Genomic DNA, 140,543 nt, shown 5'->3' with positions numbered 1-140,543 from the left:
GTGGTAAGCTGCTGGCGTTCTCCTCTTTTTGTGCTCAGTTTTACAGAGATGCATGACAGCATCCGTCTTTTCACAACACTCCTTTCTTGTTAGTCATCGACCTCAGATGATGCTCCCCATGTCTCTGGTAAAGAATATAGATTTATTTTATTATCCCGACTTGGGTAATGGCGTTTACAGTAAACTTTTAAAAACTTTGTCAGGTCAATGAAGTCTGGATGTAGCAGTTAAAGAAATGTAAAAAGAAAAAAGACATGTTCAAATAACATGGAAGTCGTTTAAAATATATCCTACCCACATTGGCCTCTGTTACCTCATATAGCTTGTGGCATAAAAGAGCAACATCGAGTGCTACTACCTCTAAGCAGCCTGTAATTTGTGATTTTAATGCTCGTAGTTGTTCAAAACATACCGTCTTAAGAAGCGTCATGACTAAGAGCAAAGGATGAATTAAATTATCTGGATTTACACTACATTGGTTGCATACAACCAAAAATCTCTGCTCAAAATAATCAAAGCTAACATTACCACAGCTGCATACCACTGCTACACAGAAACATCAGGGCTAGAGGACGGACCCTTGTGGAAAACCAGGAGAAGATTAAGAGAGAGTTTCAGTTGAAATGCTCAGAAGCCAAAAACAGTATTAACGCTCACCAGAGTCTGTGTGGAAAATCTTTTGAAGTTTTTTTTGTAGGAGGTTAAGCTTTATCTTAGGTCATTTTTGGCCTTTTTCCAAACAAATGAAAGCCTTTCAAAACCCTTAAGATTCGGAGAAATAACTTTGGGTACTAAAACTAAAATAAAATGTGTATTTATGGACCTCTTTTTACAAAAAATAAATATGAAGAGGATGTCTACAGTGAATGAATCCATTTTCAGGCTGATGCAATCCAACACAATACAGGGTTTTACCCAGGGAACTAATCACGAGACTTCTGGTCTTCTGAACTATTTAGTTAATGGATAACTATCGCCACACTCTTTCCATTGAGTTTTATTTGATAAAAGGGTTAATTATATTACATTAGTCCAACTCCACACTAAAACACTGCAGAAAACCCTACAACAGCCTTGCTAGGAAATGGATTTTGTTGAAGTTACTAATACCCAGGTTTTGTTAATACTGTCTTAGTTGTTTTTTTAGTTTTATTGGATTGCATTTTATTGTTAAGTATTCCAGTCATTTTTTTCCCCTCCAGCATTGAATATAAGCTTCACAAAGGTAGTATTTATTGGAGATTTGTTTTATTAAATTGCATGATATTGTACAGTTTTGATATTATCATGTCTGCCCCTTGTTTAAGAAATGATGCCACAGAGTTGCCATCATGGCTAGACACTACCCCTCCTTGGTGTGCAGCAGAGATTTTAGCTCCCTGCAGCTTCTAAACTGGCCCTGGAACTTAAATGAAAAGTATTCAATTTATCCTTTTTCCTCCACTTTTCCCTCTATTGGCTGAATACATTCCTAATCATTTCCTTTTCTTCACATCTTAGACATGTATTTCATCAGTGGCATCATAGATTTGTTCCCACAGAGACGCATTCAACCAGTAACTAATTAATTTAAATAATAGTTCCTTAACTACAAATTAATTAGTAGGCCTTATATATATATATATATATATATATATATATATATATATATATATATACATATATATATCAATCATCATTCTCTGAGTTGGGAGCGAGAGAGAGGGAGAAATATTTACATCCATAAATATAGTACAGCATTTTCTATTCAGATTATTCTACAGCAAATTCAATTTAATTTTCACCCATTAATGATCATGATTTGCACAACAGAAGAACGTTTCAAGATCCTGTAAAGATGTGTAGAAAGCTCTATTATATGGCCACATATGAATTAGATATATGGAACAATAGAAGAAATCCAAAGCAGATTATCTTAGTTTGCTAATTACAGTGATGTATTATGATGTTGTAAATGCAATACATGCAAAATCACTGTTAGAATCCTTTAAGATAATCCTGTCAGGACCATGAATATATTAGTTTGCTACCACTCTATAGTTATAACATCTTTTGTATGTGTTTTGTAAGTGGGAACAAGGAAAACACTGTGCTTTAAAAGTGGATTTCATTGGGAGAATCATGGGATAAGTTAAGGATCCTGTCATGCCTTTTTACAAAAGCAACCTACTAATTGTGGATGCCGTGTTCTTGGTATATTTTGTTTCAACTGCAAGTGCTATCTGGTGCTGTTATAAGAGAAGGCAGTCATCATCAATAAGGGGAGCTCTTTAATTCTCCTTTGTTAGTTACACTATATAATAAGTATGTACTCTGATTTTATCTGCTGGATTGTTTCTGCAGTGTTTTCATATTTTATCTGAATTTGAAGCTGTCAATTATTGGTGAGAGCTTTTCTTCAAACCAGCTTCCTTTTTATATACACAGTATTTAGAGGTAAAAACCTTCTTCACAACACCCCCAAATAGCGTGCCAATTCACCTGATCTTTTCTAATTTAAAGTACCATGGGCCGGGAGCAACTTACTGTTCATACATGTAATGCAACACACTACCTAGCCTTTTATCTTTTTTAGCATGCATGACACTTGCTATGTATGTTACGTTATAATTATGTTTATTATCCTATTTACAGAGAGTTTGAAGGCAATCAGACTTGTTTTGTTTTTTTACCCTTGTATGCATGTGCTTTATATATTTCTTCTTACTCTCACTGTAATCATTTTAAAGGAGTTTCTGTTTAATAAAAATTTGAAATACATGTGACAAGTAGTAGTTTCTAATGTGGATTGTCTGCTATGTGGTAATGAAACTACACTTTGATGAGTGAAACTACACTTTGATGACTACATAATTTGTTATTTTAGCTTCATTGATGCGAGTTGGGTACGTGAGGAAAGAGCAGCTAGTGCACATTAGTGTTGTCTTAATTAACCAGTGTTTTTTCTTAAGTGCAAGAACTAACTAAATGGACAGGATAATGCAATGCCTTTCTAGTATTGGTATATCAGCCAAGACTTGCAAGAGCCCTGGATTTGATGTATGCATGTGCATGCATGTATCAAAATCAAAATAATCATCACACAATCAAAATTCCTGACATACAGATTTGATTATACATTTCAAAGCAGTGTTCTCTGTTCTTAAACTGTGAAGGCTGTATGGATGTCCAAGAGAAGTTTATCTAATTGCTTAAACTTAATTCTAAAAGCTGAATCTTTCACCTCCGTGGGGCACAGGGAGGGCCCTTTTGAAGAGATTACAGGTTGTAAGTATAGACAATTCATACAAACCATTTTTGAAAGTACAGTAGTATTAAATACACTGTGAGGCATCGTTCACACAGAGTTGGAGGAGTGGTTACAACAGGAAGTTAGGGGAACTACCACTGACGATATTACAAACTAACCTCACTCTCTGGAGCAATGCTACATGACTCCCTGACGAGTCTTCAACAAGGCATTTATGTAAGTATCCAGTCTATTCCTTGTACCATTATTTTAGCTTTAATATTCTTTGATAACATAAGTGAAAGACATAATTGTGTTGTTATTTCTGTTGTTAAGACATACATTTGTATGAATATTATCATTGTTGGCTCTGTGAATAACATAGAAATATTGCTTTATATTGTTTTGTTGTAGTTTTATTTTTTTTAAAAACCATGTACAGTGGTGGAACGCATCTAAGCACATGTATTCAAGTACAGTACTTAAGTAGATTTTTTAGGTAGTTAGCTTTACTTTATGCTTCCACTCTACTACATGTCTGAGGAAAATATTATTTTGACTCAACAATTATCTGAAAGTTGGAGAGAGAGTTTACAAACAAAACATGAATATCAAATGAGATTTTTGAAGCTCTATACAGGTTGCTGGAATTGTTTATTGTGGTTTTCCACAACATATGGAGGTTTCCATTGATTTCTTATCAATACAAAACAAAATGAACTAGGGAATAACATTGATTTTTTTTTCAGTTAAAGATAAAGCATTTGTATATTATGAAGATCATGTCACAGATGCTCAATAAATTCACACTCGACGAAATATATGGGTTGGGCATGTCTAAAATAACAATAGTTACAATAGTTTCCTTAGTGTTTGGAATACTAATGTTGTCGCAATATAATCATTTCTGTGGCACCTATCATGCTGTTTCTGATTCATGTATGTTATGTAATCCATCTGAACATAGGGACTCTGTGTTTTACTCCATGACACGCTGTCAAAACCCAGTCGGGCTCTGAGACTTCAAAATTAACGAAATCGTATTATTTCTGTTCTATTTTCGTTTCCTCGTAAACCGGAAGTAGAAAGGGGCGGTGACGTGACGTCGTCCTCGAGCACCTCCACTCGAGACTGGGACTTTCCGGACCGACTGAATAGCGAAAGAGTGAGTATGACATACGACTGGGAAGTTCTTGATATTGTGCGGGCTCGTGCGATATATCTTGTGTTGGTGTCACTGATACCAGACAGTTTCATGTCTCCGAGCTGCTGCACAGATGAATGAGTAATGAGCTAAAGTTCAACGGTTATTGCGTTAGAAACGCTAGCTTTAGCAAGCTAATGTCCGTTGTTGTTATCATTCTGGCTTCTGTTGGCCATTTAATATCATTCGGCGAGTGATAGCTCATTGTATGCTTTGAAATAATGCTTTACTGACGAAAATATTGTTTTTAAATCCATTAACTTTCCTGTTAAATATTCAGCAGCATAGTTAAGTTAATGTTAGCTTCGCTAACCAAAGGCATCGAACCACAACATAACCAGTGTTACGGTTTAACAAGGGACCGACGCATTAGGCTGAAAGTTGCCAGTTAACAGGGTCGCTTGTTAAACTGTAACACTGGTAGCTAAACCAGGAAGTGTCTGGGGAATAATAACCAGAGCTAGCTAAACCAGGAAGTATCTTGAAATACTAACCAGACCTAACCAAACCAGGAAGTGTCTGTGGAATAACCTAAATTAATCTCGTTAGTAGGAAAGTACCTAACATACTGTGGGAGGAAGGGGGGAGGGAACCAACTGCGTTGGATTATAATACATATTAGTTTTAATAGTTTCAATTTATATAGCGCTTTTCATAGTACACAAAGACGCTTATATCGAGGAATGACGTTACTAAAGTTACTGAGCCAGTAGAAATGGGTGTCGGCTACAGTTAATGTGACGACTTTGGAAAAGTCTGAGGAAACACTGGCTGTCATCGGGGTAATTTTGATTTAGGCTTGGAGACTACACATTCATAATAGGAGGTTTGCATTAAAGGGAATGCAAACTGAATCATATTTTTTTGTTTGCAAACAGTTTGTTAACTTTATATAATTAATACTTGAGTCTCAATTTGTTTAACAGTTTGTCTATAGGGATTTCTACATGGATTTAATCCAACGTTTTTCTGTCTTTTACATTTTTTTTTACAGGTCCTGTTATTATTAAACTAAAGAGGAACATCCATTATCCTTACCAAAGAAGGATTACATTTTTCTTATTGTTTTTTAAGTCTACGATTATGGCTGCTTAGACGCCTACAAAGGGGATGTCCGAGACGGGGGGAGGGGTTTGAGAGCACATATCCCTTGGTCTGTGTGTGTGCGCGTGCGTTTGTGTGCTTAATTTTTTTTTTTGTTTATAATGTTTGTACACATAATCACAAACCACTTTTTTATCTGTGAAGGGTTACATAATTTAATACATCTTTCGGATCTAAATGCAGCGTATACTGATCCTGGGTGATATGGTCACATTGTAATGTTCTAATAATTGATTTGAGGATGCATTTTAATTAAGCTTTTTAAAATAGCCCATCCTTTTTTTACTGCACTGGATGTGTTTTGTTGGACGTACATCCACTGGGACTGTAACTGGAGAAGATGTATGGAAGTTACAGCAGTTAAATGCTTAGAGGTAGTACTCTCTACTAAGTACAGGTCAAATAGATCCAGGTGTAAAGTATATAGCTGCAGGCTATATGTAGGGAATGGGATGTTAAACAACAACATATATCCATGGGCATGTCATGCAGTGTGTAACCAATACTGTGTGATGATGACTGTTGCTAGATGGCTAGTTTTGTTTCTTCTATAACAGGTTTTACACTTAGTCAAGCTTTTAATTAGTTTTTCCCTATCTCTTCTCTTTTTTCTGTATTTTGATTTCAGGACCTCCTCCTACTTTCCCCCTGGTCTGTTTAACTACTTTCTGTTGCAGTATGAGTGAGTTTGTTGGTGTGAGAAAGTGTGACCTTGGGTTTTCTCAAACCCCTCTCCCTTTAAAGGACATCTCTTTTGCCCTTACATTTCTTAAACTTAAAAAAAATGGAAACTCTTGTTCAACTCAAAAACAACCCTTTTTTGATGGGTTTGTGCCGCAATGGGCCGCCTCCTGACCTTCAATATGATAACTCCTCAGGTATTGTTTTCTTTTATTCTTTCCCTTTATCATATATATATTTATCATATATATTTATTTTTAAGAACGGCCATTTTGGTATTCAACCTTCTGGTATGTGGTTGAAGGAAATATGTCAATAAAATGTGTTTTTCATCCCCAGAGCTCTTCCGCATTTCAACCTTTGCACGATTCCCTGCTTCGGCAGTCACAGAGCGTAGTCTGGCGAGGGCGGGTTGGTTCTACACCGGTGTGGGCGACCGTGTGCAGTGTTTCAGGTGTAACGTGACGGCAGAGGGCTGGCAGACCGGAGACTGTCCAACAGAGAAACACAGACAGCTCTCCTCTTCTTGCTCCTTCATCCAGAGCCTCCCGTCTACAGCCAATCTGCTCTCCTCCTCTCACTCCGCCTTCTCTCCACTCCGCATCGCCCCAGCCATACCAGTAAGATCTTTCAAAGTTTCTTCAAATAACAGATATGATTTATTGAAGAAAGTTATGTTTTGGATTAGGTTTGTTTTTGAGAAATCTAATTTTGATATATCACAGAGCAATGAGTTTACTCAGTATATTGGTAAAACATATTTTCACTACAGTAGTTGCCTTTCTCCAGTATCATTAAGCTACGGGAGTAAAATTGTAATTTTTTTACTTCTTTTTCTTCAAGCTTTCTGGTCCTGGCCCAGCAGCTCCTAACCCAACCGGAAGTCATGGTGAAGAGCCAGTTGGGTACCTAAATATGGGCTTCTCTGCTCCACTACCCTCAAGCCCACTCAGCTCTCGTGGTGTAGAGGATATGTCCCACCAGAGACCAACATGCCACAACCCCAGCATGCGCAGAGAGCAGGACCGCCTGGACACTTTCCAATCCTGGACGCTCTCCATCATAACTCCAGCTGAGCTCGCCAAGGCAGGCTTCTACTACTTGGGCCAGGGCGACCGAGTGGCCTGCTTCAGCTGTGGTGGACAGGTATGATTGTATTTGTATTCCTGCTCATGTATGTTGTGTTACTTAACCTATTACTTATGTATTTATTTTTTGGATAGAATTTCTTATTTAGACTCTTCCTCAAGCATTTTGTTAACAGGTCTTGATAAGATTACACATAGAGGGCGTATCATAAAAATGTTGACACAAGCTTTTCTCTGTGTTTGCAGTTGAGTAACTGGGAGCCAGGTGACAAAGCCGTGTCTGAACACCAGAGGCATTATCCAAACTGCAGATTTGTGCGTGGGGAGAGAGCTGAAAACGTGTCGCTGGCTGGAGCTGCGTCTGGAGGAGTTACTTCTCAATTGTCTTCAGGAGCTTCAGTCCTCAGTAATGTGTCTAACCCTGGCATGCAGCAGAGCGAAGAGAGGCTGCTCACGTTTGTCAACTGGCCTTCTCGTATCCCTGTCAGACCTGACCAGCTGGCTAAGGCTGGCTTCTACTATGTAGGTACGGACAATGTCAAAGGGGCAAGTTATCATGGTTTCTCCTTATCAGACCGTCACCTGATAAGGAGAAACATGGCACATCTACAAGGAGGGTGAATATGGGACTTGCATTTATAAGTTTGAAAAAAATCTAAATGAAAGCTACGGTTTTGTTGTCAGCTTAAACATAAGCTATGTTATGACAAAAATGATCCGAAAATTAAAAAAATGTTAGAGCTGCCATTTTAAAATGTCCAACACAGAAGTAACTGAAGACTTGCAGATGAAAGGTTAGAATGAAATCATTTCTTTCCCCTTCCTTCCAACAGAGTTTCCCCTGTTGGGGGATGTCCATTGCAGACAGATATTTCAGAATTAGTATTTGTACTTTTTTTTTTCTTCCCTTGAGCTGGAAAGTCCTGAATGAAATCATTTTAGGGACAACTTGTCATAAACATGTTTCTAAATACTGAATTTAGCATTCCCTTGTAATTAGTTTACCACTAAATGTTTTAAGCAAAAGCGGAAAAAAACAACAACCTGTATTTAGATCGCTTTCAAACAGTCCTCTTCATGAGAGTAACCACGTTTTACTCTTTCTACGAATCCCCTTAAAATCAATGAGTCACACTGAAAGCTCTTTGTTTGCCCACAAGGCCGTAACGATGATGTAAAGTGTTTCTGCTGTGATGGAGGCCTCCGATGCTGGGAGTCGGGAGATGATCCATGGGTGGAACATGCTAAATGGTTCCCTCGGTAAATACTGCTGTTCAATCTTTTTGTGTTTAACTGTGTTGTCCTGACCAATTTGTACAGTCGTAAAAAATACAAATATTCTGATTGTCTTTTTACTTGTTTTGTATGTAATGTTTGTATTCTGGTTAATTGCAGGTGTGAATATTTGCTCCAGGAGAAGGGACAAGAGTTTGTTCACCAGATTCAGGCTCGCTTCCCTCGGCTGTTTGAGCAGGTCGGAGCAGCATAATAATAATCATAATAATTATCATAATAATCTGTTATTGGTTCATGCATTTGGCAAGGAACAAGTATGAAAAATTTAAAAAGCTTATTTTTGTGTTTTCTCCCCAAAAAGCTTTTAACAAATGGAGACAGCAGCTCCAGAGAGTTTGTGGATCCACCTGGTGAGTTTTAAACATCAAAAGAATTTAAAGTGGATCTCTAGACTCTGTACAGTCAGATTTTTTTCGTAATGGGTTGAAAGATTGGGAAGTCATATCTGGCAGCCTGACGTGTTTAAACTCTCCTTTTAGTGGTTCACCTCGGTCCAGGAGAGGAGCGATCCGAGGACGCTGTCATGATGAACACCCCTGTGATTAAGTCCGCTTTAGAGATGGGCTTTGACCGTAGTCTCGTCAAGCAAACAGTCCAAAGCAAGATCCTGACCAGTGGAGAGAACTACAAAACAGTCCAGGAACTGGTTTTAGACCTGCTTAGTGCCGAAGACCAGAAAAGGGAGGAGGAGCGAGAGATGCTGGCAGAGGCGATGGCATCAGGTACAGCTGATGGGGAAAGTATGGATGTCTCTGCAATGTATTGTACATAAAATGAACCACCATGAATTCCAGTGTTGGTTGTGCTAACAGTTGCTCTCAAACCAGGTAACTTTTGAATTCATTACTTATTTTTCTCTTTGTTTCAGATGGTTTCACCTTTGTGAAGAGACACCAGGCAGCGTTGATCCAGCGGCTGAAGAGTGTGGAGCCAGTGATGGAGCATTTAAGAGAGCAAAATGTTCTATGTGAGTTTCTCTCTCTTCCTGTATTTTAATCTGATATTCAAATATGTGGTACCACATCTTTTAAATGCTTAGTAACACCACTAGTAGAAAGGACAGTTAATTAGTTACTTTGGAGTACATTATTAAATGTTTCCACAGCTATAGAATAATTGCAGCTGTAGCATCTTGAGTTTAGAAATGCCTGCATTGTGAGTCACTGTTCCCTGTTGACCTGCAGCCATCGAGGAGTACAGCGGTCTGAAGGCTCAGACGTCGGCCCAGCAGCAAACCGCCAGGCTCATAGAGCTCGTTCTCACCAAGGGAAACGCTGCAGCCGAGGTCTTTCGCAACTGGATCCAGAAAAACGACGTCCACCTGCTCAGAGATCTCATGGGTACGTCTTTCCCCCCCACACTTTTATGTCTGTACTCGTCACAGAACTTAAAGTAAGTATGTCCTCAAACTAAATAGACTGAAGTAAAAACATTTGATAATTTTGGCCACTAACAAGTGGAATGTGGCTCTGTGTAACTATCGACAATTCAAATAAAATGTGGATAAAATTATGAGTTTTTACTGGTTTGGTGGATTCATACTATCAGTACTACATTGTAAATTCTAGTTATGTCATACTATAATATGATCTTTTTTATGGCATACAATACCATGGCTTTTGAAAAATATTTTATAACAAACAACTCTGGCTTTATTTTTTGCATTTTGTATGGCATAATCTACTATGACCCTTATTTTTAAAATATATTTTTATGGAATACTGTACTATATTGATTACGTTATATTATTATCATGACATACTATAGTATTACTTATAATATTTGTATGGCCTACAATACAAGGACCTTCTAGAGCTCAGGGGGCATGCTCCTCCAGAATAAGGTTTTGTACATTTTAAATGCATCAATTTGGTGAACTTTGAGAGCAAAACGAAGGCTTGAACAATGAAGAACTTCATGCTCTTGTATCTGATTTTGTGCTCTAATTCTAGCTGTGATGGAATGTAACTAAGTACATTTACCAGTAGCTATCCTAGTACCCTACATGAATATAAGTTTTAGTAACTTGTACTTTACTCTAGTATTTCCATTTCCTCTAACTTTATACTTCTAGTCACTACATCTCAAAAGGAAATATTGTACTTGTCATGTCACTACATTTATTTGACAATATTGATTACAAGTTACTTTGTAGATTTAGTTTTTTTTTAAACAAAATATAAATCAACTAATAAACTGTAATGTAGTATTATGTAGTATACAGCCTAATTAAGTATATCAAGTATACTTAAAATAAGCTTCATCTCCAGCTTTAACAATAAAGCAATGAACACAATAATCCCTTAATAATTATAATCCAATGTCTATAAATATATTACTTGAAATGGTCCGTCTGCAAAATGATTTAACTTTTAGTAATTTTGATCATCGCTTTTACTTGGGGAACATTTGAATGCAGGACTTTTACTTGTAAATGAGTATTTAAACACTGTGCTCTAGTAAATAATTTCATCATAAACACATGGTTGTGTAACTTTGAATGTTCATGACACAGCAAAAAAGTCTCACAAAGCAGGGTAAACGAGACGGAGTCAGTGTATTCAATATAGTTTGTGTGGGTTGTCGCACAGAGACCAAACATCCTTTGGCGGGCTCCTACAGTCAAGCTAATAAATTGGGAAACACTGATTGTGCATTAACCAAAGCTTGAGCTAACGACTTGTTGTCTTTCACATTTTCAGCCCAATCAAACGAAGCTGCATCACCAAGCCAAGATCTTTCAGGTAGCAAGACACAGCTGAGCATCTGGCGGCAGAATTTACAATCTTGCCAATTACATCTGTTACCTAATTGTTTAAACTGTGAAGCATTTTCTAACTTCTATTATAGTCACTGATTTAATATTGACCCCATGATGCAACATTTCTAAATGATATTTGTTTGTCATATGCAGGTATAGCCAGTAATACTGTGTAGAGCAATTTAACTTTCAACATAGAGATTGGCAGTGATACAACCTGTATTGATTGCTGAGTCACTTTACGACATCTAAAGAATGAACAAGGCAAGGAGGAATGTACTAACAGTTTAAGGACAAATGAATCTCTTTCTTTGCAGACCTCCCCATGGAGGAGCAGCTGCGGCGACTGCAGGAGGAGCGTACCTGCAAGGTGTGTATGGATAAAGAAGTCAACATTGTCTTCATCCCATGTGGACACCTGGTGGTGTGCAAAGAGTGCGCGCCATCACTGCGAAAGTGCCCGATCTGCAGAGGCCTAGTGAAAGGCACGGTCCGAACCTTCCTTTCGTAACCAGGATCCTGCAGGCCGCATCCCCTCAGTCTCCCAACCATGTGATTGAATGTAAGCAATATGATAGAGGTTTATATACAGCCGACAGACATAACATAGTCGTGACATAAAAATAACAGATTAATGACATAATTTACGTTCTGATTACTGTTAGTAGTAGTAGTCATATGTCTGTTATTACTGCTATTGTTATTGTCATTCCATTCTATTCACCGGTACCGGATTATCACATTTTTATCAAATAACTCAAAGGAGGCTTGTCACTTAAAAGTCCTTTAAACACTTTGGCCTTTGTCTTCTCTCTCTTCACATCCATCTCTCTCTCACGTTCTTCCCAACCGGGCAAGAGAGACAACTTCTATTTTTGGTTTGACGCTCTGTTAATACAATATCATTGGATTATTTTAGATGTAAGAATGCAGTTGATTGGAATGTTCAGTACACGTTTCTTAGTTTAATAGACCATTATTTCACGACACGCATACATTATACTAATTTTCTCAACACATGTAACAAAAATTTCAATCATTTATTCTTTTGAATGATACAAGATTGTATTATAAAAACATGATTACTTTGAAAGTATTTTACAGCAGCTCAGCTTTAAATATCAGTTGAAGGTTTAAATCCTGTTTGTTGTATATAAGATGAGTGTCAAATACGGGCAAGAACTTCTGTAAATTATGATTTCGGATAAATTGTGACTTGAGGTGTTGATTCATGTTCTGTAATACTGCAGTTATCAATCTGGTAAGGGAAAAATCCTGTAACTGTACTAATAATATTCACTGCCTGGTTGAGCCATCTGTGACTGAATCAGGATTATCTAAACGAAATTTTATGAATTTTGCCAATTTATATTATATATAATTGTATGGCATAATCCCATTTTCTGTAAATCACCCAATGATGAAATTAAAGTGGCTTTTGTTAATTACTGATTGGATAGTTTCCCTTTTCCTTTAGTAAGTCAACATGTTTGTCCATTTTCTCTCCGTAACATCTGGTGATACTAGTTTTCAAGTAAGTATAATGAAGTTGTTGACACTTTTACTTAGTACAGTTCTGCCTTAATGCTTAGTCTATCTGCTTGTCTGCTGAGTTCATATTGCCCACCTTTAAGTCAGTTTTTAAATATTTTCTTAACGGAACAGAACTAACCTGCTATTGGGATTAGTAAAATGGCCGGCATCTCCAAAAGATAAACTTGGCAGGGGATACATGTCAGAAGAGCAAATAAAAACAAAAAGCCTCCGCTGCTCTTTAAGTCTAGGAATACTGCAGTTCTGATATAACTGACGCGCCAACATCTACACTAACTCCTTTAGGATGTCCCACAAACACTTTGAAAGACCAGTCACACCATTACTTTAATGACACTTGTGGCATACTCTAAATATTGTCTTAATTACTTTTGAACATGTAAAACTAATATTTATAACAAGCTTACTTTGACATTCATGGAATGACTTTAAAGGAATGGGTGATACTAGTCAACCATACTATGGCATTTTTTTTTTTGACATGGGACACTTAAGGCATGATACAGCAACATTGCAGTCAAGTGGTCTACTGGATGTAGGAAGAACGAATAAAGTTGGTACCACCATGCTCTATAGCTGCTGCCATTTTAAGCATGCTTAAAGTGTCAACCGTACCCGCTACTTATTTCGCAGTACTAAATTTGATTAGTCTTTTAAATTATAAAAAGGACTGATGTTTCATTGTCAGCAAAATACATCATAGAACATTGCACCTGTAAGTTTGTACTGTAAAAGTTGAATTCATTGAAATTATAAGTGCTTAGTAAAGAACGTAAGCTTTGTTTGGTAATGATGGTTTACAGACACCATTAAATGGAATTCACACAGCTGATACATCACGATCTCGCTCATTTGCAATGGTGTTAAAAGTATGTAAGCACTTGACAGTATTTATCCATGTGTGACGACAACTCACAAACACACAGCGACACAGAATCAGTTGTAGTTTATACAAATATTTATTCGTTCACTAGTCTCGTCAGCCAATGTCTAGATGATGCCAATCTGTGGATAAAAGTAGACATGGATTACTCTTAGGTTCATCAACTGAGTGAATACATCCGTCTCTGCAGTCTCTGGCATCAGTGGTTCCTTTGAATGCATCATGAACATTCAGACGTAAAAAATTTGCATCACTTGCACAGGATTTAGAAAGAAAATTCAGCCATTAATTAACTAGCTTTCCAAACTCGGAACACCCCTTTTTACCCTGTTTATTTATAAAACGACTTACCTTGTTTGCAACATCCAATGCATCGTAATCTGGTGCGAGGCGAACGTACGCCTTCTTCTCACCATCAGGCCTTAACAATGAAAGGAAAGCGGGAAGTAAAAATCTATGCCAATGGGTAACATTTTTAGATCTTCAATTATATTAAAAACACCACGTCTGAAAAGTTGTATAAATAACTTCTATTACTCACTGAGAACTCACTCTTGAGTCAACAAAACAAACTGTCCATTGAGTCAATCAATGTACCACCGATTATGAACAGAATATTAAACAGTAAATGGTGTACATAACTGATACTATTGTGCACTACTTTAATATACAACCGGACATCATGAAACTGGCTGGGTGAAGACCTCTACCTGATGAGTGTGTTGACTTTGGCGACGTCGATGTCGTACAGCTTCTTGACTGCGTGTTTAATCTGGTGTTTGTTTGCCTTGACATCCACAATGAATACAAGTGTGTTGTTGTCCTCAATCTTCTTCATTGCAGACTCTGTCGTCAAGGGGAACTTAATGATGGCATAATGATCCAACCTTGAAGGAGAAAAACATATGAATTAGGCCAACAAGCCCCAAAGCCATTACACTTTTCTGGTCCACCGAATGCACCAGGTTTAATCCCTGCATTTTTCAGCAGCATGCAGTCACTGTAACTTACTTGTTCCTGCGAGGAGCACTCTTGCGGGGATACTTGGGCTGCCTGCGCAGACGAAGGGTTTTAGGGCGACGGAAGGTGGGAGAAGTCCTGATCTTCTTCTTTCTCTGGCTGTGTACGCCCTTGAGCACAGCTTTCTTGGCCTTCAAAGCCTTCGACTTGGCCTCAGTCTTGGCCGGGACAGCTTAAAATGGGAAATACAATTTATTAGACTTAGTCAGGCGTTGGTGCTCCGCCAGTCAGTTAACTGCTAAACCTACTTTATTTAGGGAGGTTTATTATCTGTATGAAGTTACAGATGAGATCCATTTCAAAATGGCCATGTTGGACTATTCAGTTTAATCCATTAGTCATTTAAATACATTTAAAGCTGAGCAAAGTTTACTACTCCCGTTCAGAGGATGTCATCAGGTAACGCTGCATATACAAGCTGAGACATACAAACACTGTATGAAGCTACAAAAGAGATACACGGATGAGTGGTGAAATCTAATCAATGAAGCCGATTTAACAGGATAAATAAGTTAGAATCACCCACTAAATTACAATTTACTCTGGCACATGATTTTATGTTACAGAACCTCTATACTATAACACCAACGAAATGGCAAACGTTAGTTACATTGTCTCTGGCTCTTATACTTCAACAGCAACTTTAGCTACCAACGTTAACAATCACGTGTAGCTTACGTTCTTAGCCCCGCTGAGGCGCAGCATACGCTAACGTCACACAAATAGCTAAGACCCAAACGTATTACATAACTACGGCCAGTAGTAAAATGAGGTCCATATAACTAGATAGCAGTGCGCGTAAAAGACTGAGGAAAATAATTCAGGACAGAGTAGCGGCTGTAAATAACCAGCATTTGTGAGCGCAGTGAAAGCTAACATTAGCTTAGCATCACGTTCTAGGATACATGCCGGAGAGACGGTCCGTTTCATCTACCTATTTAGACCGTTGTGAGCAATATCTCGGGAGTATATACATCACCACATGTAATGCCTTGTATTTCGGGGACATCGAACGTGTTTTAGATTGGATATTAGTTTGAATTGAACGAATAATTTCATAAAAATCATAAGATTGACGAACCTTCCTTCTTCACCTTCGGTGCCATGTTTCAGAAAGGAAGGCAGAACGGGGTTTCTTGCAGTATAACGCATGGGCGAGATCTCGCATCAGATGTATCGCGATAGTTTAAAAAAACTGAACTGAATTCATCCACCACCGACAGATGGTGCCATTTCGGTCTATCAGTAAGTATTGAAAATAAATTAACATATTATCTGCCTGTAAATCAATCACATCTGATCTGTTTTGGTGGAGGGTAATAACATGAAAAATATTTATTTTTTGAACAAATAATAGTTTGTATTTGTTCACACACCACATGTGGTTATATTACATTAAAGCTTTGTTAGTCTATATTTGTTATTTGTTAGATATGGCACTGCAGTACAGCATACGCAGTGAATCATTTTTACCTGACTAAAACAGTAAACCATCAATAACTTTTAACAGGATTGTATGGTGATAAAAAAAAAGCATTACATTTAAGATACCAGAGAAAAAAAAGTTGTGCTTATATCATTAGAGGCATTTTCTTATTCCATATGACTGATTTACTATGGGTATGAAAAAAAATTCAATACAGTAAATATTAGGAAATTGTAATCCCACTGCGGGACTAATAAAGGATTTAAAAAAAAATTCTAATCAGTAAAGTGGGATATGGAGTATACAATGATGTAACTGTTGGTGTGCCCCCCCTCCTCCGCCTCCTTACAATTGCTTTTAATTATAGCTTGATTTACATATTGTTCAGTGTTCATGAGTCCAACTTGTAAGTTACATGTAATCACTCAAATACTCATTAATAGTCCTTAATATCTATTAAAGAATGTGTTACAATCTTTAGTCTGTCACAAGTTGCAGGTGAGTTAATGAAACGTAATGAAACAAAGAATATATCAACTTTTTATTTTATACTCCGATAATACAAAGCACACATGTGAAAATAAACTGTAAATCAAAAGAATCCACGTCCTCCTTTGTATCAGTCTTCTGCCACTCTTTTCTGGTCCTCTTGTGGCTTATTTTTCCTCCCCTTTCTCCTGGTAGACAGAGTGGAAAATACATCATGTTATGTTATGTCAACAAAGCACAATGTCAGAAAAAAAGTTAACTGCTGTGGTATAAATCCAATCAAGTTAGAGAATGTATAATAATGTATGTATATTAGTAACATTTCTTTGGTTCTGGTTTACAGACTTTTTATTGTCACAATAATATTTGAATACATGATCTTTTGGAAATTACACACACACACCACTTCCTTACTTACTTTTTTAGCTTGGCTCCAGAGGAATTGGATGTCGTCTTCTTGTGCTTCTCACTTCCCCCTTGCTTCTGTGTTTTATTTCTACTCTTTGACGCCTGTCCTTTTGTTTTCTTTTCTCCTTTCTGCTGCAGCACTGGTGTTTGAGGTATCTTTTCCTCTTTCTGCTCTCCACCCACTAGCTGCTTTTCTCCCTTCTGTCCTTTATTTGTCACTTTTCCTTTTTTCTTCATTAAGATGCGAGGAGTTGAGCAAATGGTGCTTCTTGTGGGAGGTTTATTCTCAAGTCTCCGCTTCACCTTACTAAACACAGACAAATACAGATGGAGTCAACCATATTAACAAGACTGATAAATTTACCAAGAAATAAAAGTCAAAACGTCTTTAAATGTATCGGTTATTGTTGAACATCAGCATCATCATCCATCTCCTTTACCTGTGTATTTTCTTAAAGCCAATCATGTAGTCGGGTACAGGACAGCCGGCTTGTTTTATGACATTAGCGATGCTGTTAAAAAGAGATGCAAAGAGATATATTGTAGAGAAATTTGTAAATTGCAAAACACATCACATTTTGGGAGCTTGTAATATTACGGATTTCTTTACATGCTGTTTATGTCCTGCAATTGTACCGTGCTAGGGGTTAGATTTGCACACTGTTCTGCTTTGTTGCTTTGGCAAACATCATGAGAAAGCTAGAACCGCCAACCAATATTTTACCTGAAAGTTGTGGTGGCTGGTCCAAATCACTACCAAACCCCATGCCTCACCTGAAGTATTTTGTGTTATGACCATATTTTGACTTTGATAGAAACTAATTTATAGAGTCAAACATACAAAACAAGCTCTATGCGTTTATCTGCAAAGATTGTTTTTTGTACCTGCGCAGCAGTGGCTTGTCATTTTCTGTGAAGAAGGTGATGGCCTTCCCCTGATGTCCGGCTCTACCAGTCCGACCTGACGAGCAGCAAATTGAGACAACACAGAGCTGTAACTAACGATTTACGTATGTTGTTATTATTTGATAATTTAGCTTGTAAAATGTCAAACATGATGGTATATGTATATACTAATTTATTTATTTGTCCATTAACTAATCTGTTAATGGTTTCAGCGCAATATAGGTTGATCGCAATATGAAATGATTGATTTTACATAAACACTAACCAATTCGGTGGATGTACTCCACAGCGCTGGTGGGGAAGTCGTAGTTCAGCACGAGATTGACTCCTTTGAAGTCAATTCCTCTGGCCATCAGAGCCGTGCAGATCAACACCCAAATTTTACCAGACCTGAAACTGTTCACTACGTTGTCCCTCTGAAACACAGAAGCAGAGGAGAGTAAATACAGCTGCACTTCAGTGACACGTAGAGGACCCACAATACAGCATTTTAAGCATCTGTGCGTACCTGCTGCTGTGTGCGGTCTGCATGGATCACCTCTACATTGATGCCCTCGTACACCAACTCATGGAAAAGCTCCCGTGCTCGGTCTATAGACTGCACAAACACCAGCATGGGAGGCAGGAAACCCTGAAAATAGCAAGGAGGACAGCCTCAGTTTGTATAGAAATAAAGCTTGAATTCATAAAATTACTTTAACAAACCTTCTTTGTTGTTGTTACATGCTTGAAAAGTAACCTTTCTGGAGTGTTCTTACCTTTTTGATGATGTCCCTCATAGCCACCATTTTGCCGTTCTCCGTCCCGACAAACAGCAGCTTCTGTTCCACTGAATCGACGGCCGTATTTCTGAGAGGAAGATAAAGTAAATTGTATAATGTAGGAAAGAGATTATGTAAATCCATCAAATGAAGAAGTTCTGTATGTAGATTATCACCTGTGTCCAATGTTGACAGACACCAGGTTGTCAAGGTTCAGACGGCACCACTGCTCCACATCTGGCGTGCAGGTGGCGCTGAAGAAAGCCCTGCGCACCTTTGATCCAGAGCAGGCCAGAAAAACTGCAGCGAGCTGCTCCCTGAAGCCGGTCTTACCGCCCTCAAACAGCTTATCGGACTCATCGACCACCAGCCACTCCACACTGATTGCCAAGAAAAGACAAACATCAATCTTCTATTTCACACTACCCCAAGATTTGTTTATGTGGCATGTTTAAATGACTTTATTTGACAGTATAAAGTGGCGACGGAGATCATTGACAAGAGAAGGATATGATACGAGACAAACGTCCCCTGCTTGAATATGTCCCTAACAAACTATGGGATGGTCAACTACAATATCTTCTATGTATTTACACATAAAATATAAGAGCTTGATTTAAATTGCACAGATTAATTCATTGTTGACAGTGTTGATGCTTTTACGTGAGATAGAAGTATATATCTGTGAGAAAACGGCAAGCTGGTAAACCAGGATGTAAACAATTTATAATGTATCTTGTTTTATAAATGTTTTAATAGAAAGCAAATGCATTTTGATGGTTTACGCGAAACATTCACGGGGCACCTTAAAGAAAGAAAACAACTGCAAAGAGCAGACAAATCTATGTTACCTGCTCAACTCGAGAGCTGGAGGATCCTGCTTGAGAAGGAATACCAGTCTGTTTGGAGTACTGACGAGTATATCTGCACAAAAATGTAAAAGGGAAATAGTGAGGGAAAGGAAATTCATTTAAGTTTGGGATTTTAATTCTGCCGTGAAAACATTTTTAATTTCTTACCGTATTTTTTGTTTGACTGTGGTCCATACTTCTTGGCTGCCAGAGAAGCTTTGTCTAAGATGTGAACTCTAAATCCTACTCCCTCTGACAGGCGGAGCAACTCTCTGTAGGTCTAAAACACAACACAACAAAAGCTGACTGAAAATCCATGCAGATGTGTGTGATCATTAAACAAATAGTAGGTGAAACTCCCACTGTATTCAATCAGGATTTAAAACTTGGAAGCGTGTGTTTTCACATCTACATTCTTGATTTTTAAAAACATGCTGTATATTATGACTTTAAAAACAGGGCAGCTTGATAGTGTAAATTAAAACAAAGAGTTGCTGTACCTGGTTGGCCAGCTCTCTGGTCGGGGAGATGACTACAGCTCTGAAGCCAAGGTTGGCCGGCTGCTGCAGTTGGGCGAGCAGCGGGAGACAGAAAGCCAAAGTCTTTCCCGATCCTGTGGGAGCGCAAGCCAGGAGCTCCCGACCCTGAGAAACCAGACCAAAATCCTCACATAACCACCGACTGTACGTTTCTTAGCAACCACTGACTGCGTGCATGTCTGCACTCACATGCATCATGAGCGGTATCGCCTGCATCTGTACTGCCGTCGGGGAGCTCAGCCCCGCGTCTTTGAGGTTCTGGAGGACACGAGGGTTGAGCCGATACTCGGACTGAAGGTCCTCAAACGTGCTCACAGGGTCAGGTACGTCGCAGCCGTGCACGTTTATACGGTGTTGAGAGCGAATGCGATTGACCTTAAATTCAAATATTTAAAAAGGACATGAGACAGGATAGAAGACTAAGTCAGAATATGATTCTTACATTTGTCAAAATCACATAACATCTCTTTATACTTTTTTTGTGCTGTAAGGACCTTTTCCTGATGAAGATGCTTCATCCTCTTCAGCGAGGATTTCTCCTTCCCGTCGCCCGGCAGGTTTTCGGTCTTTCGGTCTAATGAGGAGGTCCATGTGATGCCGCTTTCCGCCATGTCTTTTAGTGGTCCACCAGCAGCTTCAGTCAAGCAGAACACAGAAAACTGCAGTGAGTCTCTGACATAAATGGCTACATCATGTTTTAATACACATACCACTGTCCACACTGGATTAAAACAACAAAGATGTTACATGTATCTCCATATAAAACAGCCAAAATAAATCTCACATTACATATCAACATTCATCACAAAACCAACACAAATCCACAGTAATTATCTCAAATGTCTTGCGGTGCTTTAATATAGTACATCAAGGTAAGGCTACAACTAATTACCAGTGCCATTATTGATTTGCCAACCAATTATTTTATAGTGTTAGTTACATCCTTTACCTTCCACCTGGTCGCTTTTCGTTCTTTTCTTTTTTTTCCTCAAGACTTTCTCTTCATCCCTTTGCTTCCTTTTGCCTCCTGCACCAGATTCTTCACTTTCCACTTCATTTTCCTCATCATCATCATCATCATCTCCACCACCATCCAGTCCTACAGGGCTGCTCTGGGCTCTACTGGTTAGTCCTGTGCCAAAATAATCGATCGCAGATAAAGCATCCTCGGACGCTTCTCCGACGTGAGATCTGGCGACCTGTAAAATAAAAACAAGAACAGTCACGATCAGTGTATGATTTATTAGCGTGAGATATTGTCCCACCAGTCATTTACTAAAATGGCTCATTTAAACACATAGCCTCTGAACTAAAGGAACGTCCGAGAAACAAGCGTATCACGTGGCGTTACGGATTGCTATTTTTCATCCATATCAAAAGCTTTACGTGCTCAGTTTACCTGAAACCGAGCGGCGTCTTGACCAAACCTCTTCAGGTCAAATTTAGCTCCAGCTCCGAGTTTCCGAAACAACTCAAAGGCGTCCATTCCTGCAGCAGCGTGTCTGTCGGCGTCCAGGCGTCACTCGTCAACATCCGGGTCATCGAGCAGCACCTCTTCCCCTCAGCTCTGAACACGAGGGCCCCCTGCTGGCTGCGGGAAACGCCGTCAGCATGAAACACGTCACGCCGGTCATTAGAGCAGTGGATCTCAACCTTTTTTCGCCGATGTACCCATTTCTTTTAGCCGAGTACCCCTGACCAGTGAAAATAATTTTGGGTTGAAAAAAAGTGGCTGATTTAATATAGCCTATCTAAAATTGTCATTATGAACTTACACTTATATATTTCAAAGATATCTCACGTAGTCCCCCTGGGGTGCCCCATTTGAGAATCACTAATTTCAAGAAGGTGACCTTGCAAAAAACTCTTGTTATAAATCAAACAGCTCTTGACCACCAGCCAAATGATTCAAGTGTAAACGCAACTAAAAATATGAATTATTGCCATGTATTTTTAGATGACTTACAAACAGTGGTAAGTTTAAATAATTATATTGGGTAAATACCTTAGATGTGTGAATTCAACTAAACTATCAACGATTTAACCTTCTGAAAGTAGCTGTCTCATTGTTGCTTCCTTTTTTAAATGAATTTATATTATTTCCAACAAAGTAACCATTACTTATTCATAGGAGGACTCAGATAAAAAAAAAAAATATATTGTGAATTGTGTTAGCAAGGGGAACTGGCAGCTTTGCAGGTTGAATAGTCATCTGTATGGGTACAAATTCTTCCTGTCATTGCACTGAGGTTCTGTTTGTTAGTCCAGTCTGCGTCAACATTGCTGTGTTCACATTGACAACGTAGTGTACTTCTGTATAAATATGTATTATTAATTACAATTGTTTGTCTGGCTATTGTATTCTTACCGTTTATTTATATGACTAGATTTTTATTTACTGTCTCTCTTGTGTGCACTGCTGCTGTAATCCTGCAATTTTCCCACTGCAGGACCAATTAAAGGATTATCATATTTAAATATAACTGTATTGAGTTTTTTTCCATATATACTTTAATATGTATGCAAATGACAAAGAAATCAAATTGATCAAATATTGTGCAGTAAAATCAGACAAAATTCTCCTCCCATGTAAACAATTAATATTTTACTCATATTAATTTACTTGAACAAAATTCTGTTATACAATTACATATGTTCATCAGAATGTGATTATACTGAAAGTCAATAAACAGCGAATCAGCATTAAAACTTATTTTTATATGTCTATATATTTATTCTTATATCCTTTCAACTACATGTCTTTGTATATCAGATGTTAATCCATAATTAAACGCAGGTGCAATACAAAAACTTTAAATTATCTCGAAAATCTCATGACAAAGCATAACCTTTGCCTTCAGTCACCACTTAGTTTGTAGTTGTTTCTCCTCTGTTCAACCAGAAAGCGCAGTCTTTGTTATCTCAGATGGCTTTCTTAAACTAGCTGGAAAAGAGACTTTTCACAGCTCTGCGCAGGTCTGTAGCAAATCCTCCAGGAAATTAACCACCATCTCTTTACTTCTCTCCTCCTCTTCTCGTCCCTCCCCTTCGGCCTTCAACTCCTTCAGTCTGATCAGGGTCTGCTGCAGACCTCCTATTCTCTGTTGAGGGGTACAACTGTCCCCTCCTGCCTCTTTCTCTCCCTCTGGCCCCTCTCCTCCTCCTCCTTCCTCTGCTCTGAGATATTTGATCAAATGCTCTTTGATGCCCTTCCCCTCCTCCCTGGCCAGCGATGCCCCGAGGGAGGGCATATCCTGCGACTCGCTGACACTGAGCAGGTGTAGGAGAGCTTGTGAGAGCGTGTGCCGCAGACTGTCACTGTAGCGGTACTCGAAGAAGTCGTTTGTGTCTTCACTGTTCTCAAGTGCTTTTGCTAGGGAACACCACACACAGCTGAACCGCTTCGAGTCCCCGTAGCTGCGGCGGTTGGTAGGAATTGCCAGTGCAGCAGCAGACTTGATCCGCACCTTGAAGTTCTTACAGGAGCCAACAACATGGCAGAGGGAGGAGAACGCATCACTAGACCACGGGGCTGAGTCTAAAAGAAAGAATGAATCAGAAATTAATTATTATCTAGGACATGAGAGTATTATTCAAACCAAATTGTTCGGTACATTTTAGACCATTACAAAATCATCACATGCTCCTGTAAGACACCTAGCGGAGATTCCAGAGTGTCTAGTCAGGAATTAGTTACACAGCATCAGATCTTTATTTCATATTTTTAAAACACTTTTTCCCCCCTGTTTCAATTCTTTATGCTCGTTATCCAACCTCTGGCTGTAGCTTCAAATTCAACCAAAAGATATGAGCAAGTTATTTATCTTCTTTTCCAGCCTTTGGCAAGAAAGCATATAAGATGGTTCCTAAAATATGAAACTTGTCCCTTACATTCTGGTTAAAAGCATGGTCACAGAGCCAGGTTGACCTCTTTATACCAGGTTCAAACACATGTGAAGGCCCTGGGAACAATCAAATAACCAATCACTCACCGAGCGGCAGGGCTGGGTTTCTGAAGGCATTTCCCAAAGCGTAGCAGGCATTCCATCGGACCTTCATGGTGGCCTCTGATTGGACAGTTTTAACTAGTGCAAGGACTGCATCCTCTAGCGGGCGTTGGAACGCAGACCGGGTCAGCTGACTCTGACGCAGGAAATGAAGCAGGTTCCCAAGTGCTCGCACTGCGTTAGATTTTACCTGTAGGGCGATTAAGGAGGGACGCAAGGTGAGAGCCAATAAAAGAAAAAAAAAGAAAAATATATCTTCACATGTGATGACCATCCTCCTCCCTTACCCTATGTGCCACTGTTTGGATTCTATTACAGGTGCAGTTTTGGACCCTTGAACACTTGAGTCGGAGTGGCCTGACCGTAAAAGACTGTCCGCATTTGACAGCCGGGTCTCTGGCCGAGGTAAAGGACAACCAAGGTTTTTCTGACACCATTTATCTTCTGATTTGTATTTTTGTTCCTATGCATTCTCTTGAGTTAGTTCTACTTGTGCTATTCTTAAAAATAAATTGCTCTTTATTAGCAGCTGCTTGTTTATGTCCCTCTTTGTCGCAGCCTTGGAGCCGGGTTGTGACAACATATATCAAAATGTGGCAAGACGTAACAAGTGTCTGAGCCTTTCTGTTAAAGAGTGAGAGCTCTCACCCGGTCTTTGTCGGCTGATGCTCGAGTAGCTGCCTGCAACATCTTGAGAAGCAGCATGTCTGATAACTCTTCTTGGAAATCCACACCTACACTCTCCCTGATGAAGAGATAGGAGATAAACTCATCAGAAATAACCAAATCAGTTCTCGGAAATAAGTTTTCTTATTCTCAAAAGTACTTTGTTAATAACATACACAAAATTAAAAAAAAGATTTTTTTCAATATTGGATTTCTATATTGGAGAAAATATTGGATGTCAGAAAGATGGATTTAGAGTTTTTTCCAAAGCATTTGTGTGCATCTTTTCTTACATATTAACAATAAGTGCATCTGTGAGGTTGCCTAAGGACCAGGCAGCCTTGGCGCGGACATTTGGAGATCGATCATCGAGGGCAGCGAGGATAGTGTTTGCTGTATCCGCCACGAACATAACATCCTGAAAAGAGAAATAATAACGTGTTCTAACAAATCCTTGATGGTCCGAAACATGTTCCATGGTGCTCAGTATGTCCATACCTCTCTCAGACAGGGGAAAAGGATGTAAACTCCCAAAGCCCTGACGGCTGCGGTCTTCACCAGATAGTTCTCACTGTAGGTCAGCCCCAGTAGCACCGTGATGCACATCAGCTGGGTCTTGTCCTTAAAAACAGCATCAGACATCACGCATACGGATCTGTGAAGTTTAGTATTAGCTGCGTAGAAACAATCCAAGAGGAACTCACAGGCAGCTGTGCGAAGGCCTGTGGCAGAATGGAGGAGAGCGCGTCGCAGGCGCTCGTCTGCAGCGTGGGATGTTGTTCGCTCTGCAGCGCTCCGTTCAGCGGACCGCTCAAAACGTCAGACCAAAACAGCACCACCTATATCATGCACAGTTATTTGAAGTTAAAGGTTTGTAATCACACAGTTGCAATTTCATGTTAATCAACAACATTTAGAGGATTTAGTAAAACCAGACATAACATATACGTTCTTCTTACATGAGTTAATGTTTTCAAAAATCAAACAACGGCAATAAACAGCAATAGGATATGAGAAACACTCTTTCAAGACAGTATATATGCAGTATCAAGACAGTTTGTACTTACTTGGCTCATGGGGACCCTCAAGCTCTCAGAGGCTTTGTTCTCTGCTCTGTACTGCTGGATTATTACTGTCCCCAACTCCTCTAGCAACTACATAAAAAATCATGACTTAGATATCAGAGCACAGATCTCATTTCATATACAGTTTCAAAAGTCATGTATACGCAATCTGTATTGCAGAGTCTTGAACAGAGGTGCAGATAAGAGAAAAAAAAGAGACACAAGTGTGGAAGTCATTTACAGATGGAGTAAGAGAAACGAGAGCGCGTTACCTTTGCTCCATGCAGTTGTATGGAGGGGTCTGTCTCCCCAAGGCAGCGAGCGCTCACCTGCCCAATCTCACAGAGGCATGCTTGTGCTAGAGAGAAGTAGCCACGCACCAGGTAGGACATGACCTGAAACACACAGGACACACTTATTTCAAAAAATAAAATACACCCTCAAATATTAGAAACGTCTTTTGGGGATGTGATTTGTCACTTGGTCTCGTATAATCTCTTACCTGTAGCGCTTCTAGTCGGACTGGGGAAGGCTCTAAAGCAGCACCTCCTGTTGTTCCCACTCCTTCGCTGTCTGATTGGTCCTCTCTGGGCTGAGTCACCAGCAACACACACAGCTGCAGCAGCCACGGCGGGGCGCTGTCCACCTCCTCCGGTGTGCGAAGGCCGTGAGGGGAGTGCGTCTGTGAGCTCCGCAAGGAGGGTTTGACAGGTGTGGGGGGCGTAGACTCTCCGTCTCTTTGTCTCCAGCTGAGAACCGGTTCCTGTAGCGTGAATGAGCCAGTGCTGCTGTTGCTGGCCTCTGGCTGTCGGAGGAGGAGCTGGACCTCAGGGAGAGGAGCCTGAGTTGTTACTAGAGCCCCATAAAGTGTCAAGACGGACACACGAACATTTACATCTAAAAGACAGAGAGAAGTTCAATCAAAAGAAGCCTGTGTTACGAACTGGTTCGATTAAAGGAGGCTTTATATGGGACCTTTAAATCTGTGTGTGCAGTTATTTAAATGCACTGATGAAACACAGACCTCTGTGGCGCACATAGGGACGCATCTGCTTCCAGAGCGGGCTAACCAGACCAGGTCTGAGACGGTGGTAAGGAGCGTTCGCCACCAGGTAGGCCAGACACTAAAAGATTGGAAAGGGGGAGATAAATTGTTAGAACCAGATCCAAGAACGAGTTCCATTTTTGTCCAATCCCAATGCTTCCAGATATCCCCAACTACATGTGTGCAAGTAGTTAAAATATGTTACCAGTTTAACTTGACTTTGACACAAGCAGTATATTTATGCTCAACATGTTAACCCAAGTCAGAACGACAGGAACTTGTCAATGCTCAGGTCTTGAGGGCGCGTTTGAAGAACCTTGAACTTTCACGCTTCACATAACAGAGGACAGTTGTGGAAGTTATTGTACCTTTATGACCTGTGTGAGCGTCTGATGGGAGGTCTCGGCCAGTAGAGCCAAACTGAGAGCACGGTGCAGTTCTCTAATGGCAGTAGCCAGCAAGAAGGAGAAAGGGGTGTAAGATTTACGAGGAGATGCCGTATCTTCAGCTATAGCCAGGAACTGACGGGAGCCATCAAGCATAGCCGACAACACCTGAAGCGCACACGCACGCACCTGGAGGGAGAGAAGCGAGATGGATGCTACAGTCACACACATCGAGGAGAACTGTGACATGTATGAGGCGTGAGTTGTACCTTCGGCGAGGGGTCCTTTAGTATAATTGTGATAAGAGTGAGAGGCGGCTGCCCGCCAATAGGAGAGTCAGGGATGAAGGAGGACCAGTACCCATACAGAGTCCTCTTCTCTACACCTTTCACCACCGCCAGCAGACAGTGTAGCGCACCCTGGCGTATACGAGCGATGTAAAGCCTGAAAGGAAGAAAAACTGCAGTATGATTTCTCACTTTTTTCATGCAGTATCAGAAGGAAAATATTTTTTACTTATCCATCTATTTTACAACCCTTTTAGAAAGCATACAACTGATTTGGTTTCTCAAAATCAACTTGCAAGTGCTTTTTCAAAACATCTTTGGCTTGTAGCAATGCATGCAAAGAAAAAAAAGAGATAGGGGTGACATGTTTGGACCTGTGCAGCGTTTTTTTTTTTACCTTAGTTTGCACTGTGCACTGCCTTCTGGGTCAGAAAACTCTGAGTCAGAACTGGCTCTTTTCCAGGACGGGTAGAGAGACGGGCCAGATGGTTTAGACAAGGACTCTCCCTCACTTCTGCCTCCTTCTCTTCCCCCTCCTTTCTGAAGTGCAGGCACTGTCTCAGGGTTAACTTCATCTTCATCATCCACTCTTCTCTCTTCAGAGCTTGTCTTCTTCCCCTTTCCTTTGGATTTCCTCTTTTTATTCTGAGGAGAGATATTTAAAACGTTTCTACTAAATCACTCAATTAGAAGAGGCCCGTATTAGAACCTACAACTAAATAAATAAAGGCTTGTCTTACCACTGAGGTTTTTCTTGACACAGCGGCATCTTTCGGTGGTTCTGAGGATTGTGGTGGTTCGACGGGTTTTGGGGCAGAGAGACCCTCATACTGAGGAAGAGGGGCTGGGTAAAGAACAGGTGGCCACTCGACACTCACACCTGGAGTTCCCTGGAACATGAGCCTCTGCAAAAAAACATGGACAGGTCCCGAATAATTACTCCACACAAACTCTTATATATAGTGTTTGAACAGATAAAAAGACAAAAAATGATAAGGTGATAGAAAAATCTGCAATTTTGCACCTTAAGTGCAGCCAGTACAGATCCAAGCTCCTCTCCAACAAATTTCCACTTCCCACCAGAGAGACAACATTGGAGTCCCTTCAATGCCGCTTGGGTCACCTGCACCGAGAACGTAAGGCAGGCATGGGTCTACTATGAATAAATGTACCTCCCCGCCGCCCCCCTCCATTAAAAATGTCATAACTAACAAATAATCTGTACCATACAGTAGAAGAGCTCATCCGTGTTGGGAGGTTTGGGTGAGTGCAGTGTTTTCAGGAAGACTCGAAAACATACACTTCTGTATTGATCATCCAAAGGTGCCTGACCAGGGATCCTGGGGAGAAAAAATTCATTCAATACATTGTAATAGCAAAAACATTAATTATAATGCTAAGATGCAAGATCAATTAGCTAGAAAAAAATCCCACAATAAAGATCAGTTTCTGACAGAATAGTCTCTACAAACTGGGCGCACGTACTAATAATGCACTGGCTAAATGTATGAGCTTGGAAAGGCCTACCTTAGACAGATGTTGGCCATACAGGTGAGAGCAACGCGGCGCAACTCCACATTAGGTTGAGATGGAGAACTATACAGCAAGAGGACTCCATCTTCCCCCAGCAGGTCACGAAGGTGCTATGAATGAGAAAAATCTTAATGGAAATATTCAGTAGTTATTATACACTTTCACAAAATTGTGTACAATTTCCTACCTGGTGGCACTGAGGTCCATTCCCGTACACTATAGTGGAGAGAGCCAGGAGGACATCCGAGTGTGTCCACGTACTGCACACTTTCAATGCACCGGTTGTGTAGTTTAATAATACATCCAGTGTCCGCTCATCCATTATTACCTTAAGAAGCAGCAATAGGAGAAAGCAAGGGGGAAAAGTACAACATATTTCTGGTGATTACATAGCTGGTCAATACATAAATATACAGTCTGTGCACAGTATTACTATCATTAAAGGTTAGTTGTTACCTTTAGCTGATTGAGAAGATGATGTACCAGCTGGCACAGTTTGATGACTAAATGCTCTTGGCTCAGTGGCACAAGACAGCTGACATGTTTCAGCAGACTGAACATGTCCTGAAATGGAAAGGAGGCTCAGCACAAACCAAGAATGTCACTACATCAAAACAAAGAATCCTGAACATCACATGTTCCTATAATTGATCAAGGTGCAGACATTTTTTCTTAAGATTTAAACATAACATTCAGGAAACGTATTCCATGTTTTGCTGGGTTGTTGTCAAATGACTACTAGAGTGCTGAATACGTTGCTTATGATGAGGGAATGGTGACACTGGCTAGTTGCTGGGCAACTTCTACTATGGACTACCTGGATTTGGATCAACCTGGTTTAATTAGATTTCATTAGTTAGGTGTCTTCCAGTAAAACAAGTTATGTTGAATGCTAACGAGCAGGAGTTACCTCCGGACGGATGTTGATATTGGGTTCCAAGGTTTTGTTGTAGTTTTCGGACAGAAGCTGGTCCAACACCAGGTTGAGCTCCTCTTTCAGCTGGCTCGAGTCGCCTCGCAGGGCTCTGAGCTTCGCGGCGCAGCGGGAAAACTGTTTCTCGACGTCCGACGAAGAGCCGAGCCGCCAACTGTCCGGAGTGAACGGAGCGGCCTCCGCGGATAGAGGCACGGGAGGGAAAACAGAGACATCACTCTGGCTCATGGAGCTCGTAGCAGACGAGCCGGTAAGAGCAGCCATACTTTTGACCACGGAAGTGTTAGCACTTGTTTGGTGGTTCTTGCTTTTTGTTTTAAACCCAACATCCAAATGTCAGGCTCAGTGCTGCCACCTAGAGTTTAAACCAGGAACATCGTCTCCTTCAGAAACAGATGACGACATAACATTTAATCAAGCAATACATTATAAAATACTCCATCGCAAAAGAAAAAGGCCCGCATTCAATACATACATTTAAATTAAGTAACAACATACTCAATATTTTTTATTTAATATCGTATTTTTGTACCGTTTAACAGCACATGAGTTGACCATTGTAAACCAGTTGGAGCATTGGTCCATGCTGTATACCTCCATCTATAAATAAAATGTAAATATTCATGAGCTGGTTGCATTTTAAAGTAGCAGCTGATCACGGCAACAATTCCAACTCGTTTGTATTCAGCTCGGTAGTTTAACCTTCAACAGTACATCTGGGGCCTGTCTCACGAAGCTGGATTTCGGCTTAGCGAGGTAACTTCTGAAGTAACTCTGGGTTTTCCGTCTCACGAAGCTGGTTCACTTCACGAGCGGGGTACGTTGCCCCGGTAACTTACGCTGAACGCCTAACCTGCTCCGGAGCAGGTTAAGTTCCCGGATAAGATCTCAGCGGGGATATAAGACGCCGACTGACCAATCATTGTCCTGGAAACATGACCTGCCCATTTCTACAGAATCCCGTTGACGAAGGCGCACGGATAGTAAGAGCAGCGCTCTGCAGAGAGCGCGTGTTCCGTGACCGGCGAAATTGTCCATCATACATGAAGCCTGGAAGATATAATAAACTCACTGACCGCTTTGAACTATGTTCTTGTATTTCGTTTTGGGGTTGCAAATGAGATGAGGTTAAATTGTTAAAACGAAAAGGTAATCAAAAATAAGAACATACATTTGAGACAGTGATTTAATATTACAATCCCAGTCATTTCTGCATTAACAGAATCGCTGTTTTTTGCCGCGATTTCTTGCGGCTTCTGGCTGCTGCAGCAGTGTTGCTTTATGCTTGTATTCTTTCTCTATTTTTCATACATTCTTAAGATCGTAATTTGCTCCTTCCTTGTAAAATACGTTGCTCTCGGCTCCTTCATGGTGCACGATTGATGCACGATCAACGGAGTTAACTCCGCCCCTTTTATGTGCACGAGCACAGCTCTAGATGAGACACTCCTGGGTTGATTTAACGCCTTGATAACCGGCTTCGTGAGACCAAAAAGCGAGACCGCGGACATCTGCTGGATAACTGAGGGAAACCCCGGGTATGTTAACCCAGCTTCGCGAGACAGGCCCCAGTTCTTGGACTGTAGAGTATAATACTTCCTTTAAATGAAGTGCAGCATATTATAATGTAGCCGCAAAGATCTTAAGTTTGTATCAAGGGTCACAATAATGTGATCAGAAGGTCAAGACATTACATATTACCACATGCAAGTGAAGCAAAGTCAAGGCAGACGTACATATTTTGAACCAATTTACTGAGTCAGTTCTGAGCTCATCATGTTGAAAATTGTACAATACCAAACTCCACACTAAATTACATTCCAGAGATATACAGGACCAACATTGTAAAGATTCACAACTGAAGTGGAAACAGGAATGTTAAAGCATGTAGAAAACCTTAAATCTCTTGGCATGTAGTTTTCTTTATTAATTGTAAGCAACAGTCTTGGAATTTATATTCAAGCTCAGTCAACACTGAAAATTAAAGGCATTTCAACAAAAACTTTCTGTTGCTTGTTTTAATTCCATGAAAAATAAGTTATTATACATATCCATATGAAACAATGTACAAGGTCCGTGCAGCAATGCACAGCAAAAATAATATCCGGAAATCATGAGTTACAAGTCTGTCAGATGCAAAAACGTTGATTGAGTGCTGGAATGGAGAGGTGTTATAAATTGGCATTTTCTATGATCGGCACATCACCAGTCCAGGCATGACTAAAGTGCCATCCACCAATGGTGCTAGTGTAGAAGGTGGCACACAATAACAAACTGAAGCAAGCAGGAAACCATGAGGTAGGCATGTCTGCACAACGGTGTAGCAAATAAACAGAGTGGCACAGAAGTATTAATGGCTGAATAAAAGTAGTTTGAGGGGGGCGGGCATGTTTGGATTTCAGCCCGACTTGAACAGTAGTATGGCCACTTGGCCCAGGTAGAAGTAGATGAAATGCTTAGTCTCGTGCGTCACGTAGCTGCCAAAGTTCCTCCCAACAATACAATGCCATGTTGGGTTGTACTTCTTGTCAAACTCCTTTGGGGGAGACAATAATGATTAGCATATCATAGAAAAGTCATTCACAACAAGTTTCACATGTTACACCTTTGAACTACTCGTTTATTATATCTAATGTACCTTTTTGACATAGGCGGCAATATCCTTTTCAATGTTGTACTTCTCCATAGCCTGCATGGCACAGTCCACAGCATCCTGCTGCATTTCATCAGACATGTCTGCATTCTTTATCACTGCCTTCTTCTCAGTCATTTTGGCGGTATGACTGCAAAAGGGAGAAAACCAAATCATCAAGTGACATTATTCTCTTACTAGTTAAAGTGCAAATAGTGATTCATGTCATTGCAATTCCAGTCACTACAGCAGTATTAATAAATCTACATACATTTGGATTTTGTGATTCACAATTCAGTGTTAGATAATAAATGGTACTCATCTAGCCAATTCAATTAATTGGATATGAGGCCTTGTAGACAGAGTTATTCTGGATATATAAATAAACGTAATGAGAGATTGAGAGTCTGCACGTATTTAGAGTAAGCCATAAAACGTTGCTGACAAGATATAGCCTATATATCTGCACAAGTGACAGCAGTATAACTTTGATTTACTGCTGCTTGTAAAGTAGCCTATACCTATGCATGCACATATTCAGCCACAATTTAAGTTACTTCAACTAAATTTGTACGGTTTACAAACATCCATGGAAAGAAAGTGGAGAGGGCATTCATCCAGCTTTTCAGGAAAAACACAAGAGGCACAGGCAAGATTAGCATGCCAGCCAAGGAAGCATCAGTCTTCACTTTCCACTGCTAACAATAAACAGGCTGGTTGATAAACAAGCCTGGCGATGCACGCGTTCACAGTCGCAGTTAAAACTTACCGTCTCTTAGCGAAATTAAATTGTCACGCGTTGTACGTTATGGGCAGCTGCACAGTTTTTCGTTCATTTATCCAAAGAAAGCGTGCGTCTTTTACTCCGCCCTCCGCATCGCATCCGATCCCTGATTGGCTGGAGCGAAGCCTCCACCCTGGTGACGGCGTTTTTCACTTGCGGACACTGCCGGCATCTTATTTCAACCCAGAATGCACTGCTTTCAACCGCCTCATCCCCTCCCTTTCTCCTCCCAGTCGATGGCTGCGGTCGAAAAGTCAAAACAATTACCTCTTAACGACTATTCCTAAGCCCTTTTCCTTGACCTCGATGTAACACGTCACGGGGTCAAGGAAAGATGTGAAGGAGAATTCAGGAGCAGTTGGGAAAAGACAGCAGTTTCGCTTAGAGAGAATCGACTACTCTTGAAGTAACCTACGTAAAAACGATGCGACGGCGGACGTCACCGGCGTAGTCTGCCATGGCGAAACTACAACGAAGAAAGACTACAAAAACAATCATGACCTGTGGATGCATGCGGGACAAATAACCTGGTTCACTCGTGTTGTGAAGGAGAGACACCGGAGGTCCTTCCTGCTGCTGTCACACTTACAATCAGCACTGTTTCAGTGGAAACCGACAATTCACTCGTGCAATAGCAAGGAAACTGTGCAATGTCAATATTTCCTTTGTGCAATAATGTAGATTCAACGGTTGGGGGATAATTTGCTGTTGAACATTTAATATATATATATATATATATATATATATATATATATATATATATATATATATATATATATATATATATATATATACATACATACATACATACATGTATGTATGTATGTATGTATGTATGTATATATATATATATATATATATATATATATATATATATATGTATATATATATATATATATATATATATATATATATATATATATATATATATATATCTTATTGAGAATGATAAATAGTTCATTGACAGTTTGCTAAATGGACTGTTCATCATATTTCTTATGTTTTAAGTAAATCAATTCATATGAAATGAAACAAAATGGTTATCGCTAAACATCCGAATTAAACAATATTTAAATATGAATTGCAGATTTAATAAAAACAGATAATTTAAAAATGTTTTATAATATCTGGAGGGGATCTTTATGATTACTTAAAGATCATGGCTCGAGTATCCAATTACAATAAAAGTAAATGAATAGACTTGTATGTGGCATTGTGTGGTTCTATGTCCCAAGCATCCTATTTTTTAAGTAGTCGTCTGGATGCATTTGTACATGAATGGACACTAACAGGAAGGATGATTCCACTTTAGCAGGGGTGGGGTTTCTATCTTTTACGTCAAACAAAATTAATGGAGTTGGAAACTAAGGAATTTATGCTAATTCGCCCCAAAGCAGTGAGCAATTTCTATAGTATAGTCTTTAATTTTGTCTTCTTTACTTGGTTTCACTAGACTTTATTAGATCGACAGAACAGAACAGATACTAAAAAAAGGGAAACACAATAGCCCAATAGGAACGTTTTAATTTAGCTTTTTATTGAATATTGTCACAGTTCTTTCCTACACTAATAATTATCAATTCATCTTTTCTGCTTAAATCATATATGTACCTCCCAGCCACCCTCTTCATTTTTATCTTTAAGTATAATCCTTAACAAAAAACAATAATCAGTCACCTGTGAGGTCCCACACAGAAACATTTTATTTTGTCTGATGGCCAATTTAGTTAGAATATTCCACTATTTTCAGCACATTTCCAGTAAAATGTTCCCAGCTTTTAACTTGATCTCTTAGCGCTCTAGTTTTCGGAGGCCAATATTATACTATTAATTAACTACACATAAACTAGCACTCGGATGAATATTATAGAACACTGAAAACATAATCAGGAATAAAGTCATCCAAAAATAACTGGCATCACATACAGGTTGTGTTGAACTACCCCAAACACAAATACACAAGTATTTCTTTGCCCTACCTTTTGTGGTATTTGACATACAGGGAAGGAAAAACACAAACACTTAACCTATGTTATTGAAATTTTTATTAAAAGAGAATAAAGCTTTAGGATACTGAGATTATACTTAAGAAAATCAATCAAATCATCCTTTGCAGCAAAAGACTGACCTAAGAAAAAGATACAAACCACATAAGGTCACATTCCCTTGTCGCGTCCCAGTCCTCCCTCTTCCCTCCCTACTCCGCTGTTAATGGTCACTCACTATTTACCACTTTCCTTAAGCGTGTGGATCCATCCTGCACCTCCCAGCCCTCCTCCTGGGTTTGAGCTGAGCTCTTCTTTTTGTTAGAATTTTGAAAAACAAAAATCTGAAAATAACCGCTTGTCACAGTGCCATCAGTAATTGTGTCTCTGAGGTCCCACACAGAATGGAGAGAAAAAAAAAAAAATTTGGATTATTTAAAAAGCCAAATTAGTTTGAATATTTTCCTATTTCCGGTTTGATGGGGTTATGTGGACAGGGCCAGGGGTCAGGATCATCTCCCGGTAAAATGCTCCCATGCTCCTGATCCATGTATCCATCCTGAAGCCTAATCCTAATCCTGCTCTGATCCTGATCCGGCTCCGGAATGGGGGACAATGAGCCCAGTCCAAACCTTCAGAATACCAGCAGAACCAAAGAGAAGGAGGCAAGTTAGAATCACACCTTCAGAAAATACCAAAATAAAATGTCAATAAATGCATCTACGAGGGAGTTTACTTCGTGAAAAATAGGGAACACCCTATATAATCATTCCCAAAACAACTAATATTTACTTTGGAGACTAAAAGACGAAGACGAGCAAAAGTCAAAAATAAAACACATATTTTGAGTCTCCAAATACAAAGTGGTATACAGAACTTGTTACAACTGAAAACATTCAACAGCAGCACTCTATTGTCAAGTGCATGTTAAAAAACAAACAGCCTTATAATGCAGATTTCACAGTTGACAAGGCACAGCCATCATACCATTGGTGCCATATTTGACTCCTCCTCCTGTTTATCTTAATATGAACTGTTTCCTCTGTTCCCATCCTATCCTGTTCCTCTGAACTCTACAGAGAGACACACAAGAGGGTCAAAGGGCAGTAGTATATGCTTTAAAGAAGTTAAATCTTCAAAACAAAGCGTACAAAGACAAGCAGAAGAAAAGTTTAGGGAGGGGTGACAGATCAGAAAACTGATGGTGAGAAAGGGAAAAGGAAGAATGGGTCCGTGGACAAAAAAATATATCTAAATAAGAAAACTGCAACAAAAAGTGGGGGAAAAGAGGATACACAAGAAGACAGTGTAAACAGGTATCATGAGATGATCCGTTATGACTATACAGGATTTGTTGAGTGATGTGAAGATTTCCTCTGGCTCCAAGCCACACCATTGCTTTAGGTGCGGGAGCGGGAGCGGCGGGGAGAGTAACGGGGAGACCCTCTGCCGCGACGTGACCCACACTTGATTTGACTTTGGCTCTGGTTCAAACTTGGGCTTGGGCTCCGGCTCCTGCTACGACTACGGCTCCTGCTCCTGCTACGGCTCCTGCTACGAGAGCGAGAGCGACCATAGCTCGGGCTGCGAGGACCATCCACCTTCACATGAATGTAGGCAGTCTCTCCCTAAACACACACACGCACGCACACACACAACTTGGCATCAATTATCATGTGCAAGTTGCTATACCCCAATTAAAAGACCCCTTGTTTAAGTTACAAAACATCTCATTTGTGGTTCAATAGTTCATCTTATTCAGACCTCTGTGGCCCAATAGTGGGGTACTTCTAAATGGATGGATGAAACATTTAAGAATATATGACAATAAGTTATCCTCATTATACAGGTGACAGGCATACAATTATGATACAAAGCAACATTGAATAACCATTTAAACATAACACTGGCATTTACTTACTGCCCAGTCATTTCCACCTTTCCTCCTGCTTTCTTCATTTCAGAACACTTTTGAATTCCAAAACGTAGTCCCACAGCTATTCCTTATTAAGTTAGCTTGAGCCTGCAATCCCATACGTACCTCATGAGACCGAAACTTGGTGTTATCCAATTGACGGACAGCGTAGGACATGTCTTCTTTGCGTACAAACTCAACTACCCCGGTGCCATCACGGTACACATCAGCATAACATACATCACCTGCCTCACGCATGTGATCCTTCAGGTCCTGCCAGCTTCCACTTGATGGAAGACCTGACAGGAAAAGGTGGTGTGAGACTTAAACATTTATCTATACCCTTTGGTAAAGAGAAACATACAACTTACAGAAGGACAACACATCACCTACCTGACACAAGAACCCTGTACTCTGAGCGTCGAGAGGGGGGGCCATGCCTTCCCCTCTGGGGTCCCATCGGTCCACCACCACCTCCGCCGCCACCACCTCCACCGCCACCTCCACCGCCACCGCCGCCTCCTCGTCCACTTCTGGGAAACTCAACACGCAAGCGGTAGCCATCGTAGTCATAACCATCACGCCCGTAAACAGCATCCTCAGAATCCCTGTGAAAGCCAGTTAACGGTTAAAATGCAGCCAAACTAACAACACATTACTAGTTAAGGACACAATATACACATTATCTTATGACCTAGACTAAACTGATGACAAAACATGAACGTGACTAAGTAGAATCATAACAGCCTTTCTTATACATGTACATCTATACATTGGAAAGAACGGGAGCCATTTTATTGAATCCAGGCAGCTGCTCTTTATTAAAAGGAGTTTAATTTGTGCAAATGTTGAGCATATTAAATGTGTTCACTGCCCTGCAGTCAATTACTCCTTTCCTTTTCCTTGCATCAATACAATTCCATTTGTGGCCTTATATTTATCCCAAAAACTGTTAATTTATGTGAAGGTGTTTTAATGTGCTTCAAAATACAAATCCAATCTTGGTCGAAATAAGAAATGTTTTGGCAATTAGTTGCTTTCAAAGTTTTCTCGTGAGCAAATTATCAGATCAATCATAGTCTTCGGCATAAGTATCAAGAAATGTTACCACATTAATGTTAGGGGTGCATTGTAATAGTTATGGAATAAACTGTCAATTAATGTATCAATAAATTATTTAATAACAAATCATAGTAAATTGTTCTATAAAACATCAGATAGTGAAAAGCCCCTCAGAGTTCACGGTACTTATATGTCATTATGAGACTTGTTTTGTCCCACCACAAAGACATGCAATTTACAACAATGCAAAACAATGAAAGGCAGCCATTTTCACGTTTGAAAAGCTGAAAAGATAATGTTGAAATAATTAATTGAATAATAAATGCATGTTCTGTCGATCAACTAATGAATTAACTATTGTAGCCGGTGGCGAAGTGGTCGATGATGCGGCGGGTATCCTACTAGATGTGCAAGTTATCTAAAAGTAAATGGGTATACTCAGGGTGGGTATAACATAAAATCGCCAGAAAAGATTGGTATAGACAGTCTGCCCTCCATTACAACACTGGTTGCAGATTAAAATGCCAACATAACACCTTTGGTTTTAGGAACCAACTTGGTTGACCAGGTTGCAGAAAAGGCAAACGCCTGGTGAGAACACGTTTGATGGAACCAACCATCGTGTACTTATATGCAAATAAGCATTTGTATTGTTAACACCACGCTAAAACGAGTACATAAATTAGATATGACTAAATATCCGAAAGACCTCTTTCTATAATCATATAGTCAATAGCGCCACACTCCCTCCAAAATGACTACGCAAATTATTCAATAATGTTACCACTCTGCAACGGTTTTGAGAAATCTGTTGCAGGTTAGACCTAATATATCGGCCACTGGGAACACAGGCCTATCGACGCGTGTTTTGTGGAGATATTCTTTGAAACACGTGCAGCCTGGCTACACAGACGTCGAGACGTGGCGGGAGAATGCGTCCTACCTCGGGTCCTCGAACTGCACGAAGGCAAACGGTGGTCCTCCTCTTCGGTTTTTCAGATCAATATCGCGAATCGCTCCGTATTTGTAGAACAAATCTTCGACATCCTTTGAGCGGATATCGGGAGGAAGATTCCCCACGTATATACGACAGTCGTTACTCCCTGCAGGTCCTCGGACTACGGACATATTAGCACAAAACTAGCTAACAATAACAGCTAGCTAAGGAAGTTAGCAGGCTGGCTAAACGGATCTTCTCCGGTCGAGCAGACGTTAAGATGGCGCCGAGATGGATCACTGTATATAATATGTGGTCGATGAATTACTTGATAACCACACAGCTAATAGTACAGATTAAATATTTCGGTGTGGATGCCACAATCCAATTAACACGAGCTAAAACTTGCGAGCCGCGACCCTAGCCTTCCTCCAACAAAGCGCTCTTCTTCTGTGGTGTGACGGGTCACAACCACCTTTAAATCTGTTCACAGCGCCACCTGCCGCACTAAGGTGGAAATGTCTCCCGGTCCGTTAGGCTTAATACAAAAAGCTCTAACCTTTGAAACAAAGGTTGATACAAAATTAACTCGTCACCTCACGGTTCCTTCGGTAGCTTCTGATCATATCAAAAATATATTCATCAACGGTTCAAAAACAACTCTACAAATTCCATCAGCTTATGAAAACCATGTAATATGATCAAAACCTAGCTACTAAATGGACAGCAAGGAGAGGAAGACAAAAAACAAAATAGCAAACACCTCAGTTGATGTAGACAAAGAAATGCAAATGAACATTCTGGAAAAAAAACTAACAAGTGGACCTTGTGTTAAGGTTACATTCTAATCGATGACATTGCTGCAGATTGCTTAAGCAGTGCCTGCCAAATCAAAAAATATAAAATATAGTTTTCTTTTTTTTCTTACAAAACCAGACAAAAAAAAAGTTACAACTTAAGTTTTTATTTGTTAATAACTTAGAATAGAAGTGGAATTCAAATATAAAACTTGTGCACATTGACAACATTTCAAGCTTTCCAGTGTCACACAGCCAAGGCAGCCATTCATTAATATCTTTCAGTAAACACAATTCCTTGAAACAATCAAAATCATACATGGCTGTTTTGTAATTTCCGAACCCAATTGCTGCAAATGAGTCTTTCTGCATGCATACTTTTGTACCTAAATATCAAGGCCACTGACCAAACAGTTCGTAGCGTGTGTTTTGTTTAAACCACCTGTCTTCCCTTCATGCGCTTCAGTCCTTTTTGGCTTTATTCTCTCTGCGTTTCTGGCGAGCGTCAGACACTATTTTAAGAAGTGACAGAAGAATAGGCACACACATTGGCAGGAAGAGTGGTATGTAGATGGCAAACTTCTGGTCGTCAGGGAAGTAGAGGAGATGGAGGAGTGATGGGTCAAAGAATGCCCTTTCTGATGCTAGGATGGCCTCTTTACTGTACTGCAAAGCGAAGGGGAGGTTCCCGGCCTCCAATTCAGCCACAGCCAGCTGAAGAGATGTGACAGCACTGGAAACCTGAGCAATAGCAACAACAATTACAAGTTGGATACAACTAATGTAAAATATATTAAACAGAATAGTACAATAGGCAACTTCTTTTAAAGTCTAAATACCAAATCAAGCACTATCATTTGTTCATTCATTGGTTCTGCTTGACATTGTGTTTGAATGAGCAACTTTTTTGTAATATTTCTCATTAAAACAGTAGCATTTTGCAAATCCGTCCCCTTTTGACGTCTTGTCCAACTACCATGGAAGCTGCTGTATAGTAGTTTCTAGTAGCAGTTAAAATAATGTTTTTCACACTGATCAAATAAATATGTTGGGGTGTTGGATTGCATTGCATTACATGAATTGCAATGTGCCTCTCATAATCTCTATTAAAAATGCATAAAGTAAGGGTTGAGGGTTGTTTTTAAATTACAACAAGTACTGCTGCTTACATTTCATCCATGATGTCCCTGTTCTTACTTACCACCTACTAAGCTCTGACTGGTCAAATTATTAGTAATCAGATGCCCCAGAATGAGGCCGGACACGGCAAGATAAGTACACCGACACATATTTGTGCACAAATAGGCAACTTATAGTAACCTATTGATTAATGCAAGTGTGTGTGTGCATCTAACCTGTTCAGCAATGTTGTCATTGATAACAATGTTGCCTATTTGGTCCAACAGCTGTGCCAGTGATGTGATGGTTGTGGTTGCTGTTGCAACATTTTCCACACTCCGACTCCACATGAGACGGTCCAGCTCCCAATCAGCTAGTCCTGTACTGCCGCACGGTGCCAACAGGAAGCCAGAGGGAGCGGTAGACGACTGCACACCCAGCAACAGTCTGACAGGAAATGGTAAAGACAAGTTACCTTGTGTTTACATGAAAAGCAACGCCTGTCCTATTGTAGGTGTCCACTTACCGAAGCTGTGCAAGAAAGACTCCCATGACTTTGGCCATGTTGATGTTGAGATCAACAGGGAATGCAGCCTCTGGTCCATAGAAACCATTCACGTTATAGACCTATAAAAACATGGAAAATATATTATTTGGTTGATTAGTACCCAAAACAGCAAATGAAAAGTGCAAAATCCCTATATATTGAACACATTATTGGTAATATATTACACATTTATAGTAAACCACTGTCCCCCAGTGATGCCTTTGGATTATTTTACCATAATTCCACCCCAACGTGGAGAGTGAAACGCATTAGAGGGCACTTCCTGTTTCTTGCGGTCCCGAATGTAAAGGGGTGAATGGTGGGCATCCGGGACATACAGAAGAAAATTCAACACCGGGTTGGAAGATGCAGCGTTTGAGCCTTAAAATCAAATGCAAAAAAGACAGTTACACACAGACACACACCCATATATACATATACATAAACAAATTCATCAGAACAAACTACGCCACATTTGTAACACATTCAGTGTTTATTTTACCCAGTCTAGCCTCCACAGGGTTGATCACATGTGCAAGGCTGTCAGAGTTGAGTGTGTAGGCACTGAGGCTGCTGTCAAAACGCGGGTTGACACCGAGCATGGCATAGTATAAGGTCTGCAACGAGAATGTGGTCGTTAACATACACTGGCTGAGCATCCTGTTACTGTGCAGAGTCACAAATTTGCACAGAGACATTACCTGAGAGTCAATGCTAAAGTTGGCCACAGACGCCAGTTTGGTAAGCATAGGTTGGATGTAGGTCTGCACAGCACCCTCTATGTCCCAGTGTAGCCGGTGTGACTTTGGGTCAGGGTTCAGCAGACTGAATGTTATCTCATAACCTTAAGAGAGAGTGAACAGTATAAACAGAAAACAGTGTTCACATAGTTAAAGTATAATTTGAAGCTTTGGTCTCCGTCATGCCGGTGATGAAACAAAGACCAACCTGGGCTGGACTTGAAGGTTCTCATACTGTCAGCGATGCTCTCTTTGTTGCCAGGGCTGAGACGGACTCTGTTGCTGAGGGCCGCGTTGATGTCGGTATGGCTGAAAGACATCACCTGCAGCACCTGCTTGATCCGAGGCTCCAGATGAGCCAGTATTTGATTTAGTGTCTTGCCCACTCTCATCTGGGCACCAATACGCAGCAGGGCTGTTCGCCGCTGACCGACATACACGTCCACATCCTAAGAGGCATGAAGGTACAGATCAGTATATTATCTACTATTTATCCGGAGTCTCATAAAAGACTAATGCTCATAAAAAACTGTGCCAGTACTGCACAGTTTGATAGTACTGCATTTAGACAGTTAGAAGTGTGTCTCTAAAAGGTATTGACAGAATAGATTAAATAGATTATAGGGAAAAGGCTAATAAATTCCACATAATTTGATCATGAAATAAAACTAAACACAGACTTGTATTGAACTCTTTTAACATATGAACAAATACAAACTAATGAAAGACAGAATATGACAGGACCAACAATAGCCAAACAATGCTCTTTAGGACTAAATAAAGGGAAACAAAAAGAAGACAACATTTTAAGTGTTTACCTCAGGCAGCAGTGAAGATGACTCTGGGATTACATACACAACCAAAGAGCCACACGGACTTTCACTGAGCGTGTGCAGAGATAGATCTGCCTCTATAAAAAGGGTGAGGGACGGAAATTAGGAACTGTGAACTCGCACTGAGTTAATAAAAGAGCTGAAAGCTCGATTTGACTCGCAGACGACTCACCTGCAGCAGTGAGCTGGTTCAGGGCGTCCTCCTCCATGATTGTAGCTGTGCGGTACCTTGTCTCATACCTGTACCTCAAAGCTGTGTCCTCTGAAAACAAACACATTTGAGGCTTGCATTACCTTCATATTTTTGTAACCACAAGACAAACCAAAGACTTCAATAATGATTAATTAATTCATAAATCACCATTAACTGTGTGTTCCTCATCCTGTGTTTGTGTCAGCGGGACCTTTTTCTGCTGTTCTGGTGTCACCGTTCCACGTGCAAACACAACCTCCACATCAGCACTCAATTGCAGCTACAAAAATATATAAACAAAGAGAGGAACTTTTTTTTTTTTTAAAGGTACACATACATTACACACGGAAGATGACATAGATGATGATATAGTGATGTGTGATGCAGAAAGCATGAACAAACCTGCAGATTAGACAACTCATTTATCTGACTGACAGGCAGCCAGGCGCGGTACGTTTCAGTTGTTCGCCACCACAGAGGGACTCCCACGATTATGACCACTGCTGCTATAGACAGAGCAGCCAGATGGCCTCGTCTACGCTCTGAGAGACAGAGAGAGTAAGACAGACAAATGAGCCTCAAGTCATCACTGGACATACAAACGTTTTTGTCAATTGACAAGTTTGTCAAAGTAGAGTCAATGTGACCAAATTAGAAAATCAATGCACATGACTGTTGGATGGCAATAAGGGATTTAAAAACATGTTTTAGTATAGTATAGTATCGATTGATTGAATACTATGTTTACATATCTGATTACTGCACAAATGACTGACCTACATGTGAGATTGAAGACCTACTAAAGACTGTATTGAAGTATTAAGCCGCAAAGATGAAGGCCATAGTCAACCCCAATTGATCAATACACAGTAACGTTAAATGGCTGCATGACCTGGTTTTGTTTAGACATAACGTAGCAACAAATAGTAATAGCTTATGGAGGGCATCATTGCTGCAACTGCGGCTAGCTAGTTACCTGTTAACTAGCTTCAGAGGGTCTGAACGTGGAGAAAACAGCCTGGTGCTTAAATCACTTTGACTGTTGAACGTGTAAAAAAAAAGCCCTAACAAACCAATGTAAACTAGTTTAAATGCTGTCTTTGTGGAAGGAAATAACGTAAACATAATATCGTTATGAAGCAACTCACCTACTTCCGTGGTAGCCATTTCTGTCACTGAACTGAATGGGTGCGTTTGTTATCTGGATGCCTCCAGTCAATCGTCACGTGACCGAATATAAGAACTAAGCGGGCGGTTCAGGTGGTACCTTTGGCCCCTTTTTATATACAGTGTGGTGCAACAACAGTACGTCGTGATCCAAATACATGTCCTTCTTATAAACAGTCCAAGACACAGCAACAATGTAATTTAATTTAGTTATTATTGTAATAAACGCATTTTTGTTCGTCCCACACGACGAGAAGGCGAGAATGCAGCAAGTAACCGTCAGCCCACCCGGTGAACATTTTAAACGCACAAACACAATGTGAGACTTTGGCAAACAGCGCCCCGTGTGATGGCATAAATAAACACTCATATTAGTCCATGAATACAAATCTGAGCAGAAAAAAAGAAACATTATGTAACTTATATGTTTACTGTCATGACTACATACATTTTGAGTCTTACTAATGATGATGACAGTAATTTACTGGTCTGCAATATATTGAGTAACATTTTCATTATCCTGTCCGAAACATTTGTTTCACTTAGCATTTTTCATACAGAAAGGTTTTATGGAAAGCAAAGCTGCACTTTTTCATAGTGCACTGATGAAAGCAAATGCACATTTACACCTGGAAGCTGCCCACAACGACCAAAGCTGTCGTGATGACTCTGAGTATGCTTTACTGGAGCAATTTTGAGTCAAGGGCATTGCAGACACATCTCTTTCACTTTGCTCATTGACATTTATTAAGCTGATCTCAGGATTGTCTGTGCTGTTGACTTTCTGGTGTAACCTTCAAGCCACAAATTACATATTTAACTGTCTTGTGTTCAGGATTACGTGTACCTTGATGAGTTGAGGGTATTTTCATACTTATGAAACTAAAATATAATATTTAAAACCCTCTTTGAAACAATGCTGTTTTCCTGAGCTCATGAAAAGTGGCCTTCTGGAGAAGTGTGGTTTGCACAGAACAGCTAGGCTACACACATATGATTTTCATATAGAATATTATGTATTACTGTATATTAAATCAACAAGAGTATAGAGTAGTTGAAATTAGCACAACCATAGACTTCTACATCGGTAAAATGCACCAAACACCAATGTACAAGGAAAACATCAATAATAGTACCATATAATGTAATACTAGAAAGCTATTGCATCACTGTTGTCACAAGTGTCAAGGATAAAGCGTAACATTGCTATATATTGGGATAAACATTATCAGAATAGACTCAATAATGTAACACAAAGAGATTTTTGGGATTCTCAAGTTTATTTTTCTCCACTATTTGACACACAAAGTGATTCAAGAACAATATTAACATCACAAACATCACAGTATTCCAACACCGCAGTGACTGATTTCCCCTGCCGCTAACCCCACGAATTGGTCCACATTATGTCAATAGAAACCATCTCATCTCCGGTCGGGGCGTGCTGGAGGGAATCAGGGGTGGGGGTGACACACACAAGCATCACATAATATCGACACCTTCACACAACTGAATACATTAATTTACTGTATGTAATTTAAAGATAATGTTATACTGAGGATAGACACACGAGATGTTTTCTGATTAGTGGTGATTATAGGCGAGTGAACAGAAAGATTAGATAAAGATGAATTCTGGTGAGGGTCGGCAGACCTCTGCTGGAGCTACGGCTTTCTGAAAGTACAACAAGCACTCCGCACTACCGGACAGTTGCTCAAAAGATCAACTCCCTCTTGAAGTCAATGTCTTCACACTGTTTGTCTTGTTCTCTTGTCCCCTAATGGATATGCCGATGTCACTAATGATCAGTTGGTCCCACTGTAGGCAGGATGTTAGTAGAGCACTTTAGGGACGAGCCAATACTGCGTTTTGACAGAAGCGAAACACCGACACACACACGCGCACAGACACACCTCCCTGCTTGGGAGCGGCTCAAGATTTATCATGTGGGGGAGAAAGCAAGACAGGAGCAGTTAAGAAGAGGCATGAATTGAATACTGACTTTATCGTGCTCTACTTTTCAAATTTCGCCTCTGGCTTCCTATCTTTGACCTGACATGAAATACTTTTCTGCGTCATTCATAAATTGTCTCAAAGTAGTTTTGATTGGTTTGGTTGTATAGAAGAAGAAAAAAACAGCATGTTCCCTTTAGTACGGTAGTTTCACATTATGTTTTTAAATACATTATTCTAATTATTTAATTTGTATTAACTCTGACAACGCTAAAGTACAGTAGACAGCGCAGGTCTGTGACTGATGGAGTGAGGGGGAATAGCAGAGCAGATATAAGACTATAACTCGACCACAGTTGAATGTGGCAGATGTTTAGTAGGCGTGATTTGCCACGTAGAGGGATTGTCCCGCGGCGGTACCACTTCCAGAAGACTCATACTTGCCAAGCGCAGCCAGACCGTTTGCCTGAAGAAGAGACAGGAAAGGTCTATTAACATCATTTGTAAAAAGGAAGTTTAAGTAGAATTCTTACAGTTCACGGTTTAATCCAACCTCTGCACGTTTGATGAACTCCTCGGCTGCGGCCTTCTCGTTGCTCAGCTCTCCTCTCCATGCGTTCAGGGCGGAGGCCTGCAGGGCGCGGCCGTAGGAGAAAGTCAGGGACCAGGGCTTGGCGAGTGGACAGTTGTTAATGGCATTAAGGTTCACGCTGGCCTCTTCTTCAGACTGGCCACCTGACAAAAATGTCACTCCTGAGAAAAAACAAGCAAATACAGTCATTATTTATCTTCTCATACCTGATTTTATATAACATTAAAGCCCTTAAACTCTATGGATGGAAATTATCTGGCCTTCTTAATGTAGGAGGGTGGGACAAATATATCAATACATTCTCTTGCAATAAATTATGTGGTAATGCTTCCTTTTACAAGTCTGTATATGCCACATAATGTTCTAATCATTTCTTATGTAAATTTTACAGAAAGTACAGTATTGTAATTTGGCACTAATCAAACGTAAAACGGAGGCAGCATTCAACTGGTATGCATCCAATTAATTCAATCCAATTATATGCTAAGCTTACATACCCTGGAGTCATAGCACAGCAGGTCAGTTCTACACGCAAGCAGACTATTCAATGAATACAGAACAATTCCCATTATAATAATAATAATAATAATAATAATAATAATAAATGCATATTTACTTCAAACTGTATAAACAGAGCAGTTGCTTCAAGGAAACTGCTTTTGAACGTAATGCAGCTAACTAAACACTAAGTATAATAGAACTATAATATAACAGTCTCAAAAATGTCTCCATCAAATCACAGAATAATTTGCAGGAAAATATATCTGAAAATAATCTAAGACATACATATTCACTTCACTGACATAGCATACAGATCCCACCTCACTAACTTTTGTTTTTTATATCTGTCCTTCTCTGTCTGTCTGACCTGTGACTGCAGGAGGCACGGTGCGGCGCAGGGCGGTGACGGTAGCCATGGCGATTTCCTCGCTGCTGTACTTGGTGGGGCAGGCGTGTCCAGCCGTGACCATGTTGGGCTTCAGCAGTGTCCCTTCCAGGTACACATGGTGGTCTGACAGAGCTTTGTACACTGCAGCTAGGACCTAGTAGCAGGAGAAAGACGAAGGTATGTCAGATAGAAACTTTATAGGACGTTTACACTGGTTTGTGGCACACACACACACACACACACACACACACACACACACACACACACACACACACACACACACACACACACTATCTCTCTTCAGTATATTCACCTTCTCACTGACATACTGGCAACGCTTCAGGTCATGGTCTCCGTCAGGGAGGATCTCAGGCTCCACAATAGGAACAATACCATTCTAGGAGATATTATCAGGTTTATGTTGAAGGCAAACTTTCATATTATATAAAGATCATATGCCCTCACGTACCAAATAAAACCCTCCTCAGTAATCTCACACCAACCTGCTGGCAGATGCTGGCATATCGTGCCAGAACATTAGCATTCTCCATGATGGCGAGCTCAGAAGGCGTGGTGTCGCTGATCTTCAGCACACTGCGCCACTTGGCGAAGTCTGCACCGTCCTTCTTGTACTGCGCACAGCGCTCAGACAGCCCGTCCAAGCCTGCACTCCGACACATCCACAGAACCATCCATCAGAAACACAGCAGGGGTTTTATGTTAACGTTGTTTATTTATATCACGTACCCTGAGTGGTGGTCTCTCCATTTGTTCCAGCGAGAGGAACAACACCTTTGTCCACCTGTTCAGAGAGAAGCAGAAACAGTTGGAAATAATGTTGTGCATGTGATAAGGTATCACTTTAAAATTCTCAAGTGAACCATTTTTTTTTTAATATAATGTGACCACGTATGATACAAAATCCCAATGAATTTCTCAACTAAATCCCCCCCAGTTGGTCCTCACAACCTGATTCGCAAGTGTGTTTGTGTGTGTCTAAATACGCTGACGAGGAGTCTGTGTTTTCATATACACGTTGGAGTCTTTCTTTACTAGCAAAACAAATGATGATGTTTCTAACTCCTGAACTGAAATACTTGGCTGTAGTATAGTACCAACACCTTGACTGTTGGAAATCAAACAGCTGAGAAATGAGTTTGAGCTTCTAAGACTCAGGTCTACTGTTTTCGGAAAAACGAAACCTGCTATTTCCCAACTTAAGAGGTCTACTCTGGAGGTTAAACTATGACTCAAATTATCGACCGCAACATTGAGTATTGGATACCTTGATGCCAACGACCATGTCCCGATCCCGGATGAGCTTGGAAAAGTTAGTGCCATCGTCTGAGTTCTGGTAGAGGGTTTCATGGAAGAAGATGACCCCGCCGATACAGTTGTCGATGCGCTGGTCGGCTGTGAAGAGCAGCTGGCGGTAGCGACGCCTGTTCTCCTCTGTGTTCTCCACCCCGATGGGGTTTAAACGTTTCCCCATGCTGCCTGTTAGCAACAGACACACACACACGGGCATTCAGTCATGATTCAAATTAAAACGGAATTGAGCAGTGGAAGATCAGGACTGGGGATTTTTGTGACATATTGTTTCTCCTTCATGATGAACTTCACAAGAAAGGTCTGAGTGATGTTGTAATTTTGCAACCACACACACGCGCACACGTACCGGTGGATTCATCAGCTGCCAGAATGCCTTTTCCTGGAGCTACTATTTTCTCTGCGATGTCCTGCAGCTCCTTCTTCTGCTCAGGAGTCAGTGCGGGGTATTGGTGAGTCATGGTGGCTGAAACACAGGGAGAGAAGCCATGAGCGTGTCACATTTTTTCACGACGTGTTGAACTGGAAGACTGCCCAACGCCGGCCTCATTTTATTGTCCCTCTATTGTCTACTTCGCTGCACATGGGTATTTCGCCGCAGCACTAAGCTCTTTTCAATAAGGGCATGAGGATAACCAATGACTATGAGCAGAAAATGTGCTTCCTGATTCCTGAGAGTAAATAAATGTGGGATGTAAATAGAAATAAATTGAGACTCATACCATGAAGGATTGAATATGACTGTGACAACTCAAAGAAATAAATTCTCTTTGCAGCAGCGCTATCACGACGTGCTAACATGCACACAAGCACTTTAAACCAGATTATTTTGTTCCTATTCCCATCTACACTCTGTTGTAAATAAGCAGTTATGTAACCCTCCCCCCTCCCTCCCATCCCATTGGAAGCACAGAAGACAGAGAGGTAGTCATTATGCAACAGAGCTTCTATATATTCTGCTGACACTCCTCATTGAAGCAGCAGGACTGTATGCAGCACTGCTCGTTTCGCTCTCCTCAGCAACACTATTGTTTCCCATTAATGTCATTATATCTCTCTTTGTGCAAGTAGCTGCCTTTCATGCCTTTGCTTTGATTAATGCATGTCTTATAATCCTCTCCACCCCCATCTAGTTTCTCATGCTGTGCTCACCGAGGCAGGCTACTGGGCGCAGGCAAGACAAGCGTGCATTTGAGCTTGTACATTCCCATTTTCACACATTACTGAAACACATCACTCCAACTAACGCAGACTCTGCCAGGGAACATGTAGTGACTTCTCTTTCAAGTGAACTGCAGCAGTTGCCAAGCCACTCCCAGCGAACAACGTCACTGGTTATAGCTTCGTTCAACATCGCAAGTACCCCGGCATGTGCCATAATATTGGATCAGCTATAGATACATCTGTTTGGGTGGAAGCTTCTACCTTAGTGGCTAATATCATTTTATCATTGTATCTTGGAACACAAAAAATAAATTACTAGGGTTTAGTGTAGATCAACAATAAACTGACCACTGGATGTCAAAGTGAGCCTGGTTGGTCTTGGTTGGACACTGTCTGACATTCCCTACATCCTCTGTGGTAATCCTCAGATTAACGCTGTGGGATAACAACCTTTAGAGCACACACACACACCCACAGGCTTCTTCATGAAATCTGCATGCAGCTACCGCAACACAATTGTCAGGCACGGCTCACTGCTAACAGTCACATTCTCCATAAAATGAAAGAGGCCAGGCGTGTAGGGGACACTACGTCCCCCGAGTAGAAAAGTTAAACTGGGAGCATGAGGTGCATGTAGACCTCTCCAGTGAATAAGAGAGGCTATTTACACTTGATAAAGGCCAAACAAAGGGCAAGGGCACAAAGTGTGTGACTTTAGTGTGTTTATGTATGTACATCCCTGCTCCACTGCCAGCCAGACAAAAGTCATGCTCAGCAAATACCTGCTCTCTTTTGTGAAGTGCTCCAACAATACATTTTCAACGACTTTAGGTCAATTGAAGTTAGTTTCTGTCGAGGAAACATTGCAAAATAATTTGCAAGACAATGTGAAATCTACATTTTATGGAATGCTCAGTCAAACACAAAGGGTAGTTCCCAAATATGCTTTAAAACAAAAGCGTCCTCTTTTCAATTGGAAATATAGAGCTGAAAGGCTTCTCTTATTTTGCCGGAAGACATGGAAAGAGGCCCTTGAAGGACAATGCCCTGCATGTGTGACCTACCTCTGATATATGATCAGCCTGGAGCAGGTTTGGTGGCAAAACACTGGTTAACAATATTGACAGTGTATATATATATATATATATATATATATATATATATATATATATATATATATATATATATATATATATGTACTGTGTATAGTAAGACAATGCACATTTCTACTCATTCATTCTGTCATTTGGTGGGTAAATGAATGTTGTTGTGGCAGCCATTCTGAACACAAACTATTTCAGCTATTAAAACATTAACTGTGAAGATAATATTTTTTTGACAGTCTCAGTTTTCCGAGAACAACAATTTATATCTTGACAACAACACAAAGCTCCAGTTCGAACCTCAAGCTCAATAATGATCACCGGCTGTAGGTCCTCGCACTGCAGCTTTGAGGCCTGCAGTCATTGATTGAAAGGTTTATTTACGTGTCCTGCAGTACACCTAATCTACTCAAGCGGTCTACAAGGAGAGGATTGTGTCATAGAAACAGTGGAAATAAACTAGAGTGAGACCTTTTGAATCTTGTATGCTCTGAAAATACAGCTATACTTTATTACATTTAGCCACTTCATGCTGGTGACAGGCGTTAACGCCATTTTGTTAACAAAATGGCGGCACACTAACCGTAATGATATATTGATTTATTGCCAACATCTATTTATTGGCGGATGCAGCGCTGGATGAGTGATGAGTGTTTTTTAGTGGGACAGCTGCCACACCCTAAAACACCTCCACCAACGTCACATGAAATTATTACATGAAATATAATATTACGTTTAGGAAGACTGCTACACCGATTTAGCAACTGCCACATATCCAATAAGTGAGGCAAACGTTTATCGCTTCATGTAATAATGGCTTTGTCAACAAGTTGAGATGCTTCACCAACCAATTTCCCAGGTGTGGAGTAACTTTAAAGTCAAGTAGATTTTGAATTCTGATAATGTTCTTTTACAAATATTCATATAAGTAAATATATAATCTATTGATTAAAAATGTTTCATTTATTATTGATTGAGCTTCCGCTGAAGCTAGTATATCCTGGAAATCAATGAGATATACATTACAAATTTCAAATTTGATTTCTGATGGTCTGTTAATCTTTTTCAAGAAAAGGGATGAAATTAAATGTTTCCACTTACTCAAGGGCACTTCAGCGGCGCAAACACTGAGATGCTTGTTTGAAGAATCATCTTAATCATCAGCAAAAATATCGCTGTGACATGATTTGAAGTAGCACCTTTCTAATGCCATTACCACAATGCCACTGACGAGGGTTATCTTCCAGACAGTCTGCAGGGGTTACCTTCTGACGTCACTGCACAATTTGACAGCTTTAGCTTTTACAATGCAGTTCACCTTAAAAAGAAGTCATTTTGGATTTCTCATTTAAAAAAATGCAATCTTAATTGGCTGCAATTTGAGAAAAAGAGAGACAGCTGAGATTAATATTTAGTTTGTCTTTACTGTCTCTCCATCGTGTCCCTCTGCATGTTTCCAGCCTGTTGCACCGGTCGGCCTCCAACACCATTTCTGCACTGCGACATCAAGATGCAACAGCCAACTCCCCTCTGTGGCGTCATGCAGAACCACTCAAGACTGTTAACATGCATGCTAACATGTCAGCAATCTTATTGCAGATCAAATTTACAGTTATAGATTACAGGGGAAAACTGGTCACATTGACACCACTCAGATTCAACATTGTGATGCCATTATATAATTAAATGGAAACCCATTTTCAACGCAGCCATCACATATCTGGTTCTTTCATCTGTTCCATTTATTAAGCTTTCACCAGAAAAAAAAGAACAGGGTGGTTACATCACTCTACAACAGTCAATCAATCCTTTTTTACAAAACTGATGCTGCCCACTTACCAAGCCAGGATGCAGTTCGAGACCACACATGCGTAAAACAACAAACTCATTCCAGAATCTACATCTATAGCAATCATGTCGCAACAGGTGATTTGTGAAGCATTGCAGCAAGCATGAAACTGCAATATATTTGAAGCTTGCTGACTACATTTGCCTAGTATTTGGCTGTAGGCATTGACGAGCACCTATAGACTTTTCATATTATAAATCTAAGTAGGTGCAGGGGATATGGCTGTTTGAATGGGAAATATACCATATTCCTTGTTGCCTCGTTTGTATTATTATCCCCGTCTTGAGGTTTACCCGCCTCGGTTAGTCTACTTTGCAAGCTGCATGAGCCTAAAGGACGTGAAATGGCTCCTACAGGGCAGCTCTAGTCCAAATTTAAAAAGCCTGCTTGGAGGGCTGCATTTTGTTACCAGACGGGGTGCTGGCCTTGGCACTGATGCACGCTCCTGTTTTTCTATCCTCAGCTCCAGCAGAGCTAGCAGGAGCACTGTTTCCCATGCAGCTCAACAACCTGAGCCAGACGTCAAGGCTGCATGCATTGTTCAGAGAGAGGTGGACACTGGTGAAAATGTGCAGATTACACAAGGCGACAGAGGCCCCGCCCCTTAAACACTGGTAACATTTAATTATTTTTTAAATCATCAATTTGCATAACAAGTTGACCATATTAAGAAGGAAATATTAAATTAATTTAAAAAAGAGCAATTTGATAATATATAATCTGTATGTAAACTAAATATAAATTATATCGTATTATATGTTATCTATACTTTGTTTTTATGTTATACTTTATTTACAGATGTACATTCATGGATGAACCTCCTTTTAATTTATTTAATCTGGAATGTTTGGTTGATTAAACATTTTGTTGATTTACAGAAAAATAATGAGCGATTGTTATATTAAATGCCAACTAATGTATGCCCATTTTAAAACAAAAATGTAATTGTATGAGTTTCTTAGCCTTAATTCATTGTAAACTGAATCTTATATTTTTATGGGCATTTTTCAAGATTTTTTTTTTTAAAGATTAATCGATGATGGAATTATCAGATGCAGGTTTAAAATATTCTCATATAGCATGGCCACTAGCTATTATCTTCATTATTGATTAGTGTGCCAAATTTTTACAGCACAATCTATTCGTCGTTTGGTCTATAAAATGTCAGAAGATAATGAAAAATGTCCTTCATCTCAAGCCCAAGGCCACATAAGGAAACTACTTATTTAGTCTGACCGAAAGGCCCAAACCCAAATATATACAGTTTATCATACAAGACTAAAAAACACAGCACATATTCACGTTTGTGTGAACAGTGAAGATGTACGAGTGTTATTAATATAAGATGAAGCCTGATTGTACCAAAGCATCGATGTGTGAAGCCAGAAACTCCTCCCATCACACCATGGAGGTGTACGTGCTCAGGGACAGATACACACTTATAGGTACCTGCATTGCTGCCATCCGGATGAATAACCACTATCCACACTAAATAAGCACATGACATCCTGGGGCGTGTTGAATTAAACAGAGGGCAAACGCAACAGGCTCTCTTCTGACCAATCTCATCTTTGAAGGTCATCGTTTGTGTGCCCTTCCTGTTGCATATTTCGACGGCAGAGTGAAATACGCAACTTTAAATAAAACTACCTCTACGAGTGGATAATGAAATAGCTCGCAGGCGAATATATGAGGAGGTCTGAGCCACAGGTGACGATGGCAATACATGCATGGCTGACGAGAAGACTCGAAGATAAAGTTAGCTTTAGGTTGAAACGTTGGAGCAGCAGCACATCCCCATCGTCGATATATTCGATATATGAATCAATAACACATGAAGAGTGTCTGAGAGTTTGATTCTTACCTGCTGATGGGTGTCTGAGCGAAGAGAGAGCAGGTGAGCAGGGTGCTGAGGATGCGGTGTGGTCTCCTGTTTCACTGCTGCAGCGCAACGTGACCCTTTACGAAAGCCTCGAGCCGGGGGCGGAGCTGTCAATGCCGCGTCACGTGACGGCCCAACGCTGAGTGGCGAACGCGCATGCGCCGGGTAGCATCACATTTCAAAGAGGCAGCATGATTCTGCATCTTTGAAGAAAACAGGAAGAGATGTGAAACGTTTTCAATCTACAGCTTTTACCTCAGTTTGAAGATAAATTCAACAAAAGCGTATTGATGATCCTACAGTGCCAGGCCTCAAATTAAACAGAATCAATACTATAGGTATACAACTAACAGGTTTGACCTTTTTATGAATGAGATCCCAAACAAACCCAGATATTTATATATGATTATATTGGGAAAAGGAGAGACAGTACAGGAAATACAAGTTACAAGTCACTCAGTGTAACTGAGTATAATAATTTGATTAGTTATTTATCTATAACCCCTGGGTAGACATTTAAATTAACTCTTGCTGGAGAGGATTGAGTTCAGTGGTTTGTGAGCAGCTGTGTGTCTACCTTCGCTGAATACTCTGAGCCAAGATATTTATTTGTTGTCAAAATATTTCTACCTCCTGATGGTCCTAATGGCTGCAAGTTAACTTAGTCTAAATTCTCACTTCAGAGAATACCACCCCAAATATTGACCTGTCTACCATCCATGCTCCATGAAAAAAAAAAAAAACATACAGCCATTTATTATAGAAAACTGTAATGTTGAAGCTGGTCAAGGTAAAAATCCCAATTAATAATTACTTTACATACTGTTGGATAGTTTAATGTGCTGTATAAAAATAAGTCATCTTTTACATGTTGATTCTAAAATACTAATCTATTAAATAACTATAGTAACAGAAGCTTTAAATAAATGTAGGGAAGTATAAAGTACAATAGTATCTTCTGAAATGTGAAGTCGAAGCATATACTACACATTACTAAAGTACAGCACATTTCAGTATATGTCCACTGCTGGATACTGTACAAAATGTATTTTCAAAACCAAACATACAGGCATGTAATATTTCTGCAGAAACAACGTGGTGTAATTGAGAAGCAATGACTCTCATCTGGACAAAATATCCAAATCAGCAGGTCGCTGTTTTTGTAAGAGTTTAATATTCCATCTGTGCTACATGGTAATTACAAAAATACAATGTACCATAACATATAACATCAAATAGCATCCATAAAATGTATAAATAGGATTTTTATAAATATTTTTTTTGGTGACAGTAAAAAGCTTGCTCAGAAACATACATGTGAGGCATTCTGGGTACACATCAGGGCATACTTTGTAAAATCGTAATATAATCTGATGATCGGGTAAGTGCATGGAGGTGTGATTATTGGTTGGTTACGGCAGCCTTAAACAAAAAAAAGTCCTATACTAACTAAATGTTAACTGGAGGTATAATACTGTTGTTCATTCAACCCTTCCAGTTTCAGCTCATATATCAGTACAGCTGGATGCCGTCTTGGAGTCAAAATCCAGGCTTATCTGGGAGAACTGGTGGGTTCTCCCCTGAGTCGCAGGTTATAAATGATTCAAACTAAAGTAGATGTTGAAGGCGTTCACATCTTTATCTGATGTTGTGAAGCTTGCATGACTTTGGATAGTACAGGGGGAGAGACAATCCTGCCACAGTATGAAGGCAGTAAAGGTCAAGTTAGGGAGAGGTTAAGTCCAGAATAAGTTTTTAAGTCAAGGTTACAGCATAATCACTGAGAAGACGAGGCAAGGAGTTTCTTTCATCCACTTCTGTCAAAAGTTGTATCATTATGCAATGATAAAATGAAGGCAGAAGTTCAGAAATACACTAATTTTGCTGAAAAGTTTTAAATGGATTTCTACTTAACCACATCAAACTCGAAGTAAAAAGAACAATATCTGTGCATTGTCTTCAACCAGCATGACTTTTCCATTTGAGGTGAATTTGATAGCAATGTATATAACAGGGCCGCCATGACAATGTCACTTGAAACTTAAAAGAGGTGGACAACAATAGTGCAATCTTTCTTGCCCAACTGTTGAACAAATCCAGTAGGCTTGAAAAGGTGCTCATTGGAGAAAGGCAAACCAGTAAAAAAAATTATGTTCAGCACATCACAAAAAATATAAAACTTCCATTCTAAACTATACTTAAGTAAATTAAATCATAATCTGCAATTTTGGCTTTTACTAAAAAAGACATTGTACAAGGTGCCCCACACCTGTGTGTAAGGGTGAATAAGTGTGCAGAAATACATACATGTAAGCCATTGCTTTTCGTGTGTTGGAAACCATACTTTAAACTGTAAAGTCCATCACACAAACACTTCTCTACGGAGGCCTTTTTCCTGAGGAGGTTTCAGCGGGAGTCCGGGGCCGGGGAATGGTGCAGCTGTGTGGGTTTGTACGGTGGCATCCAGCTGTGTATCTGGTGTGGACGGAGGGCTCAGGAATGAGTCGTAGTCAAATCCTTTGAGAGGCTGCAGAGACAAAGTGAGGCCTCGTCGAGCTTTAGCAGCTCGGTCTGGTCTCTCTCTCAGCTCCAGAATCACCTGAACAGTGACAACAACCACAACAAAACATTGCTTTCCCCAAAATCACAATCTGACTGATGTTTGAACAACCAAACTAGTTCAGAGATTCATCTGTTACCTCCACAGGCTGGCGCTGCAGTAGGGTGAGGTCAAAAGTTGTTCCATAGAAGAACGTTTGGCGTTTGAATCGATCGAGGGTCCTCAGGCGGCGGGTCGGAGTTTTGCACAAAAGCTGGTCAGAGAAACGTAGGTCATGATATGATTTCCAACAAGCCAAACTAAGTGGATAGTGAATACTGGTGCATGTAATCAAATAGTGAGAAGTGCCGATTTTCAGGTTTCGTCGTAATATGATGGCACTTTGTGTAATTACCTCCGTTATTAACAAGGCCAGTGGGGAGCTGAGGCTGAGGGGCATTTCATAGGGAAAACACCTCACTTTCCTCAGCATACTGCAGTGGTCTGGCTCTGGGGGCATGGGGAACTGAGGAGAGTTTTAGGCACATTAAGAAAAATAATTTAGGGTGTTTTCATTTGAAAAAGGCCAGATTTTAGACTTTTACATCTCAAAACACAATGCTTTTAATGACCAAATTTAAGAAAACATGAATCCCTTTGAGTCCTTTAAACTAAATGTAAATGTACCTCATGAAGAACGCATGAATATTCTACACAACCTTCTTCAACAGCTAAAATCTCAGCTACGTCACAGAATAGAAGGACTGTGAGCAATATCTGCTCATCATGCCGAGCCTACCGGCAACAAGAGCTCACCTTCCCAGTAACCAATGAAAAAAGCAGGATACCCAGCGACCACCAATCAGCTGCATGGTTGTAGGGTCCGCCACTGAGCACCTCTGGGGCTGTAACGCAGACAGAGCATGCTCACAGCACTGCATGTACTATATTTATGTAAATTGATATATATATATATATATATATATATATATATATATATATATATATATATATATATATATATATATATATATATATATATATATATATATATGTTCATCAGTATGACAGATTTTTTTAAATGCACAAAACATAATATGTCCTCAGCATCTGCCGAATATTTCTCACCCATATACTGGATGGTTCCACAAATGGTAAAAGCTCTTCCTCCTCTCTCCAGTCGACGGGACAAACCAAAGTCAGCTAAGCGGAGGTGTCCTAGAACATATCAATTCATCCTCATCATTATTCATGCGTGACATGAGATTCTTCTTAGTGAGGCAGTTACAACTGGTATAAAATATATAAATAGGAATGGTATGCACTGTTTGCATGAATGTGCAGTGAGTGACAGATGTGCACACTCAGAACGTTCTCTGGAAAGTTCTACTCTCACCGGAGGTATGCTGCTCTCTGCTGGTTATTACTCACCATTGTCTGCCAGCAGGATATTCTCCATCTACAAAAACATTGCCAAAATGACTAAATTAGCCACCCATTCATATTACATAACAAATGTACCAAATTAACTATGATAAGGAAAATATTCTTGTAGCAGATTTTACTGAGCATGAGATTTATTTTTCTCATTATTAAGTTGATAATTCATTCTTATTTCACACACAAAGTTGGGCATTTTAATCATACAAAAAATAAAAGCCATAACATGTCATCTGTAGTCTGAGATTGAAAATGTAAATAGCCACGTTGAAAAAACACATCATATATTGTATTTTAACTGCTTTGATACATTTCAATATAATTCTACTTCAAAAAAATATAGATGTACAAAAGAAACACTTTAAATCCAGCATCACAGGACAGACTAGCAAACAGAAATGTACACGTGTTGACAGATTTGGAACCACTTCTGTTAATGAATAGATCCGGTCTGAAGTAGATCTGGATAAACCTTTGGCCTGTCGCATTTCTTTTCTTTCTCCTATTACTTGATGCGCAATGTATATGTGACTTAGCTATTTGCTCCTATGAAGATATGCATATTTATACAGTTATAACCAATGCTTTGCCTCCATGTTAATGGATGATGTCTTGTAAGCGGTGTCTTGGATTCTCATGTTGGATGGCAAAATGTTTGAAACAACAGAGAAATAAAACTTCCCTGGTAATTAAAGCCAGATTCAAACTCTTGGTTTAAAATAAATACATGTCTCTGCATTATGTATTCCATTAATCAGAATACATTGTCTGTCAAGTTGATCCAAAACATGTGAATTACCTCCCCGTCTTACCTTCACATCTCTGTGAATTATCCCAAAGTCGTGCAGAAAACCTGCAAAAAAACAAAACAAAAACCTCAAAGAAGAAAAACAAATTTAAAACATAACTAAAATGTTTTAAATCCTACTGACACACCTAAAATCCATGCCACTGCATTGTTGCTATGGCAGATCCTTTGAGAGCTCCTGTCATTTTAATGAGTCCTCTTTTTTATAATTACTTAAACTTAAATACTGTTAGCTCAGGAAACCTTCCTGTAGTCACCTCTGATACAATTAGGATATTTGAGGATAAAGGTTAGGTGGTAAATATGTATGCACATACTCACCGAGCGCACATCCCAACTCCGCTGCGAACACTCGCACTGTGTCCTCTGGGAACTGACCAATCATCTGCCAGTAGGTGTACAGGTCTCCTGTGCTGCAGTAGTCACACACTGTGGTCGGAGAGACAGCATTAAAACATGTTTCTGTCATGTAATGTGGTGTGTGAGGAGTTGTAAAGGTCAGCGGGAAGTGGAACACACACTGGTGAAAGAAATTAGAAAAGAGGAGAACAATCTGGAAGTGAGGAGAGAGTAAAACTATATTTATCTACAAACCAAGCAAAGGCGATTTACTGTAATCTGTTTTTAGTCACTCTGCCAAGCACACAGTCTTAGAAAACAAAGGCAAAAAGGTAGGTTGAGGTAAAAAAAAAAAAAAAAAGGGCATAGGTGTGTGTGTGGATTAATGGATAATCCCGTTCTACTTGTAATACATTAAAATGGCTTTAAATAGTCTTGATTTGCTCCAAATATGGCCCATATCTACATTCATGCTTTATGATTCAGTGATGATTCACTGTATAAGCAAGCAAGGGTGTCCTCTCTTTTGATTGTGACACGTGTTCTTGCTGAGCTGCAGCAGCGTTCAACATCTGTTCCCCGGGCTAACTTTGCTCTCTTTTCGCAGGAGGTGGGGTAGCAAACAAACTGGGTCACACTTTCTGGTCAGTGGCTGATTTGGAAAAAAGGGTAAATGCTCTGGAGGAGAGGAATAGTGGACAGAGTGGATATAGGCAGTGGTAAATAGGGGAAGTAGGGGTCTCATGTATTTGGTTCTTCTGATCTTGGTGTCAGGTTGGGGATGGTGAAGAGGTTATGGACAAGACTAGCAGTGTTGAGGTGAAAACAGGTGGAGTGAGGGTTTTTGGGTAGTGGATCTGGGTTGGATTGGGTCACTATAGTCTCTGGCTGACTCACTAATGTAGAGGTGGCGCTGAGTCTGCCAGCAGTCCTGGAGGTCATGGACAAATGGGTGGTGAACCTGGCGCTGCGGGCAAAAGTCCAAGATCAACCTGAAAAATCTCCAATCTGGCCAGCGATCTAAGAGAGCTCTATACTTCTAACCTCACTGGGTCTGACGAGTTTTCTGAGATTTGACATTACTTACAATTTACGATGTTGTTGGTTTAATTCAAAGGCTCACAATTGACATGTTTGGAATTAGAAATGAAACTGGTTAAAATTAGACATCACAGATGCATTATTTTTGAGATAAGAGGGAATTAAAATAGGTAAAATGTATCCTCTCCTCAGACCAATTAAAATGTGTCCCACAACATATCAAATGAGGTCTGAATACAGACACAGCACACGCTTCATTATTGGATATGTGTAATGGCATATTATCTGTATGAAATATTTGATGTTCCTTTTCACAAACTCTATACGTTCAACATTTGAGTTAGATCTTAATTCTGCAAACATTTAGAGACTGATTGCAAAAAAGAAGGTAACCTTCATGTGAAACAGGAAATTCCTGACTTATATAAATTTGCACGGCCCCCTGTGATAGTTTGAGTATAAACATAACTGTTTATCCTTTTGACAGCTTAGAGAGCCTAATTTAGTTTTAATTTAGGATACAAAACTCCAAAACCAATCCAAAGATTAATATTTGAAAAATTTCAAGATGCTAGTTTTTCTAAAAATCCACAAGCTGTTCCGAAAACTCACCTGGACAATAACTTCTTCTTTTGACTGCTCCAACACCCCAAGTCGTAGAATCTCTGATTTAGGAATAACCTGTTGGACGTCAAAAATACTGAGATGAAATAAGACTACACAACACACACTCAGACTCCAAGGAATTTTGACATGCATAAAAACCCAAGTTTAATTATTACAGTTTACTGTTAGAATTGCAGTGATTTGTATATTAAAAGCCTTGATGGTAACATTTAAAATGACATGTCCTGACGGAACAATAATTTGGCAATTAATAATACACTTTTAGTCAATTTTACAGGTCAGAAGTCAAAATAGTAGTATGCCAAACCTAATCTAATACTCTCCATTTTATAATTTAAGACTATTTTCAACTGGCTGTTCATTTCAATCATATAAACTCATTTAAAAAGTGACTCACTTTGACAGCATATGTTCTCTGCTTGGTCTTGTCCTTCACTTTCAGGATGGGTCCAAACGAACCTTTGGCGATGTAACTCAACACCTGGTTGAGTGAAACGCAGTCACAGAGGCAGAAAGAGAGATACCGACACAAAGACACAGCCATTATCCTATCAGATCAAGCCTTACTCATTATTTATGTGTAAGTATATGTATTTATGTTGGAATTGAGGTTTACCTGAAAGTGTTCGTGCCCAGGCACAGTTTTGTGAGGGAATTCAGGCAGGAACAAGGTAATGAAACCCGGCAGGCTCCACTCCGATCTCAGCTTGCCTGGGCCAACTCCCGCCAGCCTCAGGACGTGCTCCGGGATGTCGGGTGCCTTGCTTTGGAGCATTCGATGCTGGCCCAGACGCAGGGCAGGAGGGGCCAGGCGACATAGGCCTGCTGGGATAGACAGACCCATGCTGGAGAGGAAGCCACGCCACCCAGATGAGAAGTCCTCATCTTCCTGCCCTTCAGCTGACCGCTGTAAGGGAGACAAAGGTCGAGGAATGCACAGAGGAGTGTTATGGTACAGAATAAGAGGTGGTGCTGCAGGTGCAACCCCACAATATGGATCACGTCCATGAATATATTTTTGGGGATTTTTCTACCAACATCTTGAGGGCCTCATAAGCATTTCTGCATGTCCAACTCTACTATTCATTTGTGTTTTATGCAATCAACACTCATTAAGGCAGGTGTGTCCTGCTAAAAGCCATTTTCACAACCCACAAACTCATGAGCCAACACTGCTGGTTTAAGCTAAGCAGGACGAAAGGGAGGCCGTTTAACAATATATTTATAGTCACTGTTTTAACCGGGGAAACGTATGCATTGCTCAGTGCAAACATTATGCAGTTGGAATACAGTATGTATGGGTAATACAGGGGTAATGTTTATTACATTTGCAAAGTGGTCAGTTTTATTTCACTTTGTGGCCTTGTGCAACCCACTACAACGAACAGATGGAGCTGCCGTGGACTTCACTGTTCCAGTTTACATTTAAGATTGAACAAGAGAGAAAAAATAAGGCTTGTTATACATCCAATCTGCATTGACCCAGTCACACACAACCATCCCCCCGAGCTGTACAACAACAGATCTGATGCTCTGTGGTGCAGGATGTGTGTAATCAACCACGCAGGATGTTATTTTCAGAGCCAAATGAAATGGCAAATCTATCGTCACTTAGCAGAATTAACTGCAATCAATGTCCCATCCGCCTGACGTCTGAGGCAAAGCAAGGGCAGGGTTTGATTTGGACATTGTTATAAGGCGTTTAATTGAAAATAGATTTCAGATCGTCAATACCGGAAGAGTGAAAAGGTCTTTTTCAAAGTAAAGGTTTAAAGATTAAAAAGGTACTTATGAAGAGAACAGAAACGATGTCCGGGGCCACTATCAAGCACTATCCACTACAAATGTATCATTAACCACGCAATTGTATTACAATTAATCTAAATATATTTCTAAATAAAACGTTTAAACGCAGCGATCCAGGATTAGCACCGTCGTGGCTACCCCAGGAAGCACATAGTCTCTAAGTCACCATGGAAACAGGAACCCCCCGCCCCCCCTTCATCCCCCCTTCCGTGCGTCACACCTTTCCGCAACCAGGAATTTGACTCAACTCACCTTCCTGTTTTTACTCCCGTCGGCCCCCATCGGTGTGACGGGACAGCAGCACCGTCGGCCCCGTGCACCGTCTGCTCCTCATCCAGGCACCTCACATGGAACTACGCGCCTTCCCGGCAACAGTTTTGTGCACAACACACAGACTGATTCAAAAGGTAGGAAGACGCTGACTGAGAAGCTTTCTCAACAATCTGCAGTATCCTCTCCGGTGCAGAAATGTGACAGATATGGCGACATGAAAAGAAGTTAATCCCGAGTATGGGCAACCACGGCGCAAATCCGCCCACATCTTCGCCGTCCAATGAGACCGCGGCCTGGAGTCCAGCTCCCCCTGCTGCTCGGTGTAACCAGAGGCGCATACATCTATTCTACGTATAAATTAAAATGACCATGGCAAATCTCAAAGCACGACATGTTGGTTTTGTTCGCAGGGAACATAATAAAAGCATCAATTACACTATGAATGCATTCTGGAGTGCAAGATGGTCAATCGAGCACTTCATTCATTTTTCAGATCACTTGTTCTAAAAATAACCTGTGCATGCATATTCTTGCCGTCTCAACACGATGTTAATAGCAAACCCACGAGGCAACATTAAGGGTAAATTGATGCAAATCCAAACAAAAACATGACAGTCCAAGTGTCTTTTTATTTGGGACAAAGAACAAATAAAGCAAACAGTGCCATCCAAACATTTGACTTTCACATTTCTTAAATCAATGTGTGGTAATTTCTACAAAATAAACCAAACTGTTGAGCTTTAAATAAACAAGTAGAAAAGGTTTCGTCAATCCATGTGGGAGCGTTCGGGGAGAAAGGGGCAGCAGCAGCTGGAAGGCATCAGCTTCAGTCATCCTCGTCAAAGTCCTTCTTGCCCCCCTGGGGAGGTTTGGGTCCCCCTGCTGGTTTAGCCATGATGATCTGCAGGGAGAAAAGACAGCGGTCAGTTGTCTGGAAACCAAAAGCGCAGAAGTCCTCTCAGCAGGCGGTTGACTCGGATGCAGGCAGGTTACACATTTACAGATTGGTTAATTGAGGCAGACCTGCTGGCAGCAGTGGGTGTGGCAAGAAAAAGAGAAATCAAAAAAGTGTGAAAAATCTTAACTTAAAGTCAGGCTCAAATAAGAGATAAAATAATACTTTATTAGTCCCGCAGTGGAATAATGATAAAGGGCAATATTTTCCAAGTCAAAGGGCTGATTTGAATCCCAAAGTGGGCCATCTATGATGATGAAATAATTGTACACATATATGGGCATACATATGCTAAAAGAGAAAATGTGCTGCAATCAATGCTTTAAAGACTAAAGAAATATAAATATATGTACCAAGAGAAGAATAAAACCCCCATCCGGTTAAATATCATGGCACTTTGTACCAGTTAATGGTCATCATTTGATCTGAATGAGAATTTTCTTGAAGATGGTGTAAATAATCGCACACCGTGGCAGTAGTTGAGTAAGTGGACGTAGTGGAGATTCCAAAATTTTTGATGAAGTAGAATGTCTTGACAGTAATTGGAGGAAAATGACCCTCCAGAGAACAAAGCCACCCCTTTACATGTTCCCTCCATATCAAATTATATTACATTTTTTACTTTTTTTTATTATTATGCACTTGCTGGAGGATGTCCACTGCAATAAAGAGTTCATGCGGCATGCCATCAAACCATACTGTATCTGTTTTGTGCAGGTTTAAATAAGTGATTTAGTCCACTGTCAGTGTCACACTTGGTATTATTGAAAAACACCAGAGAAGCTTCCGTTAGTAGTGACAGGCAAAAGAAATTCAGTGTCCCATGAGCACATCTGTGTGAGTAATAAAACACACACTCATTCCAGGACCTACTGACGGAGGAGGGAGCGTGTGCCCTCTAATGATGAGTTTCAAAATTATCAGGCGCCTCATCCCAATCGTCCTTGTCCCAGTGGCCTCTTTGCTTGGGTGTCTTTGGTCCACCCGCAGCTTTAGCCATGATGATCTGCGTCGCACATGTATGTATACACACACACTAACGTCAACTACCTGGAGACTATTAATTCACAAAGGCCTTCCCAATAACACTCGACCTGCTGAATTTAAGAATATCATTTGGGTTTTTCATCAAATTGTAAACAGGTCAAAAAATTAAAACCTAAGATAAATAATTTGTTTGTAACAAGTCATCTGCTTTATGTGTATATAACCTGGTGAGGAAAAAGTTATTAAGCCAATTCCTTCATTAAAATACACTATTATTCCAATGCCATACACAAACTACAAAAGAAAAACGTGTATACAGTTGAACCAGCCAGTAAGTTCCTTCATTTGGAAGTTGCTTTTAATCATCTGTGTTGCAAGTATTTGTGAGTTTTTGTACACACCTGGTCAACTCTCAGTACTGTGATGGCAGCGTTGGTGGCCATTTTGATGCCCCAGAATTTGACAAGGTAAGGCTCCAGAATGCCAGCTTCAAGCATGTCCTTCACAGCAGGGCCATCTCCCTAAAACAACACCACATCCACAATATCAGTTATCAGAACCAAAGCATTAAAACTAGCCACATTGTTGAATGTTAAATTAGCCAATAGACTACACTTCATTTAAAATGCATCTTCTCCTTTACACACTCACCTCAATGTCAAATCCCATGTTTTTGTTTCCCTCATGATGTGCAGAGTACATCTTTGAGATGAGCTCGCTACCCTTCACACCAGAGTTCTCAGCAAGCGCACGTGGCAAAGCCTCGAAGGCTTCAGCAAACTTCTTAATGGCATACTGTTCGAGACCCGGGCAGGACTACAGTGAGGGTAGGGGGTGGGGGAGTGGGGAGAGAGAAAAAAAATCATGTTTCTGCAGTGAAGACAAAAAGGGCAAAATCCCTAAGGAAAGGCATTTGTCTGAACCCAGTGAACAGTCTGTGTATTTACTCAAATCTGCATACCTCTCCATATAAGGTGATCTGTTTGGCCAGTTCAATCTCAGTGGCTCCTGCTCCAGGTACCAGTCGCTTGTCCTATAGACAGGGAAGAACACAGAAACTGTAGCTGTTGTGCAGACCAAGCAGAAACTGAAAGAAATTGAAGCGTTCAGCTGAAACACTAAGGCATAAAATAAGTAAATACATATTCACTTGACAGTTGAGATTTGTTGATACTTATAAATAATGATAAAACAATTTGTGTTGAAATGACAGCGCAAACAACTTAAAATAGACAGAGTCTTTAATGTATACTTATTATATTTCTTATTCCAAAAAGCCTACAGTGATTTGACTTACCCTGACCAGAACCTTGAAGGTGTTAACTCCATCATCTACAGCCCTCTCAATGTCATCCATCAGGTTGTCAGTGGAGCCTCTGATCAGCACCGTTGAGATGATACCGTCTTCCTTCTCTGTTTTAACAAATCATGACCAAACAATATATTGAGTTTAAGACTCAAATGGAGCAAATATCTGGTCTAAAATTAACACTTTCATGGTTGGAGCAAAGAATGACTTACCGTGTTTAAAGACCACCACCTGAGTGTCCCCCACCTCATTGAGGTACACATTGTCACAGTGACCCATCTCCTCTGGAGTTGGGGCCGTCTAAAAAAACAGAAAAAAGCATTATTAAATATGATATAATGTTGCGTTTCTTTGATACCTGATCTGAAGAAAACATGACGATACTCACCATCCTTGGCAGTGCAATAGCTCCTAGAGTCTTGCATAACCGCCTGAGGTCCCACTTTGAGTTAAGCCTGATGGGAGAAGGATGCGGATTAAGGACATTGCAAAAAAAAGGTATACTACCTCATTGACGTTGAAATAAATCTATGTCAACACAGGCATCTCTCGTCTTCCCCAATGTGTTTGAAGACATTTTCATGAAACTTTGATGGAAAAATGTTTTGGTAACTCTCCACTTATTTGAATCATCAAAGGTCATGTGGGTCTTACCTGACAACCATGAGGTTGTATTTGTTGGCGTAGTGCAGTGCCATGTCAGCCACTTTCCCCCCAGTTACCACCACGTTGGCACCAGACTCCTTGATGGCCTTCACCTGAGTCTCCATCATATCTTCCTCTCCCTTACTGAAGTCCATGAGCTCCTTTGCATTTTTTATCAGCACTGTGCCCTATGAGAAAAATATTAGTTTTAGCACCTGTGGCAAGAAACTTCCTGGCAATAGGCTTTTTTCACAGCAGACATTTTTACTAAAAAGGAAAAATACACGTGTTACTTCAAACTTTCATGAGTCACGACACTGACATTAAGCCTGCATGCACAACAACAGCCTGCTACACGGAAGCTGCTAAATGTCATTCAGCCATCATCAAGTATATCATTTAAACCTGAGCTTTTCCTGATGTGACATGCCAAAATGATTTCATTTTAGGTCAAATCCTAAATGTGTCAGATGTGAAACAGACTCAAACCTATTAGGTGGCCAGCATTTATGAAAACATCAAATCTAAGCTGAATGTATTTTAGTTCTTGTGGGTCAGAATTTGGTAAAGCATCCAAGAGAGACCAACATATTCATTACCTTGGTCTCTGTCACCATGCAGTCAAAGGGGCAGGAGAAGACTGCGATCTTCGCATCTTTTACTGATGTGATGTCCCCCTCGGCTTCCTTCTTAAAAACCATACCATGGAGCATGGAGGAGGCCGTCAGTCCACAACCCTGAAAACGCCACAGACATTAACTTGGAGGCCAACAACGCATCCAAACACAGACAGAATATATTCAAAGGATAATGCTGCTTACCAAAATCTTGCAAACTCTGACATTATCAACATTAAAATTTCCGGACTCTGGGAAGATGGACACTGTAGGATAAACAAGTAAAGAAAATAAATACTTAAAGAAATTCTAAATTAATATTACGATCAACTTAAATTATATTTAACTATGAACAGCAAGTGTTGTTCAGGTCAGGCGTTGGAAACCTTTTTGGTATGAACTGCCATTTAAAAAAATGTTTGAGTACGGCAGGTCTTTATGGAAGAGAATTAAAAACAACTACTATAAAAGAACAAACTGGGCAACTATCAATGGCTGTGAAAGAGGTAATTTTGCATAAGGATGAGATGGCACTTTAACTATCACATATATTGAAAGTGTGCTGTTGGTTACGGTATGACCTAAGTAGTCTGGCTTGCTAACTCACCACAGGCCTGTGCGATGAGGTTGGCAAGGAAGTCTTCGTTGCCATACTGCTTACTCATGACGGCTGTACGAATGAGAGAGGTCACCTCCTTAACATCATGTAGGTTCTCTGCGGAGGAACATACGCAGTCTGACAGGATCTCCAGAGTCCTTTTACACGCGTTCTGATAGCCTTCAATCACCTGAGCCAAAGAGGAAAGAGGACATTGAGCAAATGACAAAATACATTTCTTCAGAATGCAAAAATGTATGTTTTGTATGAATATCTGTTACAAGACCGTTATATCAGCAAACATGCATGACAAAACCGGTCACCTCTGACACCGACAGTCCCATTCGAAGAAGCTCTTCAGCCAGCTCCAGTAACGCTCCAGCAAACACCAGGACAAAGTTTGTACCGTCTCCAACCTCCTGCTCTTGCATGTGGGACGCCATTACAATCATTTTGGCGGCAGGATGCTGCACCTGTAAAACAAATGATGTTTGTGGGAACAGTTAAATTTAATAACTCAATCCCATATGCAATACGTTACACAAGACTATGCAGTTTCCTTACCTCGAGCTCTCTGAGAATGGTTGCTGCGTCATTAGTGACAAAGAGTTTCTCCAAGTGGTTGATGACCATTTTGTTCATACCTGAAAGACACGGTCATAGTTTGACATGACTGATAATGTTGTATCACCAATATACATTTTATTAAGTAAAAACTTAAAGATTTAATAAAAATGCATCTTACTGATGGGGTGCAGAACTTACCATTTGGCCCATAGGCAGTGCGTGTGGTCTGAGAAAGCTCCTTACAGGCTTTGATGTTACGATACACTGCCTCTTCAAGCCCTGAATAGTGCTGCAACGGAGAAAAAAAAACTGCTGTGACTTTTGTAGAGAATTAAATTGCATCTAATCTCTTTCCTGAAGAAACTATTATCCATATTGGACAACCTGGACCACCCTCGTCTCCACCATTTACTTTTTACAACAGACTCATCCGGCTCCGATGCCACAAGGACAGATGCAGGACATCGTTCCTGCCCAGTGCAATAACACTTTACAATAAAACATATCTAGCCAAATCAATCACTCAACTATAAAACCGTTACAATGTTGTTGGGCTACATCTAGCACTATTGTGTTGTTAGTTCGTTTAATATTACTCCGTTTACACATTGTGGATTATTATATTTAATATTGCTTTACGGGCATGTATAAATGCTGCTGTAGCGACAAAATGTCCCCTTGCGGGATTATTAAAGTACCAATCTAGCTAAGTTATCTCATTAGTGTTCATGTCAAACAAATAGTTTCTGGCCTTCTAAATAGTAATTAAATGAAATGAGATTTTGATGAATCTATCAGCAGTATCCAGGGGACAAGCAACTTGGCCAAAAACCATCATGAGAGATGCGCTTAAGCTAATCCACAACAAAAAGCATCTCTGAGCAGCCATACGCAGCCAACAACCAAACTCTTAGCTATAACAGTTTGCTCATAGCTAACTGGGTGTGACAACTGTACAACCCTCTGTTATCATCAATACACCTGATGTTACAACACTGCAGACACATGTGGCATGTTTAAGTTCTAGAGAGGAAAGTGAAGAGGCGCAGGCGAGACGCGGCCTGGCTTCCTTCTAGAAGTCTCCCACATGACTGCGGATGAGCGTGCAAACTCGGCGGCTAACGCTAGCTAGCATGCTAGGTAACAACCAGACACTAAACGCCGCCGAACTACTCCAACAAACCGATTTGAACTCACTTTGGCACCATCCTTTAGCATTTGGGCAAAGCCCGGAGCTTTGGGAACGTGAAGAGCCATTTTCGGATATTTAGCAGCCCCGTTATCTTGGAGAAGGTTGCCGCGGCGTGGGTTCAGCGCGGTGTACAAAGCCGGAGAGACAGGGGAGGAGCACTTTCAGCGAGGCGTGGGACTAAAGACGGAACACAACAAGGGACAAACTGAGCGATTCTCGTTTCACCTGCGAATACACCACTGGGGAGCGCTGTTGCCCTTTAGGTTTATCATCATTGATGTACTTTTAGAACAGTGCTTCTCAACCTTTTTTCAGTAATGTAACCTGTGAATTTAATTTCCAGCCAGCTAACCCCCAGCCAAGCACTATTGATTATAGAATATATATATATATATATATATATATATATAAATATATATATATATATATATATATATATATGTTTCAGAACTTTATTGAGTTAAATGATTTTTTAATGGATGCTAATTTAGAATATGTATATAGTATACATATATATCTCTATATATAGAGAGATATATATGTATATATATATATATATATGTGTGTATATATATATATATATATATATATATATATATATATATATATATATATATATATATATATATATATATATATATATATATATATATATTCTATCTCACATACACCCATGTAAGAACTTTTTTTTAAAATAACTCAAACTAAAATATAATACAACAAAATGTACATAAAGTACAAGTATATCAAAAAAATATTATTATGTTGATGCTTTGGCAATATATTTTATTAAACTTTCATACCAATCAAGCCACATTGAATTGAATAAATTCAAGATTCAGCAATAAAAAGCATTTTCATTTTGAAACTATTTCCATAGTGGTTAGGGTTAAATCTGAAACAATGTATTTTTGAACTGTTCCAAGTGTTTTCTTTTAAAGAGTATAGTGGAGTAAAAAGCATAGGAAAAAGTCAAATAAAGTTAAAGTAGGCTAATTGTTAAACAGTGCGTCGTAAAAAAAAATATACTTATGTATGCATTATTTTTCAAATGTATTAGTTTACATTATATATGAAGTTGTTCAGTTAAAAATTATGTTGAGCCAGGATACCTTGAAAATGTATGCACTAAAATTCAAACAATAAGTTAAAAACATGAGTACAGTAATACAATAAGTAGACCAAGCAAAGAGCTTCAATAATGCCACCCTATAACATAATTTCATCCAATTTCTAAATTCTCATTAAAAAATTAAGTCATCTGTTATGCTGTAATGAACTTGTAAAAGATATTGAATCTTCACCTAATTTACCTTTGACCACCGAATGAGATGTGCGCACGATCCAGTTCTAGCAGATGACTGCAGCAAATAATAAACTAGAATAAGAGCATCACAGTTGTATGTATCCGTCAAAATGTCGGGTTGCCTTTTACATCCATGTCTGTCACAATTACCTTTGACCTCTAAAATCTAATCAGATTAACCTTTAGTCCAAATAGACATCTTCGCCAGATATAAACAAATTTCATTCAGGTGTTCCTGAGCTATCGTGCCTACAAGAACAGACCGGACTTCTTACATAGGTGCGTATGAATGGACAACCTAAAACATAATGGCTGCGACCACAACCGTTGCGGCCTAAAGGCACAAAAAGACAATACTTTTGGGTTGTTGAAACCTATAGGTTTTATTTTCACACCTCCCCCATACAGACAAAGACACATCTCCCTTTATCCCGTTACTAAAGAAAAGGGGCACAAATATATTGAAATGCAAGAGAGGGGGGATGTGTTTTGCTTCATTTAAGGCTGTTTGTTTGAAAGTTACAACATTAATAGCCTGCTGGATATGTCTTTATATCGTCATCATCGTTAACATTAGGTAACGAGTCATTACATCTTCCCCCATTACGTTATCAAATGATTTATGTGTATAGTATTGAAGTATGAATCATCCACGGGCAGTTAAAAGTGTCAACCTCTGCCTCAAGGAAAAATATGAGGAAAAAGAAAATTTAACTCAAATACTACCTCAGCCATTATATAAAAAAGTCCCTATTCAGAGGAAATAATCTTCACATTTTGACATAATCAAATAACGTTTACAAAAAAGTACTAACAAATGTTAGTAACATTATAGCATACATATAAAGTACAGGAAAATGCATTTCCCATTGGTCAGTAAATTTAGTGTTAGTTCTGAAATACAAAGTTGGTCCTTTTTTCTTATAACATTAATTATAGAAACTGGAAAAAAGTTGGGAATACAAAACTATAATATTAGTATCTGTAAAATGTAACAGACATTTGGTTGTAGCAGCTATGAGAGGTACAAACAAAATACAGAAATCCCTTTGGTAGCTACAATAAAGATATTTAACCCACAACCAGCTAACCTGAGACATGCAAACACACAAGAATCACTTGAATGTCACCAACTACACACAACATAGATAAAAAAAAAAGAAAAGACAGTCAAGCTGCTATGTAACAGTCTCCCAGTATCATACTGGCAACACTACAAGTAAAATGTAACGGATACCTCAATAAAGATAAATGTGAAACATGGCTACAAAAAGGTTCTGTGTTTTACATACAGACATGCATAGTTCAGTTGGGCTTGTGAATGGTGTTCACAGCTGTGTGGGCCCAACCCCCCAGTGTGTTTGAGAAGTTTGTGGCTCGCCGTGTGAGGTTTGAGCGACTGAGTTTACCGCTGGGGTCCAACTTTCTCATCACTGCTCCTCCAGAACGTTCCCTTGTACTGTTTCTGCAGAGAGAGAGAAAGAGAGAATTACTGCAGCAGGAGAAGTGTTATTAAAGTGTCCAATGGCCTCATCCATTTACTTAGTTCCTCTTTATAAGTTTCTACTAAAAAAATAGTTATAAAAGGTGTTTGTTTTGGTTGTTACTTGTTAAAAGGACTTTGAGCTGCATTTTGTTCATGAAAAGGGGGCACTATTATAGATATTATTTCCAAAATGAAAGCAATTTTTGAACCATCAGGGGACAATGTTTGTCAATGTTAGATCTAGTAATAATATGTTAAAGAATTTTAAAGCGGCGCTTTAGTAGTATTATTTTGGTTCATGACCTTGAATTTAGATTAAAAAAAATAAGATTATTACTTGCAAACTCACTGGTAAGTACGAGAAAGCATGTCAGCTGATATGGAGTCAATAAAGCAAAGAGCAGTAAAGGAGTAAGGAAGTGTGAGAGACAAGAGCATCCTTTTCCTGGACAATGCCAGTTAATCACAAGTCACAAAAGAGAGGCTTTTTATTGCAAAAGGCCAGAGACTTTCACAATTCCACACATACAGCAAGCAGCCCATGCCTTTCATTCCACAAAATTAGTGACACTCAGTGCATAAGTTTCCACAACTCAGCTGGTTTTAGAAGCATGTTTAGACATTTGGATTTACCTTCTTCCCTACTCCACAATTTGGGAATAGCTGAACTGCCTGTTGTAGGAGGAGAAACAAACTTGAGGAAAGGCATTGGCTACGTGTAAAGCCAACTGATACCAGACAACGGTCCATGTGCCTCCTCGTTCTCTTTGGATTGGTCAAGACAACGATTCAACATTTTGAACGGCAACACAGGAAGTGATGTAAATCTGTTCTCCAAGCTTTCTTGAGCACATTTCTGTCATTTCATGTGGCTTTAGTTCCCACACCCATACTCTCTCCCCCTGCTGTCGCCCCCTTACTTCCCCCTCAGTCCCCCCTCATCCGAATACCAGAAACACAGATACAGTTTCAAATCTAGCCTGGAAGAATGTGTGGGGGGAGGGGCAGGATATTTGTGAGGGGACTCTTAGGGTGGAAGGGTGATCATGCTTCTCTGTGGTCTCCTTTATGCAGAATATGTTTGCATAACAGAAAATGGGCCGATGACTTTCTCGAACACACACACACACACACACGCAACACTCTCATTCACCTAAAGCACACGCTTTCATTCACACGTTCGGAAATTCCGTTATTTATCATTTCACCCAAGGGGAAAATAACACTCAAAATGCCAACAATACTAATGACTAAGAGTAAAATGAACAAACAGCGATATTAAGATTCACCACACGCTCAGTGGTCATTACGTGAAATACAAAGTGAAGATGCTTTACCCGTTGTCTCTGCCAATTATGTTGTCAAAGGCTTTGGACAGATGTTTGAGCCTCCTGATCCCACTGGACACTGACTCCAAATCGCTGTCAAAAGTTCTGTGACAGAAGACAACGAAACACGTATCACATAAACAATCTAAAAAAACATGGTCTGAACGAATGTCAGAAGACTTACCTCCTCTGGTTCTGTGTGTTGGGGGAGGCAAAAGGACTTTGTAATGCAGCCATGCGGACCAGCTGTCTCCTGCCTCCTCCTTTTTTCACTCCTCGTACGCCAGACTCAGGAGTCCTTCTTCCTCTGGAGCCGGGGGTACGCCGAGGTGTGGCAGCTGATCTGGGGGTGCGCCTGGGTGTTGCAGCTCGGCTCGGCGTGCGCCTTGGGGTGCGAGAAGTTAATGCAGCAGGTTCTTCCCCATCACATGTCTGACCTGGGGTCGCTACCAAACAATCCTCACGTGCAAACTCTCTTGTCCTCTGCAGCCTCTGATTAAGGGAGAAAAGGATAATGGATGATGAGGGGGGATACATTTGTACACAATGTGCTTGGTTATCATACAATTATTTCATAAACTGAATTAGAAAGGGATGTACATAGCTTTTGGACTGAGAACCTACCTGATAAACTTCAGTAATGGAGTTCCGAGCACTGCGTGTAAGTTTGAGGACTGGGTTGGGCTTTGGCTGCTCCTTCTGGGTTTCCAGAGTTGGATTTTCTGGGAGGGAGTTGGTCTGGACAGAACGTAGTGGAAGCCTCTTGCGCAAAGTCATTCTCAGAGAGTTAAGTGAAGATGAAGAGCGAAGTTTGCGGAAACGGTCGGGGGCTTCTGGGGAGCTCTCTGCGCCGTCGGACTCATCCAGGACCGTATGCGCCCGCCACACTCCTACTACAGCTTTACCTAATCCATCCATCACTGAATATGCAATGTGAACTGAGCTTGCCTGCAAGAGGGGAGCAAAGGTTAAAAAGAACATACAGACAATGACACACTTTCTGTTACAGCAGATTAGCATTTTGTGACACCCTTGATAAACAAGTAATGATTTACGAATAATACATTACTCTAGTGTCAGCTTCTCGAATTCAAATGTCAGTATTGTATGATATTCTATGTGATCATACGTTATTTATTACATGCACATTGAATGAATGACTTTAGGACTGTTGGTCAGACCTAACAGGCTATTTGAACACACCTCAATGTTTATGATGGGGCATTTTATGAATGAATAGATTAGCCGAGGATGACAATAATTGTAAGTTGCAGCCATAAATATAAAGACCACAACTACAATACAGGACGTAATTTAAATAAAATAAGCTGATTCAAATTAATATATAAAAAACACACATAGGTATTATAGAAGTGAATTAAAAAGTAAAGAAGCAACAAGTTTAACTTCACAATCTAGAAATAATAATGTAAGAGCGAGTAAGTGATGTTGTAAGAAAGTAATGCACAATTATCTGTTTATATCTGAGAATGCGTGCAAAATGTTGTTGAAGGACAAGAAGTGACCCGTAACAACCCGCAGCTAACCGTATTAGTGAAAGTTTCATGGCTATTGTTTAATACGGATTTGTAGCTTTGCAGACTGCACTGATTTATTTTATTGTCTAGCGTCAACGATTCAAGTTATTCCAACAGCCAGAGGAACAAAAACAGTGAATTAGCACTTAGTCGTCAAATCTTTGGGAACGACAATAAAGTAACAAAAAGATAGCAACTCTTAACAATTAAACTACTTTAAGTGATTATTACAAACAACAAAAGCGGGGGTTGTGATCTCAAACGCACCGTTAGCTTATCGGAAGTAAAAGCGTTGGCTGGCGTTATTAAGCTACATCAGCTGAGCTTGACTAATGTTAAATAACTTTGGTTAAGTACCAACCGTCTAACCGACCACATTTCCGCTGTCTTACCTCAAAGTACCAGTTGTGAGAATCGTCTGCTTCAGCTGCTGCTGCTGTTTCTTTCTTTCACTGTTTGAATTTGGCGGTGGACCGCAGACCGCCTGCAGACACGCATGACCACGCCCTTCACGCCCAGTATGACGTAAGACGTTACACGGGCGGGAGAGGTACGTAATGACGTGTGGGATGGTTATCATATCATGTCATACATATGGCTATTATCAGATAGGCCTCCGGATATCAAACCGACGTGCTTGAAAGTTTTAAAGAAAAAAAATTACGTAAATGAAGACATCTTTATTCGAAGGCCACTTTTTATATCCATCTAGGGCAACATAGAAAACCGACATATATGCCAGTTCAAGACTAAGATAGCGAGAGCACTATGCAATGACATCTGAAAGCCATTAGGACTATGGTGATCTTCTACAATTTCTTGACATGTTTTAGTTTCTAAAAATCCTTGTAAAATTGAGACTCTTTTTGATTGCAGATTAATTGCATCTACATTTCCGTAATAAAACCGTAATTCCGCGGGGATTCTCGTCAAAAACATCAGAGATATTGGTACATGGTCACAACTTTTCTGAAATATCTCATATATGTCCAATTTTTACTTCCGCCAGTTGTTTCAGACATAATATCATGTAATTGTATTTAATACAATACAACAGTCCAGCAATAAAGAGGATTTTTGTGATCTTGATAATATTCAGTTTTGTTACGAAAACACAATTTAGTACGTTTGTAGGCAAGTTTGTGTTGTTGTTAGAGGCTTTTGCATTATTGTTAAAATAGTTTCTATTATTTTGTCCACTTTATTTACATCAATAAGGTAGACATCTTGCTGTCAGATGCTCGTTTGTTATTTATCGTACACTGTAATGCTTGTCTTTTTCTCATGTTACTATTTTATTGTTTCTTAATTTGCACATTTACACAAAAATGTCTTTATCGGGTTTAAAGTGAAGAGACCAGTAGGTGTCGCTACAGACCAGCATGTGTAAAACGCTCCAAACACCATTGCCAAGAGGTCTTTGTCCACCGATTTTATTTTAGTCAGTGTTCATTTAATAAAGGCATCATTAAGCCTGTACTCTATTGTAAAATGCATGTATGTATGTCAATAAATAATCAAACAAACCAAAGCGTTGTGCAACATTAACATTATCATTTGTGTATGTAATTAGCACACACAAACTCTGAGAATTTCCCAGAAGCAATCAATTGGACCGTATATTATTAATAATTACGGATTGTTGGACAAGGCTAACTGTAAAGCCTAACACAGGAAAGGACCTTCCTGTGTTAGGCTATACAGTTAGTAAATATACATAAGTAAATTCTTAACTATTCAAAGCTGCAAGCATAACCAAGCAACATTTCCCACAAGAAATACCTTTATTACATTACATTACAATACATGTAATTTAGCTGAGGCTTTTATCCAAAGCGACTTACAATAAATGCACCTTCAGTTAAGCTTGTGTTCATAATGTATTTTTGAGAACTGAGCACATGTTCGTTATTGCACTGTTTTATGTGAACTTGTTAAGTATTTTTTTTTATTGGTAGAATACAACAATCTAGACCTTGACCCTCATGGTCATCCTGTCCTTTTGTCTCACGAAGAGTAAATGTATAACATGATTTTAACGAGCGTTGATTGCATTGTGAGTCAGAAGTTAAAGTTCAGTTTGAATCTGGAATCGAGAGATGAAGTTTACGAGGAAACAAAAGCCCTTTTATTGCAAAGATATTAACAGGAAACAGGCAGAAGTGCATCACACTATGAAAAGTGACATGCTAAGGATGATCTCGAGGTCATATTGAAAACTTAACAGATTGCCCTTCTGTAATATGAAGATCATACAATTGATAGCATGCCTTTAAGAAATGTTTGGAAAAATACTTCGGCCTATTTAGTTATTGCAAAGATTAAGATAAGAAGACTGTCATGTCTGTACGGTAAAGTTGGTTAGCTCAGTTTAACACAAAAACAAATTCTGGATATAACTACCTGCCTTTGTCCAAAGACAAAATCCACACCTCCACACAATCCGGCACCTCTAAAGCTCATTATTTAACTTTAAGTTTGATCTTAACCTGATCAAAGCCTTGAATTTTGTGGTTTTCCACCAGGATAGCACTATCAGTTTCTGAGTCAAGTCTTTGTGTTAATATGCTGGCTGTCCCATAGCTTCACATTTAATAGACAAATACTGTTAGGGAGTGCAACTGGTTTTCAAATGCTCAGCACGCAAGCAAATACATCAGAAAAACTCTCAAAAAGACAAAGTATTCCTTTCTAAAAAGGTTAAATATGATACAATTGGTTTGTGGGTAATCACAGTCTCCTGCATGCAAAAGTGAAGTAGAGAAGAATAGTGCCAACTCAAATGGAATTCAAATGAAATCAGTCAATGGTAGTTCCAAAAGGTGCTTTAAAGTTTCCAGAGGCCGTATTATTTTGCATTGTTGACATCATCGTCGTTTGTATCAAGCTCACTGGTATTGTCAGCTGGGCACAACCTACTTGCAACACTGTCAAAAGAGAAATAAAGCATTAGGAGGTTCACTTTGTGTTGTATAGTACAGTGTGTGTGTGTGTGTGTGTGTGTGTGTGTGTCTGTGTGTGTGTGTGTGTGTGTATGCGTGTGTGTGTGTTTTGTTTGTTACCTTTTTAATTCTTTTCCACCGTGAAAAAACAGCAAGAAGCACAGTAAGGCACACCACCACTAGCCCTGCGACCATGGGCATCAGTGGGAACTTAAATGTATTTTCTACAGGTAAAGAGGACGGTGATCAACAAACTGCTGTCATCACTCACTGATTCATCATTTTATGTGACTGACTGTATGAACTGACCTGTGACTGTGACACTGAATTGCTTGCTGTAATCACCAAACTTGGGAGACGTTGCTGAACACTGATATGTGCCTTCATGCAAGGTTTTCTCCACGTCTTTGGCGGTGAGCTGGCTTGTAAAGGCGTCATTGGTCAACAAGAAGCCACCTGCTGTTAGATCCACTATGCTTCCATTTAGTGTCCAAGACACAGATGAGACAGGTGGGTTGGCCCAGATATCACACTGCAGGACGAGTTCTGCCTCTTCTTCTACTGCGACTTCCTCTGACCCAGAGAGCTGTGGGTGGTCTAAAAAGCAATGTCACCTCATGTTAATCTTCTAGCTAGTTTTGACAATGCTAACAGTGTGCTTCTAAGGATGGCAATGTCAGTTGGTTGGTGGGCCACGACTTTGGCGAAGACAGAAACGTCTCAACAACTAGTCTATTTTTTTGTGCAGACATCAATGGGGCCCACAAGACATATTCTAAAAAAGGTTTTGTCTAAACTGAGATAGAGGACACGGTTATCATTATATCTTTTCACCATCAGCATGTTAGCTGATCAAAGATCATGAGACACACGGCCATACCGGAGGCCCCTTGAGGCTGTACTTAGGCTGTGCTAACATCAGCATGCTAACATGCTCATGTGACAATGCTCACATGCTGATCTTTAGCGGGTAACACTTTCACCATCTTAGTCAAGCATGTTAGCACGCGTGTCAGAACAAAACAAAATGTAGAGCTGAGGCAGATGGAAATGTTTGCAGAGATTTAGTCATAAACCAAAAATTAGAGGAAAGGAAAATCTTTACAGGATGTGGCACTAGAGGAAAAGTCAGAGGATCACCAGAGTCAGTGGGATTCATCCTCTGGAGACCCTAAATATCTGTACGAAATTAACATTTTCTTTTACAAAAAAGAAAGTGGTGCCATCCGTACTGTGACTGAACATAACCTAAAAGCTTAATGTGATTATTAGTTCCTATAATTATTAGAATTCCAACATTAATGTGAAGGGACTCACATGTGACATTCAGGGTGACCGAGGCCGTTACTGTGGCATTTTTTTTCAGGTGGCAGGTGAAAGTGGCGCCATTGTCGTCATAGATGGGTTTAACACACACGCTGCTTTGGCCATTCTTATTTCCTTCTTTCAGATTGACGACAGCACCATTTCTCAGCCAGACCAACTCTTCATCAACCTGAGTTTCATGACAAACCAGAGACACAGTCTTCTCCAGCTCTGTCTCTATAAGACCCTCACTGATGACTTCTGGGACAGACTGGATCTTGACACCTTGAGAAAGGGGGGAGAAAGTCTAATGGATGGCTGAGTGAAGCAGTGAAAACTTAGATTGTGCAAAAGTAAAGAAGGGAAAAATCTATTACTGGAATAATATAACTAAAAAGAGGCAAGTCGGTTCAATTCTTGGTGACCAGACTTTTAAACCAGACAGACTTACCAAACGTCTGGGTTGCACAGAACAGGAGCAAATGGAAAAGAAGTGGTCTTAACATCAACTTCATTTTTCTCTTTCTTGGATATATCTGAAGGAGAGAGAAAGATCATCGGAAAGAGCAATCATACAGAGTTTATTTTAAATTCTAATTTAAAATTGATTCACCAAAACGTTAGCAATTGCAACAGAACAGAATATAGATGTGAAGCAGTTAGAGACTCTAAACATTGTCAACATTAATTCAATTTATATATATTTTTTCCTCAATAACTTTGTGCTTCATTTCTCTTTTCTTCTGTTTTTATAAACAACTATGAATTGTTGCCTTGTCTGATATTCTCAGTTGTTTTTCTCTACCTTGTTAGGCTACCAACATCTGCGACACAAACAACACTTAACACATTAATCATTAGATTTTTACCCCCAGTAAAAAAATCCAATTTACTTCCTCTCTTTCAGTCGATCTCAGTTTCTTTGAAGGCCAAACATATTAGGCTAAAACAATCAAATCGTGGAACAAGCTGAGAATACTTGCTCAAAGAATATAAATATTGAGTACTAGTGATTTATCGAGATGACAATGGATTGTCAGGAAAAGGCTGTGTGCAAGACATTGTTTTAAAACACAACAAACTGCCATCTCATATATTCTTCTCATAGATCTGATACAATTTGTGATTTAAAATACATGACATCAAAGTGAGATCTCTATGAGATCTTTAGGTTACGTTATTTGTACATGTAAGTAGACTTGGTTTGCAATAGAAAGCAAGGACTCATCTCGAAACACATTAAAATCAACACAGTCAACAAGACAAACATGATGATACAAGTACACAAAGACACAGATCAGTGCGCTTTTATAATTATAATTTGTTCACCTGAATGAGGGTTGCTGGAACGAAACAGTTTTTATAACGCTCTGTTTCACACCGTGGTACTAGATACCTCTGTCTAGAAGGGAGAAGCTGAAACTCCCTGTGCAAAAGGTGCGAATCGTCCTTTAAAATGGAGCCGGTCATCCGCTGTAACTGTCTGGTGTACAGGCACTCTGGGCTGAGCTGTGACTCACCAATCAGCCTGCTAGACCATTCAACAATCTGATGCAGAGAGTTTCTGTTCTTTAAAGATAGATTTTGAAACAATGTCACCAAGGAAAAAGATCAAATTGATTAAAAAAAAACAAACAATAAAATAAGCTCATCATGGTTTTGTCAATGTGGCAATAGGACAGTTTCCTCAAACAAAACAAACGCTGGTGCCCCTTTTTGCACACGGCTCCACAGTTTGCTTTAAAGTTCAGTTTTGGGTCAATAATTGTGCCAAGATATTTGTACGATTGCACACTTTCCACTGTCTCACCCATATGACTTCATGTGTGTGGGCATGCCTTTGAAAATCAATGACCATGTCTTTGGTTTTAGATATGTTTAATTTAATAGCACTCCTCTCACCACTTCACAAAGTCGTGGATGACCGGGCTGTGGCTGATCTTATTGTCCTGGAGCCGGATAACAATAACAGAATCATCGGCATACTTTGAAATGTTTAAACACTAATAATTAAAGTCACTATTTCTTCCAGAAACACACCACCAATTAGTTGCCTTTATACCCAATAAATAATACTTGTGAAATAACTAAATAAAATGTAGCTAATAATTGGAATAGCTTGCACATAAAAGATGCACTTACCCAACAATGATAATTATTTCTTCTTATTTCTTGTCGTTGTTGTCCTTACAAGGTTACTTGTGTGTGATCATGAGAATGTGAAGGACTGCTCATATCTTAAGTGGCTCGTTTATACTTCACATGCTCAAGTGGACACTTTTATAACTTCCTTTACTTTTCTCTATGACTCTGTCATTGTTCTTCTTTCCTGTTCCTGCAAAAACCCTTTAAATCCACCCACCCCTGCTTTTTACTTTTTTATTGTTTTCTCGCATATAATATGCAAAGACAAGGACATTGTTTTATTGGCTGTAGTCGTTACAATGGCACTAAAACTTCTAGGGTGTGGATCTCAGGATGAAATTACACATTTTACAGGCTCTTTTCATATTTGCTTCAAGTAGTTAAAGGCTTTAAAGCCCTTAAGACATTGATAATGTTTTGTTCTAATTTGTTTGACAGTTGTACAGTAGACCTGTACATTTGTTGGAGCAAGTCACTGTCCGTAAATCTTCTTTGTATTGCTTTATTGTATTCTATTTTCATTCCACTATCTATATTTCCTTATGTTCTGAGAAAAGAACAATGTTCAAGTTATTTCTACCTGGAAGTGTGGCAGATTATTCTATTGTGCTATGTGTACTGTGATGACATAGACCAATGTAGTGTGTGTATTGATATAAAATCTGGTTGTAAAAGCATCTTTAAAAATAGCCGGCATACAAGAGATTTAAGATTTGTCCGTCTCTCTTCTGAGCCTCTAATTCAAGTTACCAGTTTACATACAATATATTATAAAACTTGATTGCTTGTTGTGAGGGACTAAAGTAAGCAAAAACTTGCAGGGTGTGGTGTGAAAAATAAGGATTTTATTGCCCAAATATAATTTACAGATTTTAGGATGAAGAACAAAATCGGAAACAAAGTGATAAATAAACATGTTCAATAAAATGTAGTTAAGGTTTACAAAAACTCATGAACTAGAATTTGAGACTAACATAATGAGTGCTTCATGGAACAGGCGACACTGCAGAGCCATCTCCCACAGCAGTCGGCGAGTCCATGTTAATTGAAACGGGAGAGGAGACCGCGCTCCCTCGTGGCGCAGAATAGCCTGACTGCTGAGGACATCCCTCTGGCTGAGGTAGCATGGTACGGTCCAATTACCCAGGCCAGTCCATTAAGGCAGGTGTACTGCAGCAGTGCCAGCCTCTTTCAAGGATTGTCTGCAGCAGTTAATTGGCAGAACTTGTTAGCACTCCTATCAACTCCACATCTCTAAATTACCTGCACTCAATGAAGACAAGGAGATACACAAGTGTTTTTAGTTCTCTCTAAAAGGTGTTCACTGCAGAGATCGAGAGAACATCACTTCCAATTGGGCCTGCCGCTGTTACGCCTGAAACAATTGTTGTAGAGTCTTACTTAGAGCTTTAATTTAAGGAAAAGTAGAAATACTGTAATGCTGTAGCTCAGGGAGATGAGTGGTCGTCCCGTAACCACAAGGTAGCCGGTTCAATCTGCGCCTCACAGGGCAGCCCACTGCTCCTTCTTTTTCTTTCACACTACGGTGCTACCGTACAAGTAAAAGTCCTGAATTCTTATGTAAATTAATAATCTCAAAGATTTCAGTCACTATTGTTGGATGGTGATTGAGCAAATTGCCCACTAAAGCTCTTGGATTTGCAATATCAAGATTACGGATAATTTGTAGCGACGTGCACGAAAAGTCAAGATTGTAACTGTAAGTAACTATAAAATTACACATATCAATTAGCGCTATATTATTCAGTTTGTTTTTTATCACTAACAAATGCATGTCAGAGAATTTAATCAAGCCAATTTGAGATGCTTTGTACACTGGGTAGATAAGTATTGCACTATAAAATGTCTATAACTTTTACTTATGAAAAATACATTAGAATAACTAACTTTGTGATTCTGTTCAGGCCAGCAGAGAAGGCTTAGAAGGACTGACATCACTGAAGTATACTAAGGAATTATCAATCCTTAGTATACTTATCTACCCAGTATACAAAGTATTCTGGGCCTACCAGATACATGTATCGTTTTCTTGTGTAAAAAGTAACTAAGTCTCAAATAAATTTTGTAGTAAAGAGTATTTTCACCTGGAATGTAATGCTGCTGAAGTACAAAGTAACAGGATGGAAATACACAAGCAAAGTAACAATTGTGCCACAGCACATTATGTAGTGGAAATTATCCCTACCAATTCACAATAAAATGTTGCTTTTCAAGTTGCATGAGTAATACATATTAAGACACGATACCACTGTCAGGGGTAATTTTGATGCATAATTAGTACTTTTCGTTCTGATACTTGACGGGCATTCTGCTGATAACAATAGAAACATACTTTAGAGTAAATATTGGACTTACAATTGCCAGGTGGAAGCAAACATGACTCCAAATTAATGACAATGTCAACACGTGTGCCATATACTTAAGGAAGGACATGTCAACTTGTTAGTGTTTCCCAGGTGGTCGACGCGATTGTCAGCCAGCCTCCACCACAGTGTGTGCCCTTTCACCTTTGTGGCGAGCATGCATGTGCAGAAGAGCTGGCGTTACTATAGCAACAGCAGCATCATTTTCAGTCAGTTGAAGACTGCTCAACTGAATCAATAGCTTTCAAAGCTATGCTTTCAAAGTAGCTTTACCAACATTAAGCAATAGCTTATCTTTGCTGTGTTTTCAGCCATATAACTTGGAAGTTTCCTCCATATTTACTAAGGTCAGGTGTACCCATGATGTTTCCAACAGCCCTTCCTCTCTTACCCACTAGAGAGAGGCATTTACCAGCTGGAAAGGTTTGTTCAGCTGCAAGTAGGAGACAGACAAGACCTAAGTTGTACAACTTTGGAAAATCGGATATAACATACTGTACTTGTACTTGCGCACCGCACACATCCTACTTTACTACTTCTTCACACAAAACACTATAAAAACTGGATCATTTTTTCCCACCACTTTGGGATGATAGAAAGAAGATGCCGTCAAACATCTGGATGTGATAAGTGGAGTTCTGATGAGCTAAACCTGGGCACTGCACGTGATGACTGGAGGTTAATGGGGTGCAACGATTTTGCCTAAAATGACAGAACATTTCAAATTTGACAGCAGGGACATGATTGGCTGAAGATTGTGTCAAACTCTGGTCAGAAGAGTTAACGCCCATGATCAGCTAATTACAACAAAGAACTCTGATTAAATAGCATGAAGATATCTTTCTCATAGAACTTTAACTGACCTTCATTTATCATTTTGGATGTCACTACTTTTTTTTATAATATGCAGTTTCAGTTATTTTTTTATTTTTTTTTATATGGCTCAAAGTCACAAATACAGATTTCGGAGGGCTTTAAAGTTTGTACACATAAGACATCCCTGTCCCAGGACCTCACATCGATTCAGGAAAAACTCTCTTAAATAAAGATAGTTAAAAATTCTTTCACAGGGGAAAAAAGAAAAAAACCTGAGGGAGAGCAATAGAGGATGATCCCTCTCCCCGGATGGACAGAAGCAATAGATGTCATGTGACCAGATACAAATGACGTAATAGAGTTACAGCACATTCAATGAATATGACAAATTACTCATAAATGAGTCATAGGCATGGATCACGATCCAGATAACCACAATCCATGTCGAGGGCCGCCATGGCAGGGGTCAGGACCAGCTTCAGACACAGCCACAGACCATCGCAGCAGGCAGGACCGGTTCCAGACAGCTATGATCCACGGAAACTTCAGACGAGGCAGCACAGAGGCTCCCGGAAAGCTGTAGTTAGTTGGGGCGACAGTGGTTACCATGCCCGTCTTTCAATCAGTGGGTCGGTGGTTCGATCCCTGGCTCCGCTAGTCCATGTTGTTGTGTCCTTGAGCAAGACACTTAACCCCTAATTGCTCAACGTTGCTGTGTCTACGGTGCATTGGATAAAAGCGTCAGCTAAATGATATGTAAAGTTAGCAATGTGCTTTGAATAGACAATAATTTATCAAGGATAGAGGAGCTCATTGTATCCTAAGATGTTGCCCAGCAGTCTAAGCCTATAGCAGCATATCTAGGTGCTGGACCTGGGCAAACCTAAGCCACCGCTATAACTGTAAGCTCTATCAAAGAAGAAAGTCTTAAGTCTACTCTTGAATGAGGTGACCGTGTCCGCCCCCCAGGGCTGTCAGATTTTACTTTGTGTTAATCATATTCTGGTATGTTTCAAAACAGTGTAGAGTATTTCTCTCCACACGTATCTCCTATTGGGAATTATGTACGAGGATGAAGTAAAACAAAAAACTGCAGCCACGGAGAGAGAATATGAAATACCTAAGATGTGATTTATCTAAAAGCAGCCTATCTCTCGATCAACCCACTTTATTACACTATAAGCTTTGGACTTTGTAAAAGTGCCAAATGATATTCAGTGAAGCTTTATATCTATCTATCTATCTATCTATATATATATATATATATATATATATATATATATATATATATATATATATATATATATATATATATATATATATATATATATATATATATCTGCACGGTCAAATCAAAGATCAAAGGTTTGTAGCAATGACAACATACTTAATTAGGGGGAGGAACATGCTCCTTTTGTGAAGTTACAATTGACTACCTGGCGACTTATAACACATGTAGGGATCTCTTGTTTTGTTTATTTCAGCTGGGATTTGTAAGCCAGTAGCTGTGATTGTGACCTCTATTGGCCATGCTGTTTCTTTTTTATTTTTAACAAATGATGCATATCAATTGTGCACCTCCTGAGACTGTCTTCTGAGCAGTCACAGATAAATATCAGTGATTTAACTTCTACTGTTGCTAAGTTACCGTCATTAATTAACATAAGTTGAAGGTACCTGAGTACACGTAACCTCTTCAGCTCCAAGCACCCCAGGCCCCGCAGCGCACATTATCAGACAAGAAAAATAAAAAAATACGTCCATGATGTTTTCCCGGATCTCTGTAACCAGAACGTTGATTAACTTCATTTAAATTGCTGGAATACCGTGAAGCCTTGAGGGAAGAGTTCTATCCAAACAGAAAAAATGTAACTTACCCTTAAATTTACGGAATTGCATAAACCTTGTAGCCTTGCCGGCGCTTTCGCGCGTGGCCTTAACGTTTCACAAGAAGGTTAATAAATACAAAGTCGGCTTTGGATAAAAGACAACTAAGGTATGATATGTGTCTATCTTGTTGTATGTTAGTACCTGCAAAATCAAAATGACTGTTTTTTTTCTCTATTTCTTCAAATTTTCAGACTGCGACGGCTTCCGTGGTTGGTGGATGTTTCTTTGACCGAGTCACACGTCGTAAGTAGCAGTCCAATTTCAATACCCAGCATGCCCCAATCCGAGCATATTTAGGAATAAAGGTTATACCTTTTCCATTTTTGAACCGAACGGCGGTTTTTGAACCCAACAACGGATTTTTGACTAAAATCATTGGAATCAGGCCAATGCTTTCTTTTATAGTGATTTATTTTGTTTGTCGCAGATTTTTATTCTTTCTTATCTCTTTACAACGAGGGGTCTTTACTGTAGCTTGTTGGTTAAGCCTTGAACCATGGAGTTGGAAAAACTCTGGCAGCTCGAAAAAGCATTTTTGGGAAATCTTGCTCGGATCATGCTTGGTGTTCAAAGTTATGATCAAAATATGTTATTAAAAAAAGATATAAAATAACACAAGTATTAAAACTTATCTGAGGTTCATATGACTATACTTGAACAGACTCGGGGCTCAATTTAAGTTGCAGAGCTATGTCAAGTAAAATATGTATGAGAGAAAATTTGTTTACGCGTGTTTTCATGTATGTGGCAAGTATGAGGGGGCTGATCCCAGGGGTAAAGTACAGACGTAGATAAGATAACTATTAATTTAATTTGCGCACACACATAAACAGCACGGCTGCCTGTAATTAACGAATCTACGCTTGCAGAGTTTATCAGAGCTTTGTGTTTGCCGTGTAAACAAGCATTCTTTATCAGATTACACTGAGTCCTGTAAAACACACACGCGCGCGCAAACACACACAAACACACACACACACACACACACACACACACACACACACACACACACAAACTCACTAATAAAATAGATTCATAATGTAACTTAGAGTACAGTACAACTACAATGTATCCCGTCCCTTCCTAGAAACATGTCCCCTCCCTGTCATGTCCTTGGTTTTCTTCCCTACATTCTCTCACCTCCCTCCTCCTCCAAACATTATGTAATCAGTAACTTTAAAGAACTGCATGTGTTGTATTTCTAAACCCACAAAGACCTGCTGCCTCTTTCCCCACTTCCTCCCTCCCTCCCTCCCTCCCTTCCTCCCTCCCTGGTCCCTCAGCTTTGCTCCCTTCTCTTAGCCTTATTCTGTGTTTAAATGGAGATCCTGGGTTCCCGGGACTCGGCACACCCATCGCCGGGTGAAGCGCTTGTTGATGGGGTTCCTGTTGCCAAGACGGCAAGGATCGAGGGAGACTATGTGGAGGTGGCAGCAGTCAGCTCCAAACTTTTTCGGTGTGCGTGTGTGAGACGTTGGCTGCCACTGGCCTACAGAGAGGAACTCTACCAGGTCCTGCGGCTCACAGGTCCACTAGTGAGTAGGGGAAAGTTGAAGTTTTAGTGTGGGGGGAGATTTGTATTTCAGGTGTTATCAACAAATTGTAACTGAGGGTATATTTCTACTCCTACTTCTAACCTGACATAATAAAAAAGGAGCAAAACTGCATTATGCCTCTGTCAGGTATAATGACCAAAATGTATATTCGGCTTATCCTTACTCAGGAATGCTTGTTATTGAATCCAGATTTAATATGTTAATATTTCCTCACCGTAGGCTATCTTTTTTACTGTAATTGAGTTGTCTCCCATAGAACTTTTACAATAAAATAAAATAATCCATTTTGTGTCACTGCATCTGGGCATTAAAGTAAACAGTAGCCAAACATATAAGTCTCTACCTGATGATATGCCTTGATTGGTTTGGTGTTATTATAACGTTAACTAGCATTGACATTATGCTTTGTTTTTACAAATATATTATGCACCTGTAAAAAAAAAATCAAATAATACATATTGACTCTTTAAAACTACGATCAATTCAGACAGTTTCAGACTGCTTTCAAAGTATACACAGGAATTCACAGAAAAAATGATTTCCTGTTAGTTCCGATCTTTAGGCTACTTGTAGTTTACAGATCATGTTTACATTTATTCATGCGTTTATAAATGTATATTCATGGAGAAATGTGCGTGTAGCTGCGTCCTTTGTTCTTTTTATGTCTGCCTTGAAGTACATTACTACTGGTTCAGATGTGTTATATAAATATGATTTTGTATTATCAACCACTCAAGATATGCTTTTAGATTAAGCATGAGACTAATAGTAAACATTCAAGCATTATGTATTACAACTACAAATAAAATAAGTTTTTTTATCTGACAGCATTTGCTGTCAGATATAAGGGCCAATCAGCTCTCTGATGTGGCTCCAGCCATGCGTTTACCATCATGCGTGACCGAGTGCATTGAGAGAGCATGGAGGGCTACAATGGAGAGCTACTATGGCGCATGGCTCCAAAATTGACGGCCGCCTCGCTCTCGTGAGAATAACGTTAACCACGTGTGCACAAATCTGCATTGCGTGCTGATCGCCGACGATTGATTCTGCGCAGAACTAGCTCATCTTGAACAAGCCTGTTAGCTGATGCCTTAGCGGCCGCTAATCTTCCTGGAGTCCATAAAAAAGACAAAACATAGCACAGACAAAACATAATGTAAAATAAAGATAGTACAGACTGACGCAAAGCACAGTCAGAGACTAGGATGCATGTTATCAGAACCGACCATAAACTTTTAGGATCCATAACTTCTTCAAAGTAAGAACTAGAGTCTATAAAGACAATCGAGGTCAGTGGTCTGAGGTGCGTCATTTAGTGTTTTTCTAAATAATAGATTGATAGATAAGTTATATGAGGAAGTAATGAGCTCCAAGCTATGATTGAAAGGTACACTAAAAAATGCATTTCCTGCTGAACATGCGTTGTAAAGCGAAAATTGTGAAAGCTGAGAGCTTGAAGCTGAAATATTTAAAAAAAAATAACTTAATGTCTGTGAAGTTACTGTTAATTGGGCCCTGTTACAAAGTACAATCCAACAGCGCAATTGATTACCAGTCCTGAAATATATTTACAATACCCAAATGAAAGGACATGGTGCCTACAGTGATAGGTGTGAACCTTTCTTAGCTTTTTGATTTCACAGTGCCGCTGTTCCACCTGATCAATGATGAGCTGTGTGTAAATCTAATTTTTTTTTTTTTTTGTTTCTACAGTTGCTGTCTCGGTTTCTGAACTTCCTCTTGCCATTTGTTACCAGCATGTTCTGTGGTCACATTGGCAATGCAGAACTGGCTGGATACGCTCTGGCCTCAGTGGTGATATTTTTACTCCTATTATTATAATCATTGTTATTATTATTACTCACTGTACTAATTCTAATGTTTTTCTACCGAAAGTACCTTTCTCTTTCTCATTTAGAAAGCATTATTTTCTGTGTGATGCTAATTTTGTTTACCTTTAAACACCGATACTGCTAATGAAACTTGGCAATATTGGGATATTTTCTTCCAAAAAGGCACAGAGACAAATATATTTACATTCGTACCCACCATGTCCCATTGGGAACTTATACAGAAGGAACTGCTAAGATGTTAAAGAACAGTTTGCAGACCAAAGAGAGAAGAAGCAATGAAAAATGTACACACATAGTTTAAATTATACATGTAATGAAATGAAAATGGACACAGACATGCTGAACAATACATTATCTGCTCAGTTTCGAACTACATATCGATAGGTTGGTAAAGTAATAACAGTACTGTTACTTTGCAACTCCCTCCCCCCCAAAAAAAAAAAAATTGGGGGGGGGAGAAACTCGGCAGTGCGAGCACTGGTGGTTCTATCTGCTGTTTGCCAAACACGCTGCCAAAATCAATGGCACGGTGCAAACTGTTTGCACCCTGCTGTGTCTCTGGTCCCAGAGTAGCGGCTGGAGGTTGCCGATGCACTCAGCTGTGTTATCGTGATCGGCTAGTTAAGAGTAGTAAGCGAGGTGTCAGCAAGCAGTCAATGGCAGTAGAAAACTGGTAACAAAAGGTGATTTGAAAAAGTGGGAGTGGCTGCAGGCGAGGTCTTTGAGCATGCGGCCATGAAGTCGACTGAGACAGAAAGCCACAGACAAATGCAGAGGAGCACATTCATGCAGTCGCACACATAACTGCACAAACAATCTTTCAGTTTAGGGTTATAGTGGAGATTTAAAAAAAGCCACTTACTTGGTAAACTATTTAGCAACACCTCGTGGCTCGGGATATCGACCTATATACCATGGCAGGGCTTTCCAAGTCATTGGCTAAGTTATTTGCAAACCCTAATTTACACATCCTAAAACAACATGGAGACACACTGGACATCCTTTTCTACAATATACACCCACTTTTCTTACATGTTAGGTTTTATTTAAGGAGGTCATATAATTGAAATGGAGATGTATTTTGCAAGAACTGAGAGCAAAAAGACAACTAATTCACATGATTGATGCACATTGACAACATCAGCGTTAGTTTGGTTCGCCATTGTGGTTTTCTAAAATCTCTGTCTGAGTCTCGCTAAATATTGAAAACTTTTTTTTTACTTTTCACCTCTCAGATCCTTAACATAACCACAGTTGCAACAGGCTATGGCCTCTCCCTGGCCTGTGACACACTCATTTCTCAGGTGAGCAAACTCCATCACCAATGTCCTAATTTCTATTGTGTGCTATCGATCGAAAGGATTTTGAGCCTATGTAAGCAGATTCAAATATTTTTTGTCTCATTTATGTTTTGCAGACGTTCGGCAGTAAGAACATGAACCGTGTGGGAGTAATCCTCCAAAGGAGTTCATTGATCCTGCTGCTTTTTTGTCTGCCCTGTTGGAGTCTTCTCGTCAACACTCAAAACTTGCTGCTTCTCTTGCACCAAGAGCATGAGGTGGCGAGGTAAATTCAGTTTATGAAACTGTTAGCGTGTTCTACATTCTGACGCTCGATTGATGACAAACTAAGGAAAAAAAGAGACCCTTATCTGTAGTGCTGTGCATGTTCTTATTGTCAGTATCTCTGTGTATTATTACCAGGTTAGTTTGTGGAAGTATTTTATGAGAGTGTGCTTAAGTTCATCTTCATGTAGATATTTGTGCATTTGTAGCATTGGCACCTGAATATGTTATTCCACCTCTATGTAGTTAGATTTCTAATCACCTGGATATGTTATTCCACCTCTATGTCGTTAGATTTCCAATCACCTGGATATGTTATTCCACCTCTATGTAGTTAGATTTCTAATCATTTATTCATTTATTTTGAAAAACTAAAGCAACAAAGCAGGCATTTAATGTGAACTTAATGTGATAATGCATCTATACACTGGCAAAAAATGGGACACGTCTGAGCAAAAAGTGAATTATTGTGTATGCTTGACTTAAATGTCGTTTGTCTCCCTTTCAGAATCGCCCAGCTCTATGTGATGGCATTCATCCCAGCTGTTCCAGTGAGTGCATTGAACTGAAACAATGTGGGGTAAAATATTGACTGCCTAATTCAAAACATGTGAACATGTTTTTGCAATACAGTATTCTGCAGGTATTAGGACATACTATAGGCTCTGTATACAAAAACAAGATTAGAAAGACAGTATTCAACCATGTTCATGATATTATTAGCACGCATGCTGAATACAGTACAAATACAGTAATATCAACAGTTAAAAGCAGCAACGCATGTGTTTGTGAATCCCGGTTGGTATCTGAGAGGTCTGCCAGTTTTATTCTTTAAAAATGTCCCTTTGTTACACGCTACAGGCCATGTTCCTGCACCTGCTGCAAGTTGCCTACCTACAAAATCAAGTAAGTTTATAAGGGAAATCAGATGCACTCTTGCACTGAATTTCAATTGGTGCCCTTCCTTAAAAAATGGACTTCAATGTGTTCACTTCCCCAGAACAAATTTAGAAAATGGTTGTGCTAAATGTACTGGCCTATTTGTGCAGACATTCAGGGTTCCTAGATATTTCATCCTTTATGACCTTAATAATAAGCTGACTGTTCCTTTATTGCCCCCATGAGGTTGACATTTGAGCTTTTTAGTAAAATGTCTTAACTGTTCAATGGATTGCTGTGCAATTTGGTTTAGACATTCATGTCCCTCTCAGGATCAATTCTAATAATGGTGGGTATCCAGTGATGGGAGGTTTTCCTCTGGTGCCACAATCAAGTCGAAATTTGAATTTGACAATACTTTGATTTATGGTAATGAAAATCTATTGACATTCACAGTAGCCTCAGTCGTACTTTGTGCTTAGCAGTGTTAATTAACACATATTAACATACATTTATACTTTACCTGAACATTGTGAGTATGCTAAACATTATCATTGCAAAACATACGTATTGTCACTGTAAAGTTATTAGCATATTGATGTTAGCATTTAGCTAAAAGCACTGCTCTTGATACTAGAACGCTGTCTTCATCCTGAAATTGTTGTCAAATTTGCATGAATAATATTCATGCAGTTTGAATAGAAGCTGTACAAATGGGACAGCTGGTTGTTGATTGCGTGTCTTAATTTGTCTGACAGGGGATCATCCTGCCACAGCTGTACACAGCAGCAGTAGCAAACATTTTTAATTTGGGGACCAACTACGTCTTAATTTACAGCCTTGAGTTGGGAGTCATGTAAGTGTGTCACTTTTCCTTTCCTTTTTATTAAAGAAAATGCTTTTATGATCATGGGTTGATAGTTATAGTGTCAAGTGGCCTGACCAATTAAATAGTTATGCCTCTAGACCAGGTGCCCTTAACCTTTTTGACCTTGGGGCACAATTTTCAAGTTCAAAGTGGGCCCATTCAAATATTAACACTGTATTGGTTTATTAACTAATTGATCTTACTCTTGGTTTGATTTGTATTCAATAACTGAATCAAATCTACGTACAGTTTAACAAGCAAAAGCCTTGTCAAATTAATGACATGATACGATGTGATAATCACAAAGACATTTATTGATCATGTGTATGGAAACCTGCACAGAGTCATGGAACAAATCAAGCTCATACAATAACTAATTTAAAGGCTAAAGTCAGGCATATTAACACCAAAATAACTAATAATTTAATTTTTCCACAAAAATACAGGGGACTCAAATAAATTGAGGAAAAATTTGATGAATAAAATAATGTGGGAATACAATAAACAATGTGCACAATTATTATTAGTTTTTTGAAGATTCATTGGATTATTGAATAACTACAGTGCTCTCAGTTAATCCAAAATGTTAAAAAAAAAACAACCTTAAACCTGAATATTTAAGACGGTAAAAGTGAGGTTTTTACTTTCTTATGTGAATATCTGTGTGTGCACAATTATTGGGCACCAGTTAGTGTGATTTCACTGCTAGTGTCAGGTTTCAGCTTTCTTTGTTGTGTCTCTGAGCACTGAACACCTCGTACTTCTTTACTACGACTATGTCTCTGAGCACTGAACACCTCGTACTTCTTTACTACGACTATGTCTCTGAGCAATGAACACCTCGTACTTCTTTACTACGACTATGTCTCTGAGCAATGAACACCTCATGCTTCTTTATTGTGGGCATGTCTCTTTGAACACTTCGTACTTCTGGGCTCTCCAGGTACGCTGCAGTTCTGGAATACGATCGCTTCACGTTGGATTCTTCTCAAATCTCTGGCAGTTCATTTGTGTCTTTTTCTCTCAACACTTTTTAACAAAAAGTGTGATGGCTTTGTGATCACGTCCTAATATCTTAGCAGTTTTTAAGAGCTGCATCCCTCTTAAAGATTCGTTATAATTTTTGACTTTTCAGAGTTGGTTCAATCTCTTTTTTGGCCAATTGTTGCCAGATAAACCTTATAAAAGTTACCTGGAGATAGTTTTTATTTTTGTTTTCTATATGTTTAGATCTGCTTAGGGCACAATGAGGGGCATTACACCAATAGACATCAGCTGATACGCTTAAATCCAATAGGCAATATTAATAATAGGTTCATACAGCTTAAAGTTGTACAATGTGCATACAAACTATGATATGGTCAAAGTAATCCATTTCCTTTCCCTTTTCCGCTGTGTGTTGTGGCATAGGGGTTGAAAATCACTGCTCTAGACCATTTCAAGCAGAACACTGTAGTAGTTGATGCATAAGCCAGGAGTTTTGAAAGAACAGCTCATTATGCATTTTAATCTATCTAAGAATTTTTTTTTGTTGGAACAGAACAAGCAGTACACTGATGTTTATTGTTTTTGTCCATTATTTAGAAAGGGAGGCAGTGAAGGGTAAGAAGAAAAAACTCTGACAGGAGTTGATCCTGGTCCAGCTGAACAAACATTTGATTCAACAGGCAGTCCACTTAACCATTCAGGTCCTTGTGATCGGGTCCATCCCTCTCTCCAAATGTTCAAGGCCTATTCTCAGCAGTTTGTTCAATCCACTGTTTGGTTGTAGTCCTTCTTTGACCCTGTAGTGAGAGTGAGTGAGTGTCACTGGTCGCAAATTTGAATATAACACAATGTTATATCACGTGTGTTTGCAGTGGATCAGCAATCGCTAACAGTCTCTCTCAGATCGTTATCTGCCTGCTGCTGTTTGGCTATATCAGATGGAAGAAGCTTCATCAGCAGACATGGGGAGGTGAGTTACACACAAATGTTGATATACTAAATGGACGAAATCGGCATTTCTATTACACATCTGGGTGAAAAGGCAAATGATGCATGTAAGCGGTTATGCTTTTAAATCTGTCTTTAGAAATCTGTCACCACCTACAGGCCATATTGAGTATAATCCGTCTGTGTGGAACTTTCTGCAGGCTGGTCCACTGACTGTCTGCAGGAGTGGGACGCCTATATGAAGCTGGCTATTCCCAGTGCTTTCATGATCTGCTTTGAATGGTGGATGTGGGAGATTGGAGGTCTCCTTGCTGGTCAGTGTGGCTTTTGTTTGAAATGTATTTAATACCCTTTTGAGCGGACAAGTGTCCGATTGCGAACTACTTAAACAAAGTTTTAAGACAAAACAACATTTTTCTTCAGAGCTTTAAGAATATAACACTGGGCCTTTCCCACCCACAGTAACTATCTCCCCACGAATTTACTTTATTTGGTCAAATACATAAGGATTATCTTATTGTATCTTATCTAAAATGTGAGTGTTTCTACAAGCAATAAGAGAATAACCATATTTGCTACATGTAAAAAAAATTTTTTTTCTGTTTCTCATACATTTGATGGTTGTCAGATTAATAAATCAGCAGCCAGCTGTGTGCAGTTTATTGAATGTCTTTTGGTCAAACATGTTTCTTCTATTTGCAAATGTCTGAATTTGATCTTCATCATATTAGGTATACTGGGAGAGGTGGATCTGGCTGCCCAGCACGTGATTGTGGAAATAGGAGCCCTTACATTTATGGTATGCATCATCCAATCTGTTCACTGGAACATTTATGTATTATTTAACAATACCTCAGATAGGGAGACATTCTGCAAAAAAGTGTTGTGTGGATAGATAAACTGTTCCTCAAGATATAATTACAACGCAAAACTTCCCTTAAATCACAAATGTTTTTACATTTCTACGAATGTAAAATTAAGCACAGTGCCATATTTCGCACACTGGTTATCGCATCGTCTTTGGGGTTCCCAGAACCCTTGATTTGACATATTAAACCCCCCGAAAGCCTCGTTAACAAAATGGTGGAAAGTTCTTAATAATATTTCTGTCAATAAAATGCATTTTGCTGACATTCATTATTCAAATTGCTATACATTTATTCACAAATATGAACAGTGAGTGTAAGTGAGTGTGTGTATATATATATATATATATATATATATATATATATATATATATATATATATATATATATATATATATATATATACCATAAATGACAGATATTGATAGATCCTTACTTTCCCCTGCTTCCAGTCTTTATGCTAAGCTAATTGCCTGCTGCCTCCAATGTTATATTTCACACAGTTGACTGATGAACATATCAATACCCCTCTAACTATTAAAAAGGAGATTGACTCATGTATTCCTGAAAACTGTGTAACTCATTGTAGCATAAAAAAGTAACACGGGGTCCTTACAGTTCCCTCTAGGAGTCTATGCAGCTGCCTGTGTGCGTGTTGGGAATGCTCTGGGGGCCGGGAACACTACCAGAGCCATAGTCACCTGCAAAGTGGCCTTGGTTCTATCAGGTATAAAAAGATATTTGTAAACACAAACATGCATAATTACTAAAATCATAACCATGCCCACTGATAATTCTTGATTCTGATTGGTTGGCAGGTTTATTAATCCTTCTATAATCCTAGCATAACCGATTACATAGCTGTAATCACTGTATTAAACAGCAACATCGGAGTTTGTTTTTCTTATTTAGGAACATACATAAAAAAGATAGATACCTGTAAGCTCCACGCAACTTGAAATTCAAATGTGTTTGACATTTTGTGAATCTGAACACTCGTGGAAAATACAGTACACCTTGTCACGTATTATCTGTTTGTGTACTGTCTTCACTGCAGGGGTGCTTGCCGTAATCCAGGGTATTGTCATCGCTGGCTGTAAATCCGTTGTTGGCTACATATTTACATCTGATGAGTGAGTTTTAGACCAACACACCTTCCTTCATGTACCCCACAATGGCACCTCTGTTTAATTTTGATGTTTTTCTTCTGCTGTCTGCAGAAACATTGTGAAGATTGTCTCAGAAAGCCTCACAGTCTACACATTTGTACAATTCTTTGATGCTATTATGGTAAATTATTTCGGAACAGAATATTCTTTTGTTTTGCCTTGAATTTGTGTTGAGTCTACATGCTCTTTTTGTGTGTGTGTGTGTGTGTGTGTGTGTGTGTGTGTGTGTGTGTGTGTGTATGTGTGTGTGTGTGTGTGTGTGTGTGTGTGTGTGTGTGTGTGTTTTTAGTGTGTCTGCTCAGGGATTCTTGTTGGAGCTGGGATGCAGAAAATTGCTGCCTTGTCCCACCTGGTGTGTTACTACTGCATCGCTCTGCCAGTGGGAGTAGCTCTGATGTTTGCTGCCAAACTCAGAATATTAGGTAATGTCCCCATTCTCTTCTATTGTTGTATGTTTCTGCAAACAAAATACTACTAATTGATGCAGTAGAACCACAAATGTCTATATTTTTCTTACTTCTCAAAAAATGGTGCCGACATTCCCCACAATGCCACTTGACCAACTGGCCTTGAGTTCAACATTCAGGCCGTGGTCATCTTGTTTTGTTTTTTTGCAACCAGGGATGACACATGAAGTTGGCGTTAAGTACAACCGAACCCTGATTAAAACATTTCTAGGCTACCAACACTTTACAGTGAACTTTCATGTGCTGAAAACAGTGTGAAAGGGTTCCACATTGGCTTCACTTGTGAGACTTAGAGGTTGCAATCTGTCCTCAACAGACGCAGATTCAAGAGACAACATTTGAGTTTATTTATAGGACATCACACAGCTCCCTCTGGAGCCACAGTAGACATTTTACAACTTATACAATATATGCTGTAGCACTCAAGACCTGCAATTGGACTTTGATTCGTAAAATAAGTGGCATTTAATTTGAGTTGTTGAAAGAGTGGACTTTATAAATTAACTTAATATCTACATAACACTACTTAATGAAACATCTAAAAAGTTTTTTTAGCTACCCCAAAGTAAAGTTGATGTATCCAAAACCACACTCTAATTTAGGTTAACTTCAACTGGATGGTAGGAACATTTATTCAGTTTCTTCCACAGAGTGTAATAATGATGTGAGGGATGTGAGGGTGGCTCTGATTTAATATGCAATATGATTGGGGTTCAGTGAATAATGCCTCTAGCAAACTTTTATGGTCGCGCACAGCCCTGTGTGGTCTTTAGTGAAATGTCTCAACAACTATCGAATAAAGGAATTTCCACTCATCCTAAGGGGCACCCTTGGGATGAAATGTAATAACTTTGTTAACTTTGTTGTTCCCCTGACTTTTCGAAGGACCATCATCAGGTCAAAATTGGAATTAGCTGCTAGCTTAGCTGTACCTTAGTCTTTTTGTCATACATATTACAAATATAATTTGTTTTTTTTGTTATGAGTATGAAGTGAATACTGTAGTTCTTTCTTCATTGCATGTTTATTTGTGTCTGCCTCTGGTTAGGTTTGTGGATCGGTATCTTAACGTGTGCTTTCCTTGAGACTGGTATCTTCCTCTTTCTAATCTTCAAACTCAATTGGAAGAAAGTCTCATGCAAGGTAGGATGAACTTATCCTTCTTAAAAGCATGCATGGTAATAAAACAGTTACAAGAATTTGGATTAGCAAATAAAATGTATGGCAGCATTTTAAATATTTGTTTTGATTTATTTTATTTTGCATAACTTTGACGTTATCTCTTAAGTAATTTGCAATACACAGACAAACGTACACGTTAGTGCTGAACATTGCATACAACATGCCACAAACTAATGCATTTAAATATAATTAAATGTTGGTAAATTTGTGGGTGACTCAATTCTCATCCAGGTTTTTTTCATCTGAATAAAAAATAAGATATCTCATGTACCTCACTCTGTTTTCAGGCTCAACTGCGAGCTGGAAAGAAAGTGGTGGCGATGCCTTTGCGTCCTGCTAGTACAGTGCTGAGTGAGGCGCTAATGCCTGACATCTTGGACTTGCCCAATACAGTAAGTACATAATAAATAGTAAATGCTGTGTAGCTAAATATGGTTTTCTCCCATGTCTGTTTATCATACTTGTGCTAGACCAGTGGTTCTCAAACTTTTTTGTCACTCACACTTTGGAAGAAGAAAAATGTTCAGGCCCCACGACCCCAACAAAACATTGATCTACGCGAGATAAGCTTTTCTGTGGTTTCAGTTTAAGCAAAACAACAAGAATCCAAGAGTCGCCAAGAAACTTGGCCATTGCGCATGCGCAACCATAACCTGTTAGCGGGGTAATGAAAGTGCAGGCATTTAGCCATGTATTTATTCATCAGAATCAGCTTTAATGGCCATGGAATTTCACACCGGATTCACTTAAAAAGACATTAAAGACAACAGTTTAAAAGTGCAGATAGTGCAAATCGTCTGATTAACTGACATTTTATGTCTGTGTACTTTTGTACTATTTGAAGTTCTCATATAGCTCATGGGGAGTGTTTTTACAGAAACCACAAGGTAGCCCATTCAATCCCCGTTCTTCCAATAATTGGCATGTCAAAGTGTCCTTGAGCAAGACACTAAACCCTGAATAATGTATTATAATAAAAACAAAAACAAAACTGCACCCCCCCACCCCAGAGTTGTATTACCCCTGCACCCCACTTGAGGGTTGCACCCCACAGTTGAGAACCAGTGGGTTAGACACAGATTAATTAACAGCAGCATCTTTACACCCTGAAGGCCCAGTTGGACAGTGAAGAAGCTCCTAAAACGGAGGCCTGCAGTCTAGTCAACACCCAGAATCAGGAGCTGACAGTGGGTCACGAGGCTGAGGCCAACAACACAAAGACAGGAAGAGCTGAAGGGGATGCTGAAAGGACCAAAAAGATGTCAAACACCAAAAGTCCAGCACTGCTTTCTGTCACTGAGCTGATCTTGCGCCGGGGACTCATTGTCTTGGTTTCAGTTCTGATTTTAGTCATCGGTGTCGTTATTCACATTGCTTTCCCTGTACAGGAGCCCTCCATCCAGAGCAGGGCCAACTTTAGCCAAAACTGGACTAATGACTCTACTCCTACACCACTGGCCCCACAGGACCTAACGACACACCTCTGAGCTACCTTTGATATCCGAATGTCGAAATCTAGCAGCTGAACACAATTCTCAGAAACTGACAATGTAGATCTCCTGGTGAGAAAAGTGTTGCATTTATAGTCTACTTAAAGACATGGGATACTGGATTTGCTTGAAGAAAAATATGTCTCAGTGCCGCACTGTCGCACTAATACACAAAAAGATGGAAGCAATGAGACTGAGACTTAAAGGATGTTACAAAGATCAAGTTTCAACCTGCTCGGCCCACGATGTTAAACTGGGACGACAATACACACAATAAATCCCTCACTAAAAGGTAACCAGGACATCAAGAAACAAATGTTCTTCCACAGACAGCTTTTAATTTTTCCACTTTTCCTTATCTTGATTTATATTTTGCCCAGTGACATTGTCTCTCTTGAACCTGTTAACCTCTAGCCTTATCCCTCGCAAAAACAAAACATAACCAAAATCAATCAGGAATAGTTATGTTTTTTTTTCTTGTCTGATTTTTAATCACCATACCAGAGTAAATAAAGATGCCTTTATTTTTTTTTTATCCTTAAAACATGATCTGAATTTCAACGGCCTTATCACCATTAAAACAAGCTCAATGGATAACAATATAACTGATTGGCTTTTTCTACTCTTTGCTACAACTGGAACTGTACATTTAATGAAAACACATTATAGACAATTTATGATACAATTTAAAAAAGTAATACTCAATGTTTTGGCCATGACTGTCTATATGTTGACTTTTTACCTGGAGTTTTACTTCAAAACACAATGTATGTATTTGCATATAACTATGATACAAATGATATAAATCCACTAAAACTATTAAAATAGTAACACACCCAATGACCGAAGACGCACATAAATGGAGAATGAACTATATCAGAACTATTTGAAACATTTTGGTGTCTGTCACCATCTGGTGGCCGCCAACAAAGTGCTAAGAGTCTCTGTTTGGCTGGAAGTGAAAGTAAAGTTGAAGCCAATTTAGCACCTGGCTTCTCAATGATACGTGGGATTTTCTGGAGGATTATAAACGCTACAGTCATGTAAATAACAAAAATTCTGACGTTTTGGGACAAAATAATAAATAAATAATTAGTAAATAATTGTCCTCTGTGAAGTACTTTGATAAGAAGATTCATGTCTGTGTTATGGTCAAACACGTTTTACAGCAGCCTCTGTGTTTCAATGCACGGATCTTTTGAATGCAACTTAATGGTATATTTGTACTACTTTAGTGTTAAATACTTAATTAGTATTAAGACTGAAAGCTGAATACTCAAAACAGTATGACATGCATATCTTTTTATGCATGGGTCATCTTGATTGTTGTAATGCCCCAGGGGTGATTGTAGAGGTCACTGACATTTACAGATATCAGTCATGTTATGTACCCGGAGTGGATTTACAGAGATGTAGTGACGGTCTGTGGCTATTTTCGGTTGAGGGGGTTGATGCGTCGGCTGGTGGAAACTATGCCTGCATCCTGTCAACGTCGCGCCAAAACGATATTAAAGTGGGAGGCCAAAGATGGCCCTGCTACAGACAATGACCTGCATTCCCTCTCGCTGTTATCCTCTTCTTCTCTACAGGTGTTTTCAGATCTCTGACCCTACCCTCACCTTAATATACCCTTTTCAGATTTTAAACAATGACATACGTAAGTGTACGCACCACTACCAAAGATTGTAAAAGCAGCCTGAACAAATTTCCAGATGTGCCATCAGTGAGTGGGATTACATCAAAGTGTCCCACTCGTGGCCAATTATACGTCTTCATGTATTTATTGGAGAAACCTAGCATGTAACATTACACCAACGAAAAATTAAAAGCATATGAATCCACTTTGTTATCTGTGCTCATGTACAGAATATAAAATACTCAGTTTTGCGTTTACTGATCCATGGATGTGGCTGTGACTGTTATCTGGTGACTTGCAAACAAGTGTGTCCATTGTTGCAGTTGAAAACAATAACGGAGCATATCTGACCTCATAAAAGCTAAGCCCTTTTAAAAACATCTTCGTCTGTGTTCATTATCTACACCAACAAGTGTTATTTAATATTTATGCAACTTACTATGATCTACCATAGACACATACAGCTAAAGGTCTCCAGTTAACTTCACTCATAATTCTGTTTTAATTATAACACTTATGTCAATATTGACAATCGAACATGCAACAACCAGACGTTTTTAGCATGTTAACTGTTTTAATTCAATGTTTAGTGACAAAACACTACACAGTACATCAAATATGTATTATAAATGTACTTACATTTTGTAGACACACAATAGCTTCTGGATTTGTGGAAGGTTTTACTATCGCTGCTTTAGTTCATTTAGAAACTCAAAAAACTCAGGCATGGTTTATCTATTACTGTAATAATTGATTCATGACAAAACGATGATTAAGCTTCTGTTATTTAAAGACATACACAGATTCTGCTCTTCAATATGGCACTTGATATTAAATGTCAACATCACTGCCAGACTGCAGTAACTCACGTCATGCTCTGGACTTTGATTGCTCACTGTGCTGAAAATTGATTTTGAGAAGAGGCAATCACTGAGTTCTGTCACATAACATATAAAATCTATACAAAGAGTCGTCACCTGTTTTAGCACATATTTGACACAAAGTTGCCATAAAAGATTATGATCCCAACAAAGGTAAAGAGACATATGATAGATGCAGGTAAATGTAATAGCCAGTATTATGCCACATATAGATCTCATATAAACAACTGAAGCTAAAATATAACTGACTTACGTATATATTATATATATATATATAAATGGTGGAAAGTTCTTAATAATAGTTCTGTCAATAAAATGCATTTTACCAGTATTCATTATTCAAATTGCAATACATTTATTCACAAATATGAATAGTGAGTGTAAGTTATATATATATATATATATATATATATATATATATATATATATATATATATATATATATATATATATATATATATATATATATATATATATATATGCTGCATACAACAAAGAAGTTAATAGGAGATTTTCATAAGCCACAAGGTATTGTCTAACGATACTGAAAGTGAATCTTTACTCAGTCTCTCGTTAATGATGCCCCAGCGTGACACTGATTGCACTCTGGAGGTGAGCGGGCCAAGATTGCAGTCTCTGTGAGGAGCCTGTGACAATGTCTGCGCTGATGAGCGCTGAAGAATGACGCTCAGGCGTAACCATGTGTGAATCAAGTCTGATTTACATGTTGAATAATGATGACTTATTATGAAAATGTCTTCACGGGACTGTTGCAAACATTAATCTGTTGCAAGATTGAATCTGGTGTCAGTCTGGAGAGTGCAGTGGCTTGTGGGTACACTGGCTTCATACAGAAGACAAAGGAGACTTTTATGAATACCTAAGGTGAAAGCAGCCCAAAAAAGCCTGAATACATCTGAAATTCAGGCTTCAGGCATCTTTTATCTCCATACTTCTGTAAAGTAAGAATATGTAAAGTTACCACATATGTAGGTCATTGGAGGATACATTAAATATGATGTGACATAGATTACAGTTATTTTACTTTAATCTAAGTGGCACTAACAAAAAGTTGAAGAGAAGATGCACCATACTATCCTTTTACTCTAATTTGTTGCGTTCCATTGTGTAATGCAAACAGACTCCGACAATGTGGTCGCATATCAGGTAGGCTTGCACAACATTATTTTGAGAAATACGCCTATTTGATTTCTGGTATTGAGTTAGATTTGAAGATCAATTTAACTCTTAAGTCTGTATAGTAAATACGAGGTTAGAGTCAGCAAGCGATTGCTCACCTAGTAAGAATTAATCAAATCAGTGAGCTTTAGAGGTGAATTCGGTTACCTTTGGACAGGCCAGCTGTTGCTCCTTGTTTCCAGGCTTTGTGCTAAGCTAACTGGTTGTGAGGAGTGATAAGTAAATAAAGATCATTGTTTATTATAACAGATGATGTGCAATGATAATGTCTTGACAGAAAGTCTTTGGCGCTTCGACTCTCCAGGGAGATTTGTAATCGAGGGGCGTCCGCCCTGAGCTCCAGCAACATAAATCCTCCTGTGGAGTCCAGACTCTGGCGGTGGCTGATGATTCTGTTGAGAGTGGAAGCTGAGGAGGATGATGAAGCTGCAAAAACTGGGCGATGATGGGGAGGTGCAGGGGCGTGGTTAACAGCGTGAACATGCTAAAGGCGGAGGGAGAATCTTATTTAAAAAGTAGGCAGCAGCAACAATGTACGTGTGCTATTGAATGGATGTGACCTGCTGACGTGAACAGTTGACTTAACGATTGATAGCCCCCGAACCATAACAGCATGGAAAATTATGAGGGAACAAGTGTGAGAGGAGCGAATGGCACGATACATGAGAAATGAGCTACAGGCCTAAGCATGCAAACACATGGTCTAATTCCTGCATGAACAAATGCCAGAGTTTGATTTTCCAAACTGAAGAGCCAATGCTCAAAACGATATCTCAGAAAATCACATGCGCTTAACAGTCACCTGTAAAACTGAGTGAACTCTTTATTCCTGCGCTGGCTATAACTGTGAAGTCTGAGCTGGCTAGTCAACGGCTCCTGGTGGTTGATTTTTCTCAGATTGACATGTCTTCATCCAGCCAGCATGTTGAAGTGTAAGCTTACAAACCTTTCATTATCATCAAATTTGGCAACACTGATCAAAGGAAAGTAAAAAATATACCCAAGGAAAAGAGCAGCTTTTCTGTCTTTGATGATGAAAGCACACATCCACGGATGCGCTGTAGCCTAAATATAGCATTTAATCATGCTCTTTCTAATTATGGCATCCATTCAGACTATATATTTCATAATGACAACATATATTTCGTCTTGATTGGAAACCATCTTACGCAGCATGTTTCTGTACAAAGGAGACACTACACAGTATGTGTTTCTGTTCAGCCTTTCATTGGCTGATCATTTAAGTCGTTTTTCTTGTTATACTTTCCTACATTTGTCAAAAGGTAAGAAATGCAACAGCAATGTGGTTTGAACTATTCATTTTAGATTAGAGCAAGAAATGCTATTATTAGGAATAGATTCCATTTTAAAGACAAATCCTCATCGGTATGAAGGAAATTGAGGAATATTTCAAATGAATCTGAAGTATTTTTTATGTTGTTAAAATGGTGCAATACTTTAATGCGGTTATAGGACATTTTACTTGTGTAACATGTATCATTGTTATGCAGATATGTCCCAACATTAGTGCATCATAAAGGATTTAGATGTTTTGAAGTGGGAGTATGGATTGGATGTTTGTCAGTTGAAATGACTTCACATGGTAAAATGAAAGCTACATACATAGCTATATATATATTTTTGTTAGCGATTGTTGATGTCTGCTTATGTGTGACGTACTTTACTGCTACGCATGAGGATGCGTCTGTGCTCTCAGAGGCTGACTCACAGAGCTTGCTTCTGCACACACAAGTTCATGGTCACTCGTCTTATTCGAGCAGTCTGATGTGCAGCTCGCGGATGCAGACTCCAGCAGCGAGGATGATGAACATGAGCAGCCCAGTGAGGCCACGTCGTACTACCAGCTGCCTGACTGACAGAGCCACATCATCTGATGTCTACTGACCTGCATCACGCACATCAAGCTTTGCTTTCAGAGCTCAAGGACGTAGATCGACTCGTCTTTTCGTGGGCCTTTTTATCGCCAGAGACCAGGGCTGCGACCGGTTTAACACATGATTGATGATTGCAATAGTTCCCAGAAAGAATATGTCCATATTTGGAGGTAAATAGTAACTTGTGACCTTTGTTATATTTCCAGAACATCTTGCTTCCCTCTGTTGTGTGGACTGCTGCTTAGAGATTTAAAACAACAACCAAATCACAAAAAACAGGCTAAAATATAAATATCCACCCAACTGGATTTGGTTGAACATAGTTTTCATCTACAATAGCAATGGCACTGTATCAAGTGAATTAGTTTAGCTTTTCCTCAACTCTTCAGTGGTTTTTATCCAGTTCATTTTGCACAGAAAAATTATAAAAAACATGGACTTTAGCGAAAAGTGTACTAGTTTGAGTGGAAATATGATACCGTCACTTATTTTATAAATATTTAATGATGTCTATTTTGACTGGGAATAATAAAGACATACCAATGGGGAATAAACTCTCACCGCAAAGGCCTCAGCAACATGGATGAAACCGTAAATCTTCATGATATCTGCCAGACTCTGAATAATGTCGAAAAGCAAAATGCAGATACGGATATGAACATTTAATTAATAAATAATAGATTAATGCAAAGTTGATACAAGTATGCGTTTGCTTACTTTAAATAACTAAATCATTCATGTAAGGTAGTGACAGCGCAAAGTCCAAGCTTCCTTTGCTGTCAATGGTCAGTGTTCTCTGAAGTTACACGTTGAAATTAAAGCTCTCGGCAGGGAGGGATTTTGTCTGGGATAACAAACACAAACCATTCTGTACTTACTTCTCTGAAAATGTAACCAACCTTATGCTTCGACACACTAGGACACGCTCCAATGAAATGCGAAACAATGATTGGGAAAGTCATAAGAAAGACAGCGCACATCATTAGACAAGGGGTTGGAAATAGATAGACGCTTAGTAGGGATTAATGTATTCTAAATCAACAAAAATCCTTTTATTGGCAAATTAATTTAAATGGTAAAACATGAAACATGACTTTAATTTGTTTGATTCATACATGCACATACACTATGCAAGCACTAAGGGCAGAACAGTGGCAGCTATGGAGAAAACCTTTGGACGACAGCATGATTTTATATACATAGCTATATTATATGTTTATATTATATATATATATATATATATATATATATATATATATATATATATATATATATATATATATATATATATATTAGGAATGAAAAAATGTAATTTTTTTTTGCATTAAACGCTAAATTCAATAATTAATAAGTGAAAAGTAGTATATTGTGAAGCCTGTATTCATCAAATTTTCTCAAGTTCACAATATAGTCTTAAAAATTATAATATATAATATTTCTCTTTAAGTATACATGAGCCTGTGATGAAAAAGGTTTTGGGGCTCTAATTGGTCCAGATTGTTGGATGCAGTTGTGAACCAGCAGCAGCTGGCTGCATGCTCAAGGACCTCTCGTGACTGTGGTGATTCTTACTTTTTCTAAACACCTTTCATTACCTGTTTTACTGGCATTGACTGCCTTCTGATTGCTAACTCACCATTCTTAACCGTTCCCCGGCTGTTTTGAGGCTGGAGGGATAACACAGCTGAGTGCATCTCTGACCCCCCCATCTGCCACTCTTTGCCCACAGTTTTCAATGCGATTGGCGGTTTCACTCATTCCAATTAATTGTAAAACTAACGTACATCCTGAAGTCTTTTAGTGAGTGCACTGAAGGTCAACACAGGCGGCAACCTCCAGTTCCAAAAAAGGGAAGTCAATGTGGAAGTGCCTTTAACTTGGGTGCCTGATTGCGCAAAGAAATAGCAGATTTACACAAACAAGAACACAGCCAAAGAATACTGTGAGATGGCGTTTGCAGCTGTTGATCCACTTTAGTGGAGTCAAGACAACAACAAAAAGGTAGAAAAACAAAGTATTGAGTCATTGCCAGTAAAGAAGTCCTCAAATAAAGCATCCAGTTTATTAATGACCACGCTATATAAATACTCTGAGTGATACTCTGATTGGTTTGAAATATGAAAGCGCATTACGCCGTAAAGGCAAAGACTATTGTGAGTATGATGGATGTAGTCACGCAACCCCCAAATCCAGATGGTTGAGGAAGATGTAATTGATTATTACATTTAAAACATTCCCTGTGGCTCAAGATATCACCTGGGCTAACATTATGCCCTGTGAGACACAGCAAGCTGTTTAAAAAAGCACACCTCCTCAACCCGTCAGCACACCTGCTGTTTGTTTCAGTCTCATAGTACACATTATTTCTAACACACAAAATAATCTCATTTGAGTCATTATTTAGTTTCACACCAGTGGTCTTGCAGTCAATAAACACACCTGATTCTGAAGATATCGCCCTTGCAGCTGTTAGGCAGCCTGCAGAATCAGGAGGCAATGAATGAGGTAATTAGATCAATAATGTAACTAAACAACCATTCAATAAAATGTATGGAAGGTGACGCAAAAAAAGAAGTATATTTCACTGGCAGAGCCGGCATTAAGATTTTCACAGACAGCTGGGAGAGTCTTTATGGCAGATGAGAAAATAAAGGAAATGGTAAATAAGGGCAATACATCATGTTAAATGAATTTATCCATGAGTGATATGTGTAAATATAGCGTTATATGTCAAATTGTGCTGTTGCAGGGCTGTGACGCACAGACTATGAAATGAAAAGGGTTCACCTGGCGACCTCTGTGCTTTGTCTGACAGCCAGAAGAATGGGCTGAAACAGGCTAAAAGCAGAATCAAAACTCCCCTTTGGACTATCACTCCGGCACACTATCGGTTGACACTCCCATAAGTTTGCAAGTATGCGGTCATAAAAACAGGAAACTAAAAAAATGTCTAATCATGTGCAGGAAAAGGACAAGTTGTCACAGGAAAACAAATCTGGAAGAGCACACTGTGAACACAGCAGTTACAGGTCCGGACTGACCTGAAATCCCTGAGATATGAGAGTATCACATGTTGATGCCAAACCACTGCCAATGGAAATACCTGTGACATCTATTACTTATAATCAAATTAGATAATATAAGAAAACAGTACAGGAAAAGACAAAAAAAAGATTCATGCTTTTATACATAAAATACAAGTTTAAAACGCAATGCAATGATGCAATGATGCCTGAGTGCAGAATGCCAATAAAAACAGAAACTGAATTGCACTGAGATCCCTCACCGCAATCGCTAATGCCGCCGCCGCCGCCGCCAGCTCTGTTTTCCCCAGGTGACGGCAGAACACCATGCTGACGAAGCCGTTCAGGAAGCCCATCATCTGTGAAATGGACTGAAAAACAAGATCATGCTCCCACATTTTCATAACTATAAAAACATAAATGAACTTCACCAAACATGAATGAATTAAACTCTGCATGCTGCTGATGGAGTTATTGTTCTTTGAAAAAACATTCTCAAAAAGCCTCGAAGTAAGAGGAAGTTTCTATTTGCTCTGGCATCTGACATGTGTTCCGCTTTGGTTTTGCTGCAGCTCTTTTGTATTTGTAAGCATCTTTACTACCTATCCTTTCTTCTTTAGAAAATAGTTTGTGGTTGCTGGTGTGGTTTTTGACAGCCTTTGGCATCAAAAGGTTTGCTTAAAAGCAAACAAATGTCCTCATCAATCACGTTTTGGCTTTGTGCAGGTGAAAAGTGGGTACATGCATCAAGTATATATATATATATATATATATATATATATATATATATATATATATATATATATATATATATATATATATATATATATACATGTGTGTGTGTGTGTATACGTGTATTCACGTATAGACAGAAGACATTTTGAGAGACAGTTATTTCAAATAACGACCAACATATCACACTGTATTTGTCTGCTAGTGACACTTTAAAAAAAGGATGTAATCTGTTCAGTTAAAATACTCCCACACTTTTATCACAATGGCATTTCTTTTTCTAATTAGTCCCAGTGGTTTGGAGTTATTACCCTGTTAATTACTTGTAAAAGTAGGCGGCAATTTGAAAAGAATTACTGGTACAACACAACCCTTATGTTAAAAGTAAAGCAATTTAAGCTTTTTTATGAAATCAAAAACATCTCAGACATATTCACATTCATCATGGTAATAAGTGTCCTCTTCACTAGTCTAAATGTTGCTGTTTCTTTTCAATAAATATAAACAGTGCTAACAGCATCTACAACATATATGTTCCTGTGGTTATATGATTCACAACCAATCATTTTGAGTGTTGCGGCAGACTTTAGCGCCAAAGAATATTTAGTCTGATCGAGTAAAATGAAGCTCTTCTTGCATCTAGACCCAATCTGATCACGGGTCTTGCTAGTTTCAAAAGCTGCACATTCTGGCAGTCCACAGGTACTCAGAGCTTAATGCTTTTCATGCAGGATCCGCAGTGTGACTCAACACTGTGAGCAGCAGCAGAAGGCGATTTGTCTGTTGTGGAAGCTAAATCTACCATACTGAAATGAGATTTGGCAGAAAACAGAACTCAATCCCAACTGAATAAACGTACAGTACAATTCTACCCCTCAGACAGACAAGAAGGCTAAGCGTAATCAATAACCAATTACCTGGGTAATAATCAATAACCAAGGCAAAGTCGGTTCAGCTTAATCTTTGTCTGCGAGAGAAGGAAAATACAAAATGCTACAAGTCACGTCACCCCACCCCCGGCCTACCAACAAGTCTTGCACTCCCCTCAAAATGGTGCCAAAATGAATTGGTTGTTTTTCTCTCTGTGGTGCGTCACAGATTTTCACAGTTTCACCAATGTTCAATAGTAATGAAAGCTTTTTGGTCAAAGTGTGAACGTGCATGCCTGGAATTAAACACACACTATGAGTAATACAGCTTCCACCCTGTTTAATCCTGAACATTGAGGGGAGGTGGAAGTTATGTCGGTGACAATTTGACAGAATAATATAGCAGGAAAAGTGAGAGATTTTTTTTAAAAGCACCGCGACCTGTAATGAGGGGTTGAAATGCTACGTTCCTTGGTCATATGTGTGGACTGTAGAGTCAGGGGATAATTCTCTGTGGGTTTATCGTTCGTGACAACTCTCAGAAATCTGACAACTTGTTAAAATAAAACATATTGATTAGAGTAGCTTTTAAGGGGCTATAATATTTCTTTCCGCAAAAAAATGTATCAACTAACAATGTAAAAACAATGCAACACATGAATGGGATTGAACCTACATAGAAGAAACACCACCTGCTCAGCACCAAACAGCAGACAGACACATGTTGAACATTGAGCAGCATTTGGCTGTTTAAAATACAACTGATAGTTCTATTTTTTGACATGAAGGTGGAAATATTCGTTGAGGGTCAGAAACATGACCACACATGAATGATATAAATACTCCATAATTGCGGGGTAAGTAAATAATCAAATAATCCCAAAAGAGTTCCCTGTACCTTTAATATGTGAAGATCATGATGAGCACCAGACACACATGGTCTTCCATAGGTGTCTGCCACACATCTTTAGTTACATATTCAACTTCATGTAATTGGAAACAATATGTTAATGCAATCATGCAAACCTACCTTAAACTGAATAGCTTTGATTTCTTTTTAAATTCATGATGAATTTTTGCATTCCACTAATTGCACTATAGGCTCAACATCATAATGTGTAATGTGCATATTTCCTGGTTTTAGAGTTGATCTAAATGACCACTAAAAGCCAAAGGCGATGTTTGGATTCCCCCTTACAAACTGCACATTGTCTGCTCGGAAAAAATAAACAGTCTTCTGATGAAAACAGTTTTGCTGTTGGCTGTCCAACCATTTCATGACAGCAGAGATACGGAGAGAACTGACGTCGTGTTGCTGACTCACAGATTTATTTTTACCTCACTGAGGTAAATCACTGAGTCTGTCGTTGTAAAACAGCACACAATCTTGTATCCTGTAGCCTCATCATGTTATATTCTGCCTCCCATAGTAACATCTCTCAGTGAGGCGTTCTTCTCGCTGGTTGTGGCTATGAGAACCTCCCATCGGGTGGTGCTGTTTTGCTCTTGTTGAAATTGAAACGCTCAAAATGTCTGGCATATCAGGCTGCTTCATTGAACTTTGAATGCAATTGTAATCATTTAATCAAATAATATAAACATTTGTCTCTCTTTCAAGTGATTCTAGTCATTAGGCACAGTCAAGCAACCCTGTGACATGCTGTCGAACAGATTGTCAAACACTCATTTTTTTGTTTCCACAGTTTTCTTTGCCTTGGGGGCCAAAAGGAGAAGAGAGGAGCAGAAAAGAGAAAGGAAAATTAGCGGAGGCCAACAGGAGAGAAGGGGGTGCCACCTAGTGTAGGCTCTGATTCATTTTCCTGGTTCAGTGATGCAGCAAGGCCCAATGGGTCCACCCACCCACCAAATTGTATTCCTCCGGCTCCCCCATCCCAACTACACGCACAGAATCCCACACACACACACACGTAAATATGTTCCACCAACCAGCGGGGCCGGCGTCCGCCGTGACGTCACACTGCAGTTCTTCTCGGGCTCCACTGGATGACAGTGGCAAGTCACCACGTGCACATGATGAGCCGTCATTCTTAATGGCGACCGGTCAGAGTGTGTGTACGTGAGTGCATTTGTATGTGTTTGGGTTTGTGTGCATGTGCGCTTGGGTGGGGTTCGCGCCTGACGGGTAGTGATGGGGTATTAAGGAGGGCGAGAGGGCTTATGGGAAGGGGTAGGTGGCTTGATGGAGGTGTAGGAGGCGGGGGTGGGCAGTAAAATCGCAAATGAGAGGAAATTGTTTTGAGTCACAGCAGATTTGGTGGAGTGAGATAAGGGTTGATGACGGTGGTGGTGGTGTGATTAGGATTAGGCTATGTGTGTGTGTGTGTGTGTGTGTGTGTGTGTGTGTGTGTGTGTGTGTGTGTGTGTGTGTGTGTGCGTGTGTGATGGGGGACTGGGGGTGGTGGTGGGGAGTGGATAGAGTAGAAGGTGGTGATGGGGGTGAGTGCATGGGAGAAGGTTTTGGGAGGGGTGAGACTATTTGCACGCACAGTGTCATTGTGTGTGTGTGTGTGTGTGTGTGTGTGTGTGTGTGTGTGTGTGTGTGTGTGTTGGAGTGTGCATTTATCTGTATGTGCAGGTTGTGCTTTTTTTTCTGACTATGAGAGAGGGGAATTGAGGAAAAGATGAGGAGATGGGTGGTTTAGATAATGGCGGCCAGCGAGAGCGAGCGAGGGCAGAGTGTGTCACGCAGAAAGATTGAGTGCGATGAAATAAGAAAGAGCACATGAGACAAAAGAAGTCAACATTTGATAGAGATGCAAAAAAAAAGGGAGACAGTGCAGAGGGTACAGAAGGGGGGAGGGGGGTGGAGGAGGGAGGGGGGGGGGGCTTGCAGGCCTCGGATGAGAGGATGGATGAGGGGAGGGACACCAGAGTGATTTTCGATGTGTTCTCTTCCCTCCTTTGTTGGTTACGTTGTGGGTAGCTTTGCCGGCTCGAGCTTTAGGGGTTTTATGGAGGGAACAATGACGCAGAGAGACCCGTCGCGTCTGCTCCAGCTGATAATGATGATGCCTAGAAACGATAACAATAATAAGTAGCTTCTCGTAGAACCCTAAAACGGCTGGCACGTGACGTATACGTCACACATTATCACACATGACACACTGCACTGGACACACAGACATGGCTATCTCACGTTGGCAGTGTGTGTGAAGGTGGTCAGAGAGAGAGAGAGCGAGACACAAAGAGACACCGAGAGACACCGAGGGGGAAATAAAGAGAAAAGAGGGGAGCGGGGAGGAAAACGGAATATGCTTGGAGTCTGTCACCTGCACACACTTGACTTTAGCATACGAGACCAACGTAGGAGATGTGTGCTCAAAGTAAAAAAACTAAATTAACGCATTTATAGCTGCCTCTATTCTATGCGGGCAATCTTGTGTAATTTGTCTTTTATCAGTACAGACAGGAAAAAAACAAAATCAAAGGCAGCCACTCAGAGAAAGCCTTTCTGAGCAGCATTATTTTGAAATGTGGGAAGACCTGAATGAGATGGTGGGAGGTATGAAGTGTGGGGGGGGGTTGTTGACATATTCTTGACCACATTTTCAGTTTAAATCTACACAATGTCAAGCTCCTCATTTGAATTTTAGACTGTTTTCCAAAAGGACAAATAGTGAAGCGTAAAAATGGCAATATAGATGAGAAGTAATTCAGCCATGACTAAAGCAGAGGAGAATTTGCTGTCTGCTCTTTTGATGATGTATGAGCTTTTGAATTTCTTTGGTGAGTCATATAGAAATTACTTGAAATAGTAGCAGCGATGCTGCACTCACATTGTGTACGAGGGGCTATAAATGAGGCTTGATGCTTTTAGAATTTTAACTTTCGTGAGAGACAGCAGAGAGGAGGTACTCTGCTTTAAAAACAAATTACAATTGTAGCATGTAACTATTGAGTCTCTCAGGTAATTAGGTTACATTGAGCCTTAATTAATTGATTGTCTGACCTGCTAAAACAGGCATCATGGGACCATGTTATAATCCCACTGTTGATTTAAACAGCACTGTCCTAATGCAATGGACAAGCCTTCCCAAATGCCACTAACCCGGATTTGTCTTCTCCATGACTCATTCAGGCTCTGAAACAATGCGGCACCGTGCTGCTCCGTCCCTCATGACACACTGTCCTTTCCATAGCACCTTTGATGAAGCTGCGGGTTGGTCCACAGGGGTAAACACAAACAGACAGCACCGGAGGGCGTCTCCAGAGCCGCTCACATGGCGAAGAGCGGAAAAAAACTCTGTAAAAGATCAGAAGTTAACAGGTTTTTGAGGACATCTTGAGTGACTCAGTCTAAAGCCTCCCATTAAGCTCCACGGGTTATTATGTATGACTTTGTGTTTTTGCTGTGCTGGTATTATATATGACATACAAATGCTTGGACGGGATTCTGTGCTTTGTTGACTCATAGACTGAAGGGGCTCATTGAACGTGGCAGCTGGTTGACCTTGGAGAGGTGGCAACCCGTTCCTCTCACTTTCAGTTTCCCCTTAGGGAGCTTTTTCTTTTTATTCTTCTCTCGTCAGAGGAAATGAAGCGGTAGATGTTCTGATCTGACATGAGTCGCACCTGGCCTTACCTACCTGAAACATACCAGCAGCTTGTGACGCTTTCAAGGTCCCTAAGCTCCTTAAATTGATCCTTACACACTTGGACAAGTGGCTTTGCAGTATCTGGTTTTGGAAATAGATTGAAAACACATTAAAGCCAGGTCTTAACTGCACAATAGTGTCAGCCTAGTGGCCTCATCACAACCTGTGCACTGCCTTTTACCTTGAAATCTTGTGGGGAGACATGAATGATTTGAATGCTTTTTGCTGCAAATGTACAGCACATAAGGAAAGTTTCCCTTCAATCAAAATATAAAACAAAGATATTTTACACTTTGAATTGTGCAGTATGAAAACCATACAGCCAGAAGCCAGTGCTTTCAGCTTGCTGACCTTTATGATTCATACACTGACTGTCAGAGCCAGTACATTTTGATCGTTTCAGCTGCTGCAAATCAGATCTTACTCTGAACCACATAGAACTAAGAGTGAGGCAAACAACATACACAAAAATATGTTTCATAACTCCTTTTTATATAAACCCTTTATCATGCTTAGACTAAAGCACAATGCTACGTGGTTAAAGTTGCGAAACAATTTGTTTGGTTCAGGCAACAAAACGACTTGGTTAAGGTGAGAAAATACATTAAGTTTGGGTTCAAATAATACCATTTTGTGACATAATACCTGTAACTATGTAAATAAATAACTGCCTGTGACAAACTTTCTCTTGTAAAGTTATGTAACAAGCATAAACATGTTACGTCAAAAGCACAAGTCAATGTTTATCTTTGTTTTTTTTATCCAGGACACAGACAGTGGATACCGAGGTGAAAGTCCTGTGATTGTTTGACCCCTCGACCATCCGTCCTTTCTTGCTTGTTATATTCATTTTTGGATCACAAAACTCTAAGAATGGTCTCTGGATACCGCGTCACTTCCTCATCGCCTTGCAGAGGAAAGCAATTGCACAAAACATATTCTGTGTGTGTTTGTGGTTTTCTTTCATTCTTCTTAGAATCCAAACAACCTAATCAAAATGTTTAAAAGAAGTAAAACAATGAAGGAAAATCAGTGACACAGGTCTTCCTGGAGGCTCAGCTTCTCAAGATGTTTTTTTTTTACAAGTAGTTAGAAGACATTTATTCATCTACAATAACATTCAAGATAGAATCATATTAAAAGATACCTCTTCTGTGTAAGATATGGATACAACTGCTCTTGTCGTTTTCTTGTTGGACCAGTTTTTACAAAGTTACTCATCTGAGACGTGTGGACACACAAACAAACATACAGTAAATAATTCAAGATGGTGAATCAGTTTCTCGCTTTCTTTGGACATGTATCTTGAGTCCTTTCTTCATTCGCCGTGACTTGATCTAACGCTCACAGTTTCTTTCTGTGCAGATTCCAGGACATTTCAAAGATGTTATCATAGCTATCGTAAAACAATCGGATGTTTTAAGAAACCACAGAACAATTAAACCTCTTTTTCATCTTTTAGACACTACCGTTTTGGTTTTGGACTAAATGGGCGAGAGAGTGATGAACCTTTTCAGCAACTGCAAAATGGCGCTCGTTTGTGGATGCTTGTTCATGCGTTTCACATTCTGTTTGAACAGAGTTTGCCCAAATATGTGGTCAGACTCTACAGTTAAAGGTCACAACCACAGAGCGTAAAAAAAAGCTTGTGACTAGGTCAGACATTGACAACTAAGAGGCCCGCAAACAAAACAGTTTTCACTCTCTCTCTCTTTGCTTTCTCAACCGTATAGTTTCCAACTCATTAGATGATAGCGAAATATGAATAATCAATATGTCTTTCATTTACAGTGTTGCCATGGCAACGCAGGGGAAAAGCTAATCGCTACTGTGTGGTCTCACACACCTGAATGTCTCGCGTCTCGTGAAAGTTGCATGAACCACTTGACTAAAAATGTTCCCAAAATGAAACGCTCTAAAAAATGCAGGTGCCCATGAATAACAGAATAATGTGCACAGTCGCACAGCTGCATAGGTACTCACACAGGAGAGACTGAAGGCACGAGAGCGACAACATACCGGTGAGGTTGCACAGTGTGAGGAGATGGCCGATGAGGACCAGCTCCCACTCGACACAGAGATTTTAGACTGTTGTTAGGGAACATAAAGCAGCACAAACAGCTACTACTAATACAAATGGACTGAATTAATCTCATTCTGGTTCAGGGACAAGAAAGTGGATGAAGGAAATTGGGGAGGGGAGGGGGAGTGTGTTGGTGATGAGGCTCGAAAAGAGATGAAGCTGGCTGGGGAGGGAGGGATGGAGGAGGACTGGAGAGGGTGAGTTAACGCAGAAAGAATAAGAATGAATGATGACAAGATCTGCGCCTTTTTTGTTTCCAGTCTTTTTATCCTCAAGATAGACGAATAAACCTAATGTTGGTCTCTGAATGACCCGCGCGGCCATCACAAAAACACGTTGCTGCGGCCATCAATAGTCAGATATTTGACAATCAAAAAGCGACATAATTTTATACCACCCAGCGATAGACGGAAATTAGCTGATGTTGCTGTTGAGAAGTCACACAATTTCCTGTCAGGCTGCAGTATGAATGTCTTTGTTTTTGTTTTACAGTAACCTTGCGCTGACAGCCAATGAATAATAAGTCAGTTCAACATACAGCTTTGCTAGAAAGTCCTTTGCCACTGAAAAAAAAGAAATGTCACAGGCTGAAGCAGATATGTGGGATTAAGAAATCAACACGTTCAATATTTAATTCCTTAAGAAACAAATTAAAGGAAATATATTTGTGTTTTCCTCTGAACATATTGTTGACCATTTGTTTTGTAAAACTAAACCTTGCTGATATACAAAAACAAATATTGTTTGTTGACAAAAACATGCAAGATCATTTATATAAGTTTAGTTTTGCGTGGTGGCGTGGTGAATAACACACACTTTCATGCAAAAAAAACATCGTAACATTTTGATCCTGCAGAAGCATGTGAATTTGAATAATTTAGTTTTTATTTATTCTTTTGTATTAGTTCATGACTTTGTAACATTGTAACAGTAATGCTGATTTACATCAAATGAATAAAAATTGTTGCTGATTCATTTTTGTTGCAGCTTATTCAAATTCGAACAAAGGCCCCAATGAGGGTTATAATATATAGCATCAAGACCCAATTCTTTGAAAAAACAACAACAACTAAACCAAACAGAGACATAATGGACGACAGAAAATACCTTATATTTTACGGAGGAGAAACACAACACGGTCAGGAAATCATAAAATAGAATTCCAAATATTTGATGGCTACAGGTTTTCTTGGTCTTACATTATAATAAACTGTACACACATTTTTATCGCAGATGCAATCGATTAATCGAGAAATTAATAATAACCACTAGTTGTACAATAATAACTATTTTAACTTATCAACTAATACATGGACATGACCTCAACCATTTCCGCTGATGTCAATATTGCATCTTGTGTTTACATGTGTTGACATTTTGGCCACTATGATGGCAGAATAAACATAAACATCAGGGCTTTCTCTACCATTGTAATACTTGAGATTGTGTTATGGTTGTGTGGTTTTGTTTTATTAATGTTTGATTTATTTGTCTATATTAACATTCTATCAGTCGCAATAAATGGTCTTAAAATGACAATTATATATATATATATATATATATATATATATATATATATATATATATATATATATATATATATATATATGTCTCATAATTATTTCTGGGGAAAAATAGCATCCAACAAATGTTTTTTATTGTTACAGGCCTACTAGTCCTATTAATTGGACGTATTATTTGTAATTCTATCTGCTGGCTCTGTAAAATGTTGAATGACTTCCTCACATGGATCTTTTCAAGCCCGACCTAACAGAGGAGGAGCAGAAGGGTAGCAGAAGGAAATATGTACACAGGATACAGATGGTTGATTTAATCCACAGATTTTATTTCAACTAATTACAAGAACAGCAACATCATGCTCGCAGTAAACCACTGAAAGACCAAATATGTCTTTCATTAACATTTTGCTCGACAGTTCAAGTTAATCATCAGGTTGGTATCTCAAATTGGCCAGGACCGCTTGGAAAGGTCGAATCATTTTGCAGTTTTTGTTTTGATTTTTGAATTCCATCATTTTTAATGTTCACTCGTGCATTCAGCACGAGATTTTGCTTTAGATAAGACGATCCGACGCATTCCAAAAATGCAGTTTGTGAGACAATATGGCATTGTGACTACACAGCTGTGGGCTGTGATTGCAAAGCCTGTCTCTCTTGAGTTTGTGCGTGTGTGTGTGTGTGTGTGTGTGTGTGTGTGTGCGCGCGTGTGTGTGTGTTGCCTACAGGTGACTCATCGCACTGCAGATGACCACAATGCTTTTCTGCTGCTTGAGCGTTCATGGCTCTTTTTCTACCGTTTCTCCTCCTATGATTCTTATTTTCTTGCTCCCTTTCTTTGCATCTTCTTCTTTATTCACGCCCTCTTGCTATAACTTTCCATGAGTGCTTTTTTTAGGCGTTACAAACCCGTATCCCCAGATTACATAATACTCTACCTTGTTCCATTCTTCTAGATGCACATGGAAATTACATGCAGAAATGGAAAAGACATGGAAAAACAGAACATTTACATTTTGAGGCACGTTTCGTACATGCCTCCGTTTTGTTCGCGACATTGCACCTGAAGGTTGGCCACCAGCAGCAGACCGGTCAACCAGACCAGGTATAATGAGCCTTAATGTCATGTTACGATCTGATTGTCACGTCAGAGAGAGGGGCGGGAGGAGGGGCTGGTGACAGAGCGAGAAAGAAAAAGAGAGGGGGAGAGAGAGTGGGGGAAATAATGATGATGATGATGATGACGGTGATGGGCCATGAGCCGAAACAAAGGCAGAATGACAAAAAAAGAAGGTGAGGATCAATTTGTGCCTGCCACCTCATTTTATGCTTACCCATCCCCCCTTTCTGCCTCTCTCTCTCTCTCTCTCTCTCTCTCTCTCTCTCTCTCTCTCTCTTTCTCTCTCTCTCTATCCCCTCTCGCTCTCTCTCTCCCAGCGTCCAACTCACATCAATCATACATCCATTTACCCCATCCCTCTCTCCTTCTCAATTAGCCTCTCCTCCTTTTCGTGTCTTCTGCTTTCCTGTCATGTGTATCCAGTGCCACTGATTTTGAATGTTAAAACAGCTTTTCAAATGTGAGCAGGTGCAGAGAGGGAGATGAGTCTCAATTTTGATAGTAAAAAATAGAAAACAAACACTTTCACAAACTAACATGTAAGTTGGCTTTGCTCAATTTTATCGGACGCTTTGAAAACAATGCAGCACAGAATAATCCATGATATAAGGATGATAATAATTCAACTATATTGTGTTTTAACAAGCTCCTTTAAATGGCATTCAAATGTGGAAAGACTGCATACAATTAAGTTGCTTTGCTGTATTTTGTTTGTTTTCTAGTATAATGCTTTGACTTTCGTTTTTTTTGTTAAAAATATAGTCTTGAATTGTTAGTCACATATCCAGTTATACATTTCCCTATCCTCACATACAATATGTGTAAAAAAGCGTTATGCCAGAAAGATATTGACTGAAAAAATGTCTCAATTGCATGTACAACAGGCTTATCTTTTAACATGCATCTAACTATTAACTTCTTTTTTTCATATGAACTGCCTGAAATCCATCATAATCAAAACTTGCTTGATTGTAGATTAACCTAATCTTGGACATGCAGGCCGGCCGGCTGGCGCACACACACACACACACACACACACACACACACACACACACACACACACACACACACACACACACACACACCCACACACACAGCATTTGCATTGTAATTACCCCTGAGCCCCTCTCCAGGTCTCTGTGGGGCCTCAGGCTGAAGATGGTCTCAGAAGAGTCCCAGTTGTCCCATTGAGGAGATCATTAGCCTGGTTAGAGTAATCCACAACAACCCGCGTGTGTGTTTGTGCACACACATACGTGTGTGCGAGGGTGTGGGTGTCACTTGGGTGCTCATGCGTTAAGCAGCTGTTAAATGGACTCCAGGGCCTTTAGTGTCCGTGGACATTAGCTTTATTGGTGTGATCTGAAAAGTTATTTAGTGACAGCTGGGATTTCCCTCCCCAGGGACTGAGCCACTGACGACTGATAGCAGGCATGAATGAAAGGGGAAATAGGCGTTAAATTGAAAGAGCTGAAGAACTGCTGGAAAAAAGCACCCCTGATTTGATTAAAAAGAAATAAAACATAAGAAAAATAAAAAAAAACAACTGATGTAAAACATTTATTTTTGCTTGTTTATTTTATTCATCTACAAAATGATGAATTAAGTCTTATTTTATTCACCTTTAATCAAAAATGTGATTTATTTATTTTGAAGGTTAATGGAATTACACCAATATAAAGAAATACTTTTAACATCTTATTTGAGGAACAAAGACAACTTTAAGCATTCAATACCAGACATTAACATAATATGGCTTTGCTTCATTCTTTGTCTGAGAATTTGTGTGTTCAAGTGCGTCAATGTATATTCTGTAATTTTTGAAAGAGCCAAAGCTGTGATCTCCATCGGCGTGTTTGTGGCAGGATCATTTCAATAGACGTCACAGGCAGTGTGGCTGTGTTTTGTGTGTCACAGGGTTTAGTTGATCTGTATCAAGGGTTATAGAGCAGCTGCTTCTTTGCCTGTCTTGGCTTAAGCCAGCAAACATCTGCATGCAGTGTGTTATTGTCAAATGTGCTTCTAGACTCTTTGAACCAACGTGACCCAGCCAGTCGGCGGTCCCTCTCTCATTCTTTATCTCTTTCTGATTCTCCTTTCTCCTCCCCCTGCCATTTTCCTCCCAACACTGTTGTTTGGAAAAATTATACTGCACTCTGGGCTGGAAAAGAGTGGAGGGACGGGGCACATTGAGGGGGGGAGAGGCAGAGAGGGCAACTGATTGCTCCTATTGTTTAAGAGTGAGCCTTGCAGGCTCTTACGGGGGTAATTGGCAGACGATGGGAGGGATGGGGGGAGGGGGGGGTGTAATGTGTTTGGACGGGAAAGGGAAGTTAAAGAAAGATAAATTAAATGAAAAGGTGGTATAAAGGCTTGTGGAGAAGACAATGTAGATCATCTACATCTAAACCTTTTTGAATTAAATGGGAATGAGTGAAATGTTCTGAAATCAAATGAATAAAAACGGCCATATGAAATCACATTAAGTGTTTAATTTATTTGGTATACACAGTGTGTTCCTAAATGCGTTGTATTTTGGACCTTTTTTATTTTCAGTTGATTTTATGTTCCAAGGCCTGTAGTTACTTACCTATATGAAAAAATGTAAGAAAAAACGTGAAGTAGTGAGTTGACTCCCTAACATTACACACAAATTACTATACACCAGGTAAATACAAACCTGGAATGATATTCAAACAAAACCAAACCAATCATTGTATTCATGTGTAGAGGGATGTTTTTTTTTACCAAGCTAGTGAAAAAAGCCCACAAAATAATCACTTATACAACATAAAACATAATTATCAGCAGGAGATTAAATACATATGGGAAGATTTTCTCTATAAACCAAATTGGATGTTGATTACGCAAGAGCACAACTAATTTAATCTAAATTGTATTTTAATACTTTTAATTAGTTTACATCGCTGTCAAAACCATTGCTTTAGAATACAAACCAAACATTATATAGGAAACATGTAAAGCTAATAAGTTATGTTTTTATTCATTTACGTCAGGATTGTGAACATTGTCTTTACATTTTCCTCACAGGAAGTGTATGATGCCAAAAATACACCCAGCCAACACCATATAATACAGCTGTCACACTCTTTTGTGCTTGTTTTGGAGCAGGCTCTGCTGCTATTTCCTGCTATTTATGATGTTCTTATTCTATTTCTTAATCTAATTTCTATCTGCATGTGTAATTTGTTTACCGTCGAGGGAAAGTGCAGGTGTTAAAAGTGCTTTTTAAATGAACTCGACTCAACTGAAGGAGAAGTAATTAACTGAAGCAGCGACGAAACAGCAAGTTGAATGTAAAGGATATGATTTCATGAAGATAATTTTGGAACAATTTTCACAGTTTAATCACTCAGATGCGGTATGTTTGAATCACAAGCTTTGCATATCTTATTCAAAACCATACAACCATAAATAATCAACAAAATACCTTACAGGTAATTCTGAAATCCTGCTCTTACAAAGGATGACCTTTAACCATCAGGATGACGAGAACGTCACGCAGTGCACATTGTATTATAAAAACTATAGGAAGCGTGCAGTATTATCTGAGAGAAGAGTTTGCTTTACTGCGTCATCAAAGCGAGTCCTGCACGTCCCTCTGTATGTCTGCGTGTCTGTTTCATATTCCAGTCACAAGCCGTGTGGTGCAACTGCTCAAAGGGTACGATTTAGTATTTGGGAATTTTTTTGGGGGGTTGATAAGTTTCGTGCCTCAAGGTCTGTCTGGGATGGGATGACTGCACGCAGAGAGAGTGCATGCTCAACCATGCTCGTGACCACAATCATTTTAGCTTGATACTCGTCATGAAAGAAAAAAAGGAATATATTAAAAAAAAAAAAAAAAAATCTACATTCAGTTTGCAAGTGTGCTTAAGATGCTGCGAACATTTTCGAGGGCTCCCAGCATGCGCCTACATCCGTGCTTGTCTACATACTTGTGTGCATGTGTCACAAATTAGTGTACTTGTAAGACTATTATTTGTGATATTATTTTGTGCGAGTGTGTGTGTAGGTGTGTGTGTGTGTGTGTGTGTGTGTGTACAGTGTGTCTAAATTGGAAGGCTGTAATTAAATGCGTAGACCTCTCCACTATCTCCTCCTCCAGCCAGCGCCAGTGACGCACAAACCGCAGCACAGCCATGAGTCATCAGGCCCCCAGGATCACCACCCCTCCTTCTATCTCTTTATCCCTGCCTCCATCCACCTCTACACAGCTCTCTATAACCCTCTCTGCCTCTCACTACACATTCCTATGTCCCACTCTTTCTAAATTATCCAGCATCACGCGCACAACACAAGCTGAAGCTTTTTTCCCTATACACTCCTTGAGGTTCATGCTCAATTTCCATCTCAATCCGACACGCTCCCGTTTATCTCTCCACATCTGGCCATCCACACCCTCGCCACCTTTCCTCTTCACTCAATCTGTCTTTACCCTTTTTTATCTCCCCCTGTTAACCTCTCCACGCCCACCCGTGAACCGGTGGGTTATTGAGTTTGCCACAGTTGCAGGCAGACGGGGAACACAAGGCGGAAACGCGAGGAGAAAGAGAAAGAGGGAGTTATGGGGAGACATAAGAGACTGAAATTGTGAGTGGGAACGGCGGGAGACGTCGGCGAGTGAAAGAGCAGCAGTGACAGCGCGCGCAGTGAGAGGAGTAGACGAGGCTGCAAACAAGTGAGAGGAAGCAAGAGAGAGAGGGAGAGTATGATTTGAGGCATTTGCCACCTGGCGTCCTGAATCATTATCCTCCTCATGCTAATCTCTTATCTTCTCAGCCACACACACACACACACACACACACACACACACACACACACACACATCTAACATTCGTATTTAAAACTATGTCAGACCAGTATGTGAGACATAAAGAGAAGGAATCAGGGGGAACCGGAGAGTAAGGACGAGAAAACACTTGAAAAAACGCAGAAGAGAGATTCTCTCTCTCGACTCTCTGACGACGTCTCCAACGTGGTTAAAGAGGAAAAAAGGGGACGTTTTACTTCCATCTCTCAGAGTGTTTATGATATGAGTAGGAAGGGAGAGGATATTAAATGTATGACTCATAAATGTGTGTGCCTCTGTGCCCCACCAACGCCCTGCAGAGAGGGTTGCATCCACTGCTGCAGGAGGGATAAAAAAAAAGGCAATTTCGTGCTTTACTTGGTGTGGTTATCCAATTAGTTACATAAAACATGTGGCTAAGCGGGTGTATGCCAATACGCTTCTGTTCCTGATAGATGTTTTATCCCCGGGAGAGCCTTCACAAATATATAGCACAGCTGTCTGATGAAATATTACATTTTTAGTGCAATACTTTTTATATTCGGCATTGGTTGTTTCAGTTTGACGGGGGATCATGTACTATTATCCTCTGAGCTGACAGTGATAATTCAAGGTATTCTGCTCACAGATGCCCTAAGCCGTGTGCTCATTTACAAAGCCACGCGGCTCAATTGTGCAAGGGTTTCCCAAGGTGTAAGTATTATTTATTATCCTGTTCTAACATGTGCACATTAATCGTGTGTAGATCCTGGACATACCCAATAAAGCCACAGTTCTTTTCAACATATGAATGAAATCCAGAATTACACTTGTACCACTTTATTGAGAATAGGCTCTATCTGCAAATGATATTATACAAACCCCTGTCTGCCCTTATACAGAATAATGTATACATTGTTAGTTTTTTACTGCAAGCCAGCAAAGCCCCCAATGATGTTGTGTACCACCTCTTTACTCTGAAACTTGAAACCCTTCCAGGTGGATTTCAAACTTTGTGACAACTGGGACACCTGTTACATACATATGCAGGAAACACAACACAACTCTTACTAGAGCACTGATAATTTCAAATCCGAGAATTGCAGTGGGCGTATGACTCAATGTTATGGCACTAGATACTACTCCACTGGAGTATCCCTCATTTATTTCAAACATCTAAAATATTTATGGCTCGAATTTGGACCTTGCCCAAAGACTTTGAAGAACGCAGGTTTTTAATAGCCCACGAGTTGGGCTTTGAAAAAAACAAACATTTTGTCTAGTGAACAGTCAGTTGGTGATAATATCTGTGTATAGGATTTAAAGGCTTGCCTCGAACCGTCATAGCCTAACTTCTGAATATATCTATCTGCCAAAGCTTGCCTGAGTAACTGCACAAATTGAAACACTTCGAGTATGTGTGAAAAAAAATGTTAATATTTGCAGATATGAAATGTCTCATGACAAGATTTCAATTTCGTTATAATAAGATTATCTAAAAAAAAACGTAGGCCTTCCTTCTTTCCGTTAAGTACTCATCTTGTTCTGAGGCTTTGTTCAGGATCTCAGTGGATCTGAGTCAGTCATTTCAACTTTAATCTCTCACTCTCAGAATAACATTATGTCTATATTTGAGATGTGCTCTGTCTCCTGCTTCAAATCTTAGGTAAACTGCTGTGAAACTAAACAAAGAACTTCAAAACTTTTTCCTTTCAACTCCAGAATACTCATACACCACTTTGCTGTATGCTATTGGGTTACGTGAACACATTTTATAACAGCCTGTAATGTTTGCCTTGTGGATCTGAGTGAGCCTATGTGAGTTAGGAGTAGGGTGGCAATATTGTAACCCCAGTTATATAAGCGCAGGAAATGTCATCACTTGTTTGATGCCTTATATACTGTAGGGAACATATTATGATAGGCACATCCAGATTTGCCAGTTGGGGATTTTCATTGGGCGAAAGGGTGCTCATGTTGGAGGATTACCCATCGAGACCAGTAGAGGGTCTCAGCTGTGCTCACAGAACTACGGTTACAATATCGTATCCCTTATTTCCTCTTGATCTTCCAAAAACTGCTTCCCAAATTCTTAACAAAAACAATGAAACTCGGTCACGTTCTGTCCTCCCACTAGTTACCAATTCAATTCACATGTGACTGTACGTATGTGAATGCAACATGCTATTTAGCAGATCTTATTGCATTCCACACATCACAGAGAATGATGACAGCTACCTATGTACCGCCAGTCAAAAGGAAACATGCAGGCTGCTCGACCAGTTCTTACTGTCCATGTGATCTTCATGCTGGGGTTAATGAAGCAAAATTCATGTCTTAAAATCTGACCTGTTCAGATTCCCATTGATGGAAATGTTGCCTGTTTAACCTTCTCCTTACTGTTTGTGTTTGTGTGTGTGTTTTTCCATTGTAAAAATGCTTGTCCTACCTCTTTTCATCATAGATTGTGCAAGCTGGGCAGTGATTTATGCCCTTTGGGGTCATTGAATCTTTCTGCCTCCTCGCTTTTGGTGGTTGCAACTGTTCATGGTGCCTGCTGATGTTCCTTCAGGCTTTGCACTCTGTTGACGTTCATGACAACAAATGTCAACATAAAGTAAGTCATTATTGTTTGCTGTGCCAGATCGATGTGTTAATTGCACCATCCTTCTAAATGTTTTATTCTACATATATTGTTGTACTATTTGGCTATCTATATTTAATATAAACAGCACCAGTCAAACCTTGAGCAATGGAAAACAATGCAGGAATTGGCATAAATGTTTAATAAATGTATTTGTGAAGTGATGTACATGTGAGGTACATGCTTCATATATGTGCAAATGAGGTTTGAACTTTTCTATAGCAAGGAACCACTATGTACAGGCCCTGACGGCCTGCCATTGGTATATAATATTTTTAATCTATTCTTCTTTCAGGTGTAAAAACCTATTAAGAGAAAAGCAAAATACTGTACAGATTTGGAAAATGTGCCCAGATCACAGATGGCCTATATTCACAGAAGACATTTTGACATGTCATAATAGGAAAAACAAAGGTGTAAATGATCTCACAAATTATGTTTGAAAATCCATTTAGCTATTGTGCATGCTGGCACAATGTCACAGTTTACCGGGACACTTGAATACAACCAAGCCATTGTTAATGTTATTAGTAACACCTGTGGTGTTCCTGTATTGAGAAGTCAAGATGTCAAAATGTTAACACTTGATGATGCAGTATAAATACCATAGAAGATGCACAAGTAGTGTTGAATGTTTTTAAAAAAATCAAGCCTAAATAGCTGCTTCTGCTAGTTCGTGTTCTTCCGCAAAAACACACCGAAACTTGCTCCCTGCAGTTTCATCTATACGACCGAAAAAAAGATCCCTACTACTTCTGATTGGCATCTGCACGTCAGAGGCCACATTTCTAATTAACTTTGAGTAATTCTGGGTTTGTCTTCAGCATGCAGCCTGAACTGAGATCATTTCGATTCATCACCAGAGTGTCTGTGAATAGCTAATCTTTGACATGTAGAGCAACGGACAATGCAACTAATAGGGAGGTTCAGGCTCGGCTGTTTGCTTTGGGAGAGATCATTCCAAAGTTACCACTTCTTTGCACTCGTCACGCTGACTGGCGCACTGATTTAATATTTAGTTATTGCTGAACCGCAGGTGTTGTAAGATGAAAAAGTTGTTTTTTTTACCAGAGGTTTAAAAAGCTCATATATTGGGAAAAAGTATCGTATGTGAGTCATAACCACAAGAACAATGTAAATGTGTAATTTTTAAACTACCTTTTGACATGCCTTCTACAAATTTAACCCACAGGTTTTTTTGTAGTAATGTATCCATAAGTCTAGACTATTACATGAGTCATATTCATGACCATTGAGCCTGACTCGCTGAAAAGGTCAAGTGAAAAGAGATGCATGAACACAGATTTAAATGAGGATGCAAAATACTATTTGTAAGTGTCACAAAAAGGTGACACTGTATGGCACATTTTGGCATTGTTGATCAGATTTCATACACACACTCAACTGAGTACAACTTATGTTCGAAATATAATAATGATCGTACATCTGCTGAATTATCTTAAGCGACTTATGAGTGCAGAGTACGAAACAACATCTTTCATTTCAATATTTGATTGGTAGCTATACACATACTTTGAGCGACACAAAATGATGGATTAACCTAACCAAAACCCACTAAACTATAGACTTTGTAAATGCTAAAACAAAACTGAAAAACAACAAAAGCAGTCCAGCCTCTGACATTCAATGAGTAAGCTAACATTACGTTAGCTCACAATATAAATATCGCAGGCATTGGATGTTGGATGATTTAATTTTTTACTTTCACTTTTAATCTCTAGTTTTAGTTTTAATGCTACTGATGGTGGTATATAAATAAAGTGTATTATTACCTTCACCAAGGTGGAAGAGATTGTTTTTTGGTTTGGTTTGTTAGTTTGTCAGCAGGAAAAACTACTGGCAGGGTTCTTTGTTGGAATTGCGTCAAAGAATATTGAGAATAATTTCAGTGAAGCAAAAGACCCTGGTCATCAGACCTACAACTATAAGTTGAAACTGCATGCTGTCAGACAATAAACAGTCCTGAATCAAGGGTAAAACTTAATTTTGCAGGTCCATAAACTCCCTGTTATGCCCTGTAATTTAACTCCGCCCCCTCCTCAGAAGCGGGCTGTTTTTCTTTCCATCAAGCGTTGCGGTCTCACAGAGACGCCAGTGTGGCTCTGGACTCTTTACTGGCCCATCAGTTTAATAATGATTAAATGATTCTGTCCATCCGGGTAAATGAAAAACAAATCTAAAGTGTACTAGTTTATCTGCACGACATCTGTCCACATCAGAACGGGGACAAGATAAAATGTTTCAATTACAATACTATCCGATTCCCTCTCAGTAGGAACAGAACACATAATAATACATCACTGAGGGGTTTCAGTACGAGTTTGTTACCAAGACAGATGACCAAAGGCCTTTTCACGCCAAGTCCCAAACAAATTTACGGTCCGTAACACCCATCAACCTTTCACACCAACATGCTTTTTTTCTTTTAAGAAAGCATATGTAGCAGAAGTTCAACTTCTGATTAATGATACTGCAATTTAATGACCTATATTGTGTAAAATATCTCCTGTGATTGTGGCCAGGAATTCCACACTCGACTTGTATTTAATTTCTTTTTTTTTCTTGTCAGCCCAATTTTAGTATTATGTAACTCTATTTCTTCTCAGTTTATTCGAAAAAAAAAACAAAGGTTGGGAAATGTATGTGAACACATTGAATTTTGGAACAATGGTTTTGTCCCTTATTACAACAATAGAGCCTTCCTATTATGCTAGCCTTTGGCTGGTGCTTGTTTTTTATAGTAACGAGTGATGAGGCTCTTGGGTTTATTTATAACTGATGGAGATTCCCAAGTTGCTTGTTTTGAATAAAACCCAGTGGCTTCAATTATAAGTAAACTGTCAAACGTGATTGAACAGTTTGAAAAAATTCTGCTGGAGCCAACGGCTCTTGGATGTAAGATAACATTGCTTGTATATTTATATATAATACATATACTTCTTTATGTATATTAAATGATATAAAGCCTCTCATAAATTTGTGCTCAGGCTGTCTCCCTTTTCTTGTTTGCGTTTTGTCTTTTGTCAATGCTGTCCCTTGTTCTTTCTGCAGCAGACACACAGAGATAAGCAAGCTCAAGCCTGGAAATGGAACATATAGTAGAGAGATACAGAAAAAAGGAGAAACTGAAAATTATAAAGAATGCATACAGCTTTAATAGAGGTGATGAGTTGAAATGATAGGAGACAAGAGAAGTGTTTATGACATTCTGTTACCTATAGAAAACACTGCTTTGTTTCTGGGAGATCAGTGTCTGGATTAGCGGAAGTGACAGATAAAGAAATGGGAAATTTCATTGTATGCTGCTATCTGGGAAATGGATTTTGTGAATACTGAGCTAGCTGGATATAAGCTTGTATTCAGTCTTTTACTGCCTGAATCCTTTTACACTTACAAGCTCAGATTGTGCCCTGGCTACACTGAGGACTTGTTCTTTCTCTGTGTAAAAATTACATTATAAACTCCACAGATTATTTAAAATATAATAGAAAATCCACAAACTTATTTCGCATTCATTCACCTCAATGGGCCTTATTAATGAACATTTCAGTATATGCGTGTCCTAAATCTCTGTTATTTTCTTCTTTGAGGTTTGCCCATGCAGATTTAATGCCACCTGTTCGTAATTAAAAGCACATTTGTAAGATTTCATCATTAGCACTAGAGTGAAAGGTGATATTTATATTCATTTTCCTCTGAGAGTCTCTCTGAATATGACTCGTTGGGTTTGGACCATATGGGAATTTCGCTTCTATAGAAACAAATTGGGTAATGCCACAAATTTCTTTGACATTTTTTTCACTTTTTTGCTGAGAGTTAGATGAGAAGGACGACACAGTGTACATAGAAGCTACCGCCCCAGCCAGTTAGCTTAGCACAAAGACCGGGAACAGAGAAACAAAGAGTCTGGCTTTGTCCAAATATAACAAATCTCTAAATGCTAATTACACAGACAATTGTCTTGTCTTTCTACAAAGCTAAGCTACTCTTCCCTAGCTCCAGCTTTGTATTTAATGAATGTATAAATCTGAGCGGGGATTCAGACAAATATAATGTGGCCTTCAAACCGATCAAGATCATGTTGCAGACATGTTGCTCTGTAAAACCACAATTCGGATTTCTTGAAGTTGTTTTCATGAGTTCCTTTCTGATTGTATTTATTTACAAAAATCTGTCAACTGAACTTACTGACCCTATAATCTGAAATGACCTTATAGTATATGAAAGATAAACGTTGTTGAAAGACCGTGTTCAAATATAGCATATGATGCAACACAATACATTTGAACACAGTTTGAGGTGAAGTTGCTGAGTGCATGCCCACCACATTTAGAGTTAACTCCTATTTTAAACTCTAATCAGCACACAGGTGATGTTGATTATGCTGATTACCTAAGTGGCAGCTTCTACCTCCAGTATGTTGTTGCATCTCCACTAATGTTGACACTAAAAGTTGACATAATTCATCTCCTATTACATTTGCAAGTCATCACAGAGACAAAAGGCAAATACGAGACATTTAACCTCTTGAACTCTGTCACCTCCTGGCGCCTTGGACAGTTGCGCAATGGCAACAAACGCCTGCTAACGTCATGTTGAACATGCCCCATCCAAAACCAAAAAAAAGGGGTACATAGAGCTTCATAGTTTAAAGCTTAGGACCAATGACCATGTATCGGTATTGGACAAGTTGGGAGTGAGAATGTGATGGGGTTTTCTTTAAATGGTATTTCCAAACTGTCCGTCCAGGTTGTTGCACCACAGTGTCCACAACACAAAATACAAATGATAATATGTACGTGTGGAGCATTTGCAGTTGTTGGGAGACATTTTTTCTGGAGCAGGGTAAGGTAATGAGCACCCATACTGATGCTACAAACACATCATTAACCAAGTAACTAGCTCAACAATGTTCATAAGTGATTGTCAAAGTTATTATTGACTTGCAAGTCAATAATTTTTTTTTCTGTTTCTGCTGTACAAATTAGCCACGTTTTCAACCCAAGTTGGACGTCCAATTCATTCAAATTTTGAACCAAGTACACTATGCCCTACCCTACACCCTACCCTACATGCTCTACCTATCTTCTTCTTCTTCTTCTTCTTCTTCTTCTTCTTCTTCTTCATGTGATATTTTTATCCAGTTGAGCACTTTTGTAATCTTTTGTATCAAATGTGAAATTTATTTAATATTAATGTACAATTCAGTATGAGTTGCTAACTTCATTGGCGAAAAAAAATTACAGCTTATCATTTGATGGATTGTTTTTCAAATGGATCCATGATGGTCTTTGCCCAACACAATGAAGCTTGATATCTAAATTATAAATCTTGAGCCAAAATGAATCAGGGACAGATAATGATTAACAAGTGAGGGACTGATTACATTCCTGCCTCATCGTAACCCTGCATTAATCGTGATAATTTCCCTCACCCTGACACCTCAAGTGAGCTTGTCCTATTTTACTGCAATACCATTAAGTTGAAAACAAAATTGTATTAACTGGACCCCGACTTCTTGTCTGATATAAAAATGTAGGCAGTTTGTTTCATTAACCTATTTCTGTGGATTTAAAATCACACTTTAATGAAATGTCAATACATCTGCACAGGACATCAAGAGGAACATTTCATGGCTGGATGATCAATAGCAGAGATGTTCCCTCAGTTACCGAGACTGTTTTCATTATATTGCCTTATTGTTAATAATCAACAGGGAAGTTTAATGATAATATCTGTTAGTTAATTTGTTAAAGGAAGTTGTCTCAAAATGTGTTGTTTTCTCATTCTCTTAGCCAGAAATCCCCACTTCAGTAGCACTTACATACATCACACTGTACATTCCTATCTTTACTCTGAATGTCTTTCTCAGGGATTTGTTTATAAATCATTCATTGCCTGATTTATACACAATTTCATCATAGAAATATAGCGAAAACAGAACTTTTATGGATTCATGGAATTAATTGTGATATATTCGTAATTTATTTTCCCCTACCCTTTTTAGTATCTCCCCTTAAATAAATTATCCATAATTATATGATCGAAGCCACATAAACCTCCTATAGCTTTCTATCTATAAATCTCAACGCAGACACACACACACACACACACACACACACACACACACACACACACACACACACACACACACACACGCACACTGAGCTGTGCTACTCCAGTCTTCCTTTGGAGGATCAGAGGTTTTGTCGCTGTAGGTGTCAGCGATGAGTCACACCGGCAAATTACCATGTTTCAAACGGCTTTCAAATTACTTCCCTTCCAGTCGGGTGGTGCGCTGATAACCGATAACAGTTCTCATTTCAACAAGGAGTTTTGGAGGACTCATCTTTCCTTCTGTTCATCTGCCGCAGGGCATAGCCTGTGTAGCCTATGCCTGTTTGCATTAGGTCTACAGTGCATTGCAGGAGGCGTTCGACACAGACAAATAGGAGTTGATAGAAGGTTTATCAAAAGCTAGGCCAGCAAGAAGTCCATAAACAGCATGTTCTCTATATGTTTCTTTACTAAGGCTGCTGACACCAAAGCAACCCATGATCCCTTTTTTAGATCCCATGATCTTTGCTCATAAAAAGGCTTATTTAAGCTGACAAATGATTTTTGAAGATAGCGGATCCCAATCACCTCGCTATTTATGTTACAGCAACATCTCAGAAGCGGGTGAAAAAAAAATCTCTTTGATAACTGTTGGGATAAAAGACCACTGCATATTCTGCTATACAGTCGAAAATAAACGCTGCTTCATCAACTAAATGTATCGGGTTTTTTTAATGAGTTATTGAACATGGCACACATCCCATCAATTTGGGCTTGCATGGCTTTTGAAATTTGGCTCATGCTGTATTAAAGGTCTGCAAAAGCATGGTTCCCTGCCATTACATCTTCAGATCGTGGCTTTGCCATCTGTGCTCTCAGGTGCAGGGATTACAAATGATGTGGATGCAAGCTACTACTCTAATAATGTCGCGGTTCTACTGTAGTACATTAAAGGCAGCTGGCTGCAGGCCAAGTGTCTTGTCTTGAGGCCTTGAATGTGCACTATTGCCTCTGAAACCATGTGTATGTGTGTGTGTTTTTGTCAGGGTTGGGTTCAATTCACTTTCAACAGTGTGTTTGCTGATGCATGTGCCAGATGTCTACAGGGGAGAGGGGAAGAGATTGATGGTGAGCGCTGATGTCGCACGCTTTGATATGAGTCGCCTCATCAACCTCAAATTCATTGCCTGCTTCTGGCCTCCAACACCATCCGTCACTGACGCCACCAGTTTCTCAAAGGTTGCAATGCGCATTTTATAGCTAATATTCAAGGGGGTAAATAATTTCTGGGTCGCAGACAATAAAAGAGGAGGACACCAATCACCACAATGCACACAGAATCCACTTCTCAAGGGCTCTGTTGACTCCCACCATAACTCCCCTCGTAGGCCTAATTTATGCGTTAGACATTTGGTATTCAGCAGCTGTTTCCAGCTTATTCTCTCACATCATCTATATTGGCTCATAGTTTCAAATATTACTTCTAACACCATATTCATCAAGGTGTGGGTGTTAACTCATTACTATGAGAGGATGGTGTTCATTCACAGCGCTGTACAATGTGCACAGAAAGACATTATTCTTTGTAGCGCTTGAAAAGGATTTAAGGGAGCTGAGAGGATGGAGGCAGCACACAAATGTAAAACATTTGGTCTATGTCCCTTTTGAGACTTTTTCTGTAAGCCATAAATATATTTAAATTGTCGCGATTCATTCAATTTTTTGTTCTATTTTCATACCATAGGATAAAGTGTATATGGACTTAAAGTGTTCTGCGTTCTGTTTACATTTTGTGTCCAACTGACTGTTTTTCCCAACATACATTAATCTTTTAGAAGCAGCACTGTACAAATAGACCGAACGTGTTGATGTTCCCTCTTTGCAAAGGTTAAGAGAGTAATAATGCATCGTCAAGGCACTGACATTGTTGGTATCATAGCTCCTCGTGGTTATTGCGGTCCACATCACATACTCTGTTTTCCCCCTTTATAAAATATTCAAGTATATTTGGAACTCCACTTTGATTTATTACCACATTATAGACAAGCATTTCAGTATTTATGTTATTAGTGGAAAACCATCTGCATTATGTCAATGTCAACATCATTGTACAAATTAAGCCTCCTCATTTTTTAAAATCTTTTTTTTAAAAAGCACAATAACAGTGTAGCGAACAAATCTCACAGAGGAGAACAGATGTTGTGTGAAGCTATGTTGCAACTTCTGACACGAGCAAATACAAACCTGAGAGTGTAACTGAGAACTGGTGTTGAAAATTACCTTTTCAACAGACAACTTTAACCTCCTGCATCTGTACCCGAACACTGACAGAAAGGACTGAGGGATAAAAGAGCATCCTTATGTTAAACATTGTCAGTTAATAATCCGACTTGCATTTTTACACCATAAAACTCTGACACAAACACACAACATGCATATCAAAATGTTTTGTAATAAATGTAGCTTGCAACAAATTCTAACTTTTGAAATTCATGCGTGGGAAAAAATAAACCTAGATGAAACTGTAAATTATAGTGTGGGCGCTAGGGTCCTGCACATATCATCAAGTCCCAGCTATGCATTGTGTTGTAGGAACCTTACGGTGCAATTACTTGTCCTTCCCTCCCCTGACAAAGTGGCGTAGGCAGAAAAGCTTCTGTTAATCATGAGCTCTATTTTATCACTTCCAGGTAGAGACCAGTTGCTGTGTGAGGGAGCCGCATTAGCAGACTTGCCGAAAGATACCAAGCTTGCATTACCATAATTGTGGACAAAATGTCAGCAAAAAACTGGGAATTCATAATTCTCCATCTCTCTCTGTTTTAAAAATGTCAATTTTCAGCTCCACTTGATGACCCTGCAGCCTTCAGCCCAACACCAAACCAACTGTAAAAGAGAGAGAGAGTTCAATGGAACAAGAGCCTGTCTATATGGAGTCGTCGCCTTTTGTCTTGGCAGTTTGCATGGAGAACCATCAGAGACAGCCTGCCCCAACCTCTTCCGATGGTTAATTTGTCTATAATGTACATTACAGTAAGAGAGTGTGTTTGCCTCTGTGCATGTAAGAGAAAAAGAGACAGAGTGCATAACAGAGGGAGAAATGGAACTATTACTGTGAGGTGTGCGTCTGTTCTCCAGTGTGTGTATTCCATTAAATGCAAGCACGGTGTACCAGTGTTAATCTATGTGAGTGGCCAAGCAGGCGGCAGAGTGTGAGTCAGTGCGGGGGTGCGGACATGGAGTGAGGGTAAGGGGCCAACTAATGCTGAGTGGCAGTTGATAATGCCACACTGTTATATCAGCATCTGCCCTCCGGCTTCATGCTTACCTCTCCGAGCCTGCTGCTGTTGCCATCAAGCATTTCAGAAGACGAGACACACACATGCGCGCACAATGACATGGCTGCCTTGCAAACACTCTGCGTTCTGCAGTAAACAGTTCCTTCAAAATCACAAAATCTAATCAAACAGAGGTTATGTGGTGCCTCAAGCCATCGTTACAAATTACAACTTCATCTAATGTGCGCATATTTTGCCTGCCAACACAAAACAAATATTTGCACCCACAGACACAGGCTAAACCTCTGGAAACAGAAACAGAGCGCCATTTTAGTTTCCAGGTAGAGTTAGCGTGCAACACAGGATGGTGTAATCGCTGCAGCGTCACTATAAGATTTTTTATATTTCTTTCTGATAAGCTTAAAACCCTTTAAAATTAGACATCAAAGAGGATATTTCTGTTCATGTGCACCTTATATTTCTCAGATCAGATAAGAAGTATCTGGAATCTAACATTCACATCAGTAGAGCGTGGCATTTTATGCCACACTATAATGAATGAATAAAGCGGCCTCATGTGACGTCTGCAGCTAATATCCAATTAACCTTAGAACAACGCTGATAATATGGAATCCCTGTCTGTGGTTAACGGAACGTACAGTGCAAGTATTAACACAGCACACAGACAAAAAAAAAACACATTCATGACGTGTGCACACACACAGACAGACACACAGACACACACACACCTGGAAATGAAAGCCGAGATGCAGTGAGAAACAGACCCGTATGAGGACTGACAGCTGAATTTAGTGGCACACAAGGCCAGGGAGGAGACTTGGCACTGATAAATGAAGTGTATGGAAATGAGCTTGGATTCAACATTGTGAATTAACTTGTTTCTACATTATCCACCGCGTGAATTCCAGTAATGTCAACAAGAAAGCTGAATATCAGACATGTGTACTTATTTGCCCTTAGACCATAATGTACAAAATGCCCCATTACAGCAGACCTTGGGAATTGACAGCGGAAGTGTTTTATATTTTATAATAAATAGAGCAGAAATTAAGTTGGAAAAAGAAGAGGTGTTTTCACATGAGTGGGTCATGTAACCGAAACATCTCTCCACGACCCAGGGTTGTTTACTTCAGGGAGCCTTTGATTCTTATCCTGTTTCAGGCAGAACTAGTGAGGTTTAAAGCCTTTGGCAGACTTAATTCCGCACCGCTTTTCAGCAAAACCGCAGAATTTTTTTCTTGCCTTGGTATTGATAACAATCAGAATTAGAGTCAGATAGCATGCAAGCAATTATTAAGAAAAGCTGTACATGCATTGATTGGTGGAAACACTTTACGATAAGGCTAGGAATCTGGATCTCAAGTATAGCGCAATTAATGCATGAGTCATGATGATTAAATGACTCATAAATGAATGCAGAATGCATCAGGAATTCCAGTTGGTCAAATTTGAACAATTATTGAGTCCCTATGCACATAATTACATCATCCTTGATTTATCATCAATCAATACATTCCAATTCACACTTTACATATATATCACCAAATTAGCTGGTTAAGTTAATGCAATAGTTAATTATTATAGAAATAAGAAGCTGTTTTATCAAACGGGTAAATGTAAACATTTACACATTCTTACAATGTAAACTGTTGACAATGCTCAGACATGTAAGCCCATTGTCCCTTAATTTGTCACCTGCTGTTTTTGGTCCTTCTGTGCTACAGTTCCCTTCAATGACAACTAAAGAAGAGAACCGTATGTGCCATGTGATGTAAATGACTGCATCTGACTACCATAAACCCAAAATGTTAAGAGAATAGGTTCTCCTGCTTTTAGAGGGGCTGATCG

General features: G+C 39.5%; 14 protein-coding genes and 2 pseudogenes across 21 annotated transcripts in view; 3 read left to right on the top strand and 13 right to left on the bottom strand.

Moving 5' to 3' along the window:
* The window catches only part of LOC137802096 (transcriptional coactivator YAP1-like), an 8,611-nt gene extending 7,017 nt beyond the window's left edge, over positions 1-1,594 (top strand). For both annotated transcript variants that reach the window (XM_068599677.1, XM_068599676.1), the window contains one exon: positions 1-1,594. This exon is cut by the window's left edge and continues 370 nt beyond it. The gene's annotated coding sequence lies outside the window, so the exon portion shown is untranslated.
* A 2,717-nt stretch (positions 1,595-4,311) lies between these two features.
* On the top strand, positions 4,312-12,813 carry birc2 (baculoviral IAP repeat containing 2). Its single transcript, XM_068600797.1, has 13 exons — positions 4,312-4,394; positions 5,428-6,415; positions 6,558-6,838; positions 7,062-7,364; positions 7,553-7,832; positions 8,467-8,566; positions 8,702-8,780; positions 8,904-8,952; positions 9,082-9,324; positions 9,471-9,569; positions 9,787-9,942; positions 11,305-11,346; positions 11,681-12,813. The coding sequence occupies exons 2-13, from the start codon at positions 6,322-6,324 to the stop codon at positions 11,872-11,874; spliced, it is 1,920 nt and encodes a 639-aa protein (XP_068456898.1). The 5' UTR covers positions 4,312-4,394; positions 5,428-6,321; the 3' UTR covers positions 11,875-12,813.
* A 1,044-nt stretch (positions 12,814-13,857) lies between these two features.
* rpl23a (ribosomal protein L23a) lies at positions 13,858-15,980 on the bottom strand. The gene is made up of 5 exons (XM_068600674.1): positions 15,902-15,980; positions 14,812-14,992; positions 14,511-14,687; positions 14,152-14,221; positions 13,858-13,922 (listed from the first exon to the last, which is right to left on the bottom strand). Exons 1-5 carry the CDS (start codon positions 15,924-15,926, stop codon positions 13,908-13,910), a joined length of 468 nt encoding a protein of 155 aa, XP_068456775.1. The 5' UTR covers positions 15,927-15,980; the 3' UTR covers positions 13,858-13,907.
* A 793-nt stretch (positions 15,981-16,773) lies between these two features.
* On the bottom strand, positions 16,774-21,731 carry ddx52 (DEAD (Asp-Glu-Ala-Asp) box polypeptide 52). Its single transcript, XM_068600801.1, has 15 exons — positions 21,600-21,731; positions 21,150-21,399; positions 20,695-20,834; positions 20,390-20,575; positions 20,162-20,305; positions 19,830-19,941; positions 19,662-19,734; positions 18,987-19,190; positions 18,808-18,898; positions 18,558-18,680; positions 18,315-18,465; positions 18,029-18,104; positions 17,584-17,655; positions 17,154-17,450; positions 16,774-16,923 (listed from the first exon to the last, which is right to left on the bottom strand). The coding sequence occupies exons 1-15, from the start codon at positions 21,684-21,686 to the stop codon at positions 16,866-16,868; spliced, it is 2,064 nt and encodes a 687-aa protein (XP_068456902.1). The 5' UTR covers positions 21,687-21,731; the 3' UTR covers positions 16,774-16,865.
* A 1,179-nt stretch (positions 21,732-22,910) lies between these two features.
* Positions 22,911-30,430, bottom strand: heatr6 (HEAT repeat containing 6). The gene is made up of 20 exons (XM_068601407.1): positions 30,099-30,430; positions 29,645-29,752; positions 29,376-29,516; positions 29,183-29,298; positions 28,881-28,995; positions 28,680-28,778; positions 28,396-28,560; positions 28,053-28,300; positions 27,638-27,812; positions 27,351-27,557; positions 26,962-27,061; positions 26,440-26,834; positions 26,210-26,332; positions 25,941-26,027; positions 25,578-25,712; positions 25,372-25,494; positions 25,167-25,291; positions 24,856-24,952; positions 24,193-24,397; positions 22,911-23,738 (listed from the first exon to the last, which is right to left on the bottom strand). The coding sequence occupies exons 1-20, from the start codon at positions 30,384-30,386 to the stop codon at positions 23,161-23,163; spliced, it is 3,630 nt and encodes a 1,209-aa protein (XP_068457508.1). The 5' UTR covers positions 30,387-30,430; the 3' UTR covers positions 22,911-23,160.
* Positions 30,431-32,024: 1,594 nt separating this feature from the next.
* On the bottom strand, positions 32,025-33,685 carry dynll2b (dynein, light chain, LC8-type 2b). Its single transcript, XM_068600876.1, has 3 exons — positions 33,524-33,685; positions 32,761-32,905; positions 32,025-32,658 (listed from the first exon to the last, which is right to left on the bottom strand). Exons 2-3 carry the CDS (start codon positions 32,890-32,892, stop codon positions 32,521-32,523), a joined length of 270 nt encoding a protein of 89 aa, XP_068456977.1. The 5' UTR covers positions 32,893-32,905; positions 33,524-33,685; the 3' UTR covers positions 32,025-32,520.
* A 1,883-nt stretch (positions 33,686-35,568) lies between these two features.
* srsf1b (serine and arginine rich splicing factor 1b) lies at positions 35,569-39,882 on the bottom strand. 4 transcript variants are annotated; one of them, XR_011080004.1, is made up of 6 exons: positions 39,444-39,882; positions 37,832-38,046; positions 37,565-37,737; positions 36,870-37,151; positions 36,511-36,596; positions 35,569-36,155 (listed from the first exon to the last, which is right to left on the bottom strand). XR_011080004.1 is itself a non-coding variant. In XM_068601056.1 (4 exons), exons 1-4 carry the CDS (start codon positions 39,626-39,628, stop codon positions 36,924-36,926), a joined length of 801 nt encoding a protein of 266 aa, XP_068457157.1. In that variant the 5' UTR covers positions 39,629-39,882; the 3' UTR covers positions 35,569-36,923. The 4 variants fall into 4 exon arrangements, 1 of the variants encoding a protein (XP_068457157.1); XR_011080002.1 differs by having other exon boundaries at positions 36,511-37,151; XR_011080003.1 differs by having other exon boundaries at positions 35,569-36,596.
* A 520-nt stretch (positions 39,883-40,402) lies between these two features.
* pigs (phosphatidylinositol glycan anchor biosynthesis, class S) lies at positions 40,403-44,867 on the bottom strand. Its single transcript, XM_068600814.1, has 12 exons — positions 44,815-44,867; positions 44,069-44,208; positions 43,835-43,946; positions 43,646-43,735; positions 43,459-43,550; positions 42,849-43,089; positions 42,602-42,744; positions 42,403-42,517; positions 42,136-42,281; positions 41,880-41,980; positions 41,590-41,800; positions 40,403-40,975 (listed from the first exon to the last, which is right to left on the bottom strand). Exons 1-12 carry the CDS (start codon positions 44,831-44,833, stop codon positions 40,697-40,699), a joined length of 1,689 nt encoding a protein of 562 aa, XP_068456915.1. The 5' UTR covers positions 44,834-44,867; the 3' UTR covers positions 40,403-40,696.
* A 1,227-nt stretch (positions 44,868-46,094) lies between these two features.
* On the bottom strand, positions 46,095-55,712 carry aldocb (aldolase C, fructose-bisphosphate, b). The gene is made up of 9 exons (XM_068600001.1): positions 55,577-55,712; positions 49,946-50,062; positions 49,553-49,764; positions 49,015-49,069; positions 48,771-48,931; positions 48,581-48,664; positions 48,247-48,421; positions 47,340-47,539; positions 46,095-47,252 (listed from the first exon to the last, which is right to left on the bottom strand). Exons 2-9 carry the CDS (start codon positions 50,055-50,057, stop codon positions 47,160-47,162), a joined length of 1,092 nt encoding a protein of 363 aa, XP_068456102.1. The 5' UTR covers positions 50,058-50,062; positions 55,577-55,712; the 3' UTR covers positions 46,095-47,159.
* Positions 55,713-56,769: 1,057 nt separating this feature from the next.
* rskrb (ribosomal protein S6 kinase related b) lies at positions 56,770-64,734 on the bottom strand. The gene is made up of 13 exons (XM_068600726.1): positions 64,447-64,734; positions 63,005-63,295; positions 62,786-62,869; positions 62,374-62,442; positions 61,618-61,687; positions 60,703-60,810; positions 60,386-60,426; positions 59,565-59,592; positions 59,262-59,351; positions 58,950-59,038; positions 58,549-58,659; positions 58,294-58,407; positions 56,770-58,193 (listed from the first exon to the last, which is right to left on the bottom strand). Exons 1-13 carry the CDS (start codon positions 64,474-64,476, stop codon positions 57,957-57,959), a joined length of 1,362 nt encoding a protein of 453 aa, XP_068456827.1. The 5' UTR covers positions 64,477-64,734; the 3' UTR covers positions 56,770-57,956.
* Positions 64,735-65,076: 342 nt separating this feature from the next.
* On the bottom strand, positions 65,077-71,490 carry cct8 (chaperonin containing TCP1, subunit 8 (theta)). 3 transcript variants are annotated; one of them, XM_068601240.1, is made up of 16 exons: positions 71,343-71,490; positions 70,344-70,434; positions 70,143-70,222; positions 69,902-70,051; positions 69,588-69,768; positions 69,185-69,246; positions 68,963-69,100; positions 68,373-68,551; positions 68,107-68,173; positions 67,931-68,018; positions 67,707-67,822; positions 67,371-67,442; positions 67,061-67,225; positions 66,811-66,930; positions 66,296-66,428; positions 65,077-65,368 (listed from the first exon to the last, which is right to left on the bottom strand). In XM_068601240.1, exons 1-15 carry the CDS (start codon positions 71,400-71,402, stop codon positions 66,321-66,323), a joined length of 1,677 nt encoding a protein of 558 aa, XP_068457341.1. In that variant the 5' UTR covers positions 71,403-71,490; the 3' UTR covers positions 65,077-65,368; positions 66,296-66,320. The 3 variants fall into 3 exon arrangements, with proteins under 3 accessions (XP_068457341.1, XP_068457343.1, XP_068457342.1); XM_068601241.1 differs by having other exon boundaries at positions 65,284-65,368; positions 66,300-66,428; XM_068601242.1 differs by lacking the exon at positions 66,296-66,428.
* Positions 71,491-73,047: 1,557 nt separating this feature from the next.
* On the bottom strand, positions 73,048-77,474 carry LOC137802861 (protein PIMREG-like). 2 transcript variants are annotated; one of them, XM_068601026.1, is made up of 6 exons: positions 77,388-77,474; positions 76,082-76,405; positions 75,642-75,949; positions 75,467-75,562; positions 74,763-74,801; positions 74,066-74,108 (listed from the first exon to the last, which is right to left on the bottom strand). In XM_068601026.1, exons 2-5 carry the CDS (start codon positions 76,373-76,375, stop codon positions 74,771-74,773), a joined length of 729 nt encoding a protein of 242 aa, XP_068457127.1. In that variant the 5' UTR covers positions 76,376-76,405; positions 77,388-77,474; the 3' UTR covers positions 74,066-74,108; positions 74,763-74,770. The 2 variants fall into 2 exon arrangements, with proteins under 2 accessions (XP_068457126.1, XP_068457127.1); XM_068601025.1 differs by lacking the exon at positions 74,763-74,801 and having other exon boundaries at positions 73,048-74,108.
* A 1,813-nt stretch (positions 77,475-79,287) lies between these two features.
* tmigd1 (transmembrane and immunoglobulin domain containing 1) lies at positions 79,288-81,757 on the bottom strand. The gene is made up of 5 exons (XM_068601452.1): positions 81,694-81,757; positions 81,255-81,527; positions 80,247-80,534; positions 80,058-80,161; positions 79,288-79,922 (listed from the first exon to the last, which is right to left on the bottom strand). Exons 1-5 carry the CDS (start codon positions 81,755-81,757, stop codon positions 79,911-79,913), a joined length of 741 nt encoding a protein of 246 aa, XP_068457553.1. The 3' UTR covers positions 79,288-79,910.
* An 8,039-nt stretch (positions 81,758-89,796) lies between these two features.
* Positions 89,797-103,412, top strand: slc47a1 (solute carrier family 47 member 1). The gene is made up of 17 exons (XM_068600345.1): positions 89,797-90,012; positions 91,750-91,851; positions 93,125-93,193; positions 93,307-93,455; positions 93,963-94,005; positions 94,316-94,360; positions 95,092-95,189; positions 97,061-97,158; positions 97,337-97,450; positions 97,868-97,935; positions 98,621-98,729; positions 99,060-99,135; positions 99,223-99,292; positions 99,461-99,593; positions 100,687-100,781; positions 101,108-101,212; positions 101,933-103,412. The coding sequence occupies exons 1-17, from the start codon at positions 89,797-89,799 to the stop codon at positions 102,305-102,307; spliced, it is 1,965 nt and encodes a 654-aa protein (XP_068456446.1). The 3' UTR covers positions 102,308-103,412.
* Positions 103,413-107,796: 4,384 nt separating this feature from the next.
* LOC137803148 (multidrug and toxin extrusion protein 1-like) lies at positions 107,797-108,546 on the bottom strand (annotated as a pseudogene).
* A 1,151-nt stretch (positions 108,547-109,697) lies between these two features.
* Positions 109,698-112,482, bottom strand: LOC137802361 (multidrug and toxin extrusion protein 1-like; annotated as a pseudogene).
* Between the last annotated feature and the right edge of the window lie 28,061 nt (positions 112,483-140,543).

Source organism: Clinocottus analis, unplaced genomic scaffold (genome assembly GCF_023055335.1).
Source record: "Clinocottus analis isolate CAN_PGR_092001 unplaced genomic scaffold, fCliAna1.0.p SCAF_5, whole genome shotgun sequence".
Classification (NCBI taxonomy): domain Eukaryota; kingdom Metazoa; phylum Chordata; class Actinopteri; order Perciformes; family Cottidae; genus Clinocottus; species Clinocottus analis.
This window is presented reverse-complemented; position numbering and strand designations above follow the sequence as displayed.

Coding starts and splice junctions, on each gene's coding strand:
- birc2 (XM_068600797.1), top strand. CDS start 6,322: ATGGAAACTCTTGTTCAACTCAAAAACAACCCTTTTTTGATGGGTTTG. Junction 8,567..8,701: donor CATGCTAAATGGTTCCCTCG/GTAAATACTGCT, acceptor GGTTAATTGCAG/GTGTGAATATTTGCTCCAGG. Junction 9,325..9,470: donor GGCAGAGGCGATGGCATCAG/GTACAGCTGATG, acceptor TCTTTGTTTCAG/ATGGTTTCACCTTTGTGAAG.
- rpl23a (XM_068600674.1), bottom strand. CDS start 15,926: ATGGCACCGAAGGTGAAGAAGGAAG. Junction 14,688..14,811: donor AGTGCTCCTCGCAGGAACAA/GTAAGTTACAGT, acceptor TTCTCCTTCAAG/GTTGGATCATTATGCCATCA. Junction 14,222..14,510: donor AAAGTCAACACACTCATCAG/GTAGAGGTCTTC, acceptor TTCATTGTTAAG/GCCTGATGGTGAGAAGAAGG.
- ddx52 (XM_068600801.1), bottom strand. CDS start 21,686: ATGGACGCCTTTGAGTTGTTTCGGAAACTCGGAGCTGGAGCTAAATTT. Junction 19,942..20,161: donor CCAGAGAGCTGGCCAACCAG/GTACAGCAACTC, acceptor GTTGTGTTTTAG/ACCTACAGAGAGTTGCTCCG. Junction 18,105..18,314: donor GGAGTACATCCACCGAATTG/GTTAGTGTTTAT, acceptor GCTGCTCGTCAG/GTCGGACTGGTAGAGCCGGA.
- heatr6 (XM_068601407.1), bottom strand. CDS start 30,386: ATGGCTGCTCTTACCGGCTCGTCTGCTACGAGCTCCATGAGCCAGAGT. Junction 26,028..26,209: donor TACAACTGCATGGAGCAAAG/GTAACGCGCTCT, acceptor TTTTTTATGTAG/TTGCTAGAGGAGTTGGGGAC. Junction 25,292..25,371: donor TTTTCCCCTGTCTGAGAGAG/GTATGGACATAC, acceptor TTCTCTTTTCAG/GATGTTATGTTCGTGGCGGA.
- dynll2b (XM_068600876.1), bottom strand. CDS start 32,892: ATGACTGAGAAGAAGGCAGTGATAAAGAATGCAGACATGTCTGATGAA. Junction 32,659..32,760: donor TTGCCGCCTATGTCAAAAAG/GTACATTAGATA, acceptor TCTCCCCCAAAG/GAGTTTGACAAGAAGTACAA.
- srsf1b (XM_068601056.1), bottom strand. CDS start 39,628: ATGTCCGTAGTCCGAGGACCTGCAGGGAGTAACGACTGTCGTATATAC. Junction 38,047..39,443: donor GTGCAGTTCGAGGACCCGAG/GTAGGACGCATT, acceptor TGGCTTTCACAG/GGATTCTGAGGATGCTGTTT. Junction 37,738..37,831: donor GTACAGGGTTCTTGTGTCAG/GTAGGTGATGTG, acceptor TTTTCCTGTCAG/GTCTTCCATCAAGTGGAAGC.
- pigs (XM_068600814.1), bottom strand. Junction 43,551..43,645: donor GAACCAGCTCACTGCTGCAG/GTGAGTCGTCTG, acceptor CCCTTTTTATAG/AGGCAGATCTATCTCTGCAC. Junction 41,981..42,135: donor CACGTTGGGGTGGAATTATG/GTAAAATAATCC, acceptor ATGTTTTTATAG/GTCTATAACGTGAATGGTTT.
- aldocb (XM_068600001.1), bottom strand. CDS start 50,057: ATGACTCACCAATACCCCGCACTGACTCCTGAGCAGAAGAAGGAGCTG. Junction 48,932..49,014: donor TGGAGAGACCACCACTCAGG/GTACGTGATATA, acceptor GTCGGAGTGCAG/GCTTGGACGGGCTGTCTGAG. Junction 47,253..47,339: donor AGTTCATCAAACGTGCAGAG/GTTGGATTAAAC, acceptor TCTCTTCTTCAG/GCAAACGGTCTGGCTGCGCT.
- rskrb (XM_068600726.1), bottom strand. CDS start 64,476: ATGGGGGCCGACGGGAGTAAAAACAGGAAG. Junction 61,688..62,373: donor AAGAAGAAGTTATTGTCCAG/GTGAGTTTTCGG, acceptor TTTTGCCCGCAG/CGCCAGGTTCACCACCCATT. Junction 59,593..60,385: donor TAATTCACAGAGATGTGAAG/GTAAGACGGGGA, acceptor ATGTTTTTGTAG/ATGGAGAATATCCTGCTGGC.
- cct8 (XM_068601240.1), bottom strand. CDS start 71,402: ATGGCTCTTCACGTTCCCAAAGCTCCGGGCTTTGCCCAAATGCTAAAG. Junction 70,052..70,142: donor CCATTCTCAGAGAGCTCGAG/GTAAGGAAACTG, acceptor TTTGTTTTACAG/GTGCAGCATCCTGCCGCCAA. Junction 67,443..67,706: donor CCTTCAAGGTTCTGGTCAGG/GTAAGTCAAATC, acceptor CCCTGTCTATAG/GACAAGCGACTGGTACCTGG.
- LOC137802861 (XM_068601025.1), bottom strand. CDS start 76,375: ATGGATGGATTAGGTAAAGCTGTAGTAGGAGTGTGGCGGGCGCATACG. Junction 75,950..76,081: donor CCATTACTGAAGTTTATCAG/GTAGGTTCTCAG, acceptor TCCCTTAATCAG/AGGCTGCAGAGGACAAGAGA. Junction 74,109..75,466: donor ATAATTGGCAGAGACAACGG/GTAAAGCATCTT, acceptor CTCTCTCTGCAG/AAACAGTACAAGGGAACGTT.
- tmigd1 (XM_068601452.1), bottom strand. CDS start 81,757: ATGAAGTTGATGTTAAGACCACTTCTTTTCCATTTGCTCCTGTTCTGT. Junction 81,528..81,693: donor CTGTGCAACCCAGACGTTTG/GTAAGTCTGTCT, acceptor CCCTTTCTCAAG/GTGTCAAGATCCAGTCTGTC. Junction 80,535..81,254: donor GGTCACCCTGAATGTCACAT/GTGAGTCCCTTC, acceptor ATTGCTTTTTAG/ACCACCCACAGCTCTCTGGG.
- slc47a1 (XM_068600345.1), top strand. CDS start 89,797: ATGGAGATCCTGGGTTCCCGGGACTCGGCACACCCATCGCCGGGTGAA. Junction 97,451..97,867: donor GATTGGAGGTCTCCTTGCTG/GTCAGTGTGGCT, acceptor TCATCATATTAG/GTATACTGGGAGAGGTGGAT. Junction 101,213..101,932: donor TCTTGGACTTGCCCAATACA/GTAAGTACATAA, acceptor TACACCCTGAAG/GCCCAGTTGGACAGTGAAGA.